The sequence below is a fragment of the Trichomycterus rosablanca genome, chromosome 2, assembly GCF_030014385.1.
Source record: "Trichomycterus rosablanca isolate fTriRos1 chromosome 2, fTriRos1.hap1, whole genome shotgun sequence".
Taxonomy (NCBI): domain Eukaryota; kingdom Metazoa; phylum Chordata; class Actinopteri; order Siluriformes; family Trichomycteridae; genus Trichomycterus; species Trichomycterus rosablanca.
Window position 1 is genome coordinate 54343775 of NC_085989.1, and position 144179 is coordinate 54487953.

At 39.2% G+C, this 144179-nt stretch overlaps 5 protein-coding genes and 1 pseudogene across 5 annotated transcripts in view; 3 read left to right on the forward strand and 3 right to left on the reverse strand.

Annotated features, from left to right (window-relative positions):
- LOC134302260 (GTPase IMAP family member 4-like) overlaps window positions 1-7453 on the reverse strand; it is a 10338-nt gene extending 2885 nt beyond the window's left edge. Inside the window, exon 1 of the mRNA XM_062987298.1 lies at window positions 7441-7453. Coding sequence (XP_062843368.1) covers window positions 7441-7453 — 13 coding nt within the window. The remainder of the gene's footprint in view (window positions 1-7440) is intronic.
- A 23548-nt stretch (window positions 7454-31001) lies between these two features.
- LOC134302270 (myosin-2 heavy chain-like) lies at window positions 31002-35789 on the forward strand. The gene has a single exon (XM_062987311.1). The coding sequence runs from the start codon at window positions 31002-31004 to the stop codon at window positions 35787-35789; it is 4788 nt and encodes a 1595-aa protein (XP_062843381.1).
- Window positions 35790-62201: 26412 nt separating this feature from the next.
- Window positions 62202-66464, forward strand: LOC134302276 (golgin subfamily A member 6-like protein 22; annotated as a pseudogene).
- An 8247-nt stretch (window positions 66465-74711) lies between these two features.
- Window positions 74712-79391, reverse strand: LOC134302284 (interferon-induced very large GTPase 1-like). Its single transcript, XM_062987336.1, has one exon. The coding sequence runs from the start codon at window positions 79389-79391 to the stop codon at window positions 74712-74714; it is 4680 nt and encodes a 1559-aa protein (XP_062843406.1).
- A 5776-nt stretch (window positions 79392-85167) lies between these two features.
- Window positions 85168-86556, forward strand: LOC134302292 (paraneoplastic antigen Ma1 homolog). The gene has a single exon (XM_062987347.1). The coding sequence runs from the start codon at window positions 85168-85170 to the stop codon at window positions 86554-86556; it is 1389 nt and encodes a 462-aa protein (XP_062843417.1).
- Window positions 86557-106482: 19926 nt separating this feature from the next.
- On the reverse strand, window positions 106483-118253 carry LOC134335525 (interferon-induced very large GTPase 1-like). Its single transcript, XM_063018075.1, has 3 exons — window positions 118229-118253; window positions 107983-111251; window positions 106483-107901 (listed from the first exon to the last, which is right to left on the reverse strand). Exons 1-3 carry the CDS (start codon window positions 118251-118253, stop codon window positions 106483-106485), a joined length of 4713 nt encoding a protein of 1570 aa, XP_062874145.1.
- Window positions 118254-144179: the final 25926 nt, after the last annotated feature.

Genomic DNA, 144179 nt, shown 5'->3' on the forward strand with positions numbered 1-144179 from the left:
TCTGTTTTAATTTGAACATTTATAGGACATACAGATTAACAAAATGCCAACACTTTATTGTGTGGTAGACTTGATTCTAAATAGATATAACTACAACCCCAAAGCAGAAAAAGTTGGGACAGTTTGGAAAATATAAATAATAAGAAACACAGAGTTTCTTACATTAACTTTGACTTTTATTTGATGTCAGACAGGATAAACCTGAGATATTTCATCTTTTATCTGCTCAGCTTTATTTCATTTATTAATAAACATCCATTCCTGCATTTCAGGCCTGCAACACATTCCAAAAAAAGTTGGGACAGTAAAGAATTTACCACTTTGTAATGTTGCTGTTTCTTTTCACCACTTAAAAGAAGTTTCGGCACCGAAGATACCAAGTGATTTAGTGTTTCAGCTTTTATTTTGTCTCATTCTTGCTGCAAACATGTTTTAAGATGTGCAGCAGTACGGGGGGGTTGTGGTTGTTCCTCCACACATTCTCTCTTGGGGACAGGTCAGGTCTGCAGGCAGGCCAGTCCAGTACCCGTACCCTCTTCTTCCACAGCCATGACTTTGTAATGTGTGCAGCAGGTGGTTTTGCATCAACTTGTTGAAAAATGCTGGACGTCCCTGGAAAAGACGACGTCTTGAAAGCAGCACATGTTGCTCTAAGATCTCAATGTACTTTACCAAAGGCACTGACAGTCCTAAACCATGATAGACTCTGGCTTTTGGACTTGTTGCTAATAACAGTCTGGATGGTCCTTTTTGTCTTTGGTCAGGAGCACACAGCGTCCATTTTTTCCAAAAAAGACCTGGAATGCTGATTCATCTGACCACAATACACGTTTCCACTGTGTGATGGTCCATCCTAGATGCGTCAGAGCCCGGACAAGTCGATGCCGCTTCTGGACATGGTTAACATAAGGCTTCTTTTTTACACAATAATGTTTTAACCCTCTACTGCACGCATTTGGTGGTACATGAAAAAAAAATCTTTTCACATTATTTCTAGGTTTATTTTGGGACATTTTATTGATAAAATATATATATTTATTTTATTGACCCCTCCATCAAAAAATATTTTTTTGTTGCCTAAGGGCAACGTTGTGCAACAATGGTACAGATTCTCAGAGAAAATGATGAAAAAAAAGATCATAATTAACTACTCAGAGAGCAGTACTAAATCAGAAAATCTTTTAAAAAATCTCAACAAACAATTAAAAGCGCTAGAAACGTGCATTTTTTTTGTACATGGGTATAGGCTTGTATTATGTGGTGTGTTATGTCAGGCACTAAGACTTCGCTCATAAGACTTTGGGGCATTCTTGTCAACCCAGGAACCCTGCATCTTTATTTCTTGTCACACATTATTGGCCAGTGTAAGATATTGTCCAGTCTGATATGTTGGTTAGGGATAGGTGCTGTGGGCCCCTGTTTCTCCTTCTTCTCCTAATACTGTTGGGAAATCCCACCACTGGGTCGCTCTCTCTTCCTGACATCTTATTTGTAATTGCACAAACTATGTGCAAATTGGGACTTAAAGGCATAAAGATGCATGAGGTCACTTCTTATTATGCCATTGTTAGCACAATACTATCTGTATACATGCCAACATTTCACTGGCTGATGGAGAAATGTGTAACCATTCGGGGGGTAGTGTAGAGGCAAAGGTGTGTTTTCCATCAAGGGATTTAGGAAGAACTACTGTCTTCTTCTGACAAATTGTCTTCTTCGTTCTCTTCCTCACTGGTGTCTTGAGTATATTTCCAATGGCAACAAAAACACAATAATAAAACAATTATTTTCACAGCTTAATGTTGCTCCAATATTCCTCAACTACTTTTTTATGAATTTCTTTTAGCTCTCGTGGAGACAGGACACACTTTTCCCTCCTCCTCCCTTATCTACCCTGCTTGGCTTCTCCTGTTTTGTCTTGTCTCGTCACTCTGCTCTACAGAGATTTTTCTCAGCACTGCTCTTCAAAGAACAAATTATGGAATTGGTTAAATGGTCTCTGAATGCTATTGACACCATCTTCTCATCGAGAAGTTCGGGTTAGGGGGAACCCACATGCCCCGACGGGACGCAGATGGCAGGATACGCGATGGACTCGTGGGGGAAGTGGGGAGTCGTGTGCTTGGCACCTCTTTCGTTGGAGGACATCGAGGATGTTTATCTATTCGGAACTTTGATCGTGGGGTTTGTGCTGATTGGATTAGGCTTAGCCCTGCTGTATCGGGAAATTAAAAGAGTTGGGTCAGTTGTCAAAGGTCCCCATAAACTGCCCAATCTGATTGAGATGGTGGGTAGAGCCGTGGGAACTCAGACTGTGAATTTGAATCGGAGTATGGATTCCATCTTGGAAAGAATAGCGGCTCTGCGAAATGAAATGAACCAGAGATGCATAAATTCTGACAGTCTGTGTGAAATTTTTTTTCTCAGACAAAACAAGAAGTCATTTTTGCTTTTGGCTCCCCTGTTATCAGCAACGGCCTTGTGATAAGTAAATACCTCCGGAAGATCTGCTGCTACCTACCCCCCCCCCTGACTTTTTCTTGCTGCAGAATGGGAACTGACAGAACTCTTTCCTTACCCAAACCAACGTCTCCACTCTTAGCTTCATCCCACCACTATGGTTGGACGGGTCTGTAGAACGCGCTGTTATAGCTGCGAAGCCAGATGGCTGCCTCCCATAGTGGTCACTTTTCATCATCCCCACATCCCTACCCGTGGCTTGTTGTGTGATTATGTTATGTTATGTTCATATGTGCTTGTGTGCTGTAAGGGGCTTTTTTTTCATGTTACCATAATGTGCTCCTTGGGGAACACAATCTGGTTGCTGGTTTTTTTTTTTATCTCCTACTTTCCCAATGTGTTCATTATTTCTTGCTTCTTATCCTGTCTTCCTGTCCTGTCCCCCCCTTGTCATATTGAATGTTCTGGACGGGTTGATGGCCAATTTCGCTGTAATTGTACTCGTGCAATTTATAGTGACAATAAAGTTAAAGTTGATGAAGAACACTTACTGTGGTGCTCATGTGTTGATTTTGAGGGAATTTTACTGAAAGAATTTAAAGTAATGTAAAGTAATGTGTAATGTTTACTTATGTAAAGTGTCTATTTGGTTGTGTTAAGACCACATTTAAAGTCCAATAATATATGCAAATTAAATTGTTATCAAATGCCACCATTAGAATAACAAAGAACACTTAATTTGTGTACCGATGTTGTGATTTTGTGACAAATTTACTGTGGGAATTTGAAATAATGAGATGGCAAACTTATGTACAACCCACTTCCAGTCCAATAATATTAGCAAATCAAATTATTATACATCCATGAGAAACACTTACTCTAGTACTGACCATGTGATTTTGAAACCATTTTACTGTAGAAATTTGGAGTATTGTGATAACAAACTTGTGTAAAGTGTTTATTTGGTTGTGTTTAGAACACTTTATGAAGATCAATAAAAAATAAAACCAATTGTTATCAAATTTCACCTCTAGATTCATAAAGTACACTTAGGGTGTGTTCGAAAACCTAGTGAGCTGCCTTGCTGTCTTACTGCCTACCAGGGCTGGACTGGAAACAAAATTCAGCCCTGGACCAGCCCACTACAAGCAAAATAACTGAAACACCTGTCATTTTAGTGTGGGAGGTTTCATGGCTAAATTGGACCAGTCTGGTGGCCAATCTTCATTAATTGCACATTGCACCAGTAAGAGCAGAGTGTGAAGGTTCAATTAGCAGGGTAAGAGCACAGTTTTGCTCAAAATATTGCAATGCACACAACATTATGGGTGACATACCAGAGTTCAAAAGAGGACAAATTGTTGGTGCACGTCTTGCTGGCGCATCTGTGACCAAGACAGCAAGTCTTTGTGATGTATCAAGAGCCACGGTATCCAGGGTAATGTCAGCATACCACCAAGAAGGACAAACCACATCCAACAGGATTAACTGTGGACGCAAGAGGAAGCTGTCTGAAAGGGATGTTCGGGTGCTAACCCGGATTGTATCCAAAAAACATAAAACCACGGCTGCCCAAATCACGGCAGAATTAAATGTGCACCTCAACTCTCCTGTTTCCACCAGAACTGTCCGTCGGGAGCTCCACAGGGTCAATATACACGGCCGGGCTGCTATAGCCAAACCTTTGGTCACTCGTGCAAATGCCAAACGTCGATTTCAATGGTGCAAGGAGCGCAAATCTTGGGCTGTGGACAATGTGAAACATGTATTGTTCTCTGATGAGTCCACCTTTACTGTTTTCCCCACATCCGGGAGAGTTACGGTGTGGAGAAGCCCCAAAGAAGCATACCACCCAGACTGTTGCATGCTCAGAGTGAAGCATGGGGGTGGATCAGTGATGGTTTGGGCTGCCATATCATGGCATTCCCTTGGCCCAATACTTGTGCTAGATGGGCGCGTCACTGCCAAGGACTACCGAACCATTCTGGAGGACCATGTGCATCCAATGGCGGTGCCGTGTATCAGGATGACAATGCACCAATACACACAGCAAGACTGGTGAAAGATTGGTTTGATGAACATGAAAGTGAAAAGTGAACATCTCCCATGGCCTGCACAGTCACCAGATCTAAATATTATTGAGCCACTTTGGGGTGTTTTGGAGAAGCGAGTCAGGAAACGTTTTCCTCCACCAGCATCATGTAGTGAACTGGCCACTATCCTGCAAGAAGAATGGCTTAAAATCCCTCTGACCACTGTGCAGGACTTGTATATGTCATTTCCAAGACGAATTGACGCTGTATTGGCCGCAAAAGGAGGCCCTACACCATACTAATAAATTATTGTGGTCTAAAACCAGGTGTTTCAGTTATTTTGTCCATATATATACATTTCCAACACTTTCCTTTGGGATTAATAGTTCTATCCATCTATCTCCCACAATTACAAATTCTACAAGATTTATTAAAATGTACAGTTTCTTAAATGGTTCTATTGGATTTACCCATCCTGTCTTTAAACCTTTAACACTGGTAAACATACTTTTTTCGCACTTTTATTCACACATGATTCACGTTCAAAGAAATAAATCGCATGTGTAAATACTTTAATATGTTGACAAGGGAAATTAACCATGTGAGCTCTGCACATAATCACTCTAAAACATTTTCCTGAACAATTGCATTTTCCTTTCTGTATTATAGAGGACAAGATAGTGTTAACTTTTTTCTGAGGAGCAGAGACTAATGGTACCATCTCAAATTATATCCACCGCCCTATGTAGTGCACTATGTTGGACGTGACATAATAAAACGTTCACAAAAATAGTCCTTAAAACGGCTGGTTTAATGCCCCCGGTATCCAACAGTAGCTTCAATAACTACTTATTAATCATTCAGTGACTGTTAAAAGAAATGTTTTGTACTGTTAGGAAGTACCCTAAGTAGGGCATAGGCGACATTTGAGATGGGCCCACAGTCTCTTCTCAAACAGCATTACTTACAAAGCAGAGGCGCTGGACTCTAACTATACCTTTTCTGCTCTTTGGCTGTGCTGTAGTTCCTCACTGCCTCACAGGTTGTCCAGTTTCCTGCATTTTTCTGCATCTGCTTGCATAGGGTGCCAGTATGACTGCAGTGAAGATTCACTTTGGTGGCCAGTTACAGCCATAATTTCCCTCATTCCATTAATATGGAATGATGTGAGGTGGTCATAGGTGTGGGCGTATATCAGGGATTTTACAACGGCTTAGAACGTGGCTCAGCCAATCAGATTTTAGCACGGGAACTATCTGTTTTATAATATATTTTATTACGGTTTATCCTGGGGGAGGGACATTCCTGTGATTGGCCAACGGACATGCATTATGGATACTGTGGTGGGCCACTGCACACTTCAGGATTATTATTCAGGAATATTTAAACATAATTTATTTTTCACTCTCTCAGTGGCCCAAATACAGAGCGGCCAACCGGGAAAACTCCTGACCCTCCCGATGGCCAGTCCATCCCTGCTGCCTAGTAGAGAGGATTCTGCTAAGTCAATGACTTATAAGGCAGGTTATTTGAACTATTTCATCGGGTTTCGCATTTAGCATCTTGCCATTAAAACCAATGGAATGAGGTGACACAGTGCACTAGCATGTCAACTAACATCTCCCTTAGTGTACCGAAAATGGTTACATTCGCTGACAAGCCCGAACTTGCAAATAAAAACACTTGTACAAGTTTATACAAATTAAAAATCAATAATAATTTATTTATGTTTGAAATGAATCTCCGTACCGTCAGCCATGTTTATTTTTCTGTGAGAAAAGAGATGCCGCAATGAATTCTGGGATTGCCTTCATCATTAAGGGCACTTCCGATGCTCACTCGTTCTTGAGTCAAAATAACATTGAAATTTTAAGATACCTTAGTAGTGAGCTTATTAAGGCATTCAGGATTCCGAACACACCCTTAGTCTGGTACTCATGTTGTGATTTTGGGACAATTTTACCCTAGTCATTTAAAATAATGGAATGGCAAACTTATGTAAAATTTATGTTAAATTTATGTTAAATCTCATCACAACTAAACTGACACTTTGCCATCCCATTATTTCAAATTCCTACAGTAAAATGTAAAATTTAAAATGATTAAATCCACAAAATGAGTACTACAGTAAGTGTTTCTCGTGACTGTAGGGGTGGTATTTGATAACAAATTGATTTGCTTATATTATTGATTTTCAAAAAGTGGTCTAAACACAACTGAATAGACATTTTACACAAGTCTGTTATCACATTACTCCAAATTTCTACAGTAGAATTGTCCCAAAATCACAACACAAGTACTGGAGCAAGTGTTCTTCATGACTGTAGTGGTGACATTTAAGAACAATTTGGTTTGCTTATGTTATTGATTTTCAAAAGTGGCCATAACACAACCGAATAGACACTTCACACAAGTTTGCAATTCCATTACTCTAAATTTCTACAGTAGAATTGTCTTAAAATCACAAGATATATTTTAGTTCTTTATAATCCTAGGGGTGCCATTAGATAACAATTTGATTTGCTAATTTCATTGATCTTCAATTAAGTGGTCTGTGCACAACTGCTTTGACACTTTACATATTTTTGGCATCCCAGTATTCCAACATCCTGTAGTAAAATTGTCCCAAAATCACACTATGAGTACTAGAGTAAATGTTCTTCATGACTTTAGGGGTTGCACTTGATAACAATTTAATTTGCAAATTTTATTTTAAAATACGGTTTAGACGCGCAGTAAAACTTCAAGTGCAGATAACGAGACCGAGCTTTATTAAAGTGCAGATTTGGTGACCGCGGTGTTTTAGTTTAACATCGTGAATGTTTATAGTTGAAAATTTTCATGTCGAAACAACATTACAATAGTTTATAATAACAATAATGCATCACTGTACTGTACTGTACATCACATAACTGCAATCAGTTTATTATAGAATTCTGAATCTTACCTACAGCCGCCATCGTCCCTGATCCGTATTAATGTCAAAAGTGAAAACACACACACACACACACACACACACACACACACTCACACTCTCTCTCTCACACACTCTCTCTCTCTCTCACACACACACACACACACACACACTCTCTCTCTTTCTCTCTCTCTCTCACACACACACACACACTCACACACACACACTCTCTCTCTCTCTCACACACACACACACACACACACATACACATACAGAGCTAAAATTAACCTTGTTGTAAGTCACATGTTGTATCGTGTGTGTGTGAGTGAGTGTGTGTGTGTGTGTGTGTGTGTGTGTGTGTGTGTGTAATTACTTGGTTATTTATAATGTGTTTTGTTATTGAAACATTTTCACTATGAACCTGCATGTTTACAAGATTGATTTAATTCTGTATGTGATTAAACAGATTAAAGAAGTAAAAAGTCTAAGTGTTGGTGTGTGCTTTACATATTATGTTAGTCTTGTTCACATTAGCTCAGAATCACATTCATAATAGCACAACAACAGCAACTACATGAATAATATTATATTATATATATTATATATTATATTATATTATTCTGATATATAATATACTGTATAACAGAATACGATGATTTGCAAAAATGTTTCAACCCATATTCAACTGAATACACAAAGACAAGATATTTAATGTTCAAACTGATAAACTTTATTGTTTTTTTGCAAATATTCACTCATTTTGAATTTGATGCCTGCAACATGTTCTAAAGAAGTTGGGACGGGGCAACAAAAGACTGGGAAAGTTGAGGAATGCTCAAAAAACACCTGTTTGGAACATTCCACAGGTGAACAGGTTAATTGGAAACAGGTAAATGTCATGATTGAGTATAAAGGGAGCATCCCCGAAAGGCTAAGTTGTTCACAGTCCAACAGTTTAAGAACAACGTTTCTCAAGGTGCAATTGCAAGGAATTTAGGGATTTCATCATCTACAGTCCATAATATCATCAAAAGATTCAGAGAATCTAGAAAAATCTGTGCAAGTAAGCGGCAAGGCCGAAAACCAACATTGAATGCCCGTGACCTTCGACCCCTCAGGTGACACTGCATTAAAAACCGACATCATTCTGTAACAGATATTACCACATGGGCTCAGGAACACTTCAAAAAACCATTGTCAGTGAACACAGTTCATCGCTCCATCTTCATGTAACCGGTAGGGACTTTTAATTTGAAGGTAACTCTGTTAAGGTAGCCATTACAGGTGTGTGTATATAGTCTCGCGTTAGTTGCTGGAAGTATCGTTTGGTCTCGTTGGTAGTTGCCGGTGTTCTGTCAATTTGTCCTACCCTATCGAAACTTCCTACCGTAGCGCAGACTTATAGATCTATCTGTCGATTTGTCCTACCCTATCGAAATGTATTCCTGTAGTAAATATTTAAGTTTTATCGATCTATTCTTATTAAAATTATGTTTATCTTATTATAAACTATAGGTAGCACATCTTGATAGATCTATATCTTATTATAATTAGTGGTAGCACATCTCGATAGGTCTGTATCTTATTATAAACTATAGGTAGCACATCTTGATAGATCTATATCTTATTATAATTAGTGGTAGCACATCTCGATAGGTCTGTATCTTATTATAAACTATAGGTAGCACATCTCGATAGGTCTGTATATTATTATAAACTGTAGATAGCACATCTCGAAAGGTCTGTATCTTATTATAACTAGTGGTAGCACATCTCGATAGCTCTGTATATTATTATAAACTATAGGTAGCACATCTCGATAGGTCTGTATATTATTATAAACTGTAGATAGCACATCTCGAAAGGTCTGTATCTTATTATAAACTATAGGTAGCACATCTCGATAGGTCTGTATATTATTATAAACTGTAGATAGCACATCTCGAAAGGTCTGTATCTTATTATAAACTATAGGTAGCACATCTCGATAGGTCTGTATATTATTATAAACTGTAGATAGCACATCTCGAAAGGTCTGTATCTTATTATAAACTATAGGTAGCACATCTCGATAGGTCTGTATCTTATTATAAACTATAGGTAGCACATCTCGATAGGTCTGTATATTATTATAAACTGTAGATAGCACATCTCGAAAGGTCTGTATCTTATTATAACTAGTGGTAGCACATCTCGATAGGTCTGTATATTATTATAAACTATAGGTAGCACATCTCGATAGGTCTGTATATTATTATAAACTATAGGTAGCACATCTCGATAGGTCTGTATATTATAATTAGTGGTAGCACATCTCGATAGGTCTGTATATTATTATAAACTATAGGTAGGACATCTCGATAGGTCTGTATATTATAATTAGTGGTAGCACATCTCGATAGCTCTGTATATTATTATAATTAGTGGTAGCACATCTCGATAGGTCTGTATCTTATTATAACTAGTGGTAGCACATCTCGATAGGTCTGTATCTTATTATAATTAGTGGTAGCACATCTCTATAGGTCTGTATCTTATTATAATTAGTGGTAGCACATCTCGATAGGTCTGTATATTATTATAACTAGTGGTAGCACATCTCGATAGGTCTGTATATTATTATAAACTGTAGATAGCACATCTCGAAAGGTCTGTATCTTATTATAACTAGTGGTAGCACATCTCGATAGGTCTATATATCATTAAAAAACGATGGGTAGCACACTTGATTCATTGACCTGTCTCTCAGACATATATCTCAAATTTTTTTTTAATTAAAATTTTAACATCATGTTGATTACATTCATGACAGGAACGGTAGTTACTCATTACACAAGATTTATCAATTCACAAGTTTAATATTAAACACAGTCATAGACAATTTTGTATCTCCAATTCACCTCACTTGCATGTCTTTGGACTGTGGGAGAAAACCGGAGCACCCGGAAAAAAACCCCACATAGACATGGGAGAACATGCAAACTCCACAAAGAAAGAACACACCTGTAAATCGACATTAATGGCTGTATATTGAGTTATTTTGAGGGAAGAATAAATTTACACTGTTATATAAGCTGCACACAGACTACTTTTCATTGTGTCAAAGTGTCATTTTGTCAGTGTTGTCCCATGAAAAGATATACTTATATACTAATATCTGCAGAAATGTGAGGGGTGTACTGTATATATGTATATATATATCGATATATATATAATATTTACTACAAAATGCTTTGTATACTGGTTAATACACAAGATGTTCTGTTAATACAGATCTTTAATATATATATATATATATATATATATATATATATATATATATATATATATATATATACACTGTATATATGTATATATATACAGTGTATCACAAAAGTGAGTACACCCCTCACATTTCTGCAAATATTTCATTATATCTTTTCATGGGACAACACTATAGAAATAAAACTTGGATATAACTTAGAGTAGTCAGTGTACAACTTGTATAGCAGTGTAGATTTACTGTCTTCTGAAAATAACTCAACACACAGCCATTAATGTCTAAATAGCTGGCAACATAAGTGAGTACACCCCACAGTGAACATGTCCAAATTGTGCCCAAAGTGTCAATATTTTGTGTGACCACCATTATTATCCAGCACTGCCTTAACCCTCCTGGGCATGGAATTCACCAGAGCTGCACAGATTGCTACTGGAATCCTCTTCCACTCCTCCATGATGACATCACGGAGCTGGTGGATGTTAGACACCTTGAACCCCTCCACCTTCCACTTGAGGAAGCGCCACAGATGCTCAATTGGGTTTAGTCCATCACCGTTACCTTCAGCTTCCTCAGCAAGACAGTTGTCATCTTGGAGGTTGTGTTTGGGGTCGTTATCCTGTTGGAAAACTGCCATGAGGCCCAGTTTTCGAAGGGAGGGGATCATGCTCTGTTTCAGAATGTCACAGTACATGTTGGAATTCATGTTTCCCTCAATGAACTGCAGCTCCCCAGTGCCAGCAACACTCATGCAGCCCAAGACCATGATGCTACCACCACCATGCTTGACTGTAGGCAAGATACAGTTGTCTTGGTACTTCTCACCAGGGCGCCGCCACACATGCTGGACACCATCTGAGCCAAACAAGTTTATCTTGGTCTCGTCAGACCACAGGGCATTCCAGTAATCCATGTTCTTGGACTGCTTGTTTTCAGCAAACTGTTTGCGGGCTTTCTTGTGCGTCAGCTTCCTTCTGGGATGACGACCATGCAGACCGAGTTGATGCAGTGTGCGGTGTATGGTCTGAGCACTGACAGGCTGACCTCCCACTTCTTCAACCTCTGCAGCAATGCTGGCAGCACTCATGTGTCTATTTTTTAAAGCCAACCTCTGGATATGACGCCGAACACGTGGACTCGACTTCTTCGGTCGACCCTGGCGAAGCCTGTTCCGAGTGGAACCTGTCCTGGAAAACCGCTGTATGACCTTGGCCACCATGCTGTAGCTCAGTTTCAGTGTGTTGCCAATCTTCTTATAGCCCAGGCCATCTTTGTGGAGAGCAACAATTCTATTTCTCACATCCTCAGAGAGTTCTTTGCCATGAGGTGCCATGTTGAATATCCAGTGGCCAGTATGAGAGAATTGTACCCAAAACACCAAATTTAACAGCCCTGCTCCCCATTTACACCTGGGACCTTGACACATGACACCAGGGAGGAACAACGACAAATTTGGGCACAATTTGGACATGTTCACTGTGGGGTGTACTCACTTATGTTGCCAGCTATTTAGACATTAATGGCTGTGTGTTGAGTTATTTTCAGAAGACAGTAAATCTACACTGCTATACAAGCTGTACACTGACTACTCTAAGTTATATCCAAGTTTCATGTCTATAGTGTTGTCCCATGAAAAGATATAATGAAATATTTGCAGAAATGTGAGGGGTGTACTCACTTTTGTGATACACTGTATATATACACTGTATATATACAGTATATATATATATACAGATCTGTAATATAAATACAAAACATTTGTAGTAAATAATATTCTAACCCTCTATGAGGGATATCTTAATCTCAAATAATTAGAACTGAACTGACAAGGGAGCAGCAACAAAATAGTTGTACACATACCAATAGCTAAGTACATAAAACACGTAATAAATGCTCAACATATTCCCTCAGTAATTAACTTTAAACTCAACTTTAAACTTTACACAACCTTAACTGTACATATTATCAAATCACCATGGTTAAATAAAACATTAACACACAGCGTTATTAGATAAACAGTTATTCAACAGTAATCAATCAAGTACAGCTAATTTGAGCACTTTGCATATTTTTATATAGCTTTTTTTTTTTAAGTCACATAATAACGGCATTACATACACTTAAACTTTAAACTTTTTAAAGAATTAAAACGAAACCACACGTTACTAACCGCTACAAGAAATAAAATAGGCAAAGGTAGCACAGAATTATAGGCGTTCCCCGCATCGAGTCAAAAACTGATGTGCGCATGCTCGGTAGGACAAATCGATGGGTAGGACAAATCGACAGAACACCGGCAGTGCTTTTCATGCGCAGCAGTTATAAGGCAAGTATGAGCGATTGAGTTTCATGCTAATGTTACTGCACAGGCTGTACTTAATATATTTAAACATCTGAATGCATGTATTTTGCAGTGTGAGCTGTATTTATGGTGAGGATTTGGTGGTTCCGATGATTTTGGGACCCCGTTAACTGACGTACACAGGTATAGGAGGTTTTAGTTTAACTTTGATATGGTAGTATTACGGTACAGCCATGCAGGTTAAATAATTGTGCGTTTGCATTTATTGCAGAGCCAGGAGACCTGTAGTGATAATAGCCACTGTTCTCTTTGTAGTTTTCTCTCATTAGAATTTATGCTGAGTATATAAAGGTATTATATTGTATAGAATGGTGGAGCTGGGTGCCAAATCTGGTTAGAGGTTTGATTAATAACACGTTCAACGAGGTTCAGTATGCTGCGACCCTAGGTTATCTCAGGTCACCCTAGTTCTGTGGATCATAGGCCTTGAATAGGCCCCCACTAATTTACATTAGTTTGTGTGATCCATTTTTGTGGTGTTTTTGGGTTGCGTGTAAGGTTTGTGTTTCTTTTGTTTGTGTGCTTGAGTGTACTTATTTTTTTGGTTTCTTTGTATTTTGTGTGCATTTCATTTATAGTGGGTGGCAAGCTATTGAAGGCTTCTAGCTTGTGTTCCATGGTATAGATTTTGTCCTATGAATCCTGGTTGAGTGGGAACAGTTGCCTCAGTGTCCATGACCCTGAGTTGTTTTAAGACACTCTGGTTAGCCATCTTATGAATAATCATTTTAAGTGTTTTTGTGGACTAAATGTCTGATATGTATCTATTTATTAAAGAAGGAAACTTGTTGTACTCTTACCTTGTTATTTTAAAGCAAATGATCATGTTGTAATGACTACTTTTGTATAATGACTTTTTAAAATCATGGGAAAAAATTAACTTTGTTCTACCGTATCAGCCTTAATCAGTTTCTGTGTGCCTTATTAAGGAATACTTCATGTTCTGGTAAACAGAATTTGTGGTTGTTATATCAGATACTTGATGAGGGTCACATACAAGTGCAAGTTAAACCTCTACCATGCAAAGCGAAAGCCATATATCAACAACACCCAGAAACACCGCCGGCTTCTCTGGGCCCGAGCTCATCTGAGATGGACTGACACAAAGTGGAAAAGTGTCCTGTGGTCTGACGTGTCCACATTTCAAATTGTTTTTGGAAATCATGGACGTCGTGTCCTCCGGGCCAAAGAGGAAAATGACTGTCCGGATTGTTATCAGCGCTAAGTTCAAAAGCCAGCATCTCTGATGGTATGGGGGTGTGTTAGTGCCCATGGCATGGGTAACTTGCACATCTGTGAAGGCACCATTAATGCTGAAAGGTACATACAGGTTTTGGAGCAACATATGCTGCCATCCAAGCAACGTCTTTTTCAGGGACATCCCTGCTTATTTCAGCAAGACAATGCCAAGCCACCTTCTGCACGTGTTACAACAGCGTGGCTTCGTAGTAAAAGAATGTGCATACATTATGAAGCGCAAAATACGACAACGGAGTGAACAAAATGAGTGAATATTTGCAAAACACAATAAAGTTTATCCGTTTGAACATTAAATATCTTGTCTTTTTAGTGTATTCAATTGAATATGGGTTGAAAATAATTTGCAAATCATCGTATTCTGTTTTTATTTATGTTTTACACAACGTCCCAACTTCATTGGAATTGGGGTTGTACATTGAACATACCGATTAAGGTTGTATGTTACTGACATGTGACTGACATGTATCTTACATGTTACTGACACTTTCCACTGTTCAGTTTTGGTGAGCCTGTGCCCACTGTAGCCTTAGATTCATGTTCTCACCTTCTGTTGTAGTTCTGAGATGCTCTTCTGATCACCATGATGATTCAGACTGATTATCTGATGGAGGAGCAGGTTACAGGTGTTTTTTAGTTAGTGTATTTATTTGTTATTAGTGTGTGTGCGTGCGTGCGTGCGTGTAACACTGTTTGCTGCAGTTGAGTGTGAGCAGTGTTGAAGCGCTGTTAAAGCAGGGCGTGTATCCCATCATCATCCACATTATACCCAAAGATAAGAAGGGCAGGAAGTTCCGGGACGACTCTTTAACACACAAATGTACACACACAAAATCATGCACACACACTCTTACACAGACACACACATACATACACACATACTGTATGAACACACACACAAATACAAACATGTATGGAAACACCTGCACACACACACACGTACATATACAAGTATGTAGCAGACTCGAAATCCCAAATCTGGGATTCATTCTACTTTACACTGTCTAAAGGTTTGTGTAATCTAACCTAACAGTACAATTTAGTACAAATATATTCACTATTACTCCAGTAGATGGAGCTCAAGTAACATAAAAGAAAATAGTGACATTATTACAGTTACACCTTAAGATTCATCACCTGTGATGGTTTAGCGTCTTTATTAACATCTTAGAATCCGAGAAGCCTCTAAATATTAAATTTAAACCCAGATTATAATCACTCAAAACATGAACATACCTGAGAGAAGTAACATGGAGAACTGTCACGGGTGACTAATTGTAGGTGTAGCGAGAGGCTAGGAAAATGTGAATTGTGGGGTTAATTGGTGACACCTGGATGAGAGTTGACTGCTGAAGGATGATAGGAGCGGGCGGGCGGCAGAACGATTGAAAAGGGTGTGTGGATGAGCCGGGACGAGGACAGTGGGACACCAAGAGAGCGGGACACGGGAAGCAGGGATGGGAGCTGCACGCGGAGAGCTACAACTAAACAGCGCAGGAAAAGGGAGAAGTAACTGGAAAGGAATCGCGTGGTGAAATGGAGATGTGTCGACTGGCTGGCTATACTGCTGGTCCGAGGATGAGGTGGACCGACTTCGAGTGGCAAGAGTGTTGTGAGCCATTAAGGGGCCGGAGCCAGCAGACTGTGACGCGTGTTGGAGATGCGGTAGGGTGAGAACGCTCACCCTTCCCAAAGTTAAGTGTTTGCTCTCTTAAACATGTGACGAATAGGAGCTGTGTTTGTGTAGCGTGTCTGAGCTTTCTGTATTTTAAAGTTTTAGATTTAAACCGCCTCACTAGTGACTTTAGTCTTTATAAATGAATGTTTAGCCATAGTAGTCTGTCTTATGATGCCTATACTAGTGAATGTCTTTTCTTGTTTGGATTGCTTGTTATTTTTATAACCCGATTCCATCGGCTTTAGCATTTAGCATCTTGTCATTAAAACCAATGGATTGAGGTAGCACAGCACGCTAACATGTCAATGTAACATCTCCAAGTTCATACAAGTTAAAAATCAGTAATATTTTATTTACGTTTGAAAAGAACTCCATTCGTTTGTCCGCACCGTCAGCCATGTTTATTTTTCTGTGACAGAAGAGCACCTGACCTGCAATGAATTCTGGGATTGCCTTGATCACTAATGCTGCCTTCAAGTTGTGTGGGAAATATCATATTTACGAGATAAGGGCACATGAACGGCAACTCAATGTCTACATTTTATTTAGACTGGAAAAGTTTTGGGGCAACAAGCAAGATTTCATTTGTATTTTAAGTTGTAATTGTTTTAAGTGTAATTAGTGGTTTAGCAATACAGCTATAGGTGTATTATAAAGTTATATATGTGTTATACATGTCTAAAAATTTATTTGGTAACTTTTTCATTTTGTGATTAAGTATTTATCTAGTGTGTAGTTTTGTAGGTTAATAAACTAATAAGAAAATTTATGTGGAACCTTTATCCACATTGTATAAAACTACATTTGACAGCACAATCACTTGCTAAATCCCAGAACCTATAGAGGAGGTGGGAGAAAAGAGTATGATAGCCAAGCTGTCATGGTGTAATAACAAGTGCAATATGTATTTATTTACAAAAAGTGCAATAACCTAATATATTAGCATATTTCTAATGAATATATTATTGTTAGATATTTTTCAGAGTAAATAACTACACACTATGTGTGCAATATTTTCTAATGTATATATTATTGTTAGATGTTTTTTAGAGTAAACAACTACACACTATGTGTGCAATATTTTTTCTTAGTTGTATTTCTTTCCATTTTTTCCTGTCTTCATACCGCTGTAACAAGTTAATTTCCCTAAGGGGGTCATAAAGTCTTATCTTATCTCAATGTATTTTGCCATTCACAAAAAATAAAATCTCTTGGTTAAAAAATGTCTTCAGTCTTAGGAAAATGTAGTTTTAGTGTCTTAGGAAAGGTGGCTATAGTTTAATGTTAAAAAAAAGCAGCACTATACCTTAAAGTCAAGTCAACTTTATTTATATAGCGCTTTTTACAATAGACATTGTCTCAAAGCAACTTTACAAAATCCAGGACCAACAGATACAAAAACCCCTGTTGAGCAAGCCGAGGGCGACTGTGGCAAGGAAAAACTGCCTGAAAATTACAGGAAGAAACCTTGAGAGGAACCAGACTCAGCAGGGCCCATCCTTCTTGGGTGGTCTGGAGGATACTTTAAATAAATACACGATTTACACAAATCATACAAACACAGAATTAAATGATCTAAAAGTCATAACTGGTAATAAATAGATAAATAAACAATTAAATAATAATAGAGTTGTTATCCGCTCTAGTCTTCAATAAAGTCTGTAGTGATTTCTTGTCGTTGCAATTACTCCAGACCCGTCACATCTGACAGGGGCAGCATCGTTGTCCCGGCAGTCTCGACTTTAATCCTTAACCTCGGCGGGTAAACAGGTTTCCATCAGAATGCCCTCGGGGTAAAACAACAGAGAATGTAGTTAATAATGTACAATGCTAGTTGACAAACAGTTTTACAGAGAGTTTTAGACTCCGGCAGCCCTAATTATTACAGCATAACTAAAAGGGAGAGCGAGCAGGTAACAAGGTCATGAAGGCTTTCACAGGACATCAGCGCCCACCTCTCCTACACAAACCGGAGTGATTGGACAAGAGAGGCAGAACGACAGCGACCCAACATCCCTGATCACCACAAGTTTCTATGACCAAGAACCCCCAAGCTCTGCGCCTTTGTCTATATTAATCAAAAGCCTGAGAAAATAAATATGTTTTCAGTCTAGACTTAAACATTGAGACTGTGTCCGAATACCGAACAGAGGCAGGAAGATTATTCCAAAGTTGTGGAGAAAAAAACAATCATGACTAATTTGATATTACTTTACAGTTTTACTATCATAAAATATAATTAAGCAAAAGCTTTAATAGATACAGAGACATTGCAGAAAAATAACTGAGTGAATCAGCACTGATCTGAGGTAAGATATATTAGATGATGTTATCCAGAAAGCCACATTTTAAACATTTAACATTAACACTGGGAGAACGCCCCACCTGGGACTTTGCTCATCAGAGACTCTCAGCCTTTCCTGGATGCTGCTTTTGCACCAAACCATGATTACAATCTCCTGTTCACATCACATCATTATTTAGTTTTTTCACCTTATTACTAGCCCTAAATTGCCTCTGTCCTAACTTTTTCTGGAATGTGTTGCAGGCCTGAAATGCAGGAATGGATGTTTATTAATAAATGAAATGACAATACTCCCAACTTTTTCTGATGTGGGGTCGTAGTAGTGCAATATTTCTGTGGTAATGAAATTAAAGTTAGTATTACTATTAATTTCTTTATTAAAATGATATTGTTTATTTTTTGACTGAGAAACTGAATGGTACATGTTACTGTAGTTTAGTTTAAGAGGTATTAATAATTAAATCACTTTCATCTGAATTTAATTATAGTAAAATTACAGCTCCACAAAAAACATGAGCAGTAAAACTAGAATTAATAATAATTGTATTTCACTGCGTTCTTTTTATCACATGCTCTTTTCTTTTCTTTTTTTTTTTTATTAAAAGACTTTAGCAATCACACTCAAGAAGAAGCAGAAATTTATCAAGGACAAGCAGATAAAGAAAAGGTAAACATTTTGTTTTGCAGTGTTTATATTTCTGAAAAAAATAAAAAAAAATAAAAAAAAAAACTCTGTTATTATTATTTGTTGCAAGATAGTGTGAATAAAAACTAAACCCTGCATCAAAAAGAAAAAAAAAATTACAATTTTTTTTTGTGAAAGTGTCACATAAAAAGTTAAAACCACCTTGACTTGTAGTGTGTTAAAAATAAATAAATAAATAAAAGGTAATTTTACTTGTAGCAGAAATAAGAGTAAGATCTTTAAATACTATTGTAATAATGCATGTTAATTCTGTTAATTCTTGTTTGAAGCAGTGGCAAAGTACGCTGGATTACTACTCTTGTGTTCATTGGTTTGAATCTCAGCTGTGCTTGCTATCAGCTGGTTGGGCACCTGCTTGGACAGGATTGACAAGTGTTGGGATGGCTGAAACAGCCTAGCTTTTGGTAGCTGCACTTATCAGTGTGGCACCTTATGAACCTTGCTTAAAGAGGTCTCATGTCTGGGAGCAGAATGGCAAAATCAAAAGGATGGCGAGGTGGTAGGAGGCCCTTATCCAGCGGCTTGGTTCACATTTCTGTTGGCAACTATATGAGAAAATATGGATTTGGGCAGATATGGTCACCCGTAAAATGGTTAGAAACTTGCAAAAATTATTTCACAAAACGGTCAACAGAAGAACACTGTTTTTCCATATAGCTGTGACCCAAGTGAGGGCCTGCTTTGAGAGCCCAGGGTGATTATGTGTAAACTTTAAGGGCAGGAGCTCAAACATTAGCTAACATTGCTTAGGTTTGCACCTATAAGCTTGACCCTGTCAGGCTGATGCAAGTGGTGTTCTATTGCAGTGCTACTGACTTAGCTGGGCATCCAATAAGTACAAGTACCCTATGCTAATGGGGTGTCTTCTTATTGGCTTTACAAAAGCAAGGTGATGTCTGGTTGTGGTGACTCCACCAATGGATGATGCTTCTCCAGACATGATACAGCGCTCTATGAGAAACATCAGATTCCGGTTGAGAGATTGTTGCATGTGTCTTGCTGCCACTTCTTCTCATTTTCCTCAGTCTTTTTGTAATGGTGCTCACCTAGTGGGGAATTTGAACACCGAACCCCTGTATACCACACAGGTGTCTTAACACCTCAACTGGCCACCCTTTTTATTTTTATTTTTTGCAAGAGAAAGGTACTTAAGAAAAGACAGAAATGAGGGTTAGAGTGAAGGCTCTCGGTCCTTTACCCAGTTTGCTTAACGCGAAATAAAGACCAGCAAGTTCTGACTGCTTCTATCCCCTTTTTACAGACCTATGCACAGGAGTTGTGCTTTAGGCCAAGCGCTCCTCTGGACTATAACCCTCCAAATCTACCAAATCCTGGGTACTGCCCTGGACACCACAGACATCAAGGAGGTGCCAGACCATGCAGGCTGGACTCCCACCTAGTGTCCAAGGCACCGCTGGGGCAGGAGTGCTGGTGGAAGAGTACAGGCTTAAGGGGGGAGATGTAAAAAGAGGGATTGACGTGCATGGAGGGTGGCAGGGCTAGACCCTAAGAGACCAGATTTACCCTACAGAGCACTTTAAACGGGCCTATATAACATGGGGCCAGTTTACAAGAGGTGACCCAAAGTGGCAGGTCTTTAGCCATACCCGCTGGCCCAAACAGAGGGAGGGTGCTGTGCTTCCAATCCGCATTTTGTTTGTGTGCTCACTGTGGTTCTAAGTGCTAGTTTAACCCTGTTCCAGGTCCAACAACACCACTGGATAAATTGTCTGGCTGATGGAATCCCAGCTTATGCCTCCTGTTTAAGAAACATGGGTGGAACAAAGCCAAACTGACACTTAAAGGGGGACATACCTAGTGAGGAGTGGCATAAGCTTTTGTGAGTAATTTCCACCCACATTAGGTGGTCTGACCAGGAGGAGGGATTAGAGGATGCCAGACACCGAAGGGTCCGTTTCAGGTCATGGCCATTTGACTGAGAATGGAACCCTGATGACAGGCTCACATCAGCCCCTAGACTTTGACAAAAGGACCCCCAGAATCAGCTGGCAAACGGCGGGCCTCTGTCAGACCCGTGAAGTCTCATTACTTGTTGCAGGAACAACTCAACCATCTCCCTAGCCAACAGTAGCTTCAATAACATGATGAAATGACTCGCTTTAGAGAAACGGTTAACAACCACCAATTTCACGGTCTTCCCCTTAGATGGGTGCAGGCCCATGATAAAGTCAAGGGAGACGTGAGACCATGAGCGTGTTGGGATATGCAAGGGGTGTAGGAGTCCAGCTGGTTTGGTTCTGGGGTCCTTGTTCTGGGCACAAATCGCATATACGGTTATAAAAGCCTGTGTGTCACGATCCAGCCTGTGGGTGACCCCTGGGTCACAAAGTGTGTCCCCACTGAAGGATTCTCTTTCTGACCTCAACCACAAACAGGAAACTTGCTTGGGGAAGCTGGAGAACAGGGGCTGTGGTCAGATGCTGCTTGAGCTCTTCAAATGTTTCCTGGGCCTCTGTGGTCCACAGGAATCACCGAAAAGTTTTGCGAGTTAGGGCCATCAAAGATGCGGCCATCGAACTGAAGTTCTTTACAAATCTTCTGAAAAAGTTCGCAAAGCCCAGAAAGTGTTGGACTAATTTCAACAATGATGGGTGGGGCCAGTCCAGCACAGCCTGAATCTTGGCTCCCTCAAGACCTAATTGATGAGTCATTGGAAGACCATAAATCCGAAGGGCATGACCAGTTATTTGTAGTGGCCCGACGACGTGATGAACGCAGCCTTAGTCCCAAGAAAGGCTTTGACTACTCATAGTACTACCTCATAGTAATGTTGGACTCCTCTCTCTCCTTTGATTTCCACATCAGTTCACCAACAAAATTTTTATTTTTCCATTTCTGCAACATTGTACAGCTTCCTCGAACATTGTTAATGAATAAAGAGTTCTGAATTATCCTAATTGTGCATTGTTAAATATAACCCTTTAGGATCATTAACTTCATGTAACATGCTGTGATCTAAATGTTTAAATGTGTTTTGCAGGTGAAAAAGATGGAGCTTGGAGTCAAAGAACCTGGATCAAAATGTGAAGAAAATAAACAAATGAAGCAACTTTTAACTAGACTTCATCTTCTGGAAGAGCAGAAACTAAAAATGAAAACTTCAGATGTTCTTCAATTGAGTGCATTTTCATTAAATTGCCAAGAACCGTGTGAAGAAAAAGATCTGGTTCACACCTTCCTACAAAGGTTGTTACTGATGGATTACAGAGCAAGATACATCACCATCAAAAAAGAGAATACTGCTTTAGGTCCTCCCTCTCCAGATACAGATGAAGAAGTTGATGTATTTGCTGAGCTTGTTTGCCAAAAAGCTGCATCTCTTGATGGTGAGAGCCCTATCCATCCCATGGATCTTCAGATGGCGGTGTTCCACTGCTCAGACAGTTTCCTGAAGCAACTAATAGTGACTAAACTCTCTCAGTGTCAGTACGCTCTGCCTCTACTGGTGCCAAATCCATTTACTGGAAAGCTTGAGTTTCCTCTGTGGACATTTTGCCAAGTTAATAAGAGTTGGAAAACCACTGACACTTCTGGTACCAAGATCAGTAAAACCCAGCATGTTTATGAAGCAGAAACTCCAATGGTGGCGTTCTTCAGGTTAGGGGGCGTGTCCTTTTCCAAGTCTCAGCTGATGAACAGCTTGATCAATGAGAAGCATCAGACATTCTTCCACAGACACTGTCCAGGCAGCATAAAAACCGTCTACTGATGGATGGAGTTGTGGAGATTGCTTGGTACTGTCCATCTGGAAAGGAAACTGATCATTTTACTGACTGTGTTGCTTTCTGTAATCTACATGGTGATGCACAAACCAGTAATGAACAACTGGATATTCTGACTGAAATGTCGTCTGTAAATGTTGTTCTTTTATCTGATCCTAACAATGAAAGAAATAAGGAAATGCTACAGAAGCCACTCATCTGTCTCCTTTCTGAGGATCAATCAGGTGTCAGTAAGATTAAGAATAGAATATACAGAATTGGTCTAAAAGACAGAAATCAGGTCGACATTTCTGAGAACCTCAGAACAACCATCACAGAGTGTCTGTCCAAGTCATCTTCAGTTTTTAAACTTGAGGATTTATACAAAAACAATGAGATCAGCACAGATGAAGATGATCCTAAATGCAGGAAAGGAAAAGAAGCAGCACTAGAGATAATAAAACAACTGGAGGGGAAGGAAATATCCACATTAAAGGAAACACACCTGCCCTGTCAAGGGAAGCTCTGGTATGAGTGGTGTCGGATAAACAAAGACTCACATCGACTTCAAGGAAACAATTTAGAAATGCAAAAGAGTGAAAAACAAACACAAATGAAACAAATCCGTGAACAGCAACAAGAAATTGGACAATCAGACTTTATGAATGTATTTATTTCCTCAGTGAATTCTCTATCAGGAAATGAAAAATTGTTTTTTATTAAATGGTTTGAGATTCTACTGGACAAACAAACCTCAGATGATCTTTCAGATCTTCATCACAGGTACAATAAAACATGGACAAGGGTTTTAGACCTTAAAAAGAAACATGACACATCTGAAAGAGAAAAGTTAAAGGCTGAGTAATCAGAACTTGAAGAAATATCTGAAAAACTAAATGTAGCAACATTTGGTCTGGAACACATACTAAGGGAGATGGGTCAGATATATGAGTCAAATATGTCCATACAAACAAGTAAGAAAACATTTGAAGAAGGAAACATCTCCAATCTTCCCAAACTTGCTGCAGAACTCATAAAATCTGGTCTTCCAATGGAGCTGATGGATGGTGATGCTGCTCATGTTCCTCTGATCTGGGTTTCAGCAGTTCTAGATGAACTTATAAAGAAACTTGGAGACCAGAGAGTCTTTGTGCTGTCAGTTCTAGGGATTCAGAGCACAGGAAAATCCACCATGCTGAATGCCATGTTTGGACTCCAGTTTGCTGTCAGTGCTGGAAGGTGCACCCGAGGAGCCTTCATGCAGCTGGTCAGAGTATCAGAGGAGATGAAGGAGCAGCTGAAGTTTGACTACGTTATTATTGTAGATACTGAAGGACTTGGAGCACTTGAGCTTGCAGGAAAATCCACTCACCATCATGATAATGAACTTGCAACATTTGTTGTAGGTCTTGGAAATCTGACTTTGATCAACATATTTGGTGAGAACCCTGCTGAGATGCAGGAGATTCTTCAGATTGTTGTTCAAGCCTTCCTGAGAATGAAGAAGGTCAAACTAAATCCCAGATGTATGTTTGTCCATCAGAATGTTGGTGACATTACTGCTGGAGAGAAGAACATGGAGGGTAGGAGACGCCTACAGGAAAAACTGGATGAAGTGACAAAGTTAGCTGCTAAAGAGGAAGACAGTGAAGCTGAGTGCTTCAGTGATGTTATTGCTTTCAAAGTACAAGATGATGTTCAGTATTTTGCACATCTCTGGGAGGGCAACCCACCAATGGCTCCACCAAACCCCTCATACAGTGAAAATGTTCAGAAGGTAAAGACAGACATTTTCACAAATGCTACCACGTCTCATAGTATGAAACTCTCAGAGTTTAAATCACACATTAGTGATCTGTGGAAGGCTCTACTGAACGAGAACTTTGTTTTTAGCTTCAAAAACACACTGGAGATTGCAGTCTACAGGAAACTAGAAACTGAGTTTGGAAAATGGACCTGGTCCCTCAGAAGTGCCATGTTAGAACATGAAGAAAAACTGCACAACGCAATTAAAAACAAAAAACTGCAAAGGATTGAGGACAAAGACCTTTATGATCACATGAAGAAGACCAGAGAAGAAGTGGAGAAATCAATGAAATGTTAAGAGGACAGTTACAAAGACATTTTAATTCAGTGGAAAGTGAGATGTGAACAGAGAATTAAACAACTTCTTGAAGATCTTGTCAAAAATGCAAAAACAAACCTGAATGATTTTCTTCAACAGCAAAAAGCTCGAGAAGCGTTTGATCACAAAAAGACAGAGTATGAAGAAAAGCTCTTCAATATGAGTAAAGCACTTGCTCTACAACTAAAAAGCACAGAAACTGATGAACGAGTTCTCAGACAGGAATTTGATAAAGTGTGGAACAAATGGGTCTCTGATCTAACACAAGACACTCCTGTAGAGAAACCTTTTGATGTTTGGGAAAATGTGATACAGATTCTATCTGAAGGTAATGAACAAGCTGCTGTGTATGAGCGAATATCTCAGAAAGATTACACAAAGATACACAGACTGGGAGATTATTCATGTTACATTTTAAACAAACATGAAGACACAAACACATCAATAAAAGAGATAATTGCTAAATCAGTAAAGTCAGCATTTACACAAGATGAAATGAGTTCTTTTAAAGACCAGGAGTCAGTGAGGAACCTAATCAACAATGTCATCCAAGAATCTGAGGACTTAATTAAGAAGATCTGCAGCAAAATTACAGGACTGGGGTACAAGAACAGCTACAATCAGAAAATAACTGACCAGGTCAAATACAGAGTTGAGCAACATCACAGTGAGAACAAGAAAATAAAGCTGAAGAAGGAATTTACTCTGGATCTCTGTCTTCATGTGTGTAAACTTGCAAATCCTTAATTCACCAAGATCCACCAACAGTTCAGAGATGAAAATGATGTAAAATTGTATCTGGAAAAGCAGAAACCACAATATTACAGCATCTTCCAAAACTACTGCAGAGGAGCAACAACCGTATTTGGTGAACGTGTCTACAACAATCTTATACCAGCCATCCTGGAAGCAGTCTACAATAAAACTGCTATTAATCTGTCAACACAGATGAGATCAGACATGCCAGAATTTAATGGTAACAGGTCACAGCTTGAGAAACATCCTGAAATCTCTGGCAGAGCAGGAGAACTTTGAGAAGTACATGGAGTACATCAACCATCCCAAGAAACACTTTAAACAGTTTATTACAGACAATGTTGATAAATACATCACTGAAAATAACAGTGAGGTTCTGAATCTTCTCAAAGGAAATCTGAAACACAAAGAGCAGAAAGTGATGAACGCTGTGAACATCACAACTGAAGAAGTGAAGAAGAGCTGTGGTGATGCAAACATGTGGCTGAGAAGTTTGAAGAATTCACTAACAGATGAGCTGAGCTTAAAAGAATTTATTTTTTTCATTCGCCCCGCCCTCACACGGAGCGCAGCTGAGACAGTCGACTGGATAACAACACAGAAAGAGAAATTCTGTCAGTGAAATAAGGTAAGATTTATTTTAAAACTGTTTATTAGTGTTATTACTTTTCATTTCTACTCAAAAAACTTGGCTTTAATGGTAAAATTGTAATATTATTAGTGTTTACGCTTTGTAAAAGCTGAGGTGAGTTTGAGAGTTGCATTCTAAGTTTAGTCAGTCAGGTGCTCAACTCTCCTTTCTGAATCGATTGTAATGTTTTTTATGTCCATCTAGATGGAAATAAATACGTGTGGAGAGTTTATCAGATACCTTTTTAGTCTCCTTTGTTTAGTAGTTTGTAAAGTATGCAGCAGTTTTACACAAATAAGTGATTAGTAGTGAACCTAAGCTAAGCTAAGCTACCGGAGCTGTTTGTTGCATCCTGCAGCCATGTGGTTTGAACAGGGTGCTCGACCAAAGTCGAAAGTTAGATTTTATGCATGTAATCTTGAAATCAGTTCTAGCTTACTTGTTTTACATCAATACTGTCTAAAGTCTGCTTAGAAATCACCTTAGCTTTGCTCATAATAGCATTACATTTTGCATTGCATGCATTTAGCATGACTGGCTAAAGTAATCTGAGGCAGAAATGTGGATAACATGTCAGTCTGGGCAATCTATAACCTTTATTTCCATGGTATATTTTATCTGTGGTAATTTGTACTTATAACAGAGAAATATTATTTTATCTATAAAATATTTCTGTCAAATTTGCATCATTTTCTAAAAAATTGCTGCATTTATTTGAAAGAGACTAAAGTATGCTATGCTACCATATATAGGTGCATATAGGTAGATAACATATCAGTCTGGGCAATTTATAACTTCTTTTTTTACCATAGTATATTTTTTTCTGTGGTAATTCTTACTTGTATCAGTGAAATATAGTTTTATCTATAAAATATTTCTGTCAGATTTGCATAATTTTCTAATGTATTGCAAGAAATATTTGAAAGGGACTAAAATATGGTATCAAACTTTTTTTGAAAGCTTTTTTTGAAAGCATACAGGTGCATAACATTTCAGTCTGTGACTATTTACAACATTTTTAAATATAACCATAGCATCAAGTTTTGTCTTGTAATTATTGCTTCTCTTAGATAATTATTGTTTTATGTGTAAACCATGTGCCAGATTTGAGAAACTTTTGTCATATGTATTGGTTCAGTGTACTTGAGTTTACTTCTAAACATGAGCCTGTGGACATTAGCTTCTCTGACAAAAACATATAGAGTATTAGTGATTGAATTCTACATATATGTAATTATTTTTAAAATAACATCACTGTCACCACCTTTATTCATTGTAATCTCTTTTCTTTTATTATTATGAGATGGATGGAGACAAGGCTCAATATGCACGCCTTATGGAGTCTCTGAAGAGGAGACAGCGGCTAGGCCCTGACGAGCTTAGACTTATTGCTGAACATGACATCGATGAAGATCATGAAGGCATGACCATTGAAGAGGAGGACTTCATGGACATGGAGCTCTTGGATGAAGGGGAAGAAGAGGATGAAGAAGAGCAAGATGAGCAGAGGGATCAACCAACAACCTCCTATCGGTAAATGCATGTATTCCAATAGTGTGTATTTGTAAATGTGTGTGTGTACATACAGTATATGCTGACAATAAATGTCAGCATTTGCACCCACACACACAATCAGGGCTGCCAACAAGATATAAAATCAACAAAAGAGTACAAACTGAGATTATGATTTTTACTAATGTTTGTTTTCTTTTATGGGTTTGGTTAGTCTTTCTTGTCCCATGTCAGGTAGGAAGCGGAAACGCTTTCCTGACTCTGTATCCTTTCCTTCCTATGCTGATGTAGACACAGAAGCACCAAAGCCCATACCATTTAATCCCTCTCGTCCAGTAGGCATAGATATGGGAAGTGTGCGTAGGGCTGTACGGTCAGCCACAAGTACCTTGCGTGAAATAGACTTCTTCAAGTTGTTTTTCACGTACACCATCGTTGCCGAGATTTGCCAGTTTACAAACTCTAAGGGGTGGGAGCTTGTACTGAATAGGCCGTCTTATGCGAACCATCATGGGGCATGGGAAGAAGTGACCCCGGATGAATTCTACCGGTTTCTTGGGCTCCTTATTTACATGGGTTTCACGTCCCTGCACAGCATTCACAGATATTGGGGAACCAAATCTCTTCAGGGTTCATGGGCCAAGTTATTCATGTCCCGTGACCGTTTCAAGGAATTGATGTCAGCCCTCCATGTTGTAGATCCTGCCACAGAAAATAATCTTGATCGTCTTAGGAAGTTGCGTTACCTGATGGACCACCTCAAAACCAAGTGTCAGCAGCTTTTCCAGGCTAATGAAAATCTGAGCATAGACGAGAGAATGGTAAAATCAAAAGGTCGATCAGGATTCAAGCAGTATATGAAGGGCAAACCTACTCGCTGGGGTTTCAAATTGTGGGTCATTGCAACTTCAGATTCGAGATATACCTTAGACTTTGATGTTTACACAGGAAGTCTTGATGGGCGCATAACTGATTTGGCTATAAAAGTGATCGAAGACCTTGTGCAGCCATTTAAAAATCAAGGTCACACAGTTTGGTTTGACAACTTCTATACATCACCAACTGTTATGGTCCGACTTAAGGAGTGGGGAATCAATGCTTGTGGGACATGTAGGATTAATCGTAAGAAATTCCCAGTGGATTTCAAAGATGTCAAGAAATGGGAGCGGCAAGCTAACCGTGGTGATATGAGGTGGTGTAGAATTGACGGAAATGTCTTAGTAGTTCAGTGGAAGGACATGCGAGCAGTTACATGCCTCTCTAATTTCCACAATGCTAATGATTCATCAGAGGTTTCTAGGATGGTAAAGGTTGGTGCCACGTGGGACAGAAAAGTAGTCCGTCAACCAGCTGTAGTAAAGGACTACAATAAACACATGGGAGGTGTTGACAGATCTGATCAAATGTTAAACACATACAATCTGCTTCAGAAAACTCAAAAGTGGTGGAAAACACTTTTCTTCCATTTTGTGGACATAGCCGTCGTTAATAGTTTCATTTTGTTTCAGGACTGGCATCATTCCAATCCAGCATCACGTTATGGGTTTAGTTCAGCAGGCTACAGCCAGATAAACTTTAGGGAAAATCTGTAGCGCCAACTTGCAGAAATTTCCGTCGATTCAATTTTGCCATCTCAGCTTTCAGTAGCTCCAACCACTTCCTCATCGTTTTACGTCACCCACATTCCTCAGATAGAGCAAGTATCAAGAAATTGCTGGCTTTGCTACAAAAAATTCAAAAAAGATTTTGTTTAGTTGGCAATCGAAACTGTTTTCAGTCTTGGCATTCTAGCGAAGGAGATGAGTTTCGCAGTTAGACCTACACAGGGCTTCTGTCTTCTACTGTCAGTCCCGCTCATCCTTCCTCAACCCCTGTGTTTGTGTATATGTTCTTTGTTTCTCTTTCTCTTCACAGGTCAAAGTTCAGTGTGCATTGTTCATTGGAAGGAGGTAATTTGAGGTAATTATCCATTGTGCATTGTCTGTTAAATATTTTGTAGTGAATTTTTGGCAAAATGGCTTAGATGAGATTTGATATCCTGTTGCCTCAAAACTGTTTACTGAATTGTTCAATGATTATCCTGAACAAATAATTGCTTTTTCTTGTATTGTTGAATTGGATTATTTGAAAGTTTGTTTTATGGAGTGATGTTCTTCAATAGTGCTGAACTATATTGTATTGTTGTTTTGAAATTATTTATAGAATGAGAAGTGTATATAATTCTAATAAAAATCTTTAATGTTTTTGAACTATACACTGTTGTTAGAGTGCTTATTTTGTCAAATACATTTTATCTGCTGTCTTATTTCAAAAATATGAATGTTGACAATTTAGTAATAATTAAGAAAAAAGTACACGTTCATTGGTTTATAGTGTATGCTGACATTGGTAAAAAGTGAGGTGAAAAAGGAGCTACACGGACATTCTAAATTGCTAAATGACACCTTCTGCTAAATTGATCATAACTTTTGAATAGAAGATGATAGATTTAAAATTATTTTCTTGACAAATGGCTCACAAAATTGCAAACATTTCATATGTTCTATATTGTTCTCTATATTGCACAGAAATGTGTTAAAAATGTAAGTTTTTATGAATTAAATAAACAACGAGAGATTTTTTTAGGTTGATTTTGAAGGTTTTTTGTAAACATTTATTATATTACACTTGAAAAACATTGTGTTTCATATAATTTTAAAGAACTGATTCTCCTGGTTATAATGGTGTGTGTATATGCAGGGTTTTTTTTCATAAAAGTACACTTTCATTGGTGTATAGTGTATGCTGACATTGGTAAAAAGTGAGGTAAAAAAGGAGCTACACGGACATTCTAAATTGCTAAATGACACCTTCTGCTAAATTGATCATAACTTTTGAATAGAAGATGATAGATTCAAAATTATTATCTTGACAAATGGCTCACAAAATTGCAAACATTTCATATACTCTATATTTTTCTCTAAATTGCACAGAAATGTGTTAAAAATGTAAGTATTTATGTATGAAATAAAAATTGAGAGGTTTTTTAGGTTGATTTTGAAGGAATTTGTATAGATTTGGTTATATTACACTTAAATAACCATACTGAGTTTTATATCATTTTAAAGAACTGATTCTTCTGGTTATAATGGTGTGTGTATATAGTCTATGCTATGTACGGTATTTACACAATAAGGTTTTTTCTATGACCATGTTACATAGTGTCCGAAAATGGAATGTTCCACTCAGGCATGAAAGGGTTAAAGAAAAATAAATCTGATCGAGAGGAAAAATTACAAGCCATGGAAGTGGAGCTGCAGGACATGAAGAGAGCTGCTGAAGAAGAAAGAGAGAGTCACAAGAATAAAGAGCAGGATAATGAAACAACAGTGAATACATTAAAGAAAAACAAATGTGATCTAGAGGAGAAAGTAAAAACCATGTACGTGGAGCTGCATGACATGAAGAGAACTGCTGAAGAAGAAAGAAAGAGTCACAAGAATAAAGAGCAGAATTATGAAACAACAGTGAATACATTAAAGAAAAATAAATCTGATCTAGAGGAGAAAGTAAAAGCCATGGACGTGGAGCTGCAGGACATGAAGAAAGCTGCTGAAGAAGAAAGAGAGAGTCACAAGAATAAAGAGCAGAATTATGAAACAACAGTGAATACATTAAAGAAAAATAAATCTGATCTAGAGGAGAAAGTAAAAGCCATGGACGTGGAGCTGCAGGACATGAAGAGAACTGCTGAAGAAGAAAGAAAGAGTCACAAGAATAAAGAGCAGGATTATGAAACAACAGTGAATACATTAAAGAAAAACAAATCTGATCTAGAGGACAAAGTAAAAACCATGGACGTGGAGCTGCAGGACATGAAGAGAACTGCTGAAGAAGAAAGAAAAAGTCACAAGAATAAAGAGCAGAATTATGAAACAACAGTGAACACATTAAAGAAAAACAAATCTGATCTAAAGAAAAAATTAAAAGCCATGGACGTGGAGCTGCAGGACATGAAGAGAACTGCTGAAGAAGAAAGAGAGAGTCACAAGAATAAAGAGCAGGATAATGAAACAACAGTGAATACATTAAAGAAAAATAAATCTGATCTAGAGGAAAAAGTAAAAGCCATGGACGTGGAGCTGCAGGACATGAAGAGAGCTGCTGAAGAAGAAAGAAAAGATCACAAGAATAAAGAGCAGAATTATGAAACAACAATTAACACATTAAAGAAAAACAAATCTGATCTAGAAGTGAAATTAAAAACCATGGACATGGAGCTGCAGGAAATGAAGAGAACTGTTGAAGAAGAAAGAGAGAGTCACAAGAATAAAGAGCAGGATAATGAAACAACAGTTAATACATTAAAGAAAAACAAATCTGATCTAGAAGTGAAATTAAAAACCATGGACGTGGAGCTGCAGGACATGAAGAGAGCTGCTGAAGGAGAAAGAAAGAGTCACAAAAATAAAGAGCAGGATAATGAAACAACAGTGAATACATTAAAGAAAAACAAATCTGATCTAAAGAAAAAATTAAAAGCCATGGACGTGGAGCTGCAGGACATGAAGAGAGCTGCTGAAGAAGAAAGAAAGAGTCACAAGAATAAAGAGCAGAATTATGAAACAACAGTGAATACATTAAAGAAAAATAAATCTGATCTAGAGGAGAAAGTAAAAGCCATGGACGTGGAGCTGCAGGACATGAAGAGAACTGCTGAAGAAGAAAGAAAGATTCACAAGAATAAAGAGCAGAATTATGAAACAACAGTGAATACATTAAAGAAAAACAAATCTGATCTAGAAGTGAAATTAAAAACCATGGACATGGAGCTGCAGGACATGAAGAGAACTGCTGAAGAAGAAAGAGAGAGTCACAAGAATAAAGAGCAGGATTATGAAACAACAATAAACACATTAAAGAAAAACAAATCTGATCTAGAAGTGAAATTAAAAACCATAGACATGGAGCTGCAGGACATGAAGAGAGCTGCTGAAGAAGAAAGAGAGAGTCACAAGAATAAAGAGCAGGATAAAGAAACAACAATAAACACATTAAAGAAAAACAAATCTGATCTAGAATTGAAATTAAAAACCATGGACATGGAGCTGCAGGACATGAAGAGAACTGCTGAAGAAGAAAGAGAGAGTCACAAGAATAAAGAGCAGGATAATGAAACAACAGTGAATACATTAAAGAAAAACAAATCTGATCTAGAGGAAAAAGTAAAAACCATGGACGTGGAGCTGCAGAAAATAAAGAGAACTGCTGAAGAAGAAAGAAAGAGTCACAAAAATAAAGAGCAGGATTATGAAACAACAGTGAATACGTTAAAGAAAAACAAATCTGATATAGAGGAGAAAATAAAAACCATGGACGTGGAGCTGCAGAAAATAAAGAGAACTGCTGAAGAAGAAAGAAAGAGTCACAAAAATAAAGAGCAGGATTATGAAACAACAGTGAATACATTAAAGAAAAACAAATCTGATCTAGAGGAGAAAGTAAAAGCCATGGACGTGGAGCTGCAGGACATGAAGAGAACTGCTGAAGAAGAAAGAAAGAGTCACAAAAATAAAGAGCAGGATTATGAAACAACAGTGAATACATTAAAGAAAAACAAATCTGATCTAGAGGAGAAAGTAAAAGCCATGGACGTGGAGCTGCAGGACATGAAGAGAACTGCTGAAGAAGAAAGAGAGAGTCACAAGAATAAAGAGCAGAATTATGAAACAACAGTGAACACATTAAAGAAAAATAAATCTGATCTAGCGGAGAAAGTAAAAGCCATGGACGTGGAGCTGCCGAAAATGAAGAGAACTGCTGAAAAAGAAAAAAAGAGTCACAAGAATAAAGAGCAGAATTATGAAACAACAGTGAATACATTAAAGAAAAATAAATCTGATCTAGAGGATAAAGTAAAAGCCATGGACGTGGAGCTGCAGGACATGAAGAGAACTGCTGAAGAAGAAAGAGAGAGTCACAAGAATAAAGAGCAGGATAATGAAACAACAATTAACACATTAAAGAAAAACAAATCTGATCTAGAAGTGAAATTAAAAACCATGGACGTGGAGCTGCAGGACATGAAGAGAACTGCTGAAGAAGAAAGAAAGAGTCACAAGAATAAAGAGCAGGATTATAAAACAACAGTGAATACATTAAAGAAAAATAAATCCGATCTAGAGGAGAAAGTAAAAACCATGGAAGTGGAGCTGCAGGACATGAAGAGAACTGCTGAAGAAGAAAGAAAGAGTCACAAGAATAAAGAGCAGGATTATGAAACAACAGTGAATACATTAAAGAAAAACAAATCTGATCTAGAGGACAAAGTAAAAACCATGGACGTGGAGCTGCAGGACATGAAGAGAACTGCTGAAGAAGAAAGAGAGAGTCAAAAGAATAAAGAGCAGAATTATGAAACAACAGTGAATACATTAAAGAAAAGTAAATCCAATCTAGAGGAAAAATTACAAGCCATGGACATGGAGCTGCAGAAAATGAAGAGAACTTCTGAAGAAGAAACAAAGATTTACAAGAATAAAGAGCAGAATTATGAAACAACAGTGAATACATTAAAGAAAAATAAATCCGATCTAGAGGACAAATTAAAAACCATGGACGTGGAGCTGCAGAAATTGAAGAGAACTGCTGAAGAAGAAAGAAAGATTCACAAGAATAAAGAGCAGAATTATGAAACAACAGTGAATACATTAAAGAAAAATAAATCCGATCTAGAGGACAAATTAAAAGCCATGGACGTGGAGCTGCAGAAATTGAAGAGAACTGCTGAAGAAGAAAGAAAGATTCACAAGAATAAAGAGCAGAATTATGAAACAACAGTGAATACATTAAAGAAAAATAAATCCGATCTAGAGGACAAATTACAAGCCATGGACGTGGAGCTGCAGAAAATGAAGAGAACTTCTGAAGAAGAAACAAAGAATTACAAGAATAAAGAGCAGAATTATGAAACAACAGTGAATACATTAAAGAAAAGTAAATCCAATCTAGAGGAAAAATTACAAGCCATGGACGTGGAGCTGCAGAAAATGAAGAGAACTTCTGAAGAAGAAACAAAGAATTACAAGAATAAAGAGCAGAATTATGAAACAACAGTGAATACATTAAAGAAAAATAAATCCGATCTAGAGGACAAATTAAAAGCCATGGACGTGGAGCTGCAGAAATTGAAGAGAACTGCTGAAGAAGAAAGAAAGATTCACAAGAATAAAGAGCAGAATTATGAAACAACAGTGAATACATTAAAGAAAAGTAAATTCGATCTAGAGGACAAATTAAAAACCATGTACGTGGAGCTGCAGAAATTGAAGAGAGCTGCTGAAGAAGAAAGAAAGATTCACAAGAATAAAGAGCAGAATTATGAAACAACAGTGAATACATTAAAGAAAAATAAATCCGATCTAGAGGACAAATTAAAAGCCATGGACGTGGAGCTGCAGAAATTGAAGAGAACTGCTGAAGAAGAAACAAAGATTTACAAGAATAAAGAGCAGAATTATGAAACAACAGTGAATACATTAAAGAAAAATAAATCCGATCTAGAGGACAAATTAAAAACCATGGACGTGGAGCTGCAGAAATTGAAGAGAACTGCTGAAGAAGAAAGAAAGATTCACAAGAATAAAGAGCAGAATTATGAAACAACAGTGAATACATTAAAGAAAAATAAATTCGATCTAGAGGACAAATTAAAAACCATGTACGTGGAGCTGCAGAAATTGAAGAGAACTGCTGAAGAAGAAAGAAAGAAATTTAGGACTTATATGGAAGAAATAAAACTTAAAGATCAAGAAGAACAAAAGAGAAAAGCAGTGGAGGCAGAGGAACGGAGAGCTTTGGAGACAAAACTAAAACAAGCAGAGGAAGGAAACATTCAGCTGAAAGATCAATTACAGGAAGCAACAAAGAATTCAGAGAGATTGGAGAAATCATTAAACACAATGATGTCAGAGGCTTCCGTCATGTGGCAGAGAAAATACTATAGTCAGGAACGGGAAAAAGAAATTCAGGAAATAAAGAAGTGCAGTTTTGGAACTGCTCTAATAAAGGTAAAATCTGTTTTCTTTTAGAAATTAATAATATTCATCAAATATTTCAACAGCAGCATTTCAACAGCAGACCAAATTACATGGTCTAATTTTTTTTTGGCTGTTAGGCTGTTTAATTTGGCCTGCTGAGTATTTCCAAGATTACCTGCAATACCCTGTGTTTCAATTGATTCCACTAGATGGCGCACACCAAACACTACCGACCTTTTGCTAAAGCCGAGTCTACGCATTCATCACATTTGCCATCGCACTGAGCCCTATTACCCCTCTAAATTGGCTGGATATATTTTTGGTTGGTGGACTATTCTCAGTCCAGCAGTGACAGTGAGGTGTTTAAAAACTCCATCAGCGCTGCTGTGTCTGATCCACTCATACCAGCACAACACACACTAACACACCAACATCATGTCAGTGTCACTGCAGTGCTGAGAATCCTCCACCACCTAAATAATACCTGCTCTGTGGTGGTCCTGACCATTGAAGAACAGGGTAAAAGCAGGCTAAAAAAAGTATGTAGAGAAACAGATGGACTACAGTCAGTAATTGTAGAACTACAAAGTGCTTCTATATGGTAAGTGGAGCTGATAAAAGGGACAGTGAGTGTAGAAACAAGGAGGTGGTTTTAATGTTATGGCTGATCGGTGTATATCTGTCATATTGTATAAATGTATGTACAATAGGTATTTATACAGAACATGTGAATGATGTTTTTATTATTATTATTATTCATTTAGGAAGAAGACAAGATACAAAAAAATGATGAAATGTCAAAAATAGAACTAATGAGAGTGCTCGAGTTAAAGAACCACCATTACAAAACATTAACAACTGCTGTGAGTAATATGAGTAAAGCACTTGCTCTACAACAAAAAAACACAGAAACTGATGAACGAGTCCTCAGTCAGGAATTTGATCAAGTGTGGAACAAATGGGTCTCTGATCTAACACAAGACACACCTGTAGAGAAACCTTTTGATGTTTGGGAGGATGTGATACAGATTCTATCTGAAGGTAATGAACAAGCTGCTGTGTATGAGCGAAGATCTCAGGAAGATTACACAAAGATACACAGACTGTTAGATTATTCATGCTACATTTTAAAGAAATCAAAGCTAAAGCAAAGTTTTAATTATGTTAAGTCTCTATTTACACAAGATGAAATGATTCCTTTTGAAGTCCAGGAATCAGTGAGAAACCTAATCAACAGTGTCATCCAAGAATCTGAGGACTTAATCAAGAAGATCTGCAGCAAAATTACAGGACTGGGGTACAAAAACAGCTACATTCAGGAAATAACTGACCAGGTCAAACACAGAGTTGAGCAATATCACAGTGAGAACAAGAAAATAAAGCTGAAGACAGAATTCACTCTGGATCTCTGTCTTCATGTGTGTTACCTTGCAGATTCCAAATTCACCAAGATCTACCAACAGTTCAGAGATGAAAATGATGTAAAATTGTACCTGGAAAAGCAGAAACCACAATATTACAGAATCTTCCAGAACTACTGCAGAGGAGCAACAACCACAACAGTATTTGGTGAACTTGTCTACAACAATCTTGTACCAGCCATCCTGCAAGCAGTCTACAATAAAACTGCTCATGACCTGTCAACACTGATGAGATCAGACATGCCAGAATTTAATGGTAACAGGTCACAGCTTGAGAAACACATCCTGAAATCTCTGGCAGAGCAGGAGAAATTTGATAAGTACATAGAGTACATCCACCATCCCAAGAAACACTTTGAACAGTTCATTACAGAAAATGTTGATAAATACATCACTGAAAATAACAGCGAGGTTCTGAATCTTCTCAAAGGAAATCTGAAACACAAAGAGCAGAAAGTGATGAACGCTGTGAACGTCACAACTGAAGAAGTGAAGAAGAGAAGTGGTGATGCAAACATGTGGCTGAGAAGTTTGAACAATTCACTAACAGATGAGCTGAGCTTAAAAGACATAACCTGCACTGGTCTGGAGGAAATTACAGCTAAACACAGCTACCACACAGCCACTTACCCCTTAACCCCAATCACACCAACAGCTAAACAACACCTCAGCCCCGACTACCACACAGCCAGTTACCCCTTAACCCCAATCACACCAACAGCTAAACAACACCTCAGCCCCGACTACCACACAGCCAGTTACCCCTCAACCCCAATCACACCAACAGCTAAACAACACCTCAGCCCTGACTACCACACAGCCAGTTACCCCTTAACCACAATCACACCAACAGCTAACCAACACCTCAGCCCTGACTACCACACAGCCAGTTACCCCTTAACCACAATCACACCAACAGCTAACCAACACCTCAGCCCCGACTACCACAAAGCCAGTTACCCCTTAACCCCAATCACACCAATAGCTAAACAACACCTCAGCTCCGACTACCACACAGCCAGTTACCCCTTAACCCTAATCACACCAACAGCTAACCAACACCTCAGCCCTGACTACCACACAGCCAGTTACCCCTTAACCCCAATCACACCAACAGCTAAACAGCACCTCAGCCTTAACTACCACACAGCCAGTTACCCCTCAATCCCAATCACACCAACAGCTAAACAACACCTCAGCCTTGACTACCACACAGCCAGTTACCCCTCAACCCCAATCACACCAACAGCTAAACAACACCTCAGTCTTGACTACCACACAGCCAGTTACCCCTCAACCCCAATCACACCAACAGCTAAACAACACCTCAGCCCCGACTACCACACAGCCAGTTACCCCTTAACCCCAATCACACCAACAGCTAAACAACACCTCAGCCCCGACTACCACACAGCCAGTTACCCCTCAACCCCAATCACACCAACAGCTAAACAACACCTCAGCCTTGACTACCACACAGCCAGTTACCCCTCAACCCCAATTACACCAACAGCTAAACAACTGTAGTGGCAAAACAGTGTGAACAGTGAATCCAGGAATCCCTCTCAGCCACTCGAACAGCAGTCGGTGTGATATGAAGGACTTGCCCGGGCCCCAACCATCTAGGCAATTTCCATGATTTCCTCCGGAAGTCCAGAAGATTTTTACCACAATCCAATCCCCAATTTGTATGGAATGTATGGAATCTGTTGGCATTGGAAGGGCTGCTCTCACCTGTGTACGAATAGATACAAGAGATTTGTGTAAACCCATCATGTATTTAATCATGCCATCATCCACTTGTTGCAATGTTTTTTCAGTGTCTTTTAGTCTGTATGGTAAAGTTTGTGTAATTCTCATAAGTAATCCGGAACTTCAAATGGTGAAAGTCCAGTTTGTCTATTAGCTCGACCACGAATGTTCATTAGCACTAATGGTAAAGCCTGTACCCAATTCAGGCCTGTTTCCATGCATACTTTAGCCAATTTCTGTTTTACTGTTTGATTTAATCTCTCCACTGCTCCGGAGGACTGTGAGGGATAAGCACAATGTGTCTCTACATCAAATTTCAGTGTTTCTGATAAATGCGTAATGATTTTGTTCACAAAATGTGTGCCGTTATCCGAAGATAACTTGTGTGGAATGCCCCACCGTGGTATGATTTCTCTCAAAAGACACTTAGCCACTGTGACTGCATCCTGTCGTCTGCAAGGAAAAACTTCTGGGTATTTCGAGAATAAATCAACAATGACAAGACAATATTTAAATTGTTGACATGGTGTTAGTTCAATGAAATCCATCATTAGATGTTCAGAACGGACCATTGGGAGGTTGGTGTGCACTTACATTGGGTGTAATACCCTTGCCAATGTTCATTTGTATGCATACTACACACCTTTCACAATATGTTTTGGCAAATTGTGAAAATCCCGGTGCATACCAATATTTGTTAACCAAGCCTGTCATAGCTGATTTTGATCCATGATCTACTGAATGGGTTACTTTTGCAAGGAATGGATACGCTGATTTTGGAATTGCAGGTCTGTTTTGGTCATCCAACCACGTCCCAGTGTTGGAATCCTTTTTACAGTGTGCACACCAAACTCTCAGTTCCGCCTCCGTAGCTGACTGCTGCAAAAGATATACATTATCATGTGACAACAAAGATGTGTCAGGCACTGAGTCTGACATATCTCCATCGTCATCATCATCAACATCATTATGCTTAGCCTTTTGTTGTGCTCGTGTAGAAACCATCTGAAGCACTACTGCATCTTCTGACATGGCTGTTCTTTTAGCTACATGATCTGCAAATAAATTTCCAGCAGATATTGCATCCACTGTTTTTGAGTGAGCTTTGCATTTACACACAGAAATTGAGATTGGAAGCTTAATAGCTTTTAACAAATTTTCTATCAGAAGTTTGTGTGCTACAGGCTTAAAGACTTATTTTTTGCTATTATGCAAGCTCTTGTTAATGCATGCAATTCTGCTGCTTGGGCTGACAAATTATTAGGTAACCTGAATGTTTCCAATATCTGATCAGCCGTCACAACAGAGTAGGCCACTGATGGTTTCCCATTTTCCAACTTCAGTCTGGATCCATCTATAAACACATACACATCAGCATTCTCATTGGGTACATCTGTGAGATCAGATCTGGGTTCCTCATTAATCTCAAGTACTGTTAAACAGTCATGCGGCATTCCGTCCTCGCTGCAAGGTAATAATGTGGTTAATAGTGTTACACCTGTGAATCGTTACATTATGTAAAGAGAACAACACATTTTGAAAAGTAAGCAGTCTGGCATTTGAAAGATGCATTGTTTTCTTTGAAGTGAGAATTTTGTGGATATAATGCACTACATACACCTCCAATGTATGCAATGCTACCAGATCAGATGAACATAGGACAGCCTCTGTGGTTGCAGCACGTATGCAAGGCGGGTGTCCCCTCATGACAGCATCCAATCTTTTAGAATAGTAGGCTATAGGACGCTGCTGTTCACCGAAGGTTTGAGTTATCACTGCTGACATGTACCCATTATTTTCATGTACATATAATCTAAAAATCTTGGTGTAATCTGGATTTCCCAAACATGGAGCAGTAGAAATTTGTAGTTTCAACCTTTCAAATGCCAACCTTTCAATGTCTCCTTCAGGGGTCCATTCTATTAACTCATTAATACCAGTTTGTGCATTACGAGCTAAATTTGAAATGGGTTGGGCGATTTCTGCAAGTCTGGTATCCAATGTCTCAAATAATTCATTACACCCAGTACTGACATAGCTTGCTTTTTAGTAGTGATGGGAATTTCGGCTCCTATTAGAGAGCTGGTTCTTTTGGCTCGGCTCACTAAAAAGAGCCGGCTCTTTCGGCTCCCAAGTGGCTCCTTAGATTTTTTTTTGTAGCTTAAATTAATTTATTACCAAATTACATGTAAAATGAATTACTAATGTAAAAAAATTTTTTATCAAATGTTTATTATTTAAATTGCTTTATTCATATACTCAACATGGAACAGAGTGCTCCAACAATAAATTATAAAATACAAAAACAAAGACCCATCTCAATTAAACAAAAAGATCTGATTGTGTATATTATTTGTACATTTGCATCTAGAGTGGGACGGCACGATGGCTAAGTGGGTAGCACTGTCGCCTCACGGCAAGAAGGTCCTGGGTTCGATCCCCAGGTGAAGAGCCCGGGTCCTTTCTGTGTGGAGTTTGCATGTCTTTCCCGTGTCCGAGTGTGTTTCCTCCGGGTGCTCCGGTTTCCTCCCACAGTCCAAAGACATGCAAGTGAGGTGAACGTTCCTGTCATGAATGTAACCAAAGTGTAAAACATGACATTAAAATCCTAAACAATCCTAACAACACAACATTAACGAAGCATCACTCACACTCAACAAAATATAAATGAAAATGTGCAAAACAAAAAGAAAAATCAGCATCCAGGTGACAGTATTTGTAAGTATTTAGTGAAGATTAGCATTCAGAAAAACCAAGCAGCTCATCTTTGATGGGTTGATCCTGTTTCTCCTTTCTGTTACGATCTGCCCTGTTAAAAAAGATTCTCTCTGAGGGGACAGATGTGCCATCACATGTATAAGATGTGGGTCTGGGCTTCTCGTGTCCAAACTTTACTATGTTTCCTCTCACTCATTTTCCTCACCTTTCCAGTGTGTAACGTCTGGCTGTGTAAAGCGCTGAGTTCTCTCTCTCTCTCTCTCTCTCTCTCTCTCTGTGTGAGTGCGCATGCGCGGTTGTGAGCGGTGGAGAGTGGAGCGTGGTGAGCGTGAGTGGCGTTTTTGCCAAAAACCTTTTCTGTAGGTTGTTTTGTTTAAATTAATTTTAAAGTTTATGTGTGAGTGTTTGAGTGAGAGTGCGCATGAGTGTTTGTGTGTGTGTGTGTGTGTGAGGTGCGCGGGGGAGTCTGCTACCGGCTTTTTTGCTGGAAGCATGGCTTTCCCAAACACCCGGTGTTTTGAAAACTTGACACGCCGGCACGGTGTTAAGGTGGAGTGCCGGGTGAGTGTGGAGGAGTGCTGTTTGGCGGCGGGGGTCGCAGTCGGCTATAATAATGTGTTGTCTGCATCACGAATGAACAATGCAGTGGTGATGTTTCTGTCTTCTGTGGAGAAAGCAAGTGAGCTGGTTCAGAACGGAATTGTGATTAATGAGAGACTTGTGCCTGTTTTACCCCTCAGTACCGCATCTAAAAAAATTATCATCTCCCATGTACCCCCATTTATTTCTGATGAACTGATTGCACAAGAACTGTCCAGGTTTGGTAAACTTGTTTCCCCCATTAAAAAAATACCCCTAGGCTGTAAATCACAACTGGTTAAGCATTTGGTGTCATTCAGAAGGACGGTGTTCATGGTGTTAAGAGATGGTGAAGATGAACTGGATTTGGTTTTAAAATTCAGAGTAGATGGTTTTGTATATACTGTGTTTGTAACTTCCAACATTAGTATGAAGTGTTTTAGGTGTGGAGAGTTTGGACATCTTGTCCGTAATTGCCATCAGAGTGCTAGCAATAATGATAAAGATACTGAGTTAGGGGGTAGGAGTGCAGGTGAAACAGGGCCTAACGAAGCTGAACCTGCAATGTCCGTTCCCACTACGGCTGCTGCTCAGACAGCTGTGCAGGACCCGGAGACTCTGTTGCCGGTTCAGATACATGTGGGTGATGAACCGGCAGTGGTTGAGCATGCTCAGGGGACAGCTGCTGAGGCTGCGCCGGCCAGGGGCGAGCCTCTCCAAGCGTCACCAGCGGCTGGAGAGCCCACTGTTGAAAGGTCCCCTGTGGAGCAGGAGAGTTTGAACTTAGGGGAACAGGGTGATCAGATATGTGATGACTGTAATGAGAACACCCCAGTAGAAACAGTAGTGAAGGATGGAATGGAGGTACAAATGGAGGAAGAGACTGTTTTTAAAGTTCCAAATAAAAGAAAAAAGCGAGCTCGAGGAGAAGGCAATAAACAGGCTAAAACAGAGGTTAAAGCAGTGAGTGAAATGGAATCTGAGAGAGACGGATCTCTCTCGGACTCAGGCTGGTCAGTGTGCTCTCAGGAGGAGAGCATGCCTGTACTGTACAAAGTTGAGGAAATTAAACAGTTTTTAAAAGTCACTAAGGGTCAGAGAGGTGTACGTGTTGAGGATTTTTTTTCAAACTGTGCTCAATTTGTACATGATGTCAAGTATTTTAGGAAGGAGAAGGCTTTTACTGAATTAGAGTTTTTTAGGTTGAAAAAAATACTGACTAAATGTAATGAAGAGAACATTGAAGAGGATGTATGAGATGAGCTGCTGTTCCTGGGTCAGAATGGCCTTTATTTTAAGCCATTTTTATTTAATTTTATTAATGGGTGATATTAGAATTGCAACTCTAAACATTAATGGGGGAAGAGACTGTGTAAAGCGAGCGAAGCTGTATGAGCTGGTGAAACTAAAGGGGATTGATGTTACTTTTCTACAAGAAACACAGTGATGCTAGTAATGCTAATGACTGGGCTAAAGAGTGGGAGGGGATTGCGTTTTTAAGTCACGGCTCTTCTACTAGTACTGGGATTGCTATTCTTTTATCTAAAAATGTTTTACCTTGTTCTTACAAAATGGAAGAGATTTTAAATGGTAGACTTTTAAAGGTGACAGCAGACTTTGAAAATGAAACTTTTGTTTTTATTTGTATTTATGCTCCAACTAGAGGAGTGGATAGGATGCTGTTTTTAGACACACTGAACACTGTCATTGCAGGCTGTAATTCTACTGACTTTTTAATACTGGGTGGGGATTTTAATTGCACAGCAGACAATATGGACAGAAATCATACAGAACCGCATGCCGCCTCCCGTAAGCGTTTGTGTGAGCTGTTGGAGACTCATGACTTGTGTGACATCTGGAGGAATTTTCAAGGCAGACAAAGACAGTACACATGGGCTCATTCTAAAGACAATGTACTCTCATTTGCAAGGCTGGACCGTTTTTATGGTTTTAATTATCAACTTTCTGCTTTTACACACTGTTTTATCTCCCCAGTTGGTTTTTCGGATCATTCTATGGTCCAGTGTGCTGTACAAAAAAGTAATGTGAAGCCACAGAGCGCGTACTGGCATTTTAACACTGCACTTTTAAATGATGTTAATTTTATAGTATTTTACTTTTTTTTTGGAAGGTTTTAAGTTCACAGAAAACAGCTTAATTCAACAGTGGTAAGATGTAGCAAAAATACAAACTAAAATGTTCTGTCAGCAATACACTTTTAATGTCACTAGAGATACAATCATATCGCTTAAAGCTCTGGAGTCTGAAATAGTGGAACTGCAGTCTTTAGCAGAGACCACAAGAAATAAGGAACACATTGAAACACTAAAAACAAAAGACAGCTCTAGCTGACTTTCTGGACACAAGAGTGCGAGGGGCTCTGGTCCGATCAAGATTTCAGTACGCGTCGGAAATGGATGCTCCTAAGTTTTTCTTTGGTCTCGAGCGGAGTAACGGACAGAAAAGATTTATGCATACAGTGCGAATAGAATCAGGAGATCTCTTACTAGATCCTTCTGAAATCCGCAGGCTGACAGTACAGTTTTTTTTCAAAACTGTACAAGAGCGAGTGGACTAAGGTGAAAGAGGTCGAAGAACGATCTTCAATGACCATAACCAGCTTACACAAGAGTCTGCTGAACGGCTTGATGAGGAGCTATCCCTAGGAGAGCTCTTTAAGGCTCTCCAGGGAATGGAGAATGGTCGGGCGCCAGGTATCGATGGCCTCCCTGTCGAGTTTTATAAAAGGTTTTGGTCAGTGTTGGGTCAGGATGTCTTGAAAGTTCTTCAGAGCAGTATAAGGGACGGAGTGCTTCCGTTGAGCTGCCGGAGGGCGGTCCTGACTTTGCTGCCAAAGAAGGGGGACTTGACTGAATTAAAAAACTGGCGACCTGTCTCCCTGCTATGTACAGACTGTAAGCTGCTCTCAAAAACGTTAGCCTCGAGAGGGTAAAGTGATGGAGCAGGTGGTACATCTTGATCAGACGTACTGTGTGCCTGGAAGGTCAATTTTTGATAATGTACATCTAATTCGGGATGTTTTGGAAGTCTCCAGACTGTTGGGCTTGAAAGCTGGTCTTATTTTTTTAGATCAAGAAAAAGCATTTGACCGAGTTGAACATGGGTACCTGTGGAAGGTATTTGAGTACTTTGGTTTTAACTCAGGTTTTATAGCAATGATTAAAGTTTTATACAGTGACATTGAAAGTGTAATTAAAGTCAATGGGGGTTTATGTGCTCCTTTTAAAGTTTTTAGAGGTATAAGACAAGGTTGTTCCTTGTCTGGCATGTTGTACTCATTAGCAATTGAACCACTATTGTGTAAAATAAGAGAATGTATTTCCGGACTGGTGGTGCCTCCTTGTACTGTTCCTCTATGTGTTTCAGCATATGCAGATGATTTAGTTGTAATAACAAGTACCCAGACTGATGTGGACATTTTAGCTGAACTTTTAAATGATTTTAAGGTTTTATCATCGGCTAAGGTGAACTGGAATAAAAGTGAAGCAATTTTAGTTGGTGAGTGGGATGGTGGAGAACCTACACTCCCATATGAGTTGATGTGGAGGAGGGGTGGTTTCAGATACCTGGGAGTGTACTTGGGGGATAATACTTGTACTGAAAAGAACTGGGATGGCATGTTTGAAAAAATTAAAGCGCGTTTAAATAAATGGAAATGGATAGTTCCCCAAATGTCCTATAGTGGAAGGGTACTTGTTGCTAACAACCTGGCAGCATTGTCATTGTGGCATAAATTGGCATGCTTGGAACCCCCCAACAAATTTTTTAGCAAAACTGCAGGCTGAGTTGGTGGACTTTTTTTGGGACCGCTTGCATTGGATCCCGCAGGGAGTTCTATACCTGCCAAAGGTTGAACGGGGACAAGGACTTATCCAACTGGCCAGTAGGGTTGCTGCTTTCCGTCTCCAGTTTATCCAGAGACTCCTCATGGGATCCAAAGAACTGGTTTGGAAGGCAGTGGCTTGCAGGATTTTGCACACAGCAGGAGGTCTAGGGTTGGACAGAACCTCGTTTTTAATGGACACTAAGGCACTGGACATTGCTGGGTTGCCTGTTTTTTTATCGTGGACTTGGAACTTTGAGTTGGACTTGGAGTTTGGAACTTTTTAAAAATAAAAAAACACGATGACTCATCTTTATACTGGCTTTTAGAAGAACCTCTGGTTTATGGAACACGTCTGGATTTAACTGGAGCAAACACCCCTGCACTGACTAGAGTCCTCGTTTCAGCAGGAGTCACAACTCTGCGTCGGCTGGTGGACATTGCAGGACCTGATTTTACACATGCGGAGAATGTGGCCACACGGTTGGGAGTAAAGTCCATCCGTGTTGTAAGGTCCTCGAGAGACGGAAGTCTGTCCTTTCACCTGAAGAGCGGGAGCAGATGCAGGAGTATAGTGCGGGGGTGGTTTGCCCTACAGAGGACGACCCCTTCCCAGACATCACCATCATGCCAGATTTACAGGACTGTGAAGGCCCTCTTTTGGAGTATAGGAGGAATCCAGCATAGACTTAAAGAATGCATCTGGTAAAATACTGTACAGAGCCTGTGTAAAGGTTCTGAATAAGAAAAAACTGAATAGAAGGACTGACACACCATGGCGTGATGTTTTTAAGTTAAGTGATGATGTTAAGCCAGAGTGGAGAGCACTATATAAACCGCCATTAACCAAGAAAGTTGCTGACATGCAGTGGAGAATTTTACATGGTATTATCTCAGTTAACGCTTTTATCTCTGTTTTAAACCCGGAGATTTTACCACACTGTCCATTTTGTAATCAGAGGGAAACAGTGTTTCATGCTTTTATGCACTGTTTTAGGCTGCGTCCCTTGTTTGAGGTTTTAAACAATGTTTTTAGGTATTTTAATGTGACTTTTACAATCCAGACTTTTATCCTTGGTTTTAAATATGTCAAAAGAAAAAAGTCAGAATGTCAGTTGATTAACTTCATCCTTGGGCAGGCAAAAATGGCAATATACAGTATATCAGTCGTAAGAATACGGTGCTGACTGGTACAGACTGTCAAGCCACAAGGATTTTATGAAGACTGGTTAGATCAAGGATTTTAATTGATTTTAAGTTTTATAAAAGTATGAAAAACCTGGAGACTTTTAAAGAAGTGTGGTGCTGTGAGGAAGCAGTGTGCTCAGTTAATGATGAAGAGCTCTGCTTCACACTTGATTTCAGTTAAGCCAAAATGGATCTTTTTACTGTACAAATGCTTTTTATTTTTACACATTGAATTATTTCGAAGTATTTTAATATGATAGAGTGATTCAGATAATTTATGTACTGAAAAGACTGGTTTAAATAAAGTAAAAAAAAAGTCTCTCTCTCTCTCTCTGGTGCATGCTGGGAGGTGTGTGTGAGGGGCGCGTGGAAAGAGCGTGTGTGAGAGCGACTGTTTACCTTTTCGGTTTTTTCCACTTTCACTTTTTCGGTGTATCACTTTATAAGTAATAAATACTTATAATAAGTTTTAAATAAACAAGCGCATTACAAACTTTGATAAACTTTGTCCTGTTTGAGTGTGGTGAAGCCCCGCGGCGGAGTGACATGGCGGAGCTCCGTGGAGATGGGGTTGAGCCGCTCTCACTCCGCCACGGTGTGCGGTGCGTCCCGAGCCCCGAGATCACAGTAAAGCAGGTCGTTATCGCAATGGGGGGAATAATCGGGAACAAAAACATGGTGGCCGCGTCGCGGATGAATAAAGCGGTCGTAGTGTTTGTTAGTCAGCGGAGGCTTGTGGATCAGCTGGTGGAACATGGAATCACGGTAAGTGATGAATTTATTATTGTTTCACCGCTGGTATCTACAACAAGCCGGGTCACAATCTCAAACTGTCCACCTTTTATTGCAAACGAGGTGATCGAGCGTGAACTTACACGCTATGGTAAAATAGTTAGTTGCATAAGAAATGTGTACCTGAACTATGAGGAGACAGACCTTGGGCAGATGGTGTCATTCAGAAGAACTGTGCTCATGGTTCTGGATAAAGAACCCATTCTAGACATCTCATTCAGAGTAAAGCATGAAGGAAGATCCTTCATGCTGTATGCCAGTACTGGAAACATGAAATGTTTTGAGTGTGGAGATCTAGGGCATTTAAAAACCAGATGCCCACACAGAGTTGAAACAAGGGCCACAGAGGCAGGGCTTAGCGCTGCACAGGTGGATAATGGGTCAAAGCCCAAACAAAGCAAGCAGAATGCCTGGCCGGGTGTAAACTGCACTACTGAGCAGAACACTGCTCAAGGTGTAAATCACACAGGGACAGGAGCTGAAACTTCTCCTTCCCCCTCTGTATCTGGAGCTAAAGTTCTGAATAAGCAGGCAGTGGGTTCAACTGGGTCAGAAACTCAGAGCAATTCAGTTGAGTTCCAGAGCTCTTTAGGGAAGGCCTCTATGTCTAGAAGTACTCAAGATATAAGCAATGTTGAAAATGTGGCAGAGGTTGTGAACAATGCTGATGACAATAGAAATGTTATGCATAAACAGGTTGAAAATAACAATGACATCGAAAATGTGACAAATAGTTTTGAAACTGGTAGTAATGATTCTGGAGTGAATACTAATGTTACTGACACTGTGGAAAGTGAGGTGGTGGTCAGGGAAGTCACGAGTGGACCCCCTCTCTCAGCATGACTTTCAAGGTTTAGAATATTTCATAAAACCTGACCAAACTGATACTCAATCTGAGATAATGGAGGATGACGCCGCTTCAGATATCTCAGAGGCTGTATCTCTTATTGGGACAGACCAAAAACTTTATTCGGTAAATGAGTTAAACGAGTTTTTGGATGATACTTTTGGGAAAACAGTAGAAGTTATGGAATTTTTTCCAGATGTCAAAAAATTCATAAAATCTGTTGAAAAAGCAAGACAGAGTGCAACAATGGCTGAACTGAGTCAGCAAAAAAGATATAGACTAAGAAAGTTTGTGACAAAGCTGCGGAAAGAAATGAAAGAAACAAAGGAATCTTGCTAAAATTAGGGGTTTTAAATCGCACAATATGGCTTTTATCTTCACTTTCACTGCCTTCTTCTGTTCTCTTTTTTATCTCTATCTTATCTCCATGGATAAGTTGCGTGTAGGAACTATAAATATTAATGGAGGTAGGGACAGAAATAAACAGGCTATAATAATCAAATTTTACTGCTGGCGTTGCCATTTTAATATCTAAGAAACAAAGTTTAACTAAGACTGAAGTTTTAGAAATTGAACGAGGCCGCATTTTAATGATAAAAACAAAAATCAGAGATACAGCTTTCCTTTTAATAAACGTTTATATGCCTAATTTGGGAGCAGATAGAAAAATTGAAACTGGAAAACAATAATGCTATAGTTGTGATGGGAGGGGATTGGAATTGCACTTGTGATTTTACAAAAGATCGTATTGGAGAAGAACCTCATTTTAATTCATTAAAGCTTTTAAATTAATTAATTAAAGCTCATGGACTCATAGACCCTTGGAGGGAGCAGAACCCTGATGCTAAACAATACACATGGATGAAAATAACAGAAAATAGAGTAAGCGCTGCAAGATTGGATCGCTTTTATATTTGTAAAGAAGATAGGAACAAGTTTTTTAACAATTTTTTTTACCCGAGTGGTTTTTCTGACCATCAGTTAGTAACAGTAGATATAAATATGTCGGAGAAGGTGAAACCAACACCACTTTGGCGTTTTGACACAAAATTATTACAGGATGAACATTTCTATAATAATTTTAAAATCTTCTGGGAAAAATGGAAATCAGACCAAAGCAGTTATGAGAGTCTAGCTACGTGGTGGGAGTTAGGAAAAACCAACATTAGAATTTTCTGTCAACAATATGTGGATCAGAAAAAAGCAATTGAAAAAAATACATTGGCTGACTTGGAGCGAGATATAAAAGCACTAGAGAATTAAATAGTTCAAAGTGATGACACAGAAAAAACAAGGAGCTGGAAGGAAAAAAAGAAAGCACTTGGTTTCTATCTTCATGAACAAGCAAAGCGAGCTCTAATTCGGGTAAAATACCACAGCATTAAAGACATGGATGCTCCAACATCTTACTTTTTTAATCTAAACCGAGGAGGAAGGTCACAGAACCAAATGCTGCACTTAAAACATCCAAATGGACTTTTAACCACAAACATGAATGAAATGAGAAGCATTGCACTGAATTTTTATTCTGAACTCTACTCAGTGGACATTACAGATCCAATCTGCAGAGATGAACTGCTACAGGACTTACCGAGACTGAGCCCATCACAAGCTGAAAAACTGGAGAAAAACATAGATTTTAATGAACTTACCGAGGCTGTACAACAGCTATCTTCAGGACGTGCTGCTGGAATCGATGGACTTGATGCTGAATTTTATAAAGCTTTCTGGGGGATAATAGGAAAAGATTTGCATGCCGTTTTTATCTGGTCTTTTAATAACGGAAGGCTTCCGGTCAGCTGTACAAGAGCAGTTTTATCTCTTTTACCAAAAAAAGGGGATTTGAGTCTTTTAAAAAATTGGAGACCTGTAGCACTTTTATGTACAGATTATAAAATTTTATCAAAAGTTTTATCTAACAGACTTAAAACATACATTGAGGTTTTAATTCATACAGATCAGACATACTGCGTCCCAGGACGATGCATAATGGACAATATTTTCCTTGTTCGGGATATTTTTGATCTGTGCCGAATGAAACCTAAAAGTCTCGGATTATTATCTATTGATCAAGAAAAAGCGTTTGACAGAGTTGATCATACATATCTTTTTAAAACTCTTGAAGCGTTTGGTTTTAATAATCAGTTTTTAGCATGGATAAAACTTTTATATTCCGGTGCTGTGGCGTTACTGAAAATAGGGGGAAGACTTAGTCGTCCTGTAGAGCTGCAGCGTGGCATAAGACAAGGATGTCCACTCTCAGGCCAGCTCTACAGCCTGGCCATTGAACCCCTATTACAAAAATTAAGAGTTGAAATGCAAGGTCTCAGTTTGTGTGGTTCACAAAAAAAGCTTGTTTTGTCAGCCTATGCTAATGATGTCACAGTATTTATAACAAGACAAGATGATGTCCAAGCTCTGACTAACTGTCTTAATAAATATGCAGCAGCAGCATCTGCAAAAGTAAACTGGCACAAATCCGAATCTGCTTTAGTAGGGCCGTGGCAAAATCAAGAGCCACCGGTCTTACCTGAAAACCTACAGTGGGGTAGAAGAGGAATTAAATATTTGGGAGTATTCTTAGGAACAGAAGAATACCAGGACAAAAACTGGGAAGGAGTGGTTGAAAAGGTGGAGGAAAAACTCTCTCGAAGGACCTGGATCCTTCCCCAGCTATCTTATAGGGGAAGAGTGCTCATCACAAACAACCTGGTGGCATCAATGTTGTGGCATAAACTTGTAGCCCTGGAACCGCCAGATTGTCTTATAAGAGAAATTCAGAAGAAACTTGTCAGTTTTTTTTGGAGTGGACAGCACTGGACCCGGGCTCCTGTATTATACCGGTCTCGACAGGAAGGAGGGCAGGGTCTAATCGACCTTCCTAGCCGCATAAAGTCCTTCAGGCTACAAACAGCCCAAAGATTTTTATATACTGAGGGACTTGCATGGAACGTAACAGCATGCCAACTATTACAGCGCGTGGAAAATGCTGGATATGATAAACACCTATTCGTGCAAGAACTGAAAGTTATGAGACTGACCCAAACCTCCAGCTTTTATCAGTTAGTTTTAAAAGCATGGTCATCTGTGCTCAAGAGCACCAGAGCTGTAATACATCCACTCTTTTGTATTAATGAAGAACCGCTGTTTTTTATCCCAATGCTACAGACCGAGATGTTGCAGTCCTACAGTATACGCCACATTTCTCTCAAAGCTGGACTGAACAAGATCGGCAGCCTAAGGGCCGGTGGAACCTGGAAGCCTATAAGCACACTGAGCACCGAAACAAAGATCAGGTCCAGCCGTCTGCTGCAAAGAATGATGAGAGAGGTGATTACATCTCTACCACCAACCTTCAGACAGGCTCTGGAAGCGGAAGAAGAACATTGTGAACCATTTCCCTCTCTTATTATCTCAGCAGCAATAGAAAACCAACCTGAGGAAGGGTCATTAATGTCATTAAACACTCCGGAACTTACAGACTTGGAAAATGCTTCTAAAAAAGCATTATACAGTGTATCACAAAAGTGAGTACACCCCTCACATTTCTGCAGATATTTAAGTATATCTTTTCATGGGACAACACTGACAAAATGACACTTTGACACAATGAAAAGTAGTCTGTGTGCAGCTTATATAACAGTGTAAATTTATTCTTCCCTCAAAATAACTCAATATACAGCCATTAATGTCTAAACCACCGGCAACAAAAGTGAGTACACCCCTTAGTGAAAGTTCCTGAAGTGTCAATATTTTGTGTGGCCACCATTATTTCCCAGAACTGCCTTAACTCTCCTGGGCATGGAGTTTACCAGAGCTTCACAGGTTGCCACTGGAATGCTTTTCCACTCCTCCATGACGACATCACGGAGCTGGCGGATATTCGAGACTTTGCGCTCCTCCACCTTCCGCTTGAGGATGCCCCAAAGATGTTCTATTGGGTTTAGGTCTGGAGACATGCTTGGCCAGTCCATCACCTTTACCCTCAGCCTCTTCAATAAAGCAGTGGTCGTCTTAGAGGTGTGTTTGGGGTCATTATCATGCTGGAACACTGCCCTGCGACCCAGTTTCCGGAGGGAGGGGATCATGCTCTGCTTCAGTATTTCACAGTACATATTGGAGTTCATGTGTCCCTCAATGAAATGTAACTCCCCAACACCTGCTGCACTCATGCAGCCCCAGACCATGGCATTCCCACCACCATGCTTGACTGTAGGCATGACACACTTATCTTTGTACTCCTCACCTGATTGCCGCCACACATGCTTGAGACCATCTGAACCAAACAAATTAATCTTGGTCTCATCAGACCATAGGACATGGTTCCAGTAATCCATGTCCTTTGTTGACATGTCTTCAGCAAACTGTTTGCAGGCTTTCTTGTGTAGAGACTTCAGAAGAGGCTTCCTTCTGGGGTGACGGCCATGCAGACCAATTTGATGTAGTGTGCGGCGTATGGTCTGAGCACTGACAGGCTGACCCCCCACCTTTTCAATCTCTGCAGCAATGCTGACAGCACTCCTGCGCCTATCTTTCAAAGACAGCAGTTGGATGTGACGCTGAGCACGTGCACTCAGCTTCTTTGGACGACCAACGCGAGGTCTGTTCTGAGTGGACCCTGCTCTTTTAAAACGCTGGATGATCTTGGCCACTGTGCTGCAGCTCAGTTTCAGGGTGTTGGCAATCTTCTTGTAGCCTTGGCCATCTTCATGTAGCACAACAATTCGTCTTTTAAGATCCTCAGAGAGTTCTTTGCCATGAGGTGCCATGTTGGACCTTTCAGTGACCAGTATGAGAGAGTGTGAGAGCTGTACTACTAAATTGAACACACCTGCTCCCTATGCACACCTGAGACCTAGTAACACTAACAAATCACATGACATTTTGGAGGGAAAATGACAAGCAGTGCTCAATTTGGACATTTAGGGGTGTAGTCTCTTAGGGGTGTACTCACTTTTGTTGCCGGTGGTTTAGACATTAATGGCTGTATATTGAGTTATTTTGAGGGAAGAATAAATTTACACTGTTATATAAGCTGCACACAGACTACTTTTCATTGTGTCAAAGTGTCATTTTGTCAGTGTTGTCCCATGAAAAGATATACTTAAATATCTGCAGAAATGTGAGGGGTGTACTCACTTTTGTGATACACTGTACATGGTGAGTGTGAAAGTGCTGCACCAGAATTCTCTTACAGGGGTAAAAGAATCTGGCTGGGTGAGTTGGTTGCCACCAGGATCTTCCCCAAAAAGATGCTGGAGGACACTGTATAAACCTCCAATAGAGAAGCGTACTGCTGACCTACAGTGGAGGATTGTACATAAAGCAATAGCTACCAATCGACATGTCGCCCATCTCAACCCTGCTATATCAACGGCATGTCTTTTCTGTGGAAGAGAGGAAACCATTGATCATTTGTTTCTAAGATGTTCTAGACTTAAAACTTTTTTCCAGACAATCACATCCTGGTTGTCAGGCCTTGAGACTCTGCTGACGGACAATCTTTTTATTTTTGGACCAATATATTATAAAAGTAAAAAAGAGAAAATTTGTCTGATCAATTTTATACTGGGTCAAGCAAAGCTAGCCATTTGGCTAACAAGAAAAAATAAACTGAAAGGAACAGGGACTGTGAATGCTGACACAATGTTAAAAACTCTGATCAAAATCAGACTAAGAATTGAGTTCTCGTATTTTAAATTAACAAACAAACTTCAGGACTTCTGCTCAATTTGGGCTCAGAACGAAGTTTTATGCTCCTTTGATGATGATGGTTTAATGTGGTGTTTTTAATAGAATTCTGTCGGAATTATGAGATGTGTGGTTTTTTTAGAATGAATATATGACATACATGATGCTTTTATATTAAAAGGAAAGAAGATTTTTTTAAATCATGGTGATGCACAGAAAAGTGATTATATAATATAATTCTATGTGTATTTTATTTTACTTTTTTTGGTATCTCAAATAAGATAATGTTTTTTATAAATTGTATTATTTCAATGGAATAATAAATGATCTTAAAAGTCAAAGTCTCTCTCTCTCTCTCTCTCTCTCTCTCTCTCTCTCTCTCTCTCTGAGTGCATGCTGGGAGCGAGTGGGCGGAGCGTGTGTTGAGCGTGTGTGAGCTGTGGCGTTTGTGCCAAGTTTTTGCATTCTAATTTTTTCTATCTTCTTTTCTACTGATTGATTGTAAGTAATTGATTTGTTATTATAATATTTAGCTAATAGTGCTACTGAGGAACTTAGTTGTTTGGTATAGGTTACGCTTTGTTTACAGAATCCACCTGCCCTCCGGCCAGGTGCCGGCTTGTGCACAATGGAGGCAGGTGGGGGTGATCTCGGTTTTCTCACCCGGCGTCACGCTGTTAAAGTGGGCTCGGCTGTGAGTGTAGAAGAATGCAGCTTAGCGGTCGGAGAAGTAGTTGGACATAATAGTATTTTATCAGCGTCCAGAATGAATAGCGCAATGGTTATTTTTCTAAACACCGTTGAAAAAGCGAATAAACTAGTTGAGAACGGTATAGTCATAGGAGACTTACATATCAGTGTTTTTCCCCTATCTACACCGGCAAAACGAGTAACCCTATCAAACGTACCACCTTTTATTAAAGATGAGCAGCTGTTAGGGATTTTATCTCGTTATGGTAAAATAATTTCCCCCGTAAAGAAAATCTCGATTGGAAGCAAATCCCCCCTACTGAAACATGTAGTCTCGTTTAGACGCAGTGTATATATAATACCAAATGACAGTAGCATGGAGTTGAACCTGTCCTTTAATTTTCATGTTGATGGGTTTGACTACACAATCTTTGCTTCTACTGACATAATGAAGTGCCTTGGGTGTGGAAAACCTGGGCATCTCATTCGTGCATGCCCACAAAAGAAAGACAGTTCAGATAATGTGCCAGATAACACTGAAAAACAACCCATCTCCAATACTGGAGAAAAAGAAAATACACAGATAGACAGAGGGGAAAATAATATTGTAGAAGAATGCCACCTAACTGATACTGTCGGTGAAGACACAATGACAACTAACCCAGATGAGGCTAAGTCAACTCAAGAACAAATGACAGAACCGAGTGCTGGAGGTTCTGAATTCCCAGATCAAACTAATCAAAAAAAAGACACAGTAGATGCGGTAATAAATACTGATTTTGACAATAAAGCTAAAAATAAGAACGACGAAACAGTGGAAACAGAAGAATCTGTGTTTAAAACACCAGTTAAAAGAAGAGCTAGTAGTAATGAAGTAAAAATTCAGGCCAAAAAAATAGATAGAGACACTGATGAAATGAGCAGCGAAGATGACTACTCAGACTCAAGCACATTAGAGAGTTCCCATAGTAAGAGTCAGAAAAATTATGATGTTGAAGAGATCAAACAGTTTTTGAAACTAACTAAAAATGTGAGAGGTGTAAAAACCGAAGAATATTTCCCAGACTTATCAAAGTTTGTTGAGAAAGCAAAATGGTTCATGAGCAAGGGTGCTTTTGAAAACACAGAAGTTTTTCGTCTTAAGAAAGTATTAACAGCAGCTAAAAGAAAATTGATTAGAAATGACAAAGAAGACAGTGTCTAGAATGATGACTGATGTTGGGTGTATATATACATTTTTATTTATATTCATGGGTGAGATCCATATCGCTTCCTTAAACCTCAATGGTGCAAGGGACAGAATAAAGAGGGCAGAACTCTTCGAGCTATTAAAATTAAAACGCTCAGATATAGTTTTCTTACAAGAAACACATAGCGATTCAAAAAACGCTGCTGATTGGACCATTGAGTGGGATGGTCTATCTCTAATGAGTCATAACACCTCAGTTAGTGGAGGTGTTGCAATATTATTTGCCAAACATTTCATTCCAGTGTCCTATGAAGTTGAGGAAGTTCTAAAAGGGCGAATACTTAAAGTCAAAGCCCTTTTTGAAAATTACGTGTTCATTTTAATCTGTGTATATTCACCAACAAACGCGTTAGAAAGATTAAGGTTTCTAGACACACTGTCTAAAAATTTACATTGTAATAGTGAAGAAATATTACTATTGGGAGGAGATTTTAACTGCACAGAACACAACATAGACAGAAATCACATTGAACCCCATATGTTATCTCGAAAAAGACTCATTCAGTGTATCAAAACTCACAATCTAAGTGATGTTTGGAGAAACTTAAATGGCGAACAAAGACAATACACTTGGGCTCATGCTCATGAAAAATTATTCTCTTTAGCAAGACTTGATAGATTCTATAGTTTCAAACATCAACTTAACATCTTTCTAAAATGTTCCATTACTCCTGTGTGTTTTTCAGATCATAGTTTAGTACAGTGTGTAATTTATTTGAATTCTGTAAAACCAAAAAGTGCATATTGGCACTTCAATACAAATTTAACACAGGATAAACAATTTAAAATCTTTTTTACTTTTTTCTGGAATAATTTCAGAACTTTAAAAACATCTTTCAATTCAATACAACAGTGGTGGGAAATAGGAAAAGTTCAAATACAACAATTATGCAAGCAGTACACACAAAACACAACAAGAGAAAGAATTGGAGTAATAGAAACCCTGGAAAAAGAAATAGTAAACATGGAAAATCTAGCTTATAACACTAAGAATAATGAACACACAGAAAAACTAATATTAAAAAAAGGAGTTTTAGCAGAACTTCTGGGAACCAAAGTGCAAGGCGCACTAGTCCGGTCTCGTTTCCAACATATAAATGGGGCTTTGACTTTAAGTATTCGCCCTTTTAGAACTTCCTCAACTTCATAGGACACTGGAATGAAATGTTTGGCAAATAATATTGCAACACCTCCACTAACTGAGGTGTTATGACTCATTAGAGATAGACCATCCCACTCAATGGTCCAATCAGCAGCGTTTTTTGAATCGCTATGTGTTTCTTGTAAGAAAACTATATCTGAGCGTTTTAATTTTAATAGCTCGAAGAGTTCTGCCCTCTTTATTCTGTCCCTTGCACCATTGAGGTTTAAGGAAGCGATATGGATCTCACCCATGAATATAAATAAAAATGTATATATACACCCAACATCAGTCATCATTCTAGACACTGTCTTCTTTGTCATTTCTAATCAATTTTCTTTTAGCTGCTGTTAATACTTTCTTAAGACGAAAAACTTCTGTGTTTTCAAAAGCACCCTTGCTCATGAACCATTTTGCTTTCTCAACAAACTTTGATAAGTCTGGGAAATATTCTTCGGTTTTTACACCTCTCACATTTTTAGTTAGTTTCAAAAACTGTTTGATCTCTTCAACATCATAATTTTTCTGACTCTTACTATGGGAACTCTCTAATGTGCTTGAGTCTGAGTAGTCATCTTCGCTGCTCATTTCATCAGTGTCTCTATCTATTTTTTTGGCCTGAATTTTTACTTCATTACTACTAGCTCTTCTTTTAACTGGTGTTTTAAACACAGATTCTTCTGTTTCCACTGTTTCGTCGTTCTTATTTTTAGCTTTATTGTCAAAATCAGTATTTATTACCGCATCTACTGTGTCTTTTTTTTGATTAGTTTGATCTGGGAATTCAGAACCTCCAGCACTCGGTTCTGTCATTTGTTCTTGAGTTGACTTAGCCTCATCTGGGTTAGTTGTCATTGTGTCTTCACCGACAGTATCAGTTAGGTGGCATTCTTCTACAATATTATTTTCCCCTCTGTCTATCTGTGTATTTTCTTTTTCTCCAGTATTGGAGATGGGTTGTTTTTCAGTGTTATCTGGCACATTATCTGAACTGTCTTTCTTTTGTGGGCATGCACGAATGAGATGCCCAGGTTTTCCACACCCAAGGCACTTCATTATGTCAGTAGAAGCAAAGATTGTGTAGTCAAACCCATCAACATGAAAATTAAAGGACAGGTTCAACTCCATGCTACTGTCATTTGGTATTATATATACACTGCGTCTAAACGAGACTACATGTTTCAGTAGGGGGGATTTGCTTCCAATCGAGATTTTCTTTACGGGGGAAATTATTTTACCATAACGAGATAAAATCCCTAACAGCTGCTCATCTTTAATAAAAGGTGGTACGTTTGATAGGGTTACTCGTTTTGCCGGTGTAGATAGGGGAAAAACACTGATATGTAAGTCTCCTATGACTATACCGTTCTCAACTAGTTTATTCGCTTTTTCAACGGTGTTTAGAAAAATAACCATTGCGCTATTCATTCTGGACGCTGATAAAATACTATTATGTCCAACTACTTCTCCGACCGCTAAGCTGCATTCTTCTACACTCACAGCCGAGCCCACTTTAACAGCGTGACGCCGGGTGAGAAAACCGAGATCACCCCCACCTGCCTCCATTGTGCACAAGCCGGCACCTGGCCGGAGGGCAGGTGGATTCTGTAAACAAAGCGTAACCTATACCAAACAACTAAGTTCCTCAGTAGCACTATTAGCTAAATATTATAATAACAAATCAATTACTTACAATCAATCAGTAGAAAAGAAGATAGAAAAAATTAGAATGCAAAAACTTGGCACAAACGCCACAGCTCACACACGCTCAACACACGCTCCGCCCACTCGCTCCCAGCATGCACTCAGAGAGAGAGAGAGAGAGAGAGAGAGAGAGAGAGAGAGAGAGAGAGACTTTGACTTTTAAGATCATTTATTATTCCATTGAAATAATACAATTTATAAAAAACATTATCTTATTTGAGATACCAAAAAAAGTAAAATAAAATACACATAGAATTATATTATATAATCACTTTTCTGTGCATCACCATGATTTAAAAAAATCTTCTTTCCTTTTAATATAAAAGCATCATGTATGTCATATATTCATTCTAAAAAAACCACACATCTCATAATTCCGACAGAATTCTATTAAAAACACCACATTAAACCATCATCATCAAAGGAGCATAAAACTTCGTTCTGAGCCCAAATTGAGCAGAAGTCCTGAAGTTTGTTTGTTAATTTAAAATACGAGAACTCAATTCTTAGTCTGATTTTGATCAGAGTTTTTAACATTGTGTCAGCATTCACAGTCCCTGTTCCTTTCAGTTTATTTTTTCTTGTTAGCCAAATGGCTAGCTTTGCTTGACCCAGTATAAAATTGATCAGACAAATTTTCTCTTTTTTACTTTTATAATATATTGGTCCAAAAATAAAAAGATTGTCCGTCAGCAGAGTCTCAAGGCCTGACAACCAGGATGTGATTGTCTGGAAAAAAGTTTTAAGTCTAGAACATCTTAGAAACAAATGATCAATGGTTTCCTCTCTTCCACAGAAAAGACATGCCGTTGATATAGCAGGGTTGAGATGGGCGACATGTCGATTGGTAGCTATTGCTTTATGTACAATCCTCCACTGTAGGTCAGCAGTACGCTTCTCTATTGGAGGTTTATACAGTGTCCTCCAGCATCTTTTTGGGGAAGATCCTGGTGGCAACCAACTCACCCAGCCAGATTCTTTTACCCCTGTAAGAGAATTCTGGTGCAGCACTTTCACACTCACCATGTACAGTGTATCACAAAAGTGAGTACACCCCTCACATTTCTGCAGATATTTAAGTATATCTTTTCATGGGACAACACTGACAAAATGACACTTTGACACAATGAAAAGTAGTCTGTGTGCAGCTTATATAACAGTGTAAATTTATTCTTCCCTCAAAATAACTCAATATACAGCCATTAATGTCTAAACCACCGGCAACAAAAGTGAGTACACCCCTTAGTGAAAGTTCCTGAAGTGTCAATATTTTGTGTGGCCACCATTATTTCCCAGAACTGCCTTAACTCTCCTGGGCATGGAGTTTACCAGAGCTTCACAGGTTGCCACTGGAATGCTTTTCCACTCCTCCATGACGACATCACGGAGCTGGCGGATATTCGAGACTTTGCGCTCCTCCACCTTCCGCTTGAGGATGCCCCAAAGATGTTCTATTGGGTTTAGGTCTGGAGACATGCTTGGCCAGTCCATCACCTTTACCCTCAGCCTCTTCAATAAAGCAGTGGTCGTCTTAGAGGTGTGTTTGGGGTCATTATCATGCAAATGGACGCACCATCAAAAAATTTTTTCAGTTTAGAAAAAAAGAATGGACAAAAAAGATTTATTCATTCGTTGCGAGCAGAATCTGGAAATATGTTATCAGACCCCACTGAAATTCGAAGTAGAGCAGTACGTTTTTATAAGGATCTATACAGGAGTGATATTAACGATGAACGATTTATTCACAATGTCTTTTTAAATAACCTACCTCAGGTATCAAGAGAATCCTTGGCAGAACTGGATGCTGATTTAACAATGGAAGAGTTGGAAAGAGCCCTTAAAAACACGGAAAGTGGAAAAGCACCAGGGCTAGACGGAATTCCAGTAGAATTTTACAAGACTTTTTGGTCAGAGGTAGGAGATGATCTTTTAACAGTACTTAATGATAGTTTAAAAACAGGAAGTCTACCGGTGAGTTGTCGTAGAGCAGTACTGACTCTACTCCCCAAAAAAGGAGATTTAACCGACATTAAAAACTGGAGACCCGTATCACTCCTGTGTAGTGACTACAAATTATTGTCTAAAGTACTAGCTAATAGACTGCGCCAAATAATAAATGAAATTATTCACCCAGACCAGACTTATTGTGTTCCTAGAAGATCCATATTTGACAATATTTCTCTAGTCAGGGATATTGCAGAAATGTCAGAACGCCTAGGGTTAAAGGTGGGTATGATCTCACTTGATCAAGAGAAGGCTTTTGACAGGGTAGAACACAAATATCTATGGGATGTACTAACAGCTTTTGGTTTTACCGAGGGGTTTATTCATAAAATCAGGACCTTATATAACAACATAGAGAGTACTTTAAAGATTAATGGGGACTTAAGTGCTCCTTTTAAAATACAAAGAGGAGTAAGACAAGGATGCTCTCTCTCTGGAATGTTGTATTCAATTGCCATAGAACCTCTCCTACAAAAGTTGAGATCTACGCTAAAAGGATTGATAATATCTGATTGTGCTACTAATCCCAGATTATCAGCATATGCTGATGATGTAGTCATTTTTGTTAATGATGAGAGAGATATACAAGAAACAGTAGAATTACTAAGAAATTTTGAAACCATTTCATCAGCAAGAGTAAACTGGTCCAAAAGCGATGCCTTCCTGTTTGGTCAGTGGCCAGAGGGAGAGCCAAAGCTCCCAGATGGACTAAAATGGAAGAGAGATGGACTTAAATACCTTGGAGTTTATCTTGGAAATGAAACAAACACCCGAAAAAACTGGGAAGGAACACTTCAAGGAGTAAAAAACCGACTTGAACAATGGAAATGGCTGCTACCTAAAATGTCATACAGAGGACGAACACTCATCATTAACAATCTGGTGGCATCGTCCCTCTGGCACCGACTAGCCTGTGTAAACCCACCCCCAGATCTTCTAAGTAAGATACAAGCTATGTTGGTCAACTTTTTCTGGGACAATTTACATTGGACTACACAGTCAATCCTTTTCCTACACAAAGAAGAAGGTGGACAAGGCCTGATACACTTGCAGAGCAGGGTTGCCACCTTCAGAGTACAATTTGTACAGAGACTTTTAAATGGGCCCAGAGACGTTGCATGGAGAACCATAAGCTGCAAAATTCTGAAAAGCTTAGGAGGAGTTGGACTAGATAAAGGCCTCTTCCTAATGGCACCACGTGAAGTGGACTTCTCTAAGCTACCAACCTTTTATCAAAGTCTTTTTAAAATCTGGGGATTTTTTAACACACAAAGAGAAAGACTAACAAGTTCTCTATACTGGCTTTTGCAGGAGCCGTTAGTCTGCGGGGCACACTTGGACATTACAGCTTGCGGTTTTCCTGCGCTCAAGAAAATCCTTATTAACTCAAAGACTGTGACATTGAAAAACATCTGTGACTTGGCTGGACCAGATTTCAACAATGTGGATAAAACAGCAAAGGCACTAGGAATTAAATCTAACTGAATGACTGGAAAAATTCTACAGAAATGGCGAGCTGTTCTCACAGAAGAAGAAACAAAGATGATTAAACAACATTATATAGGTGAACTCAATCCTAATGAAAAAGATGAGTTTCCTAAAATCGTACTATCTCCGGAATTTGGAGAAGCTACAGGCTGTTTTCTAAATTCCAAGGACATAACACCCATGCACTTAGATTGTGTTGGTGGGAAACAATTATATCGAGTGTGTGTAAAAATCTTAAATAAAAGAACTCTAAACAACAAGGTGGACACACCGTGGAGAACTGTCCTAAAACTCACAGAAGACAAAAGACCAGAATGGAGATCACTCTACAAACCACCTGTGGCTAAAAAAACAGGGGATTTGCAATGGAGAATTCTGCATGGAGCTGTAGCCGTGAACGCCTTTGTCTCAGTGTTAAATCCAGAAGTTAGTCAAGATTGTCCTTTCTGTGGCCAAAGGGAAACAATCTTTCACGCTTTTGCATACTGCGAAAGACTGAAACCACTGTTTCTGATTTTACAACGCCTGTTCAAGTGTTTTAATGAAGATTTTACACTGGAGATTTTTATTATTGGTTTTAAATATCTTCAGCGTAGACAAAATGTTTGTAAACTACTGAACTTCATTTTAGGTATAGCGAAAATGAGTATTTATAGTAGTAGAAAAAACAAGATTGACGAACAAAATGGACATGAAGTAGTGGGTGTATTCTATGTATTGGTCAAATCAAGGATTCTAATAGAATATCGTTTTTATAAACTGATGCATGACTTTGAAAAATTTGAAGACATATGGTGTTGTGGGGATGCATTGTGTATTTTGAGTGAGAATGAATTGTACTTTACTTTATAATGTAGGTATTGCATTGGTATCCTGTGTGAAGATTGTTTTTAAAAAGTAATTTATAAAAATTGCAATTTGTAATAAAATGTAATTTTAAAAATCAAATCAAATCTCTCTCTCTCTCTCTCTCTCTCTCTCTCTCTCTCTCTCTCTCTCTCTCTCTCTCTCTCTCTCTCTCTCTCTCTCTCTCTCTCTCTCTCTCTCTCTCTCTCTCTCTCTCTCTCTCTCTCTCTCTCTCTCTCTCTCTCTCTCTCTCTCTCTCTCTCTCTCTCTCTCTCTCTCTGTGTGTGGTCTTCATTTCTTCTCCTTTTATAACCTCACCAGCACAGGTAGTTAGGAATTCTCTCGGCTCCACCTAGGGACAGGGAGGCAAAAGGAAGAACACACACAGACACTACACAGCAGCTGTAACAGTGATCTAGGGGTAAATAAGGGCGTAACATAGAGAGTGTGAAACATACTGGAGGTTAATGACACAAATACACTTTTGGTGTGATCTATAAAAACAAAAAGAAGGTGGATTGTGCAGCATAAAGAGGAGATCGAGCAATAATGGAGACAAATACCACTCGCAAAACAACAATAATTAGTTTCCTGAGTTCTCAAAGTATTAGAAGGTCTAAGTAATAGCAAAGATGATGGAACACAGAAGTAAAATTGAGAATCTCTAATGTGTTTACTCTCTTAAATCTTTATGTAAATGATAAAAGTAGAAAGAAAAGGGTTTTTTGCTGCTGAGTTTGAGAACTTGCTGAATTTGAGAACTTGGCAAAAAGAACTTGATGTTTCCAAAAAATAAGTTGAACCATTGACTCATCTGACCACAGCACGTTCCCACTGTTTTTTGGCCAATCTGAGATAAACTTTCACTTTTTAAAAGTAAACTAATACTATATCTAAATTCAAATGTTGAACTCATTTCATTTTTAAGTTTATATTTTAAAAGTTTATGGACTTTTCTCTTTTTGTACAGATCCATCTAGTCCTGATGTTCTCAGAATCGTGCTGCTGGGGATGACTGGAGTTGGGAAAAGTGCAACAGGAAACACCATCTTAGGAAATGAAATATTTATTGAAGACAGTTCATTTGAATCAGTTACCACTTTTTGTCAGAAAGAGACGTGTGAGTTTAATGGGAGGCTGATTACTGTGATTGATACTCCAGGACTGTTTGATAGAAAGGTTTCTAATATAGAGATCACTAAAGTGATCGCCAAGTGCATCTCCATGGCTGCACCAGGTCCTCATGTGTTCCTGCTGGTACTGAAAATAGGACGCTTTACTCAAGAAGAACAGGATGCAGTGAATTTAATCAAAGAAACATTTGGTGAGAAATCTAGAATGTACACTATGGTGCTCTTCACTGGTGGTGATGGACTAAAAAAACATACAATTCAACAGCATATAGAGAAAGCTAGTTCAGACATTAAAAAACTTTTGTTTGAGTTTGGTAACAGGTATCATGTCTTTAACAACAATAACAGAAGCAGCAACACACAGGTTTGTGCTCTCGTTGACAAAATTGACTCCATGGTGAGAGTGAATGAAGGAAGCTGCTACACCAATAAGATGTTTCAGCAGGTGGAGAAAGCAATAAAGGAAAATCAGGAGAGAATCCTAAAGGAGAAAGAGGAACAGATAGAGCGAGAGAAAGAAGAACTAAAAGAAGCTGAAAGTAGAAGAAAAGAGTTAGAGTTTAAAGTGAGAGAGGAACAAATAAAAACAGAGCTGGCAGAAAGAGAACAAATAATGCGAGAAGATTTCAGGAAAAGAAAAGAAGAAGACGACTTAAAGATGAATGAGTGGACAGAAGAAATAAACCGAGAAAGAGAGGAGAACAGAAAACAGTGGGAGAAGCAAAGAGAAGAAGATCAGAAACTGAGAGATCAGAAGGAGGAAGAAGAAAGAAAGAGGATAGAACAAGAATGGAAAGAGAAACAGAGAGAATAGAAAGAGAAGTTTGAGATGGGAAAAAAAGAGCTGAAAAGAAATGAAGAAGAAGCTTTAAAGAAATTACAGCAAGAGAATGAACAGAGAACAGCAGAGGAAGAGAAGAAAAGAAAGCATTTAGAAGAGAAAATAAAACATGCAGAGGAAAGTAAAAAGAAGGAACTACTGGAACTTCAGTTATCTCGACTACAAGAGTCAGAAAGAAGGTTGGAGGAGGAGAAAAGACGAGATGAACAGCAGAGGTACTGGAAAAAGAGCATTCAAAGAATGGAGGAACGGTGGGATTTAGAGCAGTGTGTAAAGCAAAGGCAGTATGAAAGGGAAAAGCAGAAAGAAGAAGAGGAAAGAGAATTAAAAGAAAATGAGAGAAAAGAGAAAGAAGAAGAAGAAAAGAAAAGAATAGAGAAAGAGGCAAATGAAAAGATACAAAAGATGAAGGAACAGCTGGAAGCAGAAAGACTGAAAGATGAACATGCCAGAAAAGAAAAGGATGAAAAGCACAGACAGGAAATGGAAAATAAACTTCAAGACAAGCAAGAAGATTTCAGAAATAAGATAGAAAATGAAGAGAGGATTCGCAGTGAGGTTGAGCAGAGAAATTTGGCCCTCATTAAAGAGGAATACATCAAAGAGCTGGAGAATCTAAAGAGACAAACCGAACAAGAAACAAGAAAACAAGCAGAGGAAGAATTTAATGCTAAACTGGATGAGAAAGTTAAAGAAGCAAAAGATTCAGGTTTTGAAGAGGGCTGTGCAAAAGTACAAAAAGAACATGGCCAGGCAGAGGTGTAGATTCATTTGTCAGTTGGGTTTGTAGGCCATATACAGAGAATAATGTCAAGAAACATAAGTGAAAACATTGCATGATTGCATTTTTATTATTTTTTAAACAGTAGTTTGATAAAATGCCTGAGCTAGATTCAAAATATTTTTGTAGGTTTTGTTGTGATAAAATTTGTTCAGTCTCTTGGAACCTTTCTTTTTACCTACATAATAATAAAACTAGGCATTCAGGTGGCACAGTGGTCCATTAATGCTAGCTCTGGGTTTGAATCTTAGCACTGCTACTGGCCTGCTAGGCATCTACACAGACATAATTGGCTATGCTTTGGGTTTAGAGATGGTTCCCCGGGGGCCCATGTTCAGGGTGTTTGTGCCTTGCACCAGATGTTTGTGGGTGAACCAAACCCACCATGACCCTGACCAGAATAAAGCAGTTGACGAAAATAAAATGAAAATTTTAATGAACAAAAAGTTGATGGTGTGGATATTTAAAGGCTGATATTTTTTTTAGGATTTGAGAGAAACAGAAGAGGCTCATTAACACCTTCTGTTTAGGTTAAAGCTAAATGCTAAACTTAAATGCTCAGTATAAGAATCTTTTGATGTTAGCTTTGGTGGTAACATGCAGCACCTGGAAGATTCTTTTAAAAGTAGTTCTTGCAAATGTTTCTTTTCTTTACCTTTTTTGCTTTAGGCTGCATATTTTATGTGGTGTTAAATGTATTGTTTAATTTGTATTTTTTGGATCTTTAGTTGCAGTATTGTTCTGCTTCTGTTAAGCATCTTGTTTAGGGAATTTAACCTCGCAGGTATGGGAATAAACCTGGTAATGCAGATATAATAAATACTGACTTTTATCTTAAAAAAACAGTTTTTAAGATTTTCTATCTTTTATATTTGAAATTATTAAAGAATGATGATTTATTACTGTAGCATTTTTATTTTACATTTTATACTGTATGTAACAGCAGTTCATCTACATTTAACAGAACTAACTGGAGTATTTAGACAAGTATTCTAGCTGGCTTGTAGTTTCTTTTTTGAATAGATATTTAAAAATGACAAATATGAGCATGTTATAGAATTATTTTTAAATGTATAAATGAATCACTATGAATTTATGAACTATTACAACATCATCCAACATCTATAATTCAGGTTAAATAATGAATGTGGATCTTAATAATACAAGAAAGTTTGGAATGTCTGTAAAACATTTAGCATAAAAATAAACAGATGAATTAAATTCAAATATAGCATTTTCTTATTCTATTAGCTGTAACAGACACAACGTTATACAACCACTTTATTAAAGTAAACCTATCGTGTGTGTACATTCTTCGACCATTTGATGAGCCACACCTGCCATATGGACACACTTTGTGGGTATATAATTACTGGAGGTAGACCATCTCTGTCCACTGTCTATCTATTAATGAAAAGCATCTCCTGAAAGATCCTCCACTGTCCAGACATTATTTATGAGCTGGATTATTTTGAACATGTATTACCAGTAGCAAACCGTGACTCTTAAACCTCGACCCTCAGACTTTCTCCCTTTCCCTTGTCTGCAGAAGTTAACCCCATCACTTTCCTGCTTTATTATGACCCCTACTCTCTTTAAAAAAAATAGGGCATAGCATACAATGTTTAGAGTGCAGTAGGTGTTTATTTACATTTTATTGGATATTCACAGTATTTGATTGATTTAACTTAACCTACAGTACAATTCTAAAATTTGTTTCCTTACATACGACAATATGTGTTTAATATTGCTTGTTTTTGCATTTTTCTTTGTATAATGTAAGGTATCTAAGATTATCATCACTTTTCAGTATCACAGTGAGTAACAGTTAATGTGGCTTAACAGGTTTTTCTGGAGGTAAAGCCACTTACAAACATCCAGACAACCAAAAATGACAAATTAAAACATTCGTATTGCCAAAGTTAGAGAGAAATAATAAAAATAACAATAAGAAAGAACAAATATATACAAAACAGTTACATGTGCAAAAAATATAAAAGAATAAATTATTAATATATAAAGACACACACACACAGAGAGAGAGAGCGACACACACACAAAGAGAGAGACACGCACACACACACACAAAGAGAGAGAGAGACGCACACACACACACACACAAACTGATCGTTATTACTACCTCAATAATGTAAATATTATAATTTTTATTGTTATTATTTTGCACTGTTTTTATTAATATTTTATTCTATTTTATATTTTTGCACATGTAACTGTTTTGTATATATTTGTTCTTTCTAATTGTTATTTTTATTATTTCTCTCTAACTTTGACAATACGAATGTCTTTATTTGTCATGCCAATAAAGCTTCTTTTGAGCTGAAAGAGCCATAACCGAGCTACAGAGAGAACATGCAGAAAAGAAGCAGTGCTCTTAGTATAATGACAAATAATTGAGAAATAAACTATAAACTCATTTAATTATGTTAAATCTGATTCGTTCATGGCGCGAACTGAGCTTTTCGAGCCTAACTTACATCAAGAACAAGTACAGGGAGCGACTGAGGGTTCTGGACCAGGAGCTCCGTGTCTGCCTCTCATCCATCCCTGCCAGAATAGGGCGATTGTGTGCATCATCCCAGGCTCAGGTTTCCCATGAAAATTAAGTCCCGTTTACCCCTCTCTCCCTCTAAATGACACCTTATGGTGTGTGTGTGCGTGTGTGTTAGCAGTCCGAGGGATGCAGACTGTAAGTTTTTTAATACATTTTAGACTGGGGTGACTTGACATTTTGCGTACTTTTAAAGGGTGCCGTGACTGAAAAAAGGTTGAGAAACACTGATCTAGTGCACTATGTAGGGAACATAAATCTATTATCTTTCACACTATCTAGTGCACTAGTACACATTAATTTGTTTGTGACACAAACAGTTAGTTTAGTAGCTTAGTAGTTTAGTAGTGGGGGGGCTTGGTTGGGGGGTCCGGGTCTGGGGGTACCTCCCTGAAATGAGTTTTTGCAACTTGGGATGTCTGCCTTTTATTCTGCATGGCTTTTATCAACGTATTAGTTCATTTTAGTTGAAGAGCCACTACAAACATCTACTGTGTTTTTAATAAAAGCCGGGAAACGCTGCACGAGCTCACTGTAGGTGTAACGGTTATAACGGTTATAACGGTCACAGCTACACCTCAGCAAACCACATATTTATAAATGAAAAACTATTTACAATTAATTATAATGTGACATCCTGTAAATGAGCAAAATAAAGGTTTAGTAAAGTTCACATCACAGATATCTCACAATTAATATTTGCTTTGCCAGATTAATGGAAATGTGTAAATATTAACAACCCCAAATCAGAAAAAGTTGGGACAGTATGGAAAATAAAAACACAGAGTTTCTTACATTGACTTTTATTTGATGTCAGACAGGATGAACCTGAGATATTTAATCGTTTATCTGCTCAACTTCATTTCATTTATTAATAAACATCCATTCCTGCATTTCAGGCCTGCAACACATTCCAAAAAAAGTTGGGACAGGGGCAATTTAGGCCTAATGAGGTAAAAATCTAAATGATGCGATTTTAAACAGGTGATGTGAACAGGTGATTGTAATCATGGTTTGGTACAAAAGCAGCATCCAGGAAAGGCTGAGAGTCTCTGATGAGTAAAGATAATCAGAGGATCCAGTTTGTCCACAAATGTGTGAGAAAATGATAGAAATGTTTAAAAACAATGAACCTCAAAGAATGATTGGAAGGGATTTGCATATTTCTCCCTCTACAGTGCAGAATATCATTAAACCATTTAAGGAATCGGGAGAAACAAGCTTAATCTAAACGCTCGTGATCTTCCATCCCTCAGACGGCATCAAGAACCTCCACTCAACAATAGATGATATAAGCATATGGGTGAGCGATTAGTTTAATAAACCTTTATCAACCTGATCTGTCCCCAATTGAGAATGTGTGGAGAATTTTGAAACAATGACGAGCCCGTACTGCTGCACATCTTAAGGCGTGTTTGCAGGAAGAACGAGACAAAATAAAAGCTGAAACACTAAATCACTTGGTCTTCTCAGTGCTGAAACCTCTTTTAAGTGGTGAAAAGGAACGGCAACATTACAAAGTGGTAAATGCTTTACTGTCTCAACTTTTCTGTAATGTGTTGCAGATCTGAAATGCAGGAATGGATGTTTATTAATAAATTAAATTAAGTTGAGCAGATAAAACATGAAATATCTCAGGTTCATCCTGTCTGACATCAAATAAAAGACAAAGTTAATGTAAGAAACTCTGTGTTTTAACACTGCTCACAAAAATTAGGGGATATTTCAAAATTAATATGAAGCGATTAATAAAAAGAAGCATTTGATTTTTTCTTATTAAACAAGAACATCAGAAAAGCAAACGACAAGTCAAATAAAGTTGTCGATTATGCAAATGAGATGCAAACTCAATTATCGTGATTGAGTAGCAAGTGTCAGATTGAGTGGGCCAGTGATAGCTCAGTGGTTAAGGTACTGGACTAGTAAACAGAAGGTTGCCGGTTCAAGCCCCGCCACCACCAAGTTGCCACTGTTGGGTCCCTGAGCAAGGCCCTTAACCCTCAATTGCTCATCGTGTAAGTTGCTTTGGATAAAAGCGTCTGCTAAATGCTGAAAATGTAAATGTAAGTGTCATATTGGTGGGGGTGAACAGAAGCATGTCAAACTGGACGAGAGTGCCACACATTGATTGTTCATTAGGATGTATGGTCACCCAAGACTGCCAAAACACATTGGGTGTGTTCGAAAAGCTAGTGCGCTCTCTACATATTTTACATAGCTCTACATAGCTATACTCTACATAGCATTTTATGTTATCATGTGAGCACTCCCGAGAAGGAGGCTGTTCGAAATCTTAGATGCCTTAATATCCTACTGAGGTATCTTAATATTTCAATGTTATTTTGACTCAAGAACGAGCGAGCATCGGAATCGTCCTTAGTGATGAAGGCAATCCCAGAATTCATTGCAGCATCTCTTCTCTCACAGAAAAATAAACATGGCTGACAGTGTGGACAAACGAAGTTATTTTCAAATGGAAATAAATTATTATGATTTTTTTTACTTGTATAAACTTGTACCGAGTGTTTTTATTTGCAAGTTCGGGCTTGTCAGCGAATGTAACCGTTCTCGGTACATGAATCAAGATATTGACATGTTAGCGTGATGTGCCACCTCATTCCATTGGTTTGAATGGCAAGATGCTAAATGCGAAACCCGATGGAATCACTGTCTGAGTAGCGCATTCGAATAACCTGACTTATAAGTCATTGACTTATTAGAATCCTATCTACTAAGCTGCCTATGTAGGCAGTAAGACAGCAAGGCAGCTCACTAGGTTTTCGACACACCCACTGACAGCGATGGGGCATAGACAGGATCAAATTGTCCAGCAGTTCTTGTGGGATCCTCTGCCACTCTTGCTCCAGGGCAGCTTCCAGCTCAAGAAGTGTTGTGAGAGGCATTGGACGGTTGCCAGACGTCTTCCCAGTGCATCCCAAGCATGTTCAATGGGATTCAGGTCTGGAGAACATGATGGCCAGTCCTGCGTTCGATTCCTGCCTCCTGAAGCATGTTGTTGACGAGATGCACACGGTGGGGCCTTGCATTATCATCCATTTACATTTACATTTTCAGCATTTAGCAGACGCCTTTATCCAAAACGACTTACATTGCAGTTACAGTATACAGACTGAGCAACCAAGGGTTAAGGGCCTTGCTCAAGGGCCCAACCGCAGCAACCTAGCAGTGGTGGGGCTTGAACCAGCAACCTTTGGATCACTAGTCCTGTGCCTTAACCACTAGGCTACGGCTTGCCCATCCATGAAAAGAAAGTTGTTTCCAACTGGGTGCAGGACCTCATCTCGATATCTGACAGCAGTCAGCGATCCATTTCTGATGACGTGGAGGTTGGTACAACCACCAATGCTGATGCCAGCCCACACCATGATTCCACCACCACTGAAGGAGTTCCCTTCTGGCATGAAACGTGGATTCTCCCGTGTTCCTCGTTCACGCCAGATCAGGACACAATGATTGTCAGGCTGCAGACTGAACCGTGACTCATCAGAGAAGGAAGTTGTAGCCTAGTGGTTAAGTTACTGGACTAGTATGCTGAAGGCTGCCGGTTCAGACCCCACCACTGCCTGGTTGCCACTGTTGGGCCCTTGAGCAAGGCCCTTACCCCTAAATTGCTTAGACTGTATACTGTAAGTCGCTTTGAATAAAGGCGTCTGCTAAATGCTGAAAATGTAAAAATGTAGGACAGTTGACCACTCATCACAGGTTTAATGACGATGCTCATCAGGACACCTTCTACGGGTTCTACGGTGTTCAGCAGATAACGGAATGCATACCACTGGTCGCCGGGCATGCAGTCCAACACGATGGAGTTCTAGTGGCAGCAAGAAACTATCCCCGCAGCTCTGTTGCATTGCTGCGCCTGTTCCTTCTTGCCAATAAGGTCAAGTAGCAGTCATATCTTGCTGTTGTGGCAGATGGGCGACCCTGCCCTCGTCTTCTACATTCTGTGCCAGTTTCTTGCAAGCGATTCCACAGTCTGCTAATCACACGTTGGGATCTTCTAAGTGCTGTTGCCACTGTCGTTTGTGTTTGACCAGCTTCAAGATGTCCTATGGCTTTCCAGGCTTCCATTTGGGCAAATCGTGTTGCAGGGGCATTATTGCAAGGGCTGGAAAATTGCAGGATGTGCACTTTCAAGATCAGGGAATGTGCAGATACTCCAGTACTTTCAGCCTTTTGTATAGTGCATTTTCACCAATGAAATAAAAGTTGGTTTTGCATCTCATTTGCATAATCGAACAACTTTCTTTGACTTGTCGTTTGCTTTTCTGATGTTCTTGTTTAATAAAAAAAAAAATCAAATGCTTATCACTTCACATTCATTTTGAAATATCCCCTAATTTTTGTGAGCAGTGTATTTTATTTGCATTTGGGGTGTTAGAAATTCGGCATATTCAGGAGCCAGGAGACTTCCGGGTCTTAGGAGTAGAGTAGTTTATTGACACATGCAGACGTATGGGCACAGCTTGTAAGACCAACAGAAATCTAACTAGGCATATTCTGGAAAGACTTTATATACACTAGAAATGAGGGGAGGATTAGGAAAAAGAGGAGGAGGTTAAGGGGACGGAAATGACAATGCAGAGGGGGACTACAAAGGTGTCCAAAGGTTGGGGTAGTGTAATAAAAGGGTGTTGGTTTTATTGTGGGTAATTACAATGGAGGGGGTCAGGATACAGGATAACAAAAGATGTGAGGGGACACGATTAGGTGTGTAGGTGACAGGGAGTGGGGGTGATACAGGATGGGGGATCAAACAGGAGGGCTTATTCAATATACAAAATGTAAGAAAAGGGGGGGGGGGTAATTTCTCTTAGGGGTTGTACTTAAAATAGTCTTAAATGAATAAATAATTAAATAAACACATTTATGTATTATTTTTGTACAGTTAAAGTAAAATAAGTACATAATTGTTGTTCTATATTAGAACTCTAAGTGTATTGATCATTATTATGACTGTAGCATATTAAAGAGACGATATATTTATAAATTATTTAAATAAATATACAAATGCTATGACTATAAAGTGGTATATTTGTCACATCAAATGACTTTAGATTATAAAGAAAAACTTTGATATTACAACAAAGAACACGGCACATAACTCATTTTACACTATTTCATTATTTTTATTTAACTTGTAACACATTTACACTTTCTTTTGGTTCATCTCAGATCACTTCAGGCACAAATTCTTGTTGCAAATTGTTGCATCAGATTTAGAATACACATTAATATACATGAAGTAATCATGTTATTTGAATAATGTTTTACTGTTGGTTAATAATCAGTTAATCAGAAATGAATTATCCATAAATCTTAATCCTGATGTATAAATCGAAATATTCAGTAGAGATTCTGCAGAAATGTACTGAAATGAAACTGCTGGTGAGCTTTAAGATATTGTAACATTCACTTACATTTAAAACCACAATCATTATTACAGTCATTTAAAAGAAAAGATCAAATTTATGCTCATTCTACTAATCTCACAACCCTGAAAACTTAAAATGACTCATTACAGCATCGAGAATATAAATAATTACTCATTTGATCATGTTAATAAGTAATCATTATATATCTGTTGTGTGTGTACTTACAGTATATCATGTGTGTCTGTGTATGTAGAGTTTGTGTGTGTAGTGTGTGTGTGTGTGTGTGTGTGTACAATTCTTCAGATATATTCATCCAAACTCTCTATAGCTTGTGTTTTTGTGTATTTTCTCCATCCAGAGGGAATCTTTCTGTGTCCCTGGAATGATTTACCATAATACTTTTCCAGGTCTGTTTGGAAGCTGCACACAAACCACTTCCAGTATGTGAGCTCTGAATTATCAGGGGTGATGCTCCACTTGGCATATTCTCCTCCTGCTGTTCTGTAGATTTTGTAGGGTACTGACACATCTGTATCATGACGGGGGTAGAAGCGTTTATTACTTTGTACTAAAGTTGTACAAATATTAGCACAGAGATTTGTTGTGTATCTTTTGTGCCATCCTATGATTCCATCTACTCTGTGGAAGGGGACACTGTGATCTCCATCATGATCCTCCATTGTGTTGGTGCAGATGGCTTTACAGAATGGACACTGAGCCCAGCAGCACTGACAGAGATGTTCAATCAGAATCTCATCTGGTTTCTTCCTGAACTTCTCCATGTTGATGTCTGTTACAATGTTGAAGCTTTTATGTTGTTTTGACATCATCTTTGTGAGACCATCACACACAACCTGCTGAAGTAAATCTAAATCTGTAATTTCCTCCAGACCAGTGCAGGTTATTTCTTTTAAGCTCAGCTCATCTGTTAGTGAATTCTTCAAACTTCTCAGCCACATGTTTGCATCACCACTGCTCTTCTTCACTTCTTCAGTTGTGATGTTCAGAGCGTTCATCACTTTCTGCTCTTTGTGTTTCAGATTTCCTTTGAGAAGATTCAGAACCTCTCTGTTATTTTCAGTGATGTATTTATCAACGTTTTCTGTAATAAACTGTTTAAAGTGTTTCTTGGGATGGTGGATGTACTCCATGTACTTCTCAAAGTTCTCCTGCTCTGCTAGAGATTTCAGGATGTGTTTCTCAAGCTGTGACCTGTTACCATTAAATTCTGGCATGTCTGATCTCATCTGTGTTGACAGATCAATAGCAGTTTTATTGTAGACGGCTTCCAGGATGGCTGGTACAAGATTGTTGTAGATAAGTTCACCAAATACTGTTGTGGTTGTTGCTCCTCTGCAGTAGTTTTGGAAGATGCTGTAATATTGTGGTTTCTGCTTTTCCAGATACTTTCTTACATCATTTTGATCTATAAACTGTTGTTGGATCTTGGTGATTTTGGGTTTTGCATGATAACACACATGAAGACAGAGATCCAGAGTGAATTCCTTCTTCAGCTTTATTGTCTTGTTCTCACTGTGATATTTCTCAACTCTGTGTTTGACCTGGTCAGATATTTCCTGAATGTAGCTTTTTTTGTATCCCAGTCCTGTAATTTTGCTGCAGATCTTCTTGATCAAGTCCTCAGATTCTTGGTTGACATTGTTGAATAGGTTCCTCACTGACTCCTGGACTTCAAAAGGAATCATTTTCATTGTCTTCAAAATGTAACATGAATAATCTCCCAGGCTGTGTATCTTTGTGTAATCTTCCTGAGATATTCGCTCATACACAGCAGCTTGTTCATTACCTTCAGATAGAATCTGTATCACATCCTCCCAAACATCTAAAGGTTTCTCTACAGGTGTGTCTTGTGTTAGATCAGAGACCCATTTGTTCCACACTTTATTAAATCCCTGTCTGAGGACTCGTTCATCAGTTTCTGTGCTTTTTAGTTGTAGAGCAAGTGCTTTACTCATACTGAAGAGCTTTTCATCATACTCTGTCTTTTTGTGATCATAAGTTTCTCGAGCTTTTTGCTGTTGAAGAAAATCATTCAGGTTTGTTTTTGCTTTTTTGACAAGATCTTCAAGAAGTTGTTTAATTCTCTGTTCACATCTCACTTTCCACTGAATTAAAATGTCTTTGTCCTTGTCCTCTTCAAAGTAACACTTCATTGATTTCTCCACTTCTTCTTTGGTCTTCTTCATGTGATCATAAATATCTTTGTCCTCAATCTTTTGTAGTTTTTTGTTTTTAATTGTGTTGTGCAGTTTTTCTTCATATTCTAACATGGCACTTCTGAGGGACCAGGTCCATTTTCCAAACTCAGTTTCTAGTTTCCTGTAGACTGCAATCTCCAGTGTGTTTCTAAAACTGAAAACAAAGTTCTCGTTCAGTAGAGCCTTCCACAGATCACTGATATGTGATTTAAACTCTGAGAGTTCCATACTATGAGACTTGGTAGCATTTGTGAAAATAGCTCTTTTTAGCTTCTGAACATTTTCACTGTATGAGGGGTTTGGTGGAGCCATTGGTGGGCTGCCCTCCCAGAGCTGTGCAAAATACTGAACATCATCTTGTACATTGAAAGCAATAACATCACTGAAGCACTCAGCTTCACTGTCTTCTTCTTTAGCAGCTAATTTTGTCATTTCATCCAGTTTTTCCTGTAGATGTCTCCTACCCTCCATGTTCTTCTCTCCAGCAGTGATGTCACCAACATTCTGATGGACAAACATACATCTGGGATTTAGTTTGACCTTCTTCATTCTCAGGAAGGCCTGAACAACAATCTGAAGAATCTCCTGCATCTCAGCAGGGTTCTCACCAAATATGTTGATCAAAGTCAGATTTCCAAGACCTACAACAAATGTTGCAAGTTCATTATCATGATGGTAAGTGAATTTTCCTGTAAGCTCAAGTGCTCTTAGACCTTCAGTATCTACAATAAGAATGTAGTCAAACTTCAGCTGCTCCTTCATCTCCTCTGATACTCTGACCAGCTGCATGAAAGCTCCTCTGGTGCACCTTCCAGCACTGACAGCAAACTGGAGTCCAAACATGGCATTCAGCATGGTGGATTTTCCTGTGCTCTGAATCCCTAGAACTGACAGCACAAAGACTCTCTGATCTCCCAGTTTCTTTATGAGTTCATCTAGAACTGCTGAAACCCAAATCAGAGGAACATGAGAAGCATCACCATCCATCAACTCCATTGGAAGACCAAATTTTATGAGTTCTGCAGCAAGTTTGGGGAGATTTGACATACTTCTTTCTCCAGATGTTTTCTTCCCCGACTCATATATCTGACCCATCTCTCTGAAGATGTGTTCCAGACCAAATGTTGCTGCATTCAGTTTTACAGATATTTCTTCAAGTTCTGTTTGCTCAGCCTTCAACTTTTCTCTTTCTGATGTGTCATGTTTATTTTTAAGGTCTAAAACCCTTGTCCATGTTTCATTGTACTTGTGATGAAGATTTGAAAGATCATCTGAGGTTTGTTTGTCCAGTAGAATCTCGAGCCATTTAATAAAGAATAATTTTTCATTTCCTGATAGAGAATTCAGTGAGGAAATAAATTCTTTTAAAAATCCTGATTGTCCATTTTTTTGTTGCTGTTCACGGATTTGTTTCATTTGTGTTTGTTTTTCACTCTTTTGCATTTCTAAATTGTTTCCTTGAAGTCGATGTGAGTCTTTGTTTATCTGACACCATTCATGCCAGAGCTTCCCTTGACATGGCAGGTGTGTTTCCTTTAATGTGGATATTTCCTTCCCCTCCAGCTGTTTTATTATCTCTAGTGCAGCTTCTTTTCCTTTCCTGCATTCAGGATCATCTTCATCTGTGCTGATCTCATTGTTTTTGTATAAATCCTCAAGTTTAAAAACAGAAGATGACTTGGACAGACACTCTGTGATGGTTGTTTTGAGGTTTTTAGATATGTCTGACAGATTTCTGTCCTTTAGACCATTTCTGTATTTTCCATTCTTAATCCTACTGACACCTGAACTATCCTCAGAAAGGAGACAGATGAGTGGTTTGGGGTCTTTTAGAAACTTCTGTAGCATCTCCTTATTTATTTCATTGTTAGGATCAGATAAAAGAACAACATTTACAGACGACATTTCAGTCAGAATATCCAGTTGTTCTTTACTGGTTTCTGCATCACCATGTAGATTACAGAAGGCAACACAGTCAGTAAAATGATCAGTTTCCTTTCCAGATGGACAGTACCAAGCAATCTCCACAACTCCATCCATCAGTAGACGTTTTTTAATGCTGCCTGGACAGTGTCTGTGGAAGAATGTCTGATGCTTCTCATTGATCAAGCTGTTTATCAGCTGAGACTTGGAAAAGGACACGTCCCCTAACCTGAAGAACACCACCATTGGAGTTTCTGCTTCATAAACATGCTGGGTTTTACTGATTATGGTACCAGAAGTGTCAGTGGTTTTGCAACTTTTAATAATTTGGCGAAATGTCCACAGAGGAAACTCAATCTTTCCAGTAAATAGATTTCTCATCATTAGAGGCAGAGCGTACTGACACTGAGAGAGTTTAGTCACTACTAGTTGCTTCAGGAAACTGTCTGAGCAGTGGAACACCGCCATCTGAAGATCCATGGGATGGATAGGATTGTATACACTCTCATCATCAAAAGATGAAGCTTTTTGGCAAACAAGCTCAGAAAATGCATCAACTTCTTCATCTGTATCTGCAGAAGGAGGGTCTAAAGCAGTGGCTTCTTCTTTGGTGGTGATGTATCTTGCTCTGTAATCCATCAGTAACAACCTTTGTAGAAAGGTTTGAACCAGATCTTTTTCTTCACAAGGTTCTTGACAATGTAATGAAAGAGAAGTTAGTTGAATAACATCTGAAGTTTTCATTTTTACTTTCTGCTTTTCCAGAAGATGAAGTCTAGTAATTGTTTTTATCTTCACTTGACATTTTGATTCAGATTCTTCTACTCCAAGCTTCATCTTTTCTTCCTGTAAAATACATTTAAACATTTTGTTGAATCATTTCAATGATTTTGGTAAATGTTCTTGTTTTTGTGCTTAAATGTAACATTTTACTTCCCGTCATTTATAAGATGACACAATCTGTTCCAGTTTGAATCCACTTTATGAATCTGCTCTCATTTTAGTTTGAAAATGTATTAACAACTAGTACTTATATGTTTGTGTGATTCAGGGATTTTGTAGTACTACAGATTCATGATTAATTAATTATACCAAACAGGTGATAATAATCATTGTATATGTAGATTGTAGGTTTCATATGTAGGTTTCTCATTAAATGAAACTGAAACAGCTGTGTGTGAGGTTTAAACTAGGGTGAGGAACAGCCATTCTGCTACAATGGTGAGGTTGTGGACAGTTTCATCACAGGTTATACACCATGGCAAGACTGAGCACAGCAACAACACACAAAGTAGATCTACTGCATCAACAGGGTCTCTCCAAGGCAAAGGTTTCAAAGTAAACTGGGGTTTAAACATTCGCTGTTCAAGCTCTTTTGAATGGGCACAAAGAAACAAGCAACTCTGAGAACCGTAGACTCAGAGCTCAGTCAAATAAACTTAGTACAGCAGATGAAAGACACATCATGCTTAGTTCTCTTCAAAATCAGAAGTTAAGCAGCAGTGTAATCAGCTCAGAACTGGCAGAATCCAGTTACACCAGTCCACTGTACTGTTCAAAGAAGTCTGGTCAAAGTGGTCTTCATGGAAGACTTGTGCCCAAACAACCATAACTTTGACGTGGAAACAAGGCCAAGTGACTATGCACAAAAAGATAAAAACGGTGGTGCAGAAAAATGGAAGCTGGTGCTCTGAAGTGATGAGTCAAAATTTGAAATATATGGCCATAACAGAAAACATTTTGTTCACTGAAGGACTGGAAATTGGTACAATAATGTGTCTGCAGGCAACACTCAAGCGGAGGTTCCTTGCAGATTTAGCAAATTGCAGCAAATCTTCAGTGTAAAGAGGAAGAAGGAGTTCTGGAAATGATGATATGGCCCCCACAGAGCTCTGATCACAACATTTGGTACAAAAGCAGTATCCACAAGTCCTTGAGGAGCAAAGATGATCAGAGGATCTCCAGTTTGTCAACAACATGTGTAAAAAATGTGTATGTCTAACAACAAGATTCCTCAAAGAAAGGGAAGGGATTTGCATGTTCTCCCTCTACAGTGCAGAATATCATTAAACCATTCAAGGAATCAGGATGAATTTCAGTGCATAAAGACCAAAGGTGAAAGCTTAAGCTGAATGCTTGTGATCTTCCATCCCTCAGACGGCGCCGGATCAAGAACCACCACTCATCAATAACTGATGTCTGAGGGATTAGTTTATCAAACCTTTATCAAGCTCTACAATACAGAATTACTGCACAAACACCACTGTCTTGACCCGTCCCCATTAGAGTACACGTTAAGATGGAAAGCCAGGACAATCGGGACAAAATGACACTTGAAAAACTCCATTTCTTGCTGTCCTCTTTTTGGACTGTTTTTGTTTGCATTATTCCTATTGTCTTTTTTATTTGGGGTTGTATATATTTTAAAATATAAACAAATTCCCTAAAACCTCAAAAAAGAGAAATTATTATAAAAATATTTGTAACCATGAATGCAAAGATAAACTTAGAACTGCTTACCAATTCTGTTTCTGCTGGATAAAGGTTAGAGCTGGAGTCTGTAAATAAAAATGACAAAATATTGTGTGATGAAGATAATGAACACTTTAAAGTACAAATGATTATTTATTTCAGCCTAACTGATCATGATGGAAATACAGTGTTAGCTCACCCGTGCCCCTCACCCCTGAGTTACCACTGTGGGCCCCTAAGCAAGGCCCTTAACCCCCAATTGCATGGATTGTTTTTGGGCACAATTGTAAATCACTCTGAATAAATGCGTCTGCTAAAGCCTCCACCATTCAAAATTAAGGTACTTCTAGGGAGTGGCCATTCAAAATTAGCTGCTCTAAATATCCAAGGTTTAATAAATAAATTATGTTAATAAATGAGTGAAACTGCACTGAATTGACCCCCTGTTCAGTTTATGATTATTTAATGTATTTTAGTTTAAGTATTAATTTTTGGGTTTATTCAAGGGTTCTTCAAAAAGTTTTCGCACTTTTCAAACTCTATTAAGAATTTCAAATACAACCCCAATTCCAATAAAGTTGGGATGTTGTGTAAAACATAAATAAAAACAGAATACGATGATTTGCAAATCCTTTTCAATTGAATACACTACAAAGACAAGATATTTAATGTTCAAACGGATAAACTTTATTGTTTTTTTGCAAATATTCACTCATTTTGAATTTGATGCCTATTAGAGGACTCTCATTTTGAATTTGATGTTTGGAACATTTCACAGGTGAACAGGTTAATTGGAAACAGTTTAAGAACAACGTTTCTCAATCATCAACGTATCATGTACAGTCCATAATATCATCAAAAGGTTCAGATAATCTGGAGAAATCTGTGCAAGTAAGCGGCAAGGCCGAAAACCAACATTGAATGCCCGTGACCTTCGACCCCTCAGGCGGCACTGCATTAAAAACCGACATCATTCTGTAACGGATATTACTACATGGGCTCAGGAACACTTCAGAAAACCATCGTCAGTGAACACAGATCGTCGCTCCATCTACAAGTGCAAGTTAAAACTCTACCATGCAAAGCGAAAGCCATATATCAACAACACCCAGAAACACCGCCGGCTTCTCTGGGCCCGAGCTCATCTGAGATGGACTGACGCAAAGTGGAAAAGTGTCCTGTGGTCTGACGAGTCCATATTTCAGATTGTTTTTGGAAATCATGGACGTCGTGTCCTAAGGGCCAAAGAGGAAAAGGACTGTCCGGATTGTTATCAGCGCAAAGTTTAAAAGCCAGCATCTCTGATGGTATGGGGGTGTGTTAGTGCCCATGGCATGGGTAACTTGCACATCTGTGAAGGCACCATTAACCCTTTCATGCCTGAGTGGAACATTCCATTTTCGGACACTATGTGACATAGTCATAGAAAAAACCTTATTGTGTAAATACAGTACATAGCATAGACTATATATACACACCATTATAACCAGAAGAATTAGTTCTTTAAAATGATATAAAACTTAGTATGGTTTTTTAAGTGTAATATAACCAAATCTATAGAAAAATCCTCCAAAATCAACCTAAAAAAACTCTCAATTTTTATTTCATACAAAAATACTTACATTTTGAACACATTTCTGTGCAATATAGAGAAAAATATAGAGCATATGAAATGTTTGCAATTTTGTGAGCCATTTGTCAAGACAATAATTTTGAATCTATCATTTTTTGAATCAATAATTTTGAATCTTTTATTCAAAAGTTATAATCAATTTAGCAGAAGTTGTCATTTAGCAATTTAGAATGTTCGTGTATGGAAGTAAATCTGTCTCATCAGATTTTGAAATTTAAAAGCCTTTGAATTTTGATTACTATTTAAAAGTCTTTGAATTTTGATTACTGAACTTTTTTTTGCCTCAGAATTCAACCCACATATTTTACAATAACTCATTTTCACTTTCATTTTTCGATGTTAACAAATTCATAATCAAAAATTCAAGTTTATAAAATTCAAATAATATATATTCAGGTTGCTCAAATTCAGATCACAAAATTCAGATTAAAAAATTCAGACTAAACATCCGGGACACGCAGGATGAGCAATCGATTCCAGAGCCGTAGAGAGAACAGAGTAGCGACACGACCATAGAGAACCGCTGGGACGGGGGCGGCGGGACATTTCTCTGCGCAGCTCCGGGTGGAGCTCTGTTCAGTTCCACTACTGAGCAGCATTTTCAGCTGTTTGTTGCTTTGTTTTTAAAAAATAATGAATTTAATGTCATTAATATACTTAATACTGTTATTGTTTAGCATTTGCTCAGCACCACTTACATTAGACAAAATGAACTAGTGCATATTAATTATGAATTAATTCATGTATTACATGTAGGAATCAATTATTAATCACTCATGAAATAAGACATGAATTAATGCTATCTCATGTACCTGCACTATAATGTAAAAGGTACAGTAGTGTGTTTATGAATCTGTTCATTCAGTGCAGGTAAACCTTATGAATCCAGCCACATGTCTCAGTGTTTAACCTAAATTATTATTACTATTATTATGAATCCTCAGGAAAGTGAAGGGAGATTATAGTTTATGCAAAAAAAAAGCTCTTTAATCTCTGTACTGTATATTGTCTCTAATAGTTAATGATATCACATTATGTAATGTATGCTAATATAATGTATTGTGTGTTAACAAGAACCACCTATTAACAAATCATTATAAACATCAATTTTCCCAAATCACTTTCTGGGAGTGCATATATATATATATATATATATATATATATATATATATAAGGGTTTGCTAAATTTTAGGTATTAAAGGGAAAACAGCAATACCTTTTTGGGTTTTTTTGAATGTATGATTCTCTATTTCTTTATTTTCGCTATTATATGTTGTCACATGATAAACGCGAAATTGACTACATTACCCAGAGTTCTGTTGGGTTTCCTGCTTGGAGTCTGAGAGACTTTGGACATTGACCAATGGGATGTGGGGGGACGGATTTTGGAAGGCGGGTAGAGAGGAGCACACTAGGAGAACGGTTGTTTTTTTTGTTTTCCGTGGAAAAGAAAAACAAAGGAAAGTTATCGGTTTTTCTTTATGAAACACGAAGTTATGGTATCTGGTTTTATTGGTCATCAACATAGAAGATGTTGAGGAGCCAGTGAAGCAGCAGTTGCCGTGCGCGCTTGGAGACGAAGGATTCCGAAGTTCGTTGGTCTGCGCTGAACACCGTGACGAGCGCCAATTTCAGCATCTCATAACCGTATTCTGAACGAGGCGGTTTCTCTTTTGTTTTTTTTCTTGTTTCCGTAAGGACTCTTCACTTCAGTTTGTATCTACAACGGATAAAACTTGTGAGTGGTAATTCGGGACGTCGAAGTGTGAGTATCGGTTCATTTGAGCCATCTGATTCATTGTTGTCACATACGGAGCGGGAGAGTCAGTAAGAATCGACTCTTTTGATTCAGTCATTCTACTGATTCATACGGACAGTTCGGATATAATCAACTTTGTTCAAGTGCACTAAAGACGACCAAAACAAAGGGCCTCAACGAAGTATGCTTTTCAACAATAGTGTGAACATTGGGTATAATATTTAAGGTATACGTGGTACTGTTTTGTATTGAGATTTTGTATTTTGTATTGTGTCTCGAATGGGGAATTTGGGGAATAGCAAATTTGTAAATACTGTTCTGGTGTCTGGGAAGAGGGGATTAATGTTTTTTTTTTTTTGTTTGTCTTTCTCTTCTTCTTTCCTTTAAAGAGGGCTAACTATGCCATACTTTTAAATGTTTACCTATGGAAGGGTTTATAAATAAATATTTCAGTTATTGGTTCTACAAACAGTGGAGTATTGCTGGTTATTTCCTTTAATGACTTATTTTCTATGTGCTTGATCTGATTATTACTGCAGTAGGGTAGTACAATCTGCTAAGGGTCAAATACATAGTGGAGGCACCGCACTGATTAAATAATCTTTACTGCATTTCGGTGTGCACCCCCTGACTACACGGGTAAGGCATATCAGGAGGGTGTTACATTTGGAGGGACCGCTGGGATCGGGAACAAGGTTGTTCCCATTATTTCTTCTGGTAGATTGGTAGTTAACGGTAATAGAGCAAGCATGTACATAACTCAGGCTGTCGTAGAGAGCCGAAAGCTAAACATTCCCCCGGACTGTGCATTAGTGCTGGGAAAGGTTCCTAGGGGTGTGTCAGATGATGTCATCCTGGATGTACTAGATACTGTTAAAGTATGGGGGCGTACTAGGATACGGGGTCGTTGGTGTTCAAATACCGACCATGAAGTCATCTTAGTAGAGACTAAGAATGTTTTAGAAGCATCATTAGTCCCTGCTATGATTGGTGTAGAAGGAGAAGCGGGACCTTGGCCAGTGTTTTTAGTGAATGGCTTAGAAGGGGGGGAGCTTGGGGGTACCAGCAGCACAGTAAGGGATCCCTCCCGGGAGCCAGAAGTTCCGGCCCGAGTTAGTGAGAAAACTGTAGCTGGGGAGGTTGTAGGCCCTAAAATGGACCTTAGCTTGGAGTTGGTAAAAGCTATAGGGGCATTGATGGATCGTTGTGAGCAAGGGGCAGCGGATGGACCTAGCTATAGGAAGCTAAGATTGTTTTCAGGTCTTAGACCAGTTCCTCCTGGAGAAGAGGACTATGAGGTTTGGGCAGAACAAGCCAACCAGATGGTTAGTGAGTGGCGATGTTCGGAGGCCGCAAAAAAACAAAGGGTGGCGGAAAGTTTGCGGGGACCCGCCTCCGACATCATTAGATTTTTGAAGGTTAGTGAGCCTTCAGCTACAGTGGTTGACTATTTGGTTGCCCTCGATACCACGTATGGTTCCACCGAGTCTGGGGCTGAGTTAATGGCTAAATTTCGGTACACATACCAAAATAAAGGGGAACAGCTTTCACAATTTGCTTACCGTTTGGAGAAACTACTCCACCAAGCTTTAGCAAAAGGGGGGATAGCGAAAAAAGAAATGAACGGAGTGCGTATGGAACAAATCACTAAGGGGGCTCTGATTGATGACATGGTTGCCCTCAGACTCCGAGTTACTCGAAGTCTAAGGGAGCCGCCCTCCTTTTCTGAATTGCTGAGAGAGATTCGGGAAGAGGAGGCATGGGGCCAGGCCTGGGAGAAGGTGAAAGCTCGTGTCTCCACCGCCTCTGCCCATGCATTGGAGAAAGATGTGGAGTTAGACCAGTTGAGAAACGAGGTAAAAGGGTTGTCAGGTCAGGTGTCAGGGCTGTTGAAGGTGGCGGCCATTAAGTCAACGTCTGGTGAGTCCCTTGGACGGACAGAGACTCGGCGGCAGCCCGGGTCAAATGACGTGCCGGTAGACAGGGCTAGATCCTCAACTACACCAATGGAAATTTTTTGCTATAGGTGTGGTGAGGATGGACACCTGAGGCGAGATTGTCGAGGGGAGGAAGATCTGCGCAAGGTAACCAAGAAACTGATTGCCCGGCAGCAGGGAAACTTCCTCGGGGCCCTGTGAAGGAACGGCCCAGAGCCCCTGTGGAAGCACGTTCCAACACCTGCGCGACCACTAAGATAGCCACACCGAAAATCCCTACTGGTTTGGTGGGACCCACATCTGAAATACCTGTTAAAGTTGAAGGGATTCCCTGCCGAGCACTGTTGGATAGTGGATCCCAAGTGACCATTTTGTATAAGAGCTTCTACGATGCTCATTTGCAACATTTACCATTAGCGCCTTTGAATGACCTGGAAATTTGGGGACTCAGCTCTCAGAAATACCCATACGATGGTTACCTATCCATTAGACTGGATTTTTCTGGAGAGATTGCAGGGGTGCAGGAAGGTCTTGACACCCTGGCCCTAGTGTGTCCAGACCCTGGTTTGGGGTCTTCAGTGGCCCTTTTAGTGGGGACAAATACACAAATAGTCAGGAAACTTTTTGAGGCATGCCGAACCCAGAGTGGGGAACGGTTCCTGAGTACTATGCACATACATCCTAAGCTACGAGAGGTGTATGAGACTTTGACTATGACGGACACTGATGGGGAGGTTCCTGAACAAAGGGGGACTCTGTGGTTCATTCAGAAGAATCCTATCACTGTACCGCCGGGTGAAGCCGTACGGGTTGTCGGCATGCCTAAGTTAATGGGTGAAGTGACTCAACCCTGGTTGCTGGTAGAGCAGCATGATGAGATGGATAGGGCTGCAAAAGTACACGTTAGGCCAGAGGTACACCCTATGTCCACATTATCTAAGAAACGTATGTCAGTGGTGGTGCGTAATGTGACTAGTAGGCCTGTGGTGTTGAATAAAGGCACCCCGTTAGCCAACATTTTCCCTGTCACAAGGGTACCGCCACCGCTTACAACCACCCCGCGACCGACTGGTATGCTATCCGAGGCTTCCTTTGATTTTGGGGAGTCCCCCATGCCCAGGGAGGCTAAGGACCATCTCACTAAGGCTATGTTGCAAAGACCCGAGGTGTTCTCATGTCATGAGTGGGATGTAGGTTGTTCCCGAAGCACTCAGTATGAGATACGATTATCTGATTCGAGACCCTTCAGGGAGCGCTCCCGTCGCCTTGCTCCAGCTGACATAGAGGATGTGCGTAACCATTTGTATGAGCTTAAGGAAAATTGAATAATTTCGGATTCCAAGAGCCCTTATGCCTCCCCGATAGTGGTCGTATGTAAGAAGACAGGTAAAGTGAGGATGTGTGCGGACTATAGAACCTTAAATCAGAGAACAGTACCCGATCAATATACAGTCCCGCGGATTGAGGACGCACTTCACAGCCTATCCGGAAGCCAGTGGTTTTCGGTATTGGACTTGAGAAGTGGGTACTACCAAATCCCCATGAGTGAGGCGGACAAAGAAAAAACAGCTTTTATCTGTCCGTTAGGGTTTTATCAGTTTGAGCGAATGCCTCAAGGGATCTCGGGAGCCCCTGCCACATTCCAGAGGGTTATGGAGCGTACGGTAGGAGATATGAATTTTCTAGAAGTCCTCGTGTACCTAGATGACCTCATAGTGTTTGGAAAAACATTGGAGGAACATGAGGAGAGGCTTCTCAAAGTTCTAGACCGCCTGAAGGCGGAAGGCTTAAAACTGTCATTGGACAAGTGTCAGTTTGGAAGGACGTCTGTAACCTATGTAGGTCACATAGTCTCTCAGGACGGGATAGCCACAGATCCGTCCAAGATAGAGGCGGTGTCTGCATGGCCGGAGCCCAAGACTGTGTCAGAGCTCCGGTCGTTCTTGGGTTTTTGCGGGTACTACCGTAGGTTTGTCAAGGATTTCTCCCGGATATGTCAGCCCTTGAATGAGTTATTACGGAACTCTGCTAACCCGACATCGGGGAACGGAGCCCGGAGTCCCGGCCATAACCGAAGCAAAGAGCCATTTGGGCCAAGGTGGACGGAGGAGTGTGGGATTGCTTTGGAAAAGCTTAAAAGACAATTAACTCGGACCCCTGTGTTAACTTTTGCCGATCCCCAGAGGCCATATGTGCTGCATGTGGATGCTAGCTTGGAAGGTTTGGGGGGGGTTTTGTACCAGGAGCACGAGGGTGATTTGCGTCCTGTGGCTTTCATCAGCCGGAGTTTGTCACCCTCTGAAAAGAGATACCCCGCTCATAAGCTGGAATTTCTGGCACTGAAGTGGGCGGTGGTAGACAAGCTCCACGATTATCTTTATGGAGTGCCGTTCGAAGTCCGAACGGACAACAATCCGCTGACTTACGTGATCACATCTGCAAAATTGGATGCTACAGGGCACAGGTGGTTGTCCGCCTTGTCTATGTATACATTTGGGCTGAAATATCGACCGGGGCGAAATAATACTGATGCCGATGCATTGTCTAGGCGGCCCCATGAGAGTCTTTCCCCAGATGATGACTGGCAGGAAATCCCAGCCCCTGGGGTGAGGGCTATGTGCCAGGGTCTGTTTGTTGGTGATAAGGGAATGCCCCTGACAAGTTGTGTTGCAGAACAACTGGGTGGGGATGCTTGGGCTCTACCCAAGGCCTATTGTGACAGCACACGAGTGGGGGTCAGATCACTCCCGACTTTGGGCCACGACGACATTCGAGCAGCTCAGAAAAATGACCCTGGGTTGGGGAAGGTTTGGTTGGCACTTGATAAGAAGAAGCCGGCACAGAGTGTTCAGGGAAGGCATCCGGACATTATAGTTATGAAAAGGGAGTGGGAGAAACTGTCTCTTCGGGACGGATTACTTTATAGGGAGTTGAAGCTCTCTGACCAGCGAATTAGGTTTCAGCTGGTACTGCCTGAACGGTTCCGGAGTCTGGTCCTTGGGTCACTGCATGATGATAATGCCCATCTTGGGTTTGATAAGACTTATTCCTTGGTACGGGATAGGTTCTTCTGGCCCAAGATGAAGGCAGATGTGGAGACCTATTGCCGCACCTGTGAAAGGTGTATCAAGAGGAAAACTTTACCTCGCCAGGCCGCCCCTTTGTCACACCTACACAGTTCGGGTCCCATGGACCTGGTGTGTATAGATTTTTTGTCTGTAGAGCCGGATTCACAGAACAAGAGTAGTATTCTGGTGGTCACTGATCATTTTACTCGGTACGCACAAGCGTATCCTACGAGGGATCAGAGGGCTATCACAGTGGCTAAGACCTTGTGGGACAATTATTTTGTTCACTATGGGTTACCCAACCGAATTCATTCCGATCAGGGCAGAGACTTTGAGAGTCAGCTGATTCGAGAGATGCTGAACTCGCTGGGAGTGGTGAAATCTAGAACTTCACCCTATCACCCTCAAGGAGACCCACAGCCAGAACGGTTTAACCGGACTCTGCTGGACATGTTGGGCACCTTGAACGAGCAGCAGAAAGCTAGGTGGAGTCAATATGTTACACATTTGGTGCACGCCTACAACTGTACTGCAAATGAGGCAACCGGGTTTTCACCCTATTATTTGATTTTTGGTAGGGAAGCTAGATTACCTATAGATTTGTGTTTTGGGATCTCTGGGGACGAGGCATCAAGAGTGTCTCACTCCTCTTATGTGTCCCGAATGAAGAAAGAGTTAGGGAGAGCCTAATCAGTTGGCTCAGGATGCATCCAACAGGATGAATCGACATAACAAGCGAAGATATGATCAGAGAGTAAGGTATCACTGCCTCCGCCCTGGAGATTGAGTCCTCATTCGCAACTTTGGGTTGGAGGGTAGAGGAAAACTAGCGGATCGATGGAGATCCCGTCCTTATGTGGTGGATGCCGCACTGCCTGATCTCCCAGTATACCGGGTAAAACCCTTGAGCGGGGAAGGCCCCATGAAAACTCTTCATCGAAATCATCTCCTACCTCTGGGGCAAGAGGTAAGGTGGGGCCAGGAGGCTGAGCCTAGTCCCGGGGGGAGTAGCAGGGTTTTGAGACCCCGTCAGATTCCCGATAGGACTTTAGAGAGCAGAAGCAGGGTCCGTGAATCACGCCGAACATCGGAAGATGATGTTGCGTGCACCTTACCTATGGATGCGGATGAGACCCATGTCGTGGCTGATGAGGTGGAGTTCTCGCGTGGTGTGGAGGAGCGGCCAAGGGAGAGTAGTGGGAGGTCTGATGGGAGTAATACCAATGGGGAAGGAAGTGATAGAGTAGGGGATTTAGGGGGGCCATCCAGGACTAGGAGACCTGCTGCACGTTTGACATACAATGAATTGGGAAACCCAGTAAGGGAAAGTGTAACAGCTTTTCAAGCTGATACTAGAACTGTAAACCAGAACTCTGTCCCTGTGGGAGGGGGCCTAAGTTATTATATGTGGTGGTGGCCTTCACCCACCTTATGTGCCACCTGTAGACCGATTTTTGTATACTTTCCGTATTTAATGCCCAGGCGATAGATATTGAAGTAGGGATATATATATATTTCCATATGGAAATCCAGAAGGGGTTATAAAGGGGGAACACTGCCTGGGGACATGCAGATTTTTAGTGGGGGGAGAGTGTAAGGGTTTGCTAAATTTTAGGTATTAAAGGGAAAACAGCAATACCTTTTTGGGTTTTTTTGAATGTATGATTCTCTATTTCTTTATTTTCGCTATTATATGTTGTCACATGATAAACGCGAAATTGACTACATTACCCAGAGTTCTGTTGGGTTTCCCGCTTGGAGTCTGAGAGACTTTGGACATTGACCAATGGGATGTGGGGGGACGGATTTTGGAAGGCGGGTAGAGAGGAGCACACTAGGAGAACGGTTGTTTTTTTGTTTTCCGTGGAAAAGAAAAACAAAGGAAAGTTATCGGTTTTTCTTTATGAAACACGAAGTTATGGTATCTGGTTTTATTGGTCATCAACATAGAAGATGTTGAGGAGCCAGTGAAGCAGCAGTTGCCGTGCGCGCTTGGAGACGAAGGATTCCGAAGTTCGTTGGTCTGCGCTGAACACCGTGACGAGCGCCAATTTCAGCATCTCATAACCGTATTCTGAACGAGGCGGTTTCTCTTTTGTTTTTTTTCTTGTTTCCGTAAGGACTCTTCACTTCAGTTTGTATCTACAACGGATAAAACTTGTGAGTGGTAATTCGGGACGTCGAAGTGTGAGTATCGGTTCATTTGAGCCATCTGATTCATTGTTGTCACATACGGAGCGGGAGAGTCAGTAAGAATCGACTCTTTTGATTCAGTCATTCTACTGATTCATACGGACAGTTCGGATATAATCAACTTTGTTCAAGTGCACTAAAGACGATCAAAACAAAGGGTCTCAACGAAGTATGCTTTTCAACAATAGTGTGAACATTGGGTATAATATTTAAGGTATACGTGGTACTGTTTTGTATTGAGATTTTGTATTTTGTATTGTGTCTCGAATGGGGAATTTGGGGAATAGCAAATTTGTAAATACTGTTCTGGTGTCTGGGAAGAGGGGATTAATGTTTTTTTTTTTTTTTGTCTTTCTCTTCTTCTTTCCTTTAAAGAGGGCTAACTATGCCATACTTTTAAATGTTTACCTATGGAAGGGTTTATAAATAAATATTTCAGTTATTGGTTCTACAAACAGTGGAGTATTGCTGGTTATTTCCTTTAATGACTTATTTTCTATGTGCTTGATCTGATTATTACTGCAGTAGGGTAGTACAATCTGCTAAGGGTCAAATACATAGTGGAGGCACCGCACTGATTAAATAATCTTTACTGCATTTCGGTGTGCACCCCCTGACTATGCGGGTAAGGCATATCAGGAGGGTGTTACATATATATATACAGTGCTCAGCATAAATGAGTACACCCCCTTTGAAAAGTAAGATTTTAATCAATATCTCACTGAACACAGGAACAATTTTTAAAATTTTGAAAAGACTGAGCTTCATAGAACATTACTTTAACCCATAGCATAAAAGTAAGGTTAATAATACAACTTAGATTACAAAATATTCAGTTTTACTTAAATGAGCTGATGCAAAAATGAGTACACCCTACATCAAAAAGTACTACATCTACTATTTTGTATGACCTCTATAATTTTTAAGAACAGCATTAAGTCTTCTAGGCATGGAATAAACAAGTTGGCGACAAATTGCAACGTCTATCTTTTTTTATTCTTCAAGAACAACCTCTTTTAGAGCCTGGATGCTGGATGAAGAGTGATGCTCAACTTGTGTCGTCAGAATTCCCCATAAGTGTTCGACTGGGTTCAAATCAGGAGACATACTGAATCACTTTCACCCTGTTCTTCTTTAGAAATGCAACAGTGGCCTTAAATGTGTGTTTTGGATCATTGTCATGTTGGAAAAGTGCATGACAACCAAGGGCACGGAATGATGGTAGCATCTTGTCCTTCAATATAGAGCTGTACATCTGTAAATTCATGATACTATAGATTAAATGCAGCTCCCCAACACCAGTAGTACTCATGCAGCCCCACTTAAGGACACTGCCACCACCATGTTTCACTGTAGGCACCAGGCATTCTTCTTTGTACTTCTTACCTTTGCAACGCCATAGTTTGGAAGCCATCAGTTCCAAAAACATTTATTTTGGTCTCATCACTCCAGAGTATAGAGTCCCAGTAGTCTTCATCTTTTTCAGCATGGGCCCTGGCAAATTCTACGTGGGATTTTTTGTGCATGGGCTTTAGGAGAGGCTTCCTTCGTGGACAATACACATGCATGCCATTCTTCTGCAGTGTATGCCGTACTGTGTCATGGGAAAAAGTCAAGCCAGTTTGGCTTTTTACCTCTTTAGCTAACTGCAGTGAACTTGCATGGTGATTTTCTTCAACCCTTCTCATCAGAAGACGCTCCTATTCGGGTGTTAACTTCCATGGATGGCCTGGACGTCTCTGTGAGATGGTTGCAGTTCCATCTTTGTTAAACTTTTGTATCACTTTTGCTACAGTATTCATGCTGATCAGTAAAGCTTTGCCGATCTTCTTGTAGCCTTTACCTTTTTTGTGTAAAGAAATGCTATTCTTTCTCAGGTCTTGTAACATTTCTCTTTCATGTGATGTCACCTCTGACAGCATGAAATGGGACGGGGTTTTCTTTGTTAAGTAACACTTTTTAAAGTGTGAACTGTCTGCTGGACACCTGTTTAATGAATAATTAAACTCACATGTTGTTTAATTAGTGTTAATTAGACTTTTGTAGTCTAAACTCCTAAGACTTTCATTGGGGTGTACTCATTTTTGCAACATGGTCTTGAATTAATTTGTTAAGAAAATTACTTTGTGTGTACAAATGAACAAATACTGTTTGCAATCAATGGTCCACATTTGTAGGAGTATTTTGTAGCATTGTATCCCATAGAAAATGTTGATTCTGGAAAGAAACTAAAGGTTTTCTGACAGATCTGTTGGGGTGTACTCATTTATGCTGAGCACTGTATATATATATATATATATACCCCCCATATTATTTCCCCCACTGTATATATATATATATATATATATATATATATATATATATATATATATATATATATATATATATACAGTGTATCACAAAAGTGAGTATACCCCTCACATTTCTGCAAATATTTTATTATATCTTTTCATGGGACAACACTATAGAAATAAAACTTGGATATAACTTAGAGTAGTCAGTGTACAACTTGTATAGCAGTGCAGATTTACTGTCTTCTGAAAATAACTCAACACACAGCCATTAATGTCTAAATGGCTGGCAACATAAGTGAGTACACCCCACAGTGAACATGTCCAAATTGTGCCCAAAGTGTCAATATTTTGTGTGACCACCATTATTATCCAGCACTGCCTTAACCCTCCTGGGCATGGAATTCACCAGAGCTGCACAGGTTGCTACTGGAATCCTCTTCCACTCCTCCATGATGACATCACAGAGCTGGTGGATGTTAGACACCTTGAACTCTTCCACCTTCCACTTGAGGATGCGCCACAGGTGCTCAATTGGGTTTAGTCCATCACCTTTACCTTCAGCTTCCTCAGCAAGGCAGTTGTCATCTTGGAGGTTGTGTTTGGGGTCATTATCCTGTTGGAAAACTGCCATGAGGCCCAGTTTTCGAAGGGAGGGGATCATGCTCTGTTTCAGAATGTCACAGTACATGTTGGAATTCATGTTTCCCTCAATGAACTGCAGCTCCCCAGTGCCAGCAACACTCATGCAGCCCAAGACCATGATGCTACCACCACCATGCTTGACTGTAGGCAAGATACAGTTGTCTTGGTACTTCTCACCAGGGCGCCGCCACACATGCTGGACACCATCTGAGCCAAACAAGTTTATCTTGGTCTCGTCAGACCACAGGGCATTCCAGTAATCCATGTTCTTGGACTGCTTGTCTTCAGCAAACTGTTTGCGGGCTTTCTTGTGCGTCAGCTTCCTTCTGGGATGACGACCATGCAGACCAAGTTGATGCAGTGTGCGGCGTATGGTCTGAGCACTGACAGACTGACCTCCCACGTCTTCAACCTCTGCAGCAATGCTGGCAGCACTCATGTGTCTATTTTTTAAAGCCAACCTCTGGATATGACGCCGAACACGTGAACTCAACTTCTTTGGTCGACCCTGGCGAAGCCTGTTCCGAGTGGAACCTGTCCTGGAAAACCGCTGTATGACCTTGGCCACCATGCTGTAGCTCAGTTTCAGGGTGTTAGCAATCTTCTTATAGCCCAGGCCATCTTTGTGGAGAGCAACAATTCTATTTCTTACATCCTCAGAGAGTTCTTTGCCATGAGGTGCCATGTTGAATATCCAGTGGCCAGTATGAGAGAATTGTACCCAAAACACCAAATTTAACAGCCCTGCTCCCCATTTACACCTGGGACCTTGACACATGACACCAGGGAGGGACAACGACACATTTGGGCACAATTTGGACATGTTCACTGTGGGGTGTACTCACTTATGTTGCCAGCTATTTAGACATTAATGGCTGTGTGTTGAGTTATTTTCAGAAGACAGTAAATCTACACTGCTATACAAGCTGTACACTGACTACTCTAAGTTATATCCAAGTTTCATGTCTATAGTGTTGTCCCATGAAAAGATATAATGAAATATTTGCAGAAATGTGAGGGGTGTACTCACTTTTGTGATACACTGTATATATATATATATATATATATATATATATATATATATATATATATATATATATATATATATATATATATATATACAGGGGTTGGACAAAATAACTGAAACACCTGGTTTTAGACCACAATAATTTATTAGTATGGTGTAGGGCCTCCTTTTGCGGCCAATACAGCGTCAATTCGTCTTGGAAATTACATATACAAGTCCTGCACAGTGGTCAGAGGGATTTTAAGCCATTCTTCTTGCAGGATAGTGGCCAGGTCACTACGTGATGCTGGTGGAGGAAAACGTTTCCTGACTCGCTTCTCCAAAACACCCCAAAGTGGCTCAGTAATATTTAGATCTGGTGACTGTGCAGGCCATGGGAGATGTTCAACTTCACTTTCATGTTCATCAAACCAATCTTTCACCAGTCTTGCTGTGTGTATTGGTGCATTGTCATCCTGATACACGGCACCGCCATTGGATGCACATGGTCCTCCAGAATGGTTCGGTAGTCCTTGGCAGTGACGCGCCCATCTAGCACAAGTATTGGGCCAAGGGAATGCCATGATATGGCAGCCCAAACCATCACTGATCCACCCCCATGCTTCACTCTGGGCATGCAACAGTCTGGGTGGTACGCTTCTTTGGGGCTTCTCCACACCGTAACTCTCCCGGATGTGGGGAAAACAGTAAAGTTGGACTCATCAGAGAACAATACATGTTTCACATTGTCCACAGCCCAAGATTTGTGCTCCTTGCACCATTGAAACCGACGTTTGGCATTGGCACGAGTGACCAAAGGTTTGGCTATAGCAGCCCGGCCGTGTATGTTGACCCTGTGGAGCTCCCGACGGACAGGAGATGGAAACAGGAGAGTTGAGGTGCACATTTAATTCTGCCGTGATTTGGGCAGCCGTGGTTTTATGTTTTTTTGGATACAATCCGGGTTAGCACCCGAACATCCCTTTCAGACAGCTTCCTCTTGCGTCCACAGTTAATCCTGTTGGATGTGGTTTGTCCTTCTTGGTGGTATGCTGACATTACCCTGGATACCGTGGCTCTTGATACATCACAAAGACTTGCTGTCTTGGTCACAGATGCGCCAGCAAGACGTGCACCAACAATTTGTCCTCTTTTGAACTCTGGTATGTCACCCATAATGTTGTGTGCATTGCAATATTTTGAGCAAAACTGTGCTCTTACCCTGCTAATTGAACCTTCACACTCTGCTCTTACTGGTGCAATGTGCAATTAATGAAGATTGGCCACCAGACTGGTCCAATTTAGCCATGAAACCTACCACACTAAAATGACAGGTGTTTCAGTTATTTTGTCCAACCCCTGTATATATATACAGTGGGGGAAATAAGTATTTGATCCCCTGCTGATTTTGTAAGTTTACCCCCTTACAAGGACTTGAACAGTCTATAATTTTTATGGAAGGTTTATTTTAACAGAGGGAGACAGAATATCAACAAAAAATTCAGAAAAATTAAATAAAAGTTATAAATTAATTTGTATTTAATTAAGGGAAATAAGTATTTGATCCCCTAACAACCAGCAAGAATTATGACCCCCACAGACCGGTTATGTGCCCATGAGGCACACAAATTAGTCCTGTCCCTGTATAAAAGACTCCTATCACAGAATCAGTTTCTTCCATTCAAATCTCTCAACCACCATGGGCAAGACCAAAGAGCTATCAAAGGACGTCAGGGACAAGATTGTAGACCTGCACAAGGCTGGAATGGGCTACAAGACCATCAGCAAGAAGCTTGTTGAGAAAGAGACCACTGTTGGTGCGATCATTCGAAAATGGACGAAATACAATATCACAGTCAATCGCCCTTGCTCTGAAGCTCCATGCAAGATCTCACCTCGTGGGGTAAAAATAATTCTGAGAAAGGTGAGGTCAGTCCAGAATTACACAGGAGGAGCTTGTCAATGATCTCAAGGGAGCTGGGAGCAGAGAAATGCTGGATATGACCCCAAGAACACCATCCCCACTGGGCATTTCTTTGCCTCCAAACACGGCGAGTGGAGTTGATGCCAAAGAGCTCAGTTTTGGTCTCATCTGACCATATCACATTCTCCCAAGCTTTCTCTGAATCATTCAGGTGTTCATTGGCAAACTTCAGACAGGCCTGTACATGAGCCTTCTTGAGCAAAGGGACTTTGCGGGCACTGCAGGATCTTAATCCATTACGGCGAAGTGTGTTACTAATGGTTTTCTTGGTGACTGTGCTCCCAGCTCCCTTGAGAGAGAGGCCCAGGTTTTAGATCATCTAGCGGTGGTCCTTGTTGACTCTGTTTCGGGCTTTTGGTCCGTAGATCGATGGCCGTTACCACCGTCTCTTCACCGAAGAATCTCAAACACACACGCGTAGAGAGGGTGTCCTTCCTGGCCAACTGACGCACCTTTCCTCGCTTTGTCTCTCAACAGGTCTGTATTCTCCGGTTACCACGTGCTATCTCCTTAAAAAGTTGGATTCCCACACGCGGTCAAATAAGGACTTTGTCCAAATGCGAACTTTTGTTTAACCCAAATTTGCGAAGGCTAACGGTTAGCAGGCATGCTACCATGCAGCTTTGGTTCTGAGGCCTGGTCGACCTCTTACTTCAATTTACTCCATCTTCAGATCTGTTCCAAAACTTTCTGTTCCTCCTCTCCTTAACTCTACTGAAACTTAAGGCCCGCCTTGGGTTTTTAAACCATGCAACAAGGGGCGGTGTTATCTGAGTCTAAACCAATCAGTTTAAACTTCTCTTTAAGATCACGTGGCTATAGGTCTCCTCCCACTATGTACTTTTAACTGCTGACAACCAGCAGGTGGTGCTACAACCCTATTTTGGAAAAACAAGTTTTGATACAATAAACTTTATAGTTTTGTTCATAAAGAGTTCTTGTAAAGTTACTCTAAAACTTTTAGTAACTTATTCAAACTGTTCACTAACACAAAAACAGAACTAAATCTAAAAACCATATATCGATAAAAGAAGTCTAACATACGAACATTTAATACATATTGGAGTACACATGTTCTGTTTCATCTTATACTGTATATGATGATATTCTTGTGTGGGAGCCAAGAGTGGTAGATAAAAATAGAAACAAAATAATCAACGGTCAACTTGTATTGTAACACATACAAATTTGTAAAGGGAATAGTTAAAGGTCCTTCGTTTAGAATAAACTTATTTTAGTAAATAAGTCCCTTAATTCCAGTGTGTGTGTGTGTGTGTGTGTGTGTGTGTGTGTGTGTGTGTGTGGGGACACACATTGTCTCTGGCCTCTGGAGTCGTAAAAGTGGCTTTATGTCTTTAGCATCCTTAAGTGTAAACAATCAGAGTTTAATGGTGGCATCTGGCCGGACTTGCTGGCACCAAAAGCTGAACTTAATGCCCCGATCTGGTTAAGACCACAGATTACCTTGGCAATTTTAGAGCTCTGATCAGTCTTAAAAGTCCCCTGCGGAGTAACACGTCCATGCCGAAAGGTTTTAGGGTTCCCTCTGTGGGGGTGTAAACTTGGAGGCATTCCAACAGGGGAACATCATAAACAGGCTTTGAAGATAAATAGACATGGAGATTGCCGGACACAGAGAAAACTGAAGAAATGTGTCGATGTTTAATCCAGCAATAAGTCTTTCTATCAATTTCATGCTACACTTTGTTCAGAGTCATTTTCTCTGTTACAGTTACAAGTGAATTCAGCTCTATTCCGACCACCTTTCCTTTTCCTGACCAGTTTATCCAGCCGTGTTGCATCCCTCTTCTTAATGCTGCCTCCCCAGCACACCACACTATAAAAGAGAGTGCTAGCCACCACAGATTGATAAAACATCTGCAGGAGTGTCCTACATTTGCTGAAGGACCCCAGCCTTCTCAGGAAATAAAGCTGTCTTTGTGTCTTTTTGTACATATTGTCCGTGCTCTCAGACCAGTCCAATTTATCGTCCAGCTGCAGCCCAAGGTACTTGCAGGTCCTCACTAACTCCACATTAGACTCCTCAATAGAGACCGGCTGCAAGGGATGCCCAGATCTATGAAAGTCCACCACCATCTCTTTGATTGTCGATGAATTTAATTGTAGATGGTTCAACCGACACCAAGCAACAAAGTCATCAACCAGGTCCCTATACTCCTCCTCCTGTCCATCCCGTACACACCCAATAATCACACTGTCGTCAGAAAACTTTTGCATGTGGCAAGTCTCTGAGTTGTAATTAAAGTCTGATGTGTGTAGTGTGAACAGGAAAGGGGAAAGCACAGTTCCCTGTGGTGCTCCAGTCTCTGAAGTACAATCCCTTAGTCTGACATACTGTGGTCGGCCAGTTAGGTAGTCCATGATCCATGTTACCAGGTATGGGTCCACTTGCATCCTGGTCAGTTTATCTCTTAGTAGTAGGGGCTGGATGGTGTTGAAGGCACTGGAGAAATCAATTCTCACAGTGCAGTTCCCCTTGTCCAGGTGGGAGTAAGCCCGGTGAAGAAAGTAGAGGATGGCATCTTCTACACCCACCTTCTCCTGATAGGCAAACTGTAGTGGGTCTACAGCATGCTTAACCTGGGGTCTGATGAGATGTAGGAGCAGCCTTTCCATGGTCTTCATTATGTGTGACGTTAATGGAACGGGCCTAAAGTCATTTAGCTCACTGAGATTCCCAGATTTTGGCATAGGAATGAGGCATGACGTCTTCCACAGTGTTGGGACCCCCCCCCCCAGTCGCAGGCTTAGGTTGAAGCTGTACTGTAAAGGTTCACCCAGTTCAGCAGCACAGGACTTGAGCATTTTAGAACACACTTTGTCCGGGTCTGCCACTTTCCTTGTGTGAAGTCTTTTTAGCTGCCCCTTAACCTGATACGCAGTGATGTACCGGTGAAAAGGAGGAGGGTTGCTGATGACTTGGTCTGAAGCGCTGGTGAATAGAATGTGTGAAGAGGGTATTGAAGAGGCTGTGGTGTCTCTGCTGATATCCTGGTGGAGGTGAGTGTGGGTTTGCATTTGAGAAGGTGAGGAGTTAACAGCTGGACAGGTGTGAACAGTAGAAGAAGCAGGATCCTGGTGGGGGGAGGGTATGGGTGTGATGTTGTGGCAGTCAGGAACAGTTAGTGCTGGAACAGCGAAGTCAAAATGATTAAAGAAAATGTTGAATTTGTTCGACATTGCTGGTAATCCAGGGCTTGTTGTTGGCATTAGCGCTGGTTTTCTCTCTGCACTGTTAGCAGGAGGCTAACCTTTAGTGGGGGCTATAGCTTTAGGCAGCTTCATCTTCTATTAAGTCAGGCTACTTCCTAACTCTCACATAGGGTAGTGCTTAGAGCGCTTGCCTTGGGTCTGTACGACCCTGGTTCCAATCTGACCTGTGTTCACTCTTTAACTCTTATTGTTGCTTTATTACAGAGTTGCTGATCATCTGGCGGTCGCCGGTAACCTGCGTTGTGGCAATGGCTCCGCTCTATCTGTGCTCACTCTGTTGTCCTGTTTAATTGCTGTTTGGTGCAGTGGTGAAGCTCGCGTGTATGCAAAGTCAGCTACCTCAGTTCGAGGCTCACATTCCCAAGTTATTGTCTTTGATTTCTGTTTCATTTGAGTCGATGCCACCCAGCGGTGTGATTGTAACGTCTCATATTTGTTTCGCGTTTCCATTTTTGTTTGTTCTGTGTTTGTGTTTTATTTTTGTTAATAAATATAGTTGCTCATGCAACTAAAATCTGCATCTTGGGTCCAACTCCTTTCATCATAACAGAAAGGTGCGACCAGTAAGATGGACCCAGCGGATTTCCCACCGGTAACCAATGTGCTACGCCACCAGGGGGCAACTCTATGCAGACACGATCTTACACTGAACGAATTGGCTGAGCGCCTGGCCGATTTGTCTCAAGCCATATCACCATCTAATACCGGCATTGATAACTCAGTCCAGTCTCCTGCTCGCCCCGGGGCGTCCTCAGTGGGTGAGCTTCCCATTCCATCCCCCAAACATTTTGCGGGGGATGCCAAACCTTGTCGAAACTTTTTCCTGCAGTGCTCTCTGGTTTTTGAGCAGCAGCCCTGGTGATTTTTTACTGAGGGCTCTAAAGTGGCCTTTATCATCTCCCTTCTCACGAGTAAAGCCCTGGAATGGGCCACCGCATTAGAATAATACCAGTGAATGCTCCTTGGAGTATGCCTTTGTTAATGCTCTCAAGGAGACATTTTTTAACCCACAGGGAGGGAGAGAGGCAGGGCCCCGTCTGCTTGAACTAACTCAGGGAGGGTGTTCCGTGGCAGATTATGTAATTGAATTTCAAACTTTGGCTGCCGAGTGTGGGTAGGATGAAGAAGCTCTTATGGCTATTTTCCATCGCGGTCTCGGGGAGAAACTAAAAGACAAGTTGGCCACTCATGATCTCCCCTCCTCGCTTAGGTCATTTTACCAGCTTGCCACTCGCATAGATACCCGGCTCAGACAGTGAGCTCGGGAGCAAGGAGCCCATCCATCTTATAATAGAATAAATTATCCACCAAGGACAGACAACCTGGCGCAACCCGATGCCGACCCCATGCAATTGGGAGGGACTCGGACAGCTTCCCGACAGACACCGGGTCCCGTTGTTAAATCAGGGTTGCCAATAAAACAACTAGGCCATCTCGGGGCAGGGAGCCGAGAGTAGGCCATGCGACCATCCCTGATAGGGGTTTATTTTTGCAGGCCCGGTTGCGCTGGGGAACTGGAGCCACCGAGCTAAAACTTTGCATTGATTCGGGAACGATTGAAAGTTTTATCGACCAGTCCCTGGTTCAGAGGCTCGGCATCACCACCCAGCTACTATCGGCTCCCCTGGGGGTCCCATTACCCATCAAACACAACCCCTCACTCTTCTCCTCGACAATCACAGGGAGAAGATAACTTTTCTGGTTACTTAGGTCCCTCATCTTCAGTTAGTCCTAGGTTTTTCTTGGCTCAGTAAACACAATCCTAGGATTGATTGGGCCACAAGGTAAAGTTTTGGGTGGGGGACACGCTGCCAGGATTCGTGCCGGTTACAGGCTAGCCCATGACCAGAATCTAAGGTGTTCGTCATAGCACCGGCGGATCTAACTAAGGTCCTGTCTGTTTACCATGACCTCCAGGAGGTCTTTAGTAAGTCCTGAGCCCAGGACTTACCACCCCATAGACCATTTGATTGCGCCATTGACCTTCTGCCTGGCACTTCCCCTACAAGGGGACATCTCTTCTCCTTGTCTGGTTTGGAAAGGAAGCCAAGAAGGATGGGTGCAGGGTTCTTCTTTGTAGCCAAGAAGGGCGGGTCCCTACGCTCTTGCATTGATTATCACGGTCTTAATGCCATCATCATCAAGGACCAGTATCTGCTGCCTCTCATGGACACGGCCTTTGAAGCCCTTCAGCGGGCGGCCGTTTTCACCAAACTTGACTTAATCTCATCAGGGTCCAAAAGGGGGACGAATGGAAGACGCCGTTCATCACACCCACGGGCCACTACGAATATCTTGTTATGCCCTTTGGGTTAATGAACGCGCCAACTGTCTTTCAGTGGTTCATTAACGAGGCCCTGCCGGGCCAACGTGTCCTCCTATCGACGAGGGATCTCCCCGTCAAAGGTACCACTCACAAGCTGGCACCGAGGTACATTGGCCCGTTCAAGGTAGTCCGACGGATTAACCCGGTGACATATAGGTTGGAGTTGCCCCCCAGGATGAAGGCGCATCCGACCTTCCATGTCTCCCAACTTCGCCCGTTCGCGGGTAGGGGAGCTTTACCCCCCCCACAACCTCCCGCCCCTCGTATCATCCAGGGTGCCCCTGCATTTACGGTCCGCCGTCTCCTGGATAGCAGGAAAGTGCAGGGCAGCACCCAATACCTGGTGGATTGGGAAGGTTACGGCCCCGAGGAACGTTCATGGGTACCGGCTCGACGCATCCTGGACCCTGAACTGATCCGTGAGTACCGAAGAAACCGGTCCGCGGGTCTTGGGACCTCGGGAGCTGTCCCTAGAGGGGGGGGTCCTGTTAGGGTGCCTGCGACGTCTGGTGAACATACCACCAGTTCCCAGCGTTGCAGGCGTTACAGAACAAAGAGCAGCATGGCCTCAAATAGGAGGCCAGCTGATTAGGGCAACGACCTGCAGCTGTCAGCTCCCTATTTAAGGGGGCGTCGCCAGTCTGCAGGCGTCGCACCTTTGTTCTGTGTTTGTCACACGGCTGCTCTGCACCAGCCATTCCTTTTATCAGGGCAAGAACGGTTACCCCAGGCGCTTCCTAGAGCGGTTGGGTGTGTAAGCTGTAAGGCTGAGGTAACTAGGGTTTTTGTTTCACTGATTAGGGAGAGCCGGTGCGATTAGGTGCAGCCCTCGCGCTGCGGTTGTTTTGGCTTTGCCGCTTGTTCCCTGCTTGCCAAGCTAGCAGCGGGTTAGCTTTGGGCTAACAGCCACATTCCGCAGGCCATTAAAGGCGTGTGTTTTTCCCGGGCTATTCTCTGCCTGTTTGGTGCAGCGGTAACTCTCCGCTCCTCCACTCGAGAATCCCCGGTTCTAATCCACTCATTTGAACCTTGTGTCAAAGTAAATATCGGTTTCTTCCCAGCCTCTAAATGCTGGTGACACAACCGATTTGCTGCTGTTAAATAGCACCCTTGTGTTAGTTTTGTCTCTGTAACGGAATATTTCCATATTTCCCCCTCTTTTCAACTGCCTCTTATTTAGTAGGCGAGCCTGTTGTCCCGGCTACACCGTAGCTTAGTGGGACTTACCATTGCACTGCGAGTGCGCGACCCGGGTTCGCGCCTCGCTTCAGCTCCTTTTCTATTTCTTTGTTTTGTGTTTCCTTTTCAGTTGCCAGCGACACCAGCGGCCTCGTTCGGGATTTCCCGAATTGTCTTCTGTTTGAGTTTTGTTTATGTTGTACTGTATTTATATTATTTATTGTTAATAAATATTATTTTTTGCTCCGCACCTTTGGGTCCTACGCCTCTCTCATTATAACAAAGGCTTTGTCTTTTTCTATAATAATCTTTAGTAGCTCAAGCTCGTAAAACGTCCACTTAATTTTTTACTTTTTAATACTCTTACATATGCATATTTGGACAGTACGTCTATACACGTCAACATAAATTTTTGTTGTTCTCTGACAAACTAGTTATATCACATAAATCAGCTTGCTATTTTTCAATATTTTTGATAAAAACTTTGTTTCATTTAAATTTTACCCTTATAGGTTTATGCAGTCCACATGCATCTTGAGTAGCCAGCCAGTTTTTTTATCTTGCTATCATTGACTGTTTTTGCTACAACTCTTTTTTAATCAGTGGTTGTGTAATATGTATTTATATTTTTCAGCAACAGCTCAGTAATTCTGAAATAACACAACAGGAATGAATAACAATAGGTGGGAAAAAACAATTTATTGTTACTACTTACACAAACACGTAACATGAGAAACATTACCAGCTTTAATCAAAAAACAATCATATGATTAATGGTTTTAATAACATAAAGTACATTAACCTTTGTAGTTTACAAACTTATTTAAAATAATCATTATGTCTAGTACAAATTTTTCTCTTGTTGACTTCAATTACTTTGAGTAGCAGAGTCCTCAGACTTTTCTTTCTATTGAGCTGGTTGCAAGAAGATGATAAAAAAAATTTTGATAAAAAAATATTTATAAATAATATTCATGCTGCCAATTGTTAGTTTATCCATATGCCACTTACTGCCTTATATGCTCCATGATTAACAGCCTCACTCGTGTCATCATAGATTACAGTGATCTGCTGACGAGCTCCACAGCGCCCCCCTCTCCTATCCACTGTCTAATGTAAAATTGTGGTCAGCTAATGAATTGCAGCTAGCGTTATAGGCAGTTAAACACCCTATAATTCCAAGTTACTGACAAAAGTAGACTCTACTTTGATCTAGCCAGGCGGGCCAAAAAAAAACCAATGGCGGCCCCAGATTGGGCAGCCGTGTTCTAAACGGTGCATGTGTTAGCCTGCAGCTGTTCCTGGATGGCATAAAGAGGAAGGAGCAGTGCAATTTTTGTGAGGAATTGGAAATGACTAAATTGGGTTTCACAAAAAAAAACATGCAGTTAGGTTAGTTGGAGACACTGAATTTCCCTGTAGGTGAATGTGTGTGTGTGTGTGTGTGTGTGTGTGTGTGTGTGTGTCTTCCCTATGATGGACTGGCGCCCCATCCAGGGTGTGTCTGATATTTGATTGGTCTTTAATTACTGTAACATCCACTTACATTTAAAACCACAAACATTATTACATTCATTAAGAAGAAAAAAGATCAAATTCATGCACATCCTACTAATCTATAAATCCTGCAGCCCTGAAAACTCAAAATGACTATGTGATTATATATTATATACATTATAAATGATTATGTTATTAAGCATTGATTATTTGAGTAATTATTCATCTAACCATGTAAACAGGTTTCAGCAGATTTGTGTTCTTCGACTGTTGTTTACTAAAACTTCAGTAATGAAATGTTTTCTATGGAAGCACTTCTGTAAGTCGCTCTGGATAAGAGCGTCTGCTAAATGCAGAAAATGTAAATAAGTAATCACTGCATACGTTTTGTGTCTTTTTGTCTTATTCTTCAAATGTATTTATCCAAACTCTATAGTTTGTTTTTTAGAGCAGTGTCTCCAGGTCTGTTTGGAATCTGCACACAAACCACTTCCAGTATGGGAGCTCTGAATGATCAGGGGTGATGCTCCACTTAGCATATTCTCCTCCTGCTGTTCTGTAGATTTTGTACTGTACCAGATCATCTGTACCATGATGGGGTAAAACTATAATTATGCCTCTTGCTCAATCAGGGTACTACTACTAATAAACAGTTATTAGATGTAAAATAGATGTGTGTATAGTGTTTGTGTGTTTGTACTTCTTCAGATGTATTCATTCAAACTCTCAATAGCTTCTTTTTTTGTGTATTTTCTCCATTCAGTGGGAATCTTTCCATAGTCCCAAAATGTTTTACCATAGTACTTTTCCAGGTCTGTTTGGAATCTGCAAACAAACCACTTCCAGTATGTGAGCTCTGAATTATCAGGAGTGATGCTCCACTTAGCATATTCTCCTCCTGCTGTTCTGTATTGTTTGTAGGGTACTGACACATCTGTATCACGACTGGGGTAGAAGCGTTTATCACTTTGTACTAAAGTTGTACAAATATTAGCACAGAGATTTGTTGTGTATCTTTTGTGCCATCCTGTGATTCCATTTACTCTGTGGAAGGGGACACAGTGATTTCCATCATGATCCTCCATTGTGTTGGTGCAGATGGCTTTACAGAATGGACACTGAGCCCAGCAGCACTGACAGAGATGTTCAATCAGAATCTCATCTGGTTTCTTCCTGAACTTCTCCATGTTGATGTCTGTTACACTGTTGAAGCTTTTATGTTGTTTTGACATCATCTTTGTGAGACCTTCACACACAAACTGCTGAAGAAAATCTAAATCTGTGATTTCCTTCAGACCAGTGCAGGTTATTTCTTTTAAGCTCAGCTCATCTGTTAGTGAATTCTTCAAACTTCTCAGCCACATGTTTGCATCACCACTGCTGTTCTTCACTTCTTCAGTTGTGATGTTCACAGCGTTCATCACTTTATTCTCTTTGTGGTTCAGGTTTCCTTTGAGAAGATTCAGAACCTTGCTGTTATTTTCAGTGATGTATTTATCAAGGTTTTCTGTAATAAACTGTTTAAAGTGTTTCTTGGGATGGTTGATGTACTTCATGTACTTCTCAAAGTTCTCCTGCTCTGCCAGAGATTTCAGGATGTGTTTCTCAAGCTGTGACCTGTTACCATTAAATTCTGGCATGTCTGATCTCATCTGTGTTGACAGATCAATAGCAGTTTTATTGTAGGCTGCTTCCAGGATGGCTGGTACAAGATTGTTGTAGATAAGTTCACCAAATACTGTTGTGGTTGTTGCTCCTCTGCAGTAGTTTTGGAAGATGCTGTAATATTGTGGTTTCTGCTTTTTCAGATACAATTTTACATCATTTTCATCTCTGAACTGTTGGTGGATCTTGGTGAATTTGGGATGTGCAAGTTGACACACATGAAGACAGAGATCCAGAGTAAACTCCTTCTTCAGCTTTATTTTCTTGTTCTCACTGTTATATCTCTCAACTCTGTGTTTGACCTGGTCAGTTATTTCCTGAATGTAGCTGTTCTTGTACCCCAGTCCTGTAATTTTGCTGCAGATCTTCTTGATTAAGTCATCAGATTCTTGGATGATATTTTTGATCAGATTTCTTACTGACTCATGTTCTTCAAAATACAAAGAATTTATCTCTGACTTACTGTTAGATTGAAAGAAAGAGAAACCTGTTTTCCAGAATTTTATTTTTTCAAGAAGTGAATTGTTTTCATTTTTGACCTTAGATTTTTTGGTGTTCTGTACTTCCTCCAAATGTCTTTTCTCTTCTTCGTGCTTGGTTAAGAGAATGTACTGTGAATAATCTCCTAGTCCATCTATCTTTGTATAATCTTCCTGAGATCTTCGCTTATACACAGCAGCTTGTTCATTACCTTCGGATAGAATCTGTATCACATCCTCCCAAACATCAAAATGTTTCTCTACAGGTGTGTCTTGTGTTAGATCAGTGACCCATTTGTTCCACACTTTATCAAATTCCTGTCTGAGGACTCGTTCATCAGTTTCTGTGCTTTTTAGTTGTTGAGCAAGTGCTTTACTCATATTGAAGAGCTTTTCATCATACTCTGTCTTTTTGTGATCAAAAGCTTCTCGAGCTTTTTGCTGTTGAAGTAAATCATTCAGGTTTGTTTTTGCATTTTTAACAAGATCTTCAAAAAGTTGTGTAATTTTGTGTTCAAATTTTACTTGCCATTGAATTAAAATTTCTTTGTCTCTGTCCTCTTCAAAGTAACACTTCATTGATTTCTCCACTTCTTCTCTGGTCTTCTTCATGTGATCATAAAGGTCTTTGTCCTCAATCTTTTGCAGTTTTTTGTTTTTAATTGTGTTGTGCAGTTTTTCTTCATGTTCTAACATGGCACTTCTGAGGGACCAGGTCCATTTTCCAAACTCAGTTTCTAGTTTTCTGTAGACTGCAATCTCCAGTGTGTTTTTGAAGCTAAAAACAAAGTTCTCGTTCAGTAGAGCCTTCCACAGATCACTGATGCGGGATTTAAACTCTGAGAGTTTTATACTATGAGACGTGGTAGCGTTTGTGAAAATGTCTCTCTTTAACTTCTGAACATTTTCACTGTATGAGGGGTTTGGTGGAGCCATTGGTGGGCTGCCCTCCCAGAGCTGTGCAAAATACTGAACATCATGTTGTACATTGAAAGCAATAACATCACTGAAGCACTCAGCTTCACTGTCTTCCTCTTTCGCAGCTAATTTTGTCATTTCATCTAGTTTTTCCTGTAGACGTCTCCTACCCTCCATGTTCTTCTCTCCAGCTGTGATGTCACCAACATTCTGATGGACAAACATACATCTGGGATTTAGTTGGACCTTCTTCATTCTTAAAAAAACCTGAACAACAATCTGAAGAATCTCCTGCATCTCAGCAGGGTTCTCACCAAATATGTTGATCAAAGTCAGATTTCCAAGACCTACAACAAATGTTGCAAGTTCATTATCATGATGGTGAGTGGATTTTCCTGCAAGTTCAAGTGCTCTAAGACCTTCAGTATCTACAATAAGAACGTAGTCAAACTTCAGCTGCTCCTTCATCTCCTCTGATACTCTGACCAGCTGCATGAAGGCTCCTCTGGTGCACCTTCCAGCACTGACAGCAAACTGGAGTCCAAACATGGCATTCAGCATGGTGGATTTTCCTGTGCTCTGAATCCCTAGAACTGACAGCACAAAGACTCTCTGGTCTCCCAGTTTCTTTATGAGCTCATCCAGAACTGCAGAAACCCAAATCAGAGGAACATGAGCAGCATCACCATCCATCAGCTCCATTGGAAAACCAGATTTTATGAGTTCTGCAGCAAGTTTGGGGAGATTGGAGATGCTTTCTTCTTTAGAAGTTTTCTTATTTGACTCATATATCTGACCCATCTCTCTGAAGATGTGTTCCAGACCAAATGTTGCTGCATTTAGTCTTACAGAAATTTCTTCAAGTTTTGTTTGCTCAGCCTTCATCTTTTCTGATTTATCATGTTTCTTTTTGAGGTTTAAAACCCTTGTCCATGTTTCATTGTACTTGTGATGAAGATCTGAAAGATCATCTGAGGTTTGTTTGTCCAGTAAAATCTCAAGCCATTTAATAAAAAATGGTTTTTCATTTCCTGAAAAAGAATTCAGTGAGGAAACCATTTTTTTCATAAAGTCTGATTGTCCAATTTCTTGTTGCTTTTCACGGATTTGTTTCATTTGTGTTTGTTTTTCACTCTTTTGCATTTCTAAATTGTTTCCTTGAAGTCGATGTGAGTCTTTGTTTATCTGACACCACTCATACCAGAGCTTCCCTTGACAGGGCAGATGTGTTTCCTTTAATGTGGATATTTCCTTCCCCTCCAGTAGTTTTATTATCGCTAGTGCAGCTTCTTTTCCTTTCCTGCATTCAGGATCATCTTTATCTGTGCTGATCTCATCGTTTCTGTTTAAATCCTTAAGTTTGAAGTTTGAAGATGACTTGGACAGACACTCTGTGATGGTTGTTCTGAGGTTCTCAGATATGTCTGACTGATTTCTGTCTTTTAGACCAATTCTGTAGTTTCCATTCTTAATCTTACTGACACCTGATTGATCCTCAGAAAGGAGACAGATGATTGGTTTGGGGTCTTTCAGAAGCTTCTGTATCATCTCCTTATTTCTTACATTTTTAGGATCAGATAAAAGAACAACATTTACAGACGACATTTCAGTCAGAATATCCAGTTGTTCTTTACTGTTTTTTGCATCACCGTGTAGATTACAGAAAGCAACACAGTCAGTAAAATAATCAGTTTCCTTTCCAGATGGACAGTACCAAGCAATCTCCACAACTCCATCCATCAGTCGACGGGTTTTAATGCTGCCACGACAGTGTCTGTGGAAGAACGTCTGATGCTTCTCATTGGTCAAGCTGTTCATCAGCTGAGACTTGGAAAAGGACACGTCTCCTAACCTGAAGAACGCCACCATTGGAGTTTCTGCTTCATAAACATGCTGGGTTTTACTGATCTTGGTATCAGAATTGTCAGTGGTTTTCCAGCTTTGAATAATTTGGCGAAATGTCCACAGAGGAAACTCGATCTTTCCAGTAAAGGGATTTGGCACCAGTAGAGGCAGAGCGTACTGACACTGAGAGAGTTTAGTCACTATTAGTTGCTTCAGGAAACTGTCAGAGCAGTGGAACACCGCCATCTGAAGATCCATGGGATGGATAGGATTTGTTTCACCATCAAAAGATTCAGCTTTTTGGCAAATAAGCTCATCAAATTCATCACCTTCTTCTTCATCTGTATATGGAGAAGAATGATATAAAGCAGTGGCTTCTTCTTTGCTGGTGATGTTTCTTGCTCTGTAATCCATCATTAACAACCTTTGTAGGAAAGTTTGAACCAGATCTTTTTCTTCACAAGGTTCTTGGCAATTTAATGAAAGAGAAGTTAGTTGAAGAACATCTGAGGTTTTCATTTTTAGTTTCTGCTTGTCGACAAGATTAAGTCTAGTTAGAAGTTGCTCTTTTTGATTCTTTTCTTCACATTTTGATCCAGATTCTTCTACTCCAAGCTTCATCTTTTTTACCTGTAAAATAATTTTTGTAAATTAGTTTTAGGGCCATGATTCATATTTAAGGCATATGTTACACTGCACAAACTGTTAATCAGTTCCCGTTTGCATCCACTCATTTTTTTATGTATTAATGAATAATAAATAACATGTTTGTGCATAATTGAAGCAGACAATAAAAAAACTACCAAATAGCAAAGACTGATATGATACACATTATTAAGGTATCATTACCAGCTGATTTTACAGCTGAGCTTAAGAGCATACAGTATACTGTATAGTCTCATTTTTTGTTAACTTCTTTAATATATATATCATGTATAGCAAATAATTTGAATTATTACAGGGAAGCACTACAAACTAAAAACTAATTCCAGGTAACAACTGACTGTAGATCAGCAGATGATGGTAATCCATCCAGCATATTTATTTTTGCCATTTTTAATGTGGTTTACAATACTTTGAATTTGCTTGCCCATCAGGGTTGGATGCTGGAGGCGATTCCTCATAACTCATGCAAATACAACCTCTGCTATAGCTGATTGATGGATAGATCACTTTAATAATCCCAAAGGGAAAGTCAAGAATGGCGCCTGCATCAGAGGTGAGGGATGATAGAGTTTAGTGCATGACTCTCCAAGCCCCATATGAACTTGTCTCGTGCAAGTGAAAAGAAGTGGCCGGTTACTGCCCACATGTCGGAGGGGACATGTGGTAGTCACGGCTCTCCTCAGTCAGGAGTAAAAGTTAGCAGCAGTCGAGAGTAAAATGCAATCAGGTATTTGGACATGACTAGACTTTGGGGAAATTTAGGAAAAAAAAAAAAAAAAAATTCTAATTTATAAGTGTAGTAAGTGTGTCATGGCAATTTATTTTGTTTACAGACCATTAAGAGTCTTCTGTCTGGTACCATGGCAAACATGTGTTAATCAAAAATGATGCACACAGATACATCAGCTTTATTTACTTGACTTACTCATAAGCACCATTTTGCTATAGCACTTTTACAGTTTATATTGTCTCAAAGCAACTTCACAGAATCCAGAACCAAAACCCCTCTGATGAGCAGCTGAGGGCAACCAAGGCCAGGAAAAGCTTCCTAAAAATTAGGAAGAAACCTTAAAGAAACTAGACTTAACTTAATTTAATAGTGCATTTAAAAGAGCACGTTTGAATGTAAGCAAGGGTGAGTGTAAGTTTGTTTGTGTGTGCTTATTTAGTGTGAGTGTATGTGTGGTGGTAAAGCGTGAGCTGTCCATCAGTTCAGATTTGAGTGCATGAGTCTGTCCCTATTGCAGAATTTATGGTGTGTGTATTTCTAGTGTGGTGGGGACAAAAAATTTGCCCAGGAAATCATTGCAAAGATCACTACCACTACTGCCAATGAGCATATCCTCTTGTACTGTGTAGTCTCAAGCTTTACCCTTTTCCCATCATCATAGTTTCTCTCGGACAATGCAGGGGTGTTATCTGTTACTGGATCCTGTATGATGGAATAGGACTTCCCCAATCCATTTCTATGATGAAAGAAACCTCAGGGTCAGGCAGTTTACACTCCCCTCCAAAAGTATTGGAACAGTGAGGCCAATCCCTTTATTTTTGCTGTAGACTGAAAACATTTGGGTTTGACATTAAAAGATGAATATGAGACAAAAGATCAACATTTCAGCTTTTATTTCCAGGTATTTACATCTGGATCTGATACACAGTTCAGAAGATAGCACCTTTTGTCTGAACCCACCCATTTTTCTTGTGAAAAGTATTGGAACAGATCAACTTAAAACAGATTAAAGTGAATAAGACTTAATATTTAGTTGCAAATCCTTTGCTTGCAATAACTGCATCAAGCCTGTGACCCATTAACATCACTAAACTTCTGCATTCTTCTTTTGTGATGTTTTTCCAGGCTTTTACTGCAGCCTCTTTTAGTTGGTGTTTGTTGGTGTTGGGGGTTACTCCCTTCAGTCTCCTCTTTAGCAGGTAAAATGCATACTCTATAGGGTTTCAGTCTGGAGATTGACTAGGCCAGTCCAAAACCTTCCACTTCTTGCCCCTGATGGACTCCTTTGTAGTTTTGGCAGTATGTTTTGGGTCATTATCTTGCTGTATGATGAAGGATCCTCCAATCAGTTTGGTTGCATCTTTCTTTAAATTAACAGACAAAATGTTTCTGTAGACTTCTGAGTTCATTGTACTGCTGCCATCATGCGTGACATCATCAATGAAGATTAATAAGCCCGTCCCAGAAGAAGCCATGCAAGCCCAAGCCATGACATTACCTCCACTGTGTTTTACAGATGAGCTTGTATGTTTGGGATCATGAGCAGATCCTTTCTTTAGCCTTTCCATCACATTGGTAAAGGTTCATCTTTGTCTCATCAGTCCATAAAACCTTATCTGTACTTCTTGGCAAATTCCAGCCTGGCCTTCCTATTCTTCTTGCTCATTAGTGGTTTGCATCTTCTGGTGAAGCCTCTGTACTTTTGTTCATGAAGTCTTCTGTGAACAGTAGAGTGTGATACCTTCACTCCTGCCCTCCAGAGGCTGTTGCTGATGTCACTAACAATTGTTTTAGGGTCTTTCTTTACAGCACGCACAATGTTTCTGTCATCAACTGCTGTTGTTTTCCTGGGTATACCTGTTCGACATCTGTTACTTAGTACACCAGTGACAACTTTCTTCTTCAGGACATTGCTTGTACTGTGGGACGGTTGTACTGGTCTGGCTCCACAGCATCTGAGTGAACTTATTAATCATTACAACCCAGCGCGTCCACTTCGTTCACAAGATGCAGGGTTACTCATAGTTCCTAAAATTAAAAAGACCACAGCTGGTGGAAGAGCATTTTCTTACAAAGCTCCACAACTCTGGAATAATCTTCCTGCCTCTGTTCGGGATTCGGACACAGTCTCAATGTTTAAGTCTAGACTGAAAACATATATATTTTCTCAGGCTTTTGATTAGTATAGACAAAGGCGCAGAGCTTGGGGGTTCCTGGTCATAGAAACTTGTGATGATCAGGGATGTTGGGTTGCTGTCGTTCTGCCTCTCCTGTCCGATCACTCCGGTTTGGGTGGGGGAGGTGGGCGCTGATGTCCTGTGAAAGCCTTCATGACCTTGTTACCTGCTCGCTCTCCCTTTTAGTTATGCTGTAATAATTAGGGCTGCCGGAGTCTAAAAATCTCTCTGTAAAACTGTTTTACTCAACTAGCATTGTACATTATTAACTACATTCTCTGTTGTTTACTCCGAGGGCATTCTGATGGAAACCTGTTTACCCGCCGAGGTTAAGTCGAGACTGCCGTGACAACGATGCTGCTCCTGCCAGATGTGATGGGTCTGGAGTAATTGCACCAAGACTGACAAGAACTCACTACAGACTTTTTTGAAGACTAGACCGAATAATAACTCTATTATTATTATTTATTTATTTATTGCCAGTTATAACTTTTAGATCATTTAATTCTGTGTTCGTATGATTTGTGTAAATCGTGTATTTATTTAAAGTATCCTCCAGGCCACCCAAGAAGGATGGGCCCTGCTGAGTCTGGTCTCAAGGTTTCTTCCTGTAATTTTCAGGGAGTTTTTCCTTGCCACAGTCGCCCTCGGCTTGCTCAACAGGGATTTTTGTATCTGTTGGTCCTGGATTTTGTAAAGTTGCTTTGAGACAATGTCTATTGTAAAAAGCGCTATATAAATAAAGTTGACTTGACTTGTACTGGCTATGGCCAATATTTGTGCAATGGCTCTGATTGATTTTCCATCTTCTCTCAACTTCACAATTGCTTGTTTTTCACCCAGACAGCTCTCTGGTTTTCATGTTGGTTACTCCTCTAACTATAAATGCACAGTCTGCACAGGCAAAACCCAAATCTGAAACTGAGCGTAGACATTTAGCGCTATTTATTGTTTAAATAATCAATGTAACAGGACACACCTGGGCAACAAAACACACCTGACAGTCACATGTTCCAATACTTTTGCTCACAAGAAAAATGGGTGGGTTCAGACAAAAGGTGCTATCTTCTGAAGTGTGTATCAGATCCAGATGTAAATACCTGGAAATAAAAGCTGTAATGTTGATCTTTTGTCTCATATTTATCTTTTAATGTCAAACCCAAATATTTTCAGCCTACAGCAAAAATAAAGGGATTGGCCTCACTGTTCCAATACTTTTGGGGGCTGTAAGTACCTCAGTAATGAACTGTTGAAAGATGCTCTGTACTTGGGGAGGTCAGAGGGTGTAATGAAGGGTGTCTGCCACTCATTCTTCTGCTGAACTCTGATCAGGTTATGTGGATTGACCTGGTCCAATATAAGGGGGTGACCGTAACAGTGATGGCACTGAGACCTTGGAATTTAATGCAATGGTATATGTATATGTATTTGTCCTTTTTCTCCACAAAAAAACTGTCCCGGTCAGGGATGAACAAGGCAAAATATGTCCTTGGACTTAGGCTTCCTAGATATTCATTAATGGCCTCCTGTTACGATGTGGACAAGGAGAAAAGCCTGACCCAAGGAGGGAGGTGCCTGGAAGCATGTTAATGGCACTATGGAAAGGACAGCGAGGTGCACTTGCTGAAGAATGCCTGAAGATTATGGTAGTCTGGGGGGCCATTGACAAACTAATCACCATGGGAAATTAGGCTCCAATTTAAATTAGGCTCTACCAGTGTAGTGTAACGTATCTTTTTCCAGGAACATTAGGACTGTATTAAGACTCTATTCTCCTAAGGTTAATAACCCTTATCTTCAAACGTTAAAATTCTTGGACCCAATTCTTGACATACACTGACTGTTTCCTAACCCTTTCATCTTCGGTTGATTTTAACAGGACCAAGTCTTTAAAGACACCCACACCAGTCTCCAAAGCAAATCAAAAACCAGATGGCCTCTCACCCCCCACTCCTCTGACATGTAAATCTAGTTATTTATTACACCTGGATTATTTGCATCTGGAATTTTGTGTATTCCTCAGAAACAATCTACAGATGGAATGTATTTTCCCTGGGAAACGGAGGCGCCAAGTACCCTGAACTTTAGGAGGCTGTTAGAAGCTGTCCACACCTGCACACCCACACACTCATGTAATTGCTTCAGTTTACATGTTCCAACGATTGATAATTTTTATTCTTCTCAAGGTATAACCTTATAACCCAAGTTATAGTGTTAGAAATTATTGTATGCATTTATTATCCCACATGAATACATGTTGTTCTAAACTGTATGGCATGTTTATGTTTTGTATGAATTATTACATTTTTTTATTATTCACTTAATAGCGTGTTTGTTGTAATGGACTTGTAATCGTAGTAATGTATGCTAAGCTGTCGAACATATCTGATATTTGGATCTGTCTTGATAATAAGAGTGAACTTGTATCAGAATGAATCAAGAATTAACTTTTAAAATGGAAAGCGTTTTCTTCAAGAAACCAAATTAGAAGGGTCATTTTGAAGATGTATCTGTGGCACTATCTATCGGCCACTAGTGATTTGCCTACTTGGTGGACAACAATAATTAGTTTCCAATTTCGTCACATGCCACCAAAGGGGTTCCATTGCTCATTGGCTATACCCAACCTAAACCACACCTCCACATGTTCCTTGAAAAGAGGCGGTAAATCTGTCTTCCAGCAGAACAGAGCAACAGAAAGACCGAGACCAAGAGGGCAAACCTTCACTCAAGCAGAAAACAAGCAGAAACAAAGAAACTGACAAGACACAGAGAAGAAGGAGAAGTGGCCTGCTTGCTTCTTGGGTGTTTTTGAAGAGCTGAGTTTGCAGTCTCTAAGTTATGTTTGTAGTAAACTGGTCAAGTTTAGTGCGCTGGTCACCTCTACTGGACATAATCTTCTGAAACTTTCAGTTTCAACACTACGCTCCAAATTCGGTTGCAGGGGCAGAACTCAACCTTGTCACGTGAGTCCTACCACAGACCTTCTCGGACGAGAGAAGGAAACTGTCTGAAAGAAGTCAAAGTTCTACATTCTTTGTAGAGCTCACCTGGAACAGGGAGAGAGCAAACCTAGCTACTACTGTTGAGACCGGTGGAAAAGTTCCAATGCAAGGTAAACATCTCTGGCTCCAGAAGACTACAAAAAGTAGATAAAATTTTTCTATGGTCCGTGAAGGGCTTGGTTCTGTTGCTTTCTTAAAAAACGTTTATCTATTATTGACTGATAACAGGCATCTCAATTAGATCTCTATTTCCTGATCCCTACCAAGGTTTACTTCAGTTATAAGTTCTTATTATTGATTTAGTACCTACACATTCATTTTACTATTCTTACTACTTAATCATTTTATTCCCTGATTAATCATTGTTTCTATGCTATACTGTAACCGGTAGAGTGTTACCGTTAATAGTATGTGGATTGCGCCGGCCACCGTAGCACAGAAGAGCACCCTTCCTTGTGTGCCGGTGTGGCTTATTAGCACAGGTGAGTATAATGGTATAATACATGTTTGGCGTTTGTGCTGGTTTTTGCTGTGCCGGGCTTGTACTTCAGGGTTTTATGCTTGGGGACATTCTGCTAAAGTCGTGTTCGCTGAATTCCGGTGTTGCATCATTCCGGTGCCGGTTTGTCACACATTTATTAGCAACAGTCTATGCCCAGTATATTAATCTCGGCGCAGCTAATTGGCGTTGTCGCAGGCAGTGCTGGTTACAAGGATTTGTGTTATTGTGTTGCATCTAATGTCTTTTAGGTTTGCTTGAGCTTGAGATTAATGGCGAGTACCTCCTATTTAGATCGTCATTAAATGTTTTTTTTTTTTGTATTTTTAACTTTATAATCGATTCTTTTGTTTTATTTGCATTTTTTTTGTTGATCAGGTATATTCGTAATGCCCATTTGCACTCTTTTTTCATTTGGCTGGTGGAATCGTCAAGACATGTTGGACTGGACACGTCTGCATTGTACCAAGCTGCATAATCTTCCCTTCCATTTCAGTCAGGTGAAAATATGTTGAAAATTGGCTGTGACTTCACTAAGATCTCCCCAACAGACTTTATTCTATAACCCCAAATCCGACAAAGCTGGGACAAATAAATAAAAATGTTCCTTACATATACTTCAACTTTTATTTGATGTCAGACAGGATGAACCTGAGATTTTTCATGTTTTATCTGCTCAACTTCATTTCATTTATTAATAAACATCCATTCCTGCATTTCAGACCTGCACCACATTCCAAAAGAAGTTGGGACAGGGGAAATTTAGGGCTAGTAATGACGTGAAAAAACTAAATAATGATGCGATATTAAACAGGTGACTGTGATCATGGTTTGGTACAAAAGCAGCATCCAGGAAAGGCTGAGAGTCTCTTATGAGTAAAGATGATCAGAGGATCCAGTTTGTCCACAAATGTGTGAGAAAATGATTGAAATGTTTAAAAACAATGAACCTCAAAGAAAGATTGGAATGGATTTGCATGTTCTCCCTCTACAGTGCAGAATATCATTAAACCATTCAAGGAATCAGGAGGAATTTCAGTGTGTGAAGCTTAATCTGAACGCTTGTGATATTCCATCCCTCAGACGGCATCAAGAACCTCCACTCAACAATAGCTAATATAACCACATGGATGAGGGATTAGTTTAGCAAACCTTTATCAAGCTCTACAATACAGAGTTACTGCACTAATGATACTTAACACTTTACTGTGCAAAAAAGAAGCCTTATGGTAACCATGTCCAGAAGCAGTGTCGACTTCTCTGAGCTCTGAGTCATCTAGAATGGACCATCACACAGTGAAAATGTGTATTGTGGTCAGATGAATCAGCAAGTCCAAAAGCCAGGGTCTGTCATGGTATGGGGGTGTGTCAGGGCCAGGGTCTGTCATGGTATGGGGGTGTGTCAGGGCCAGGGTCTGTCATGGTATGGGGGTGTGTCAGGGCCAGGGTCTGTCATGGTATGGGGGTGTGTCAGTACCAGGGTCTGTCATGGAATGGGGGTGTGTCAGTGCCAGGGTCTGTCATGGTATGGGGTTGTGTCAGTGCCAGGGTCTGTCATGGTATGGAGGTGTGTCAGGGCCAGGGTCTGTCATGGTATGGGGGTGTGTCAGGGCCAGGGTCTGTCATGGTATGGGGGTGTGTCAGGGCCAGGGTCTGTCATGGTATGGGGGTGTGTCAGTACCAGGGTCTGTCATGGAATGGGGGTGTGTCAGTGCCAGGGTCTGTCATGGTATGGGGTTGTGTCAGTGCCAGGGTCTGTCATGGTATGGAGGTGTGTCAGTACCAGGGTCTGTCATGGTATGGGGGTGTGTCAGTACCAGGGTCTGTCATGGTATGGGGGTGTATCAGTACCAGGGTCTGTCATGGTATGGGGTGTGTCAGTACCAGGGTCTGTCATGGTATGGGGTGTGTCAGTACCAGGGTGTGTCATGGTATGGGGGTGTGTCAGTACCAGGGTCTGTCATGGTATGGGGGTGTGACAGTGCCAGGGTGTGTCATGGTATGGGGGTGTGTCAGTACCAGGGTCTGTCATGGTATGGGGGTGTGTCAGTACCAGGGTCTGTCATGGTATGGGGGTGTGTCAGTACCAGGGTGTATCATGGTATGGGTGTGTCAGTACCAGAGTCTGTCATGGTATGGGGGTGTGTCAGTACCAGGATCTGTCATGGTATGGGGGTGTGTCAGTACCAGGGTCTGTCATGGTATGGGGGTGTGTCAGTACCAGGGTCTGTCATGGTATGGGGGTGTGTCAGTACCAGGGTGTATCATGGTATGGGTGTGTCAGTACCAGAGTCTGTCATGGTATGGGGGTGTGTCAGTACCAGGATCTGTCATGGTATGGGGGTGTGTCAGTACCAGGGTCTATCATGGTATGGGGGTGTGTCAGTACCAGGGTGTATCATGGTATGGGTGTGTCAGTACCAGAGTCTGTCATGGTATGGGGGTGTGTCAGTACCAGGGTCTGTCATGGTATGGTGGTGTGTCAGTACCAGGGTCTGTCATGGTATGGGGGTGTGTCAGTACCAGGGTGTATCATGGTATGGGTGTGTCAGTACCAGAGTCTGTCATGGTATGGGGGTGTGTCAGTACCAGGGTCTGTCATGGTATGGGGGTGTGTCAGTACCAGGGTCTGTCATGGTATGGGGGTGTGTCAGTGCCAGGATCTGTCATGGTATGGGGGTGTGTCAGTACCAGGGTCTGTCATGGTATGGGGGGGTGTCAGTACCAGGGTGTGTCATGGTATGGGGGTGTGTCAGTACCAGGATCTGTCATGGTATGGGGTGTGTCAGTGTCCTTGGTAAAGATCATTTACACTCTGTGATGCAGCATTAATGCAGAAAAGTACATTGAGATCTTAGAGCAACATGTGCTGCCTTCAAGACGTCGTCTTTTCCAGGGACGTCCAGCATTTTTCAACAAGACGATGCAAAACCACCTGCTGCACACATTACAAAGGCCTGGGTGTGGAAGAAGAGGGTACGGGTACTGGACTGGCCTGCCTACAGTCCTGACCTGTCCCCAACAGAGAACGTGTGGAGAATTTTGAAAAAACGACGCCCCACCGTACTGTTACACATCTTAAGACGTGTTTGTATGAGGAATGAGACAAAATAAAAGCTGAAACACTAAATCACTTGGTCTCCTCGGTGCCAAAACCTCTTTTAAGTGGTGAAAAGGAACGGCAACATTACAAAGTGGTAAATGCTTTACTGTCCCAACTTGAAATATTTCAGGTTCACCCTGTCTGCAATGAAATATTTTTTTTTTATTATTTGCATTTTTCATGCTGTCCCAACTTTTTCTAATTTGAGGTTGTACTACAGACTGACACGAATTATGTTTACAGTATTTTTTTCCACTTAACTTTTGTTAGAAATTATAATGATGGATATCTAGTGTACTTTACTACATTCTAATAAATGAAATTATTTTTAAATGAATGTACCCAAAGAACAAACATCTTACCAGTTCTATTTCTGCTGCTTCTTGGTAAAGGTCAGAGCTACAGTCTGTAAATAAAAGATAAGAAAACAACATAAGAAAAAGATAATCCACACTTTACACAGCAAATTAACATTCAGTTTAGCTTTACTGGTCATGCTGGATCTTAAGGCTTATTATGTAGCTGTAATTTTACTAATATTAAATTAAATTAAGTTTTTCTTAAAGTTTTTCTTTCTTCTTTTAACCCAAATGTAACTAAATTTTTCCCTGTCCAAATTTCATTTGCATTTTACCGCCTGTCCCAGGTTTGTGTGTAAAGATAAAAAGGTAAAAAATATAGCTACCTTGCTTCCTCTTGTGTCCATGTTTATCTTCTCTTTGAACTTGGAACGTGGTACTTTCAGATGTAACATCATCACTCTCCTTAAACACAGACCATGTGATCATTATTGTTGTGTCTGATTATATTAATCTGTATATTAATGCAGATTGATTTTATTTACTAATCTTATCTTAAAATACAATTAATAATAACTATACCCATAATGCACTGTGACAGTATTTTGTACATACCTCATGTTTTTCTGGTGTTATCTGGATTTCCATACTGCTGGTTGTAAGAAAGCTTTCATGTCTACTGGGAGCTTGATTAAAGAAAAGAAACAGTTATTATTTTTTTTTACTCCAAAGTATTTATTTTAATAATAGTTACTTAAGTAAATCAGAAATCAGATAATGACAGGACTGATAAATAATGATCCCCTCTAAAAGTATTGACACCCCTGGAAAACATAAACAAAACATGCTGGGAAAAAAGCCATTCTTCAATGCTTATTAATTTGACTCTTCATTCAAAACATTAAGAAAACAATTCTAAGTGGGTTCTCTTTCATAGCTGTCTGATGGCTTAAAGGTCACACACATTCAACCAGTTAAAAAGCCAGGGTCTGTCATGGTATGGGGCTGTGCCAGTGCCCTTGCCACTTCTGTGATGGCAGCATTAATGCAGACCATTACCTGCGAGTTTTGAGCAACATGTTCATTTCAGCCTTTTAAACTACATTATACGAAAATAATAAAAAAAAATTTGCATAGGGACTGTATAATGGACATTTGAAATTAAAAACATGAAATGTGCAAGATTCTGAAAAAAATAACATATTTATTATTACATGACGTATCAAGTATTGTACATTTATGGCATAATGTAATACATTTTTATACTGTCACGCTTGGAGCCTCAGTGTGCTCTGGAGCTCCTGTGTGCCATGCCCTTCTCTCCATGAGCACACTCAGTCTCTTGCCAAGCCCCCGTTCATAATTGGTCCCTTTAGCTAATTAGCTACAGCTGCCTCCTATTTAAGGGTAGCACTGGAGGACTGTGTTGGAGACTATTCTGGTGACTCTGTTTGGTTTGTGCTTCTGATACCTGTTTGAAGTGCCGGCTGAACTGTTCTGCCTTGCTCTGGTCCGTCTCTTCTGGTCTGTTTGTTCTGCTCACGTCTTGTTTGTCAATGTTCCTGTCTAGTTAACGTTCCTGTCTGTTTAGTTTATTTAGCCCTTTGTTTGTTAGCTCTCTGTAGTGATGGGCAGATGAAGCCTCACTGAAGCTTTTGAAGCTTCCTGATTGTGCTGAAAATGATTTGAAGCCTTGAAGCTTTGAAAGTGGATATCACAGCAGAGTGACACCTGGTGCTTTAAAAATGTATTACAGCCTGCAGCTACTCAACACTGTGAAACATACAAACCCTCTGTGGTTTAATGGATCACCAAATATTTTTAATTTGCAAATAATTATCTTTACTTATTAAAACATTGCGCTAAAATTTGTCATGTACAATTCTCTGAGACTCAAAGAGTGATCAGGGGTTTGACTGTCTCTTAAATAGGCAGTGAGATAAGGGACAGCACCAAAGCTTTGAATCAGTCCTGCCCATTTCTGGTGGTTCATTGACGTTTTCGAAGCTTCTGATGTTATAGTCACGTGACGGTAAGGACTTCAATACAAGCTCCGATACACTGAGTCGAATCAGTGAGTGTTAGAAAAGTGAAGCAAGTTTCAAAGCCTCGGTATCGAATGTCCCATCCCTAGCTCTCTGTGTTAGCTTTTTGTTAATTAGCTTTAGTTCTGTTAGTCTATGTTTAGTCTTTGTAGTTCCTGTTTAGCTTAGTTTTGTTCATTCACGTTTAGATTAGCATGTTTGGCTTGTGTTGTCCTGTTTAGTCTGTTTAGCCCCGTTAGTCTGTTTAGCCCTGTTAGCATTGTTTCCCTGTTAGTCCTGTATGTTTGTTTGTATTCCTTTGTCTTGTCTTTATTATTATTAAATATAGTTTGTATCATACATCTCTGCGTGTGTCCGCCCCTCCTGTCCGTCTAGCCCATAAACCGTTACATATACATTTAAAAAACATATACTACAGTAGTTTATACAAAAGTGAAAGTTTACATTTTGATTATCTTATATAAGTGTTTTAAATATTTAATTTAACTATTAACTTTTAATTTTAAAAACTAAAACCTTAAATATTAAAACAAAGTTTTTAATTAAAACAGTCAGCTGTGTTTATTTCCCCTTTAATATATTTTTAAAACAAGGAACATTACTAAAACATGAAACAGAATATTTAGGTTGTCAATACTGGTTTTAAATTATCCACATTTTAATGGGACCTTGTGTGTAACTTATAAAAGCAGTTTCATTCAACTTGAATGCAACGAAATGCATTACGTTTTAAACGTTTATTATTTTTTTGGTGCAGCCAGGGTTTTTGCACCTCTGAAAGCTGGTGCTATCACTACCCACCACTGGCAAGTGCTCTGCCCCGCTGCATCTAACATTTTGGATGTTTATTGTACATGGAAAGAGAAGGCAGAAGGGGCGCTGCAACCTCATCACTGGTATTCAGTAGGGGCCAGAAGAGAACAAACATTCCCCAACACAAAGACAGAAATCCAACAAATCTAAGGTATCTTTTTTTTTTGGCAATGCCAAAGTATTTACAATCCTGGGTGTACTCAATCCATGCGTTCACAAAATCTGAACTGGCCACTTCTTGGTTCAAACGCTAATTCTGTAGTATTTGATTGCAGAGGTCTACTGCTGATCAACACTGCAGTTAATCACCTTATCTACACTGTAAAAAGTGGGACTGGGATTAATTAATATTTAGTACATAATTATAAGTAACCTAAACATAATAAAAACAACCTGAGACAGTTTGAAATTAAATTGAGTTGAGTTAAACAATTTTAAATGGTTTATCAGTTAAATTTTACACAGTTTTGGTTAAATAAAATCAGCTGTGAACCATTGAGTAGTATATAATTATCTTTTATCTGGACGCAGAAAGATGTAGAAAATTGATAAATTTTTACTCAGAATGATATGTGGTTTTTAATCACTTTATGCTGGAACTCAACACTATTTTGCGCGCGCACGGAGAGCACACCACATGTAGGAGCAGCAGTCCTATTTTCAAAGGTGAGATTTTTACAATTTTTAGGGAACAAATGGTTTCTTTTACTGTAGCAAACATAAACATTGATGTGCTTTAAGTTAATATCAAACAAGTTATCGTATATTGTTTGCATTTTTTCAGGTTTTTTCCCCACAAATTTCTTCAACCCCTGCTGCACTTAGCAAACTGCACAACAGTGGGGCTAAACATTTGCTGTCAGGGGTGAGTAATTACGAATTATTCAGTTTCTTGTTCACAAATGAAATGCACTTAATCACTGTGTTTTATTAATGTGTATGATGTTTAATTGAAGTTTATTTCAGCAGAATAAATCGTTTTTAGTCTCATCACATTTAAATACAAATTTGCCAGTTAAGTTAGCTAAGAGTTGTGTGCTGTCTGAGCCTTTCTGAATGGTTTTATATTCCTGTTCTTGATACAGTGAGACAACAAGAGGACAGTTAAGTGTTTTTTTTTTTTTTTTTTTTTTTTCTGTCAAAGTATGCTTTTATCTAGTAGTTGTAGCCCATGCTGACATGAGGGCTGCGTCTGAAATCGCACACTTCCATACTAAACATTACATGAAAGCAGTATGTAAGAGAGGGTAGTGTGTCTGAATACATAGTATTCATCGCACACTTAGCACACTTAGTTCGTGTCAGCATGGGCTACAACTAATATTTGAAAGAATACTCCAACAGAAAACTGAAAAAAGTGCAAATTGCAGGACTGGAATATGGATTCAAGTTTTAGAATTGAAGACCTCTGCATTACACGGGTGTGTATTTTTAAATGCTGCTTTAAAGTCTGTAAATTAGAGCACAAGTGCGGACAATGAACTGACAGAGAAGTGTTAGGTTACATTACGTTATAGTTTTAGCTCCTTAAATGAAGATTTGAAAACGCTGTTTTTGTCTTGGAGGGAAAACAACTGACATTTTGCTAATATGCTTGTTGCCAGCATAGGTGCTTGGGTTGCTGACTAATATCCCTGACTGTAATGTGTCTGCTGAGCTTTCCAAAATTGTTGAAATATTTTCCTGAATGACGGTTTAAAAATATGTTGTTTTGTGTAGTCCTCAGATTTTCTGTACACGTGGACAAGCAAATGTAATATTTGAGAGTTTGTTTAGGTTTTACAAATGTATTATGAGTGTAAAATATGAAGCTGTTTGGTTGATTTAAAGCAAATGTTTATCTTTTCAGGTGCATGAAGAATATTTGAAATCTCAGTTTATCAGACAGGTATGTGTCACACACTACAAAATATGCTAGAAAACTTAGAAAGTTAGAAGTTAGAAAACTGCTTTTGGTGATTTTCAACCTGAATTTGAAATTAAAGCAACAACTGATTGCATATTATTCATATACAAAATTAAGATATGGTGATGCACAGTTTGAACATAATTCACCATACCTAATTTTCCATTTACTTGAATTTCATCATGTTGACATTAAGTCAGTGATATCAGACCTGTTACAGGATCAGTGATTTCTCAGGTGAACATCTACAGATCTAAACTTGGACTCCAAATAAAGTGAATTATATTTATGCAGTTAATTAAAAGTCTCTTGATCATCTACTGGTGCTTCAATGCTGCTACATTATTGATATGTTGTTGATATGCAGAGCCAATGGATAATTATTATTTTTTGTTAGTTAATTATTATTATTTTTATTTCAGGCTTCAAGCAATACTAGCATTGACATGTCAAGAGAAGTTGTCATTCAATGTTTGATGGTGTATCTTGGGGATTCTATAGATCACCTCTTAAAAGAGTATAATGTAAGTTGAAGCACATGCTAAAAAAGTCCTTAACCTACCTTTACCTTTCCTTTCCTTAACCTACCTAATGGGAAGGTTGAATTACAAAATCAGTCATAACTACAATACATTTGGAAAGTCTTCAAACTCTTTTACCTTTTTCACATTGTTATGTTGAGGCCTTCTGCTAAAATAGTGTGAAGGCCAGATCTGGTAAAGGCTAAAAAAAATTGTCTGCTTGCTTGTACTATCAGACCCTTCTCCCTGATTGCTTAGGTTGATGGGGCAGCCAGCTCTAAGAAGAGTCCTGATTGTTCCAAACCTCTTTCACTACTTCTACTATTTTTTCTGTGTAATTCCTGTACTGTATGTACGGCAAATATACATGTTCTTGTTCAAACAGTTTCATTGTCCATACCTACATAATGTTTTTATTATTGCTGTTTCAGGACAATGATGGAGACACACAACATTGCTGAAGAAAGGATAAAAATCTACAAGATCAAGAATTAAATGTCAGCAGGATCTGACAATATTGGTTTTCTTCCTGCTCTGGGTAATTTTGCAAGGGTGTGTTAGTGTTAGTGTGTGTTGAGCTGGTATGAGTGGATCAGACACAGCAGCACCGATGGATGTTTTAAACACTTCACTGTCACTGCTGGACTGAGAATCGTCCACCAACCAAAAACATCCAGCCAACAGCGCCGCGTGGGCAGTGTCCTGTGACCACTGATGAAGGTCTAGAAGATGACCAACTCAAACAGCAGCAATAGATGAGCGATCGTCTCTGACTTTACATCTACAAGGTGGACCAACTAGGTAGAAGTGTCTGATAGAGTGGACAGTGAGTGGACACGGTGTTTAAAACCTCCAGCAGCGCTGCTGTGTCTGATCCACTCATACCAGCACAACACACACTAACACACCACCACCATGTCAGTGTCACTGCAGTGCTGAGAATAATCCACCACCTAAATAATATCTGCTCTGTGGTGGTCCTGTATGGGTCCTGACCATTAAAGAACAGGGTGAAAGGAGGCTAACAAAGCATGCATAGAAACAGATGGACTACAGTCAGTAATTGTAGAACTACAAAGTGCTTCTATATGGTAAGTGGAGCTGATAAAATGGACAGTGAGTGTAGAAACAAGGAGGTGGTTTTAATGTTGTAACTGATCAGTGTGTAGTTGCACTTGTCTTTTAGAACACATTGCCATGTTTGTTGGTGCATGTAATAAATAAAAGTGTTCATATGAAAATAGAAAAAGTTTTGCATTTGTCATTGTTGTTATTAAATGCCCCAGTGTGTCTGTAATGCCAGTAGTTGATGGACAGAGATTGTAGGTTCTTCATGCAGTTCTGGCACTTTTTACTGTCTTGTTTTTTATCACAAAAGAGCATAAATGTAGTCTTTCCTTTATTAACATGGATGACAAATAGATTGTCACTTGAAAAAGATTTGTTTTATGCATGGCAATCTGTTATAAAACAAATAAATCTTGCCACAAAGAAGAGATATTATTGGGTATAAAGTTAGTGAAAACATTGTCATGTGATACCAATTAAAACTTGGTTAAAAGTTATGTAACAGTTTGCTAAATTGGGTTTAAATAATTATTTAATTTAATGAATCCAAAACATCTTTATCCAGACATTTAATAAACTTAATTAAATTTAGCTCAGAATATTAATAATTTTTTTCTACATATTTAGTATATTTAAATTAATTCCTCCTAAATATTTGAGTAAATCTAAATTAATTTTTCTCGGAATCTTACTAAATGTTCATACACTTTCCTTGTGAAACTGATTTCTATTTACTAAATATTTTTGAGCTACATTAACTCAAACATGCCATTCTATTGCTGAATTCAACACATTTTACCTGTTTCTTTTACTAACATCTACTTAATTTTTTGGTCTAATTTTAGTTAACCTATTCAGTAGATTTTACTTAAAGCTTAAGAAATTAAAATCTACTCAATTATATTACGTGTCACTTTGTTGCCATAATTTTTTTAAGTAAACCTTAGTCACATTTTTTACAGTGTACTGTTAGCCCTTAACATACATGAATAAGATATGTAAAGCATAAAAAATGCAAGAAGTAATACTGATGCACATCTTCTACTTCATAGTTAGCACAACAAACTAAACAACATTCAAAACGTTCAATCCAAATGTCCAGATAGCTGGACATAAAACATTTGCTCAGAATGTAAGTATGTGCAAACACATATTTATTGCTTATATAGTTACCAATCATTACAAAAACCTTCTAAAAATACATAATTTCTGAAACATTTTGGTTATATGTGCACATTAATAGATAAAAACGTATGTTTTGTTCAGTTACAGACAAGTGTCTTTCTCAACAGCCGCAATTTTTGGGTCTCTTTCCAAGAAGCTAAAATAAATTCTAAATGTCTTTGACCAACCAGGAGAAAGCCAGAGTTGTGTTGGAGCATCTAAAAGTGGGTGTGACAAAGTAAAACTTTCTGTCGAGTTATAAAACCCATAAAGAAAATGTCCAGTGTACTGGACGTTAGGAACGAGGAAGTTATTACCTTTGTTGTTACAGTCTGTGTTTCCTGCAGTCATCTCCTGGTTACAATCTCCTTCACTGTACACATGGACGTTGCTGCTGAGGGTTTCATAATCTTGTTCCTCTTTACTGCTAGTTTGGTCTGTAGCATCACAGTTATCTGTGGCTGGCTGAGTTGTATAGACCGGATCGTGATCCATCATGACTTCAGCCTCTATAGCTTCACTTCTGAGTTTTCCTACTTAAAAAAAGAGTTAAATAATAAAATGTATATTAGTATCATTCAAAGGATATTAGCTTGGGTGAACACTTTCATTATTATTATGTTTTTATTATTATTTTGGACAATCAGTGTTTCATAATGTGATTAATTTAAGAAAGTTGAGCGCTTTGTGCTGGAGATGAGAATCTGAATAAGCCAGGTTACAAACAAAAAATTGCTTTTCACTGATTTCCAGAGGCCGTGGTCAGGCTTGATTTAACAGACTTTATTTATAACCGCCCATCATGGAAGAGTTAGCATTGTTTTTAATAGTTTTTAGTTTTGGTTTTGCCCACTTTGTAAATAAAATTGTACATTCCAAAAAAAAAGCAAAGGGAGTGTAACTGAGCTGCTGTCCATTACATATGAAAAAAAGACTCAAAGACCCACAACATGCTTTAAAGAAACTTTATTATAAATATAACTATGGGGTTGGTATGCAGGAAAACTGGAGAACATAATCCATGGACTGGAATCTGTAAACACACAGAAAAAACACAATTTCAGTAAACTTCTTGGGGTGATCAACTGAGAAGTTCAAACAGACAAATACATTTAAAATCTACATTCATGCAATAATAATAATAATAATATAAAAAAAAAACTCTTTATGAACTTACTGAATAGCCGTCTTGCAGCTGTTTCGCGGGAAGTCTGAAAAAATAGAGAAAGGTGTGCGAGGACTATTTCTGGGGTCCTTTAGCGTGGCACGTTCCATCTCGCATACAGCAAGAGGTGATTTTTTGGAGAAATTTGTACAGTTAAAATTTTTTTCATTTAAATCAACAATTTTACATTAACATACACAAAGTGTGTGTTCGAAACCTAGTGAGCTCTCTACCAAGGCACATTTTACGTCATCGTACACGCACTCTCGAGAAGGAGGCTGTTTGAACTCCTAGATGCCTTAAAATGTTGTCTACTGAGGTATCTTAAAATTTAAACGTTATTTTAACTCAAGAACGCTGACCCCAGCAATTATGACTTATAATTCAAATCCTCTCTACTTAGGCAGCTCACTAGGTTTACAATCATCTAAAGTAAATCTTGTACCAATAATATATCATAGAAAATGAAAGTCAATTAAAAGAATAGTAAGTAAATATACATTATATATTTATATACATTTAAAGTGTTTTAAAACAGTTACCAGTTTACATAATTTCTTGTTTGAAGAGGGGCTTAAAGAATTTATTGTTTGTAAATATATTTTCAAATCTGAATTTATAAAATATATTTTTTTAATTTTTAACTTGAATATGAATATAATATTTAGCTATTATTATTATTAAGTTCATTATATAAGACTCAATTGGCCAGAAAATAAGGTTATTAAATATAAAAAAAATTGACTTTAAATTGGAATATCTTTACCAATTTTTTACCCAAATCCCAGAACACATCTACCCAAAAGGAAAATATATAGACGCAATCAATTCTCCAGGTATATGAGAAATTGTTCTCAAACTAAAACTTTGGATAAGTAGGCTCCTAATATATTTGTTATTAATTTTTTTATCCATTATATTAATGACTTCAATATAAATATTAAGATCTAGGGACAATGTGTTGTTGTGATTGTAAAAACTACCTTTGAGAAGAGAAAAGAAATCATCTGGAACAGCATCACAATTTTATTTGTATTGTATTTTTTACCAAATGTTCACATTTATATCACAAAATTCAGAAAAAGAAAGAAGTTCAGCATTTTTATTAAATAAATGGTGAATAAATATTAAATTCTTTTCAAACAAGAATTGAGTAAAAATCGTTTTTCTTTATAGGCTTCATTATTAATGTTCATTATTCCATACAGGCACGTGCACAGACATTTTTGGGGGCAGGTGCTCAAGCCAAAAAAAAGTGCACCCATTGCACAGTGCAAAATTATTAATAACATTTTTTTTTTTTTTTTATTAATAAAATTATTAATAAAAAATTATTTATTATTTAACTTACATATTTATTTTGTTAACACAATCAATACACATCTAATCAAATAACAAATTATTAAATTGCATAAATAAATGAAAAACAGGCAAAAACAAGACCATATTGTTCACACTATTTAATAACCAAACAACTGATACTGATACATCTCCCTCATTTGCTTTACTGGTAGATGGTCTAATCCAGGATGAAAGAGAGCTGCTACCCTGAGCTGCTTGCTGTAGTTCCTTTTCTTTCTGCTTTTGTAACCTTTCTTTTCTTGGCATTATGCTGCAAAATTTGTAAATGAGATAAATCAATGCTGTGCATAATAATCAAGAGTGACTTACTGAATCTCCATAAAGGGGAGAGCACAGTATACATCATTTTACTGTTTTCTGACAGAGTTGAAGCATTACACTAATAATATACCATTACTGGTATCAATTTTGTCATGTAGCATGAGCCTATTATTATTACAATAAAATCAAATAAACAGCTAAATAACATTTTCCTATTTATTCATCATTTTTTGTATACTGTTCTATATCATAGAGAATTATATTTAGCCTTCTACATACATTAGTTTGTAATGTTAATTATTCCTCATTTGTAAACCTCAACTGTTGAAGTACAAATGCTTGCATGAAAATAACTCCTTGACTAAAGGTGACTTTTCCTACACAGCGTTTTGGCCAGGATGCTGTAATTATAAAATATTGTATTTTTGTATCTATTTTTAACACTTTACTGTGAGAGCTACTTGACTTGAAATAAAAGCAGTATTTATAAAACAAAGTTTGTAGGTTGTGAGGGACATTAATAAGTGTATATTAAAAATAGTTTGACATTATTATAATAAATTATATTATAGTTTAATAGATTTATTTGTCTCCAATATAAAAATATTATGGATTTATTTATCTTAACTCTAAATTAAAATAAGATAAAAAATAAAGGTATTATCTATAAAACAAGGTTTGTAGGTTGTGTGGAACATTAATATGTGTATATAAAAATAGTTTGGGTTTATTATATTAAATCATATCAGAGTTTAATAGATTATTTTAGTTACAATATACAAGTATTATGGATTTACAGATTTTAACTATAAAATAAAATAAAAATAAAATAAAAGCATTATCTATCAAACAAGGCTTGTAGGTTGTGAGGAATAATAATATGTGTATATTAAAAATAGTTTGACTTTATTATATTAAATTACATCATAGTTTAATTGATTTATCCCTGATATACACTTGTTATGGATTCATTGATCTTAAGTAATAATTAAAATAAATTAAAAATAAAAGCAGTAATTACAAAACAAGGTTTGTAGGTTGTGAGGGACATTATTATGTGTTTATAAAAAATGGTTTGACATGAATCCATCAATACAGTACAAGACTTGAATGGATTTATTTCTCTGTAATAAGTGCAGAGTAAATGTTTCCTACGTTTTTCTGTTAGTTTGATGACGCTCCCTAACACGTTAGCTGAAGTTGGCGCTTGATCAGCGGTTCCATTTTAATCTTTCTTTAAATAAATACATTTAACCTTAAAAGTATTATCAATAGTTTTTGTAGTATGTAGCCTACTTTAATCTGTGTAAGAATTTGTAAAATAAGTAGGTGTTAGGTGTTTTTTCAACCATTTATATAGATTGGAATAGCGAATGTTGAATATTAAACTTGACATTCTCCTGCAAAATGTTTGTGCTCAAGCTTTTTTTCCTCTGTCTGTCTGCTGCAGTTTGTCCCTGAGTACAGAACGTGTAGGCTGTGTGTTATGCATTGATGCTCTTTGTATGAAACACTGTCAGTACCTATCTGTAGTAAGTGTGTAGCAGCGGTTTGGCCTGGCGCTCAGAACTGCATGAGTGTAACAGGAGGAGGAGGAGGAGGAGGAGGAGGAGGGCAAGGGATCAGATCGAGGCAGAATTCTTACAAGAACTCAAATAAATGCCCCTCAGATATCAAAACACTTTTGGGGGGAATTGATGACAGAGAGGGTAATTTTTATTTTTAAATATTGATGAATGTAGAAAAAAATTGGGCTCCAGCAGAAAGGGCACTTTTCTCATCTAGGGCAAAAGGGCAGGTGCTTGAGCACCACTAGGGGTCTATCTGTGCACGTGCCTGATTCCATAACACAAATTTATGGGGGTGTGGGGGGGTTATGTTTATAAATCAATTGCCAATATAAAAAGGATTGCTTATGAAAAGCAGAAAACTTAATTGGAAGCTTGGACACTGTAAGGACATTTGAGTAAAAAATTCAAACCGGCAATCTTATTACAATTAAATAAAATATTATATACCATATAGCTTAATTTTTTTTTAAATAATTTTTATCCAATTTGATAAATGTAAATCAAACCTGGGCACTGTACGGCCCGCATGAGGTCAATGGCAAGTAAAAATCTGACGTAAATAAATGTACATCACACATGACATGACATATAACATGATTGTTGTTATTTTGACCGGAGAGCTATTTCTTTACATTTCAGCAAGATTGAATTTACGTGTGTGTGAGAGTGAGACGAGTGTATCCAGATTCAGAACTGAGCGCAACTGACAGAGACGATAGAGTTTTTAACCAGACATGAACTTCAGAAGTCAGTCAGGTGTAAAGCTGTTTAAGGATCACAATTTAAATCTAAGGTTTATATCACCATTACGTTACTAAACACAGAGAAATACAAGAACATGAACGATGCTGAGCGTCACATCTGAATCTTCACTAACTGAACTGCAAACCAACACAGATTTTTATACAGTTTTACACATCCAGGACTGGAGCAGATAAGATCAGCTTTGTGATCTCCAAATAGCAATAGTGATGTACCCCTAAATAGAGGAAAAAATAAATGAGAAGACTCAGACCTTTCTCACCCCCGGCTCCATTTAGTACAATCTCACTAGTTGAGAACAATGAAGAGAGCCCCCACTGTCTATTTAGGCAAATCTTTTGCACATGAATTATTTGCCTAAGAAATCACTTTTCTAACCATAAAAAAGGGATTACTTTCCCCATAAAATAACTGCTGTGGTCTTACTCTATACTTTTTATACTGAGAAAACTCTTTTTACCCCATTACACACAGTAAACTGCATTTTTCAACCTTATTGAATTTATAGAACTTGTTTTTAACTAAACTTTTTATACATACCACAATAGCACTTGTGAAGTTAATGCACATTTTGTTCACATTTGTTTTTAAGAAAGTTGATTAAATAGTGAAATAATGTTGATGTTTTTACTCTGCCTGCTTTTCATTTTCTGATTGTAACATCGACTCTTAGCAGTAACAGCTTATCAGAACTGTAACATTTAGGCAATGAAAAGAAATCCTATTAATATTGAGCAGAATAAAGTTCAACATATTGGTCTGGCCCTCCACAACAGTAACAGTTTCTTATGTGGCCCCTAGGAAGATGTAATTGCCCATCCCTGGTGTAAATACTGTACAGATGTGCTTTTATATTATATAATGAGATACACTTATACATTGTAATTATGAGTATTTAGTAAAATAATGGCTATATTATATAATATATGTTTTTGTTGTTTTTTTGGATTAAACTCTTTAGGCCAAGAACCTATAATCATAACTGAACATGGCTCTTCAGTCTAGACTGAGAGGTTGAGTGGAGAGCATCTATAGACTTGAAGTGACTGAGTATTTTGATTGAGTTATTTGTTTGTATTTCTTTAACTTGGAGTTTATTTATTTCTTTATTTTATTATTGTTTATTGATTATTGATTATTTTCTGGTTTATTGATTATTTATTTATCTGATTATTGATTATTTTCTATTGATTCTATTTTCTTTGGTCAGCGAGGTGAGTGGTTGAGTTCATGTCGTGGAGGGCCCCAGAACCCCATCCTGGGCCCTGGTGCTTAAGCTTTCTGGCTAACCCAGAAATCATGCTTTCAAAATATTTTAATCTAATATTATGCATCAATAACAAAACACAGATATGATTATTTCATAGATCTATTAAGAAAGCTTTTAATACTGTGTTGTGCAGAAACATGACTGGGAAATAATGTTCTAAATTTCCATTTAAACACCTGTAAATACCTGAAACAGTCAAGTTACCAGACATTATCTACAGTGAGGAAAATAAGTATTTGATTGCTGATTTTGCAAGTTTTCCCACCTACAAAGAATGGAGAAGCCTGTAATTTTTATCGTAGTGACACTTCAACTGTGAGAGACAGAATCTAAAAAAAAATCCAGGTAATCACATTGTATGATTTTTAAATAATTAAGTTGCATTTTATTGCATGAAATAAGTATTTGATACAATGGAAAAACAGAACTTAATATTTGGTACAGAAACCTTTACAGAGGTCAGACGTTTCCTGTAGTTCTTGACCAAGTTTGCACACACTGCAGCAGGGATTTTGGTCCATTCCTCCATACAGATCTTCTCCAGATCTTTCAGCTGTCGCTGGGCAACATTGAGTTTCAGCTTCCTCCAAAGATTTTCTATTGGGTTCAGGTCTGGAGACTGGCTAGGTCACTCCAGGACCTTGAAATGCTTCTTATGGAGCCACTCCTTAGTTGCCCTGGCTGTGTGTTTCGGGTCATTGTCATGCTGGAAGACCCAGCCATGACCCATCTTCAATGCTCTTACTGAGGGAAGGAGGTTGTTGGCCAAAATCTCGCGATACATGACCCCATCCATCCTCCCTTCAAAATGGTGCAGTCGTCCTGTTAAGGGCTTAAGGGCGTTGGTCAAGGGCCCAACAGCAACAACCTGGCAGTGATGGGGCTTGAACCAGCGACCTTCTGGTTACTAGTTCAGTACCTTAACCACTAGGCTACTGCTTGCCCTAATTCATGGCGGCGTAGTGTGTTACTAATGGTAATCTTTAAGACTGTGGTCCCAGCTCTCTTCAGGTCATTGACCAGATCCTCCTGTGTGGTTCTGGGCTGATTCCTGACTTTTCTCAGGATCATCCTTACCCCACAAGGTGAGATCTTGCATGGAGCAGCAGACCGAGGAAGATTGACAGTCATCTTGTGTTTCTTCCATTTTCTAATAATTGCGCCAACAGTTGTTGCCTTCTCACCAAGCTGCTTGCTGTTGTCCTGTAGCCCATCACAGCCTTGTGGAGGTCTACAATTTTGTCCCTGGTGTCCTTAGACAGCTCTTTGGTCTTGGCCATGGTGAAAAGTTGCAGTGTGATTGATTGAGTGTGTGGACAGGTGTCTTTTATACAGGTTACGAGTTCAAACAGGTTAAAAATTACAGGCCTCTCCATTCTTTGTAGGTGGGAAAACTTGCAAAATCAGCAGTGAATCAAATACTTATTTTCCTCACTGTATAAGTTATTAACTGCAGCTATACAAAGTGTTAATTAATAGAGTCCATGTAAACGCTTAGTCCATATAAATATCAGATACAAATGTGTTTTTACAAAACTACAAACATCACAAATATAAATCATGTTTATAGCCATGTGATAGAATAAGCTGAATAAACTGTAGAGATGAAGCATCAAGCAGTTTCACTTCTGTTTCAAACAGTACCTGAGGGAAGGAGGCAGAGCTACGCGGTTTTGATGGACAGGTCTAGCAGCCAATGGAAATACTCCACAAGGTTGAATCAGTTCATCTGGACACAAGTTTGTTGTAGAGATACGTTTTGTCACTTAATCCGAATGACTTCTTCAGTCTGAGCTGGTGTTGAATACCCCAACCGTATATGCAGTTGATTTGCATAACGACCGATCACCGCCCATTGCATAACAATGGAACTGGTGATCAGGTCTATATGAAATTCACAATGACCATTAATTACATGTCTTTCACACATGATTGGGGTAACGCTCCAATGACAGCGTTGTATGATGGTGAGAGATGTACTCTCAGGCCCCCTCCCTGGTTCAGAGATGGTCGTTCCCTCTTCACGTAAATGGCCTCTTTGACTTCCCGTTCAAACCAGCGTTCCTCCTTGTCAAGGATCTGCACATCCTCATCACTAAATGAGTGGCCGCTGGCTTGCAGGTGAGTGTAAACCGCAGAGTCCTGGCCAGAAGAGGTTGATCTTCTATGTTGGGCCATCCGTTTCGCCAGTGGCTGTTTAGTTTCCCCGATGTACATTTCCCGACAATCCTGCCGGCACCTAACGGCATACACTACGTTACTCTGTTTGTGTTGAGGAACCCGGTCCTTAGGGTGAACTAATTTCTGGCGTAGCGTGTTCTGGGGTTTGAAAGCAACTGAAACACGGTGTTTGGAGAATATTCGTCTTAATTGTTCTGATACTCCCGCCACATACGGACTCACCACTGGTTTGCGCTTAGACCGCGGTTGTTCTTCTCCTCCCTTCGATCGAGCATTTTTCCTGGTTTTACGAATGCCCAGTTGGGATAACCACATTCACCCAGGGATTTTTAATTAATGGTCATTGTGAATTGCATATGGACCTGATCACCGGTTCTATTGTTATGCAATTGGCGCTGATCAGTCGTTATGCAAATCAACTGCATATAAGGTCGGGGTATTCAACACCAGCTCAGACTGAAGAAGTCATTCGGATTGAGTGACGAAATGTATCTCTACAACAAACTGGTGTCCAGATGAACTGATTCAACCTTGTGGATTTGTGTACCTGGATTATTGAGCATGCATCAACAGAATGGAAATACTCGTTACAAAGATTGCATGATTTTATTCATCTTTTCATCAACACATAAAAATATTATAAACCGCTAAAAGTAGTTTTTCATCGGACAGTGACGATAATTTATTCCTTTTTCTGTTTTACTGCGCTGGCGGGTTACAAGTAATGCAGTTTAAAACAGAAGGTGTGGGCCGTATAAAACCAGATCCGGTGTCGACAGGTCTGGAGAAAGTGCAGGCCACTCCTTTTGAGATTTGAGAATAATTATCACCTAAATGTAGATGTTATTAGTGTGTAATTGGCAGCACTTTGATTCATGGGTTCTAGGTCGTGATAGGTTTATTAGAGTTAATAAGTATAATAATCCTCAGAGTTGTTCTTGTTTCAGCTTTTGTTATTTGACACTAGTTTTGAATTTGTTTTTTTTTTAGCCTACATTCAAAGCAGCATTTCAGAGCAGTGAAACCCAAAGCTCTCCGTGACTTATCCTACCTCCAAAAAACACGCCTTGAAATAATGCAAAACACTCTCAACAGTGACGTTCATTCACTGAAAAGACACAAAAATCTTTCACCCAGGCAAACTTGTCGATAACATTTCTGTCAAAGCTCACAAGTCCATGAATTCATTTTCAATTAAAGCAATAAGAAGCCATGAGAGGCCGTGCGATACTGTGATTTTATCACGAAGAATGACGTTTTTATTTCCCCGTGATAAAATCATAGCAGTAACGCATGGTCTCTCGTGGCTTATTGCTTTTAAATACAACAATGTTTAATCATAAATGTATTTATTGTGTATAAACTTACAATAAAGCATTCTTCCGCGACGCCAGGTAGTTCGATTAACAGTGTTGCTAGGCAACATGAGGGCGAAAATAACATTAACTTTTTCTTTTCAGTGGCGTATTAATATGGAATGATGTAAGGTGGTCCTAGGTGTGAGTTTATCAGGGATTTTACAACGGCTTCGAACGCGGCTCAGCCAATCAGATTTTAGGACCGGAACTATCCATTTTATAATAAACATTTAACTTGTAATAGACTGTTGACTTGATTCATTATACTGCCTTTCTATTAGTAGTAAATAACAGAACTGTGATGGCGATCTGTGTAGCAGCACCAATAAGTTTTTTTCAGCCTGAGGTTTTGTGCCCCTCATCTCATTATTGAAAGTGATATATGTTCTTGTTCATTTCTGGTTTAGCCATAATTAGCACTGCTGATCTTAAATTAATCACACATACATACATACATACATATATATGCAAGTTTTCCCACCTACAAAGAATGGAGAGGCCTGTAATTTTTATCGTAGGGACACTTCAACTGTGAGAGACAGAATCTAAAAAAAATCCAGATAATCACATTGTATGATTTTTAAATAATTAATTTGCATTTTATTGCATGAAATAAGTATTTGATACAATAGAAAAACAGAACTTAATATTTGGTACAGAAACCTTTACAGAGGTCAGACGTTTCCTGTAGTTCTTGACCAAGTTTGCACACACTGCAGCAGGGATTTTGGCCCACTCCTCCATACAGATCTTTCAGGTTTCGGGGTTGTTGCTGGGCAACATTGAGTTTCAGCTTCCTCCAACGATTTTCTATTGGGTTCAGGTCTGGAGACTGGCTAGGCCACACTGAGGAAGATTGACAGTCATCTTTTTTTTTTTTTTTTCAATTTTCTAATAATTGCGCCAAGCTGTTTGCTATTATCCTGTAGCCCATCCCAGCCTTTTGCAGGTGTACAATTTTGTCCCTGGTGTACTTAGACAGCTCTTTGGTCTTGACCATGGTGAAGAGGTTGGAGTGTGATTGATTGAGTGTGTAATTAATTATTTAAAAATCATACAATGTGATTTTCTGGATTTTTTTTAGATTCTGTCTCTCACAGTTGAAGTGTTCCTATGATAAAAATTACAGGCCTCTCCATTCTTTGTAGGTGGGAAATCTTGCAAAATCGGCAGTGTATCAAATACTAAAAAAAAGCACTGTTCTAAGAAAACGAATGTTGTTTACTAACGTCTCACCTGTCATGATGTAAATTACAAATATATCTGGCCCTTTAGGAATGTTAAGTGTATTATGCTAGGGCAAAGGGAGCAAGAGTGTAGGGAAGATATCAGAAATGATCGTCTCCGGATGCGCTTATGTTGTTTTGCACTGAGCTTGTGTGACTTTAGAAGTCTCGTTAAAACCCCCACTCCCCCATCATTTAACATTATTTTGCATCACCGTCATAAAATATTAACATTTACATTAATATTTTTACCATATACCATATAGAACTCAATTCTGTAATACAGCATAACTAATCGTACATGTCACTGTGTAACTATTACAACATTTAATGAATTTTATCTGCTTCATGCACTTTAAATAAACAGCTTTAACGAAATAACATTTTGAAATATATTTAATTGTTGTTGCTCCTTGTTTACTGCAGAGTTTGTTTATGCGATTTTGTTCATTTTTGGATGTTTATTGACCGGGAACAAAGAAATACTATAATACAAGATAAATAAATAAATGAGTCTCGATCATCAAGTATAAACTAACTTTACCGCGGTGGTGTACAATGTCCAGTATGGTAATTACTTCCCTATATGTTTTTTTTTTTAAGATAGAGCAAATACATACGTCAAATGTACAAACACAAAAGTCAGAACAATAGGAGACGCGTTGTTACATTATTATTACTGCGTCAACACTTAAAATAACACAATAGAAAATGTTGATTTCAGAAAATTAAAATACGAGCCATTTTTTAATGTTTGTTTATTTGATTTTTAATCCTAAAATGAATAACAAATAGCGCCCCGTTTTCCAATATTGTTTTTTGAAACTAAAAACAAACCGTTTTCTTGTTTTTTAACTTTGTGATTTGAAGTGAAAAATGAATGACCAAACGTACATGGCCTGCTAAGAACCTGTAACTGTTTCTTCAATAGAGAATGTTAAACATGAAGCTGTATCATTTACTGTTGCACATTCATTCATTATCTGGGTGGAAATTTACAGACAAAAAGTACATCAAACTTTTGAATTAATAAAAGTATGTAACTTTAAATTTCAACTTTAAAGCAACCTTCTGTTAAACCTTCTGTTTAACATACTTTTCTATATTTTTATTATATTTATAGCCACCACATAGCATAATCACAAACTCTACTTTATAATAAAAAATATCTAGTTGCTTTAGAACATAAAACAAAAAACTTCATAGTAACACATGCATAGTTAACAAAGGTTTTATAATTTTTTTGTATTTAGTTTTTCTGAATAAATAAATAATTAAATTAAATATAATTCATATTTTCCATTTCTAATTGATTCAATTTAATTTGCCCCTGGCTAACAAATACATAGCTGTCAAAAAGTATCAGAATAATAAAATACACACCCTGTATATAGTTTATTATAGATAAAATCTTACCTGAACACTAGAGCCTCTCTGTGCTGCTTTGAAATGAAAAAAGCCAGACAGGTGTATATAAAACAAAAGAACAGGTGTTCCCAGAAGTCACATGACCAGGGTTAGAGGTGGAGCTGGATTTACAAAAGAAAGTACATCTCATCTCAGTAAGTTACAAACAGCAAGACTGTTGAATTCTCAAGATTATTACATTGTCATGATTATTACCATTTTCTCTTAGTTTGACATACCTGATTCAACCTTTTTGCAAAATTCTAAACACATTCTCACTGACTAACACACATTTCTCATGTTAGTGCACTTTGATGCAAAATGGCACACACATGCCACAAAGATTAAATACAACAAACACACTATTGTACAGTGGCCGAGAAGTGCAAAACAAATTAACATTTTAGAAAACAAAATTACAAAAAAAAAAAAAAAAAAAAAAAAACTAATTTACAACAAAAACAAAAACAAATTTACAAGAGCTGAAACACTTTTACCAATGCCGAAACAAATTTACAAATGGGCAAATATGACGGAAAGGGTAGGTACCACACACAGGAAGTGCTTGTTGCTTACATGCTGTCAATCAAACTGTTTCTCGGGGGTGAAGTGAACGGAGTTTGTGATGGTAATGCTAAACAACGTTTTGTCCATTTTGTGGAAATTATTTTATCCAGTTGACCTGCTGTTGTTTTTCTTGTGGGAAGTTATTAGATTGTTTGTGCAGACGTTTAGACGTGGCCTGCACATCTCTGTCTACCGTCCAATCTTCTAAACATCTAAGGAATTCCTACAAGAAAAACAAAAGCGGCCAACTGGCTGAAATAATTAACACAAAATGGACAAAACATTGTTTATTAGGGACGGAACATTTGATCCCGAGGCTTTGAAGCTTGTTTCACTTTTGTAACACTTGACTCAGTGTATCGGAGCTTGTATTAAACCAGCAGGAATGTGCGGGACTGATTCAAAGCTTTGGTGCTTTTATTTCACTGACTATATAAGAGACAATCAAACCAGGGTTACCAACCGTCCTGTAAAATACACAATCCTTCTTTATTTGGAGACTAAACGTGTTGTTCAGTATTGAACTGATACAGGACGCTTTGTTCCGTATTTTTTATCAATGGGAGACGGGTGATGTGTATGAAACAAAAGGAAACTGCTGCTACTGTGTGAATTAGAAAGTGTTTGGTTATTATATTAAGTAGTATTCACTTTTATTCTTAGTAACGGTGTGTGTAAGCAGGTTTATTATCTGTTTAATACACCGCTGTATGAGTAGCGCAGTGGGCAGAGTGTGTTGTTTTGCCTAAAATATATTTATTATTATAAAGAATGAAAATAATAAATGTTAAACACCCTAAATAAAACATTTTGATAATGTTCTCATGACGGTGTAAGACTTATTATATTTTTTATAGGTGCAACCATAACCACCTAAACACCCCCCTCCCCCCCTCAGGTATTTTCAGCACAATCAGGAAAACCTTCAAAAGCTTAAATGTGGCTTCATCTGCACATCCCGATTGTTTAGCGTTACTGTCAAAAACTCCGTTCACTTCACCCTCGAGAAACAGTTTGATTGACAGCAGGTAAGCAACAAGCACTTCCTGTGTATTGTACCTACCCTTTCCGTCAGATCTGCCCGTTTGTAAATTTGTTTCGGCATTGGTAAAAGTGTTTCAGCTCTTGTAAATTTGTTTTTGTTGTAAAAATTTTTTTGTTGTAAAATTCTTTTTGTTTTTTTGGTAAACAAGATAAAAGTCAGTTCAAATGCATGTGGCATTTCTTAGCTGTATTGTGACTTTAGCAATGGAGGCAACAATAGAAGAAGAAGAGGAGGGCGTGGTGAGGAAGAGAAAGATGAGGATGCCCAAGAACAAAAGCAGTCATATTGAGTACTGTATTCTGTGTAAAGCAGCACATGTATATAACAACATGAGGTCTGTCATGATGTGTCACATTTAAACTAAAACCCATGGAGACGCCCCATGTTTAGATTTGGACAAAGGTGCTTAGTTGACTAGACAGTTTACTGTAAGTTGCTTTGGATAAAAGTGTCTGCTTATTGCTGAAAATGTAAAATGTATGTGCAGCCATCAACAGCAATGGAGTTCTACATCACCATGTTACATTAGAGCCCTACAACACAGAACATCTAACATTTCTGGATGGTCTACAAGATGCTTTGCTTATACTTGAGTGGGGGATCCTGAGCTGAGAAAGCATCCTGTGTATGTTGTTGTTTGGGACAGTGTAAGCTTTCACCATTGTCAAGCCTTTCAACATACTCTCCCTTCCTAAACCCATGTGAGGAATTCTTCTCAGCATATCCAGGAAAATCTACTCAAGTTAATGGATGCAGCATGTGATGGCATTAGAGTGGATTCTATTCAAGCCTGAATTCGGCATGCAAAAGGATTTTTTTCCCCGTTGTGTAGATAGGGAGAATATTGCCTGTGATGTAGATGAAGTCCTGTGGCCTGACCAAGCCCAGAGACATGATCCAGAGGCAGAATAAATGATTGACATTGCAAACTGTATATACAATAAATAAATATATTGCAGTTCATGTACTGTATTTCTTTGTTGGTTCTCTAGTATATACATATATAAACACATCAGTAAATGTGTTTTTATGTATACACTGCAACAAATGTCGAGTAAGATTTACTTAAAAGAAAACTTAGGAAAGTTTTTCCATGTACAAACTGCTAGTAAATTTAACAGACCATATATTCAAGTAAAGGTTACTCACAATTCTATCTGAATTTTACTAGAAATTCTTCAGTAAAAGTTACTTTGCTACACACTGATTCAAGTACAGTATATTGTCACGCCTCAGAAGCAAGCAGCTGTGTCTAACAGAACTTCAAGCATAGATCTGCCTACAGATTCCGGAGATTTTCCGGACCACAACACCCAGAATACA

Excerpts from the sequence above, each read along its gene's own strand:
- LOC134302270 (XM_062987311.1), top strand. The coding sequence starts at position 31,002 with ATGGAAGTGGAGCTGCAGGACATGAAGAGAGCTGCTGAAGAAGAAAGA.
- LOC134302284 (XM_062987336.1), bottom strand. The coding sequence starts at position 79,391 with ATGAAGCTTGGAGTAGAAGAATCTGAATCAAAATGTCAAGTGAAGATA.
- LOC134302292 (XM_062987347.1), top strand. The coding sequence starts at position 85,168 with ATGTACATAACTCAGGCTGTCGTAGAGAGCCGAAAGCTAAACATTCCC.
- LOC134335525 (XM_063018075.1), bottom strand. The coding sequence starts at position 118,253 with ATGGAAGGGAAGATTATGCAGCTTG. Across the intron at positions 111,252-118,228 it reads AGGGAAGATTATGCAGCTTG|AGCAACTTCTAACTAGACTT; the intron begins GTACAATGCAGA and ends AGAATCAAAAAG. Across the intron at positions 107,902-107,982 it reads AGAACACCAAAAAATCTAAG|TCAGAGATAAATTCTTTGTA; the intron begins GTCAAAAATGAA and ends TCTAACAGTAAG.